Source organism: Lethenteron reissneri, chromosome 37 (genome assembly GCF_015708825.2).
Source record: "Lethenteron reissneri isolate LAM-NWPU_2019-01 chromosome 37, ASM1570882v1, whole genome shotgun sequence".
NCBI lineage: Eukaryota > Metazoa > Chordata > Hyperoartia > Petromyzontiformes > Petromyzontidae > Lethenteron > Lethenteron reissneri.
The window spans coordinates 5,616,026-5,760,204 of NC_083815.1; the positions used below are offsets into that span (position 1 = coordinate 5,616,026).

The window sequence follows — 144,179 nt, forward strand, 5'->3', positions numbered from 1 at the left end:
GGGCTCAATGTTTTTAGCACTCGGCTGCATTTTTTTCACATTTTAATTGCTCCTAAAGGAAATTGTCAAAAATGCCATTAGCGATGTGATTTAATAATTTTTACCTGTTGCATTGTGTACTTGCTTTCAGAAAGTCCCACGGTGTGATCCACTGTTCTTGGACAATTAAATTACAATCATTATCATTCAATCCATGCAATTAATTTGCAATATTTTGCCAACAAAATAACAATATCCTCATTAGGGCTTAGATTGTCGTTAGTGACATGAGATCGCTTGAGAATTTTTTTTTATTGTGTGCAATGCAGGTTATGTTCGAATAGGAATTATAGTTCAACCAGATATTTTTATGGGCTCTCACCTGGTTGAAAATAAAGGTTCTCGCTGTCCGCCCGTGTAAATAGCCTTGGGTTTTAACAAGTGGGTGTTATACGGTGTTGATGTATATTGATTTCTTGCAGGTCACCACAATTTATCCTCATGCAGGTTGCTGCTGTGCATGTTCACACTCGTCGAAGCATTTTTAGCCGTTGCCCGTAATGTCCCATAAGGCATGCGACATTTCAATGATTGGTCACAGAGGAGTCACATGTTCAATACTGACTAATGGGTTTGGAGTCCGCTGCCGATTGTTCGTCAAGCACAAAGAAATGGAACGTGGCCAAGAGTAGGTCTACGTAGGAAATGGACCGATGCAATCAGCACGTGTGCAGGTATCGCGTTGTGGGTCTTCATTCAACAGTGGATTGATCTTGGCTTTGGTATGATGTTATATCCAGCGAAGGCATCGCCTAAAAATGCCACTGAAGAAGGCAAGGGCTGGCCACCTAAACCATCGTTCCCTCGTCAGTGCCGGATGATCATAGTAGCAGAAGTAGCTGCACATGCTACGGGTCCGGCACTTTCAAAGGGCCCGCGCTAAATGCTTTCGAGCTATCAATTCCGGTTCAGTGATTCTGCACTTGCTCTATTGCTATAGTACTATACTGCCTTCAACTTTTATGAACGACTGGGTGTTTAAGGTTAGCGATTTGTCGTATTATCTGGCTGTATAGCAAATGAAAAAATACAATTACTTTACTATGCAAGTTAAAACATTTTTTTTATATGTAAGTTTTTTTATTTAGGGTTCCTTTATAACATATGCTACAGGCCCTGCACTAGCTTAATCCGGCACTGCCCCTCGTCATGGCTAAAGGAACCTTGTAACGGAGTGTGTTGTTACGAGGTGAAAAGGGGGTGCGGGATGAGACAGAGCTGAGGGAGACTGAGCCAGGGACCTGCCCTTGGGCAGAGAGTTTGAGAGACAAATTGTTTGTAAGCACAACTTACAATGCTGGGATTCTCAAAAACTGTGGCGTGATTGCACAATACAGGATGGTGTAAATTCCACATCATGGATATGCTTACATTTTATTTCAAACCCACATGTTTTTTTCTTTATCACAAAAAGTAAGGCTTTTGATAATAATGTGATTTTGGCTGCAGTGTTATTAGCTTTAGCATATTGGCATCGGCCCCCAGCGCCACAGTTGAAACAGTAGTACACGTCTTTTTTTTTTAAGACCCCCCCCCCCCCCTGCGTTTGTCCACCCGGCAGTATCAACACTGATCCTGGCGTTACACTGGCGACGCCACATCCATTCCGCCTCATGTATTCTAGTGGTAGTGCCTTACGCCGATAGTTCCTACTCCAAGCCAGCCTGGCAGCGCTTTCAGCAAATTTCAAGCGAAAATTTAAAGCCCCCCCCCCCGCTCCCCCGGGCCACAAGCGGGAAAGTGAGGCTCATGCGCGCGGTCTGTGTTTTTACGCGTCCCTGCGTCGTATTTGTTGCGCGTGCAATTTGTGCAATGCGTGCAATGCGTGCAATTAAAATGACGTATCTGCACGGAGACAATCTCTTCCCTTTGAGGTGCAATGAGGAAGGGAAAAAAAAAGAACGAAATGAATTCAGTGCTGTGCCAGTCGTTTCCAATCACCCGCTCACGAGGGCTCTGATGGATTAGTGTTGTCGCAGGAAGCTGCCTACAAGACAGGAATATCATTTCAAGTTGGAGTACCAGTCCACTTTAGCGAATGCAGGATTATGTTGTACATACATATCCAGTAACTTGTTACCAGACCACACCTGTCGTGTCTCACAGACGTGGATGGCTCGAGCAAATTGTCTGTGCGGGCTTGTTTCTTTTGAGCCTCGGCGAATCGCTTTGCTTGAGCATCAAAAGCAAAGCTCGCGCACTGGACTTGCGAATCTCAGAGGTCGTCGGTTTGATCTCTCCCGGTGCCATAGTGGAAACAATGGGACAGGCTTCTGACATACCGTGCAAAAGAAGTGCAACCTACATGAGTATCAGAATATTTATTCATACTGGAGGAATCCAATGAGCTCTAAGGCTTTTTTCACAGATGTCCAGGAGTTTCACAGAGATCCAGGAGTTTCACAGATGTCCATGAGTTTCACAGATATCCAGGAGTTTCACAGATGTCCAGGAATTTCACAGATGTCCAGGAGTTCCACAGATGTCTAGGAGTTACACAGATGTCCAGGAGTTTCACAGATGTCCATGAGTTTCACAGATGTCCAGGAGTTACACAGATGTCCAGGAGTTACACAGATGTCCAGGAGTTCCACAGGTGTCCAGGAGTTTCACAGATGTACAGGAGTTTTTTAGATGTCCAGGACATACATGCCCCTCCACCTCTGTCCACCCAGCAGCGTTAATGGGTTCACCACAGGTAGTCGATCAGCAGGTTGCATGCGGCGCGTGTGGGGTCTTCTTACTGCCACCAAAACGTCTGGTCAGCATGGACATGTAGACCAACTCCCACGAGAGGGGATCTCTAGAGCTTCCTCCAGTGGAAACCCTTCTACCAGCAGTCGTAAGAGCAACACTGTTGCAGGGCTGCACCTTTACATTTTACCCTCACTGTCATAAATGGTATGCTGCTGTTCCCCTGAATATTGCTGTGCTCGGGTTTTGTGTACCCATGCGTCCAAAATCTGCTCTGTCAGATTACGTAAATATATAAAGGTATATATATATATATGAGTTATCTGACCTTGGTGCATGCCAGTTGCTACACATAACTCCGATATGGGTAATCACCAAAGGAGTTGTAGCGAACCGGCTTTGGGCAAAACACACATGGTCTGTAATTTTTAATACAGCTAGTTAGCATTGCAACACTCAACATCCCCTGGAGATTAATTGAATTGTTATGATTCAGCATTTGCCCTTTAACTCACTAATTTATTATTTTATATTTCAGCAAATAGCAGGCACTATGGTTGTTGCAGGGATTTAGTCGCATGTGCCCGTTGCGTACCATACATCACGATCGGCCATGATCTATCCACTGCTGAATGAAAGCCTCCCCATGCCATTGCCATGTCTTACGGTCTTGTGATGCAACAATCCATCCAGCACCTGCACACGAGCTGATTCCATTTACTCCATCTCCACGAAGGAATTATCTTCTTGGGTGTGGCCTCAAAGTGCACCTAGCATGGCACAAGCGCCGTGGTGACCTCACCGCCACTTGGTGGTGATCGGCGGTTGTTGTTGCGTTCCCTCCTTTGGCCGCCACTCCGTCGTTAGTCTCGACCACCGGCCACCGTCCCTTCTAGAGACGCGTTCTGCCCAAGTCCACTTATTTTTCCTATAGCATTAAACTATATATAGATATATATATTTTTTAAATATATATGAATTCTAATTCACGTATTCTTATACTTGTGATTCAATGCACGCATCGTGCGATTATCCATTGTTCCGGTACAGGTCGTAAGGCTGTCCTCAAGCATTATAGCAAGGCTAGTGGATTCAACACCAACACTGCAAGTGGGAATATACCCTCGTCAGCCTACTGGGCGATGTATGAAAGTTGTTGACAATTAATATTTTGTCACTTGTACGTTAGTTCATTTATTTTAATTTCTGGGTCATTGCTGCAGTTGTATCATCACAGTTGTGTAATGTGCACCAAAAGGTTCGGTCACTGTTCTGATGTTCCTTCTCGTACGACTTTATGGGATAAAAGACATATTTTTGCGAGACCTTGTGGAGATAAGAATTAAAAGGCAAGAAAAATCTCATTGCAAAAACCGTTATATAATAAAAACAAATTTAATAAAAGAACATTGAAGATTTATCGTTAGAAAATGAAAAAAATAATTGGTGTTCATCTAATGAATGCACCTTTGCCTATTATAAAGCCATCCAAATATGAACGCAATTACTACCGGTTTAATGAAAAAAGTATCGTGACAAAGAAATTAATCTTCATTATCAAAAGCTATTGGTTAATTTCAGTAATTTAGTTTGTTCCTAATTGTACATTTAAATCCATACAATGAGGTAGTGGACACCTTGGTCTCCAGAGAAGCTGAAAAAAGCACTAATGTTCCTAATTTGTATTCACATTTTAGTGTTTTAATTATCTCAATTAATTTGGTACCAAACCATGCAATTTTTCTGCATAATGTAGTTCTCTGCGTATTTTTTTGTTACCTGCATTGATTATCTTCAAATGAAAACGGGATTTTTTTTTTACACTTAACCTTTTTGAAGGTAAAAAAAAAAATTGTGATCCATTGTCAAAGTACGTACATTTTTTTTTTTAATGACTCATTGCAACAGGGCTAAAGTGACACGGATCTATATTAGATTTATTAATTGTGCACAAATAAATTTGCACTTTTTTTGTCTCTTAGTGAAGGCTGCCCAGTGTCAGGCATTGCTCATCCGCCTAATGTCTATAGACAAGCGAGGGTTACGTGCCAAAGCCCACGCTGCGTGTATGAACACAATGCATTATCAGTGTCGGTGCAATTCCTTCCTAAGAGCCAGGCTTCCCGGCAACGGCGAGATTTGCAATTAAATTGAAATTGCTTTTCCCACTCTTTCAGCCTATAGTTGATGAATCGTAAAAAGATTGACGCGGGCACCTGCACAGAATCAGCACTTTCTCCCTCGCCCTCTCTCTTTCGTTTGATCGTATTTATTTTATCGGCAGCACGAAAGCTAAAGGCCGCACCCAAGCAATAGCGCAAAAATTGTACCAGCCACCTTTACGAATTTCTGCGCTCGCCTCACGAGGACCGCGTTCTTCTGAATATTTATTTATTTATTCTAAGCCAATTAGTGACATTGTCTCGGAGATAGCGGCGCGGACGGTGTGGTTTTTTTTGTTGTTGGTTCAAGTTCAGAAATTGCTATCGAGTATTTTAAAATAATTGTGGAAGAAAAGCCTCCCACAACAATGCTGGCATTGTAAGATGAAGGACATTGATTTTGTTAGTTTAAAGGGACAGTGTACGTAAAGTACATTTTGAGAAAATGAATCGTTCACGTACGCTGTGGGTTACGCTCCATGCGCTATGCATCTGACGACCTGAGCTTCATTCCTATCGCGATGGTTAACATTCATGGAGAACGATTTTTTTACCAGTCCTGGTGCCTATCCCAGGTCGATTCAGCCTTAAATAAGTATCTGGTGAGGTTCGTTAAAACATCAGCGCCTGGGAGACAAAGGCGACCGGGCATTATACTTGCCACACCCCCTCCAAGTCTCCAAGGCTTTCAGTTGCAAATGATGCATTGTGATCCGTGGATGTGTTGCTGTCTCTATGCAATCCATCATTTTCGTTTACACACAGTTGTATCCTTCTCACAGTGTGTTTTCTCTTTCCAAATTCCCTTCCATTGTAAAGTTCGCAAGAGCTGCTAACCTGCCCCCAATGCTTATCTAAACAACATTGTTCCACTTCACAAATCCCCAATGTTCAGTATGTGAAGATGTCCACCTGGATGTCTCATTCGTTTCTCTCCCAACTTCGCCCTTTGCTTCTGTGGAATTTAGATTGGGATCTGAGACAATTTCAGCATGATCGTGCACCCATAATTCGCAATACATATGTCCTGTGATCTTCCATTGGCATAATCTAATCTCTCTGTGTTTAAATCTCACCATCAGGTCATATCCGTGGAATTTGTTTGCGACTTTATTTATTTATCTTGGCACCAAGACAACTAGCCTGTGGATACACGTAATGGAGGTCTGCTTGTATACTGTATGTTATTATTTGTAATTTAGATTTGAAGTTTTACTGGTAGGAACCTCCTGGTTACACCAGCCCACAGGGGATTATTGTGTCCGTCGTGCAGGGAGGGGCTGGGTGGGGAGGGGAGGGTGGGGAGGGGCTGGTGGGGAGGGTGGGGCTGGGTGGGGAGGGCAGGGTGGGGAGGGGCTGGGTGGGGAGGGTTGGGAGGGGCTGGGTGGGGAGGGTGGGGAGGGGCTGGGTGGGGAGGGTGGGGATGGGTGGGGGGTGGGAGGGGTGGGGCTGGGTGGGGAGGGGCTGGTCACCCCGTGGTGCCCTTATAAAACTCAACGTTTAACCTACTCACGCCGGCTTGTGCCCGCCCTCACAATCGGGCAAATTTGCGGAATACACCACGCCGCCGTTGACCCTGGCCATTGACCGAGCAACCCAACGTGTTCCTACCAGCTCCCTCCGCAGAAATGTGTTCGTGACTGCAGGGATCCATACTCTTTGGTGCTTTCGGTAAAGTCACGTAGGTATAAAATAAAATAAATTAAATCACGACGTTTCGGGCGCAACACAAGCGTTCGTCATCAGGTGGGACAACCACAGCAAGAAGCAACTGCTGAAGTGGGCAAAAGATTTTGTTAGTTTGCCCACTTCCGCAATTGTCTCTTGCTGTGGTTGTCCCACCTGATGACGGACACTTGTGTTGCGCCCGAAACGTCGTGATTTATTTTATTTTATACCTACGAGACTTTACCGAAAGAACCACAGAGTATTTTTTGTAATGTTGTCACATCATTAGCATCAGCCTTGGTCAATCCGCTGCTGGATGAAGGCCTCCCCCAAGCTGCTGTCATCTCTCACGATCTTACGACGTCACATTGCAACGCCTAAAAAGCAACGTGACAAAAGTGATTGGTTTATCCCACTGGCATAGATGCGATGACACACTTTGTAATCCAATTACCAATGATAATTCCTATCCCTGCTCAATGCTGCCCACGCTTGTGCCTACAACACCAGAGTGTGAAATCGTCTCCCACCATCTTACTTGAAGCTATTATCTCATCTTGCCGATGCCGCAAATCGCGATGCAATACCGTTTAAGCTCACGAACGCGCTCAACCTCAATAACCAAATTAGGAAAGGATTCACATATTCCGATGTGCTACCCTTGTTCAGGTCTTAACGTTAATCCCGCATCTTTCTTGCCTGGCTTTCTCCCTTTGTTTCGGTAATCTCGCCGCCAGCAGTAAAACCTTGATTCCACACCAGGGAGAAGGAGTGAGTCCATGAGCCCGCATTTAAAGTCACCAAGCCCCCCATAGTGTCTGGACGGGGGGGGGGGGGGGGCTGATCCCCCCTGCTGAAGGCTCAGCTTCCCTTCCTAAAGTGTTATAGGCAACCATTGGAACCTCATTTTCCAGTAAAAAATATGATAATAGTTTTTTTACCCTTCTATCTGGCAACAAAACTGACACCTTTTTTTACAAGGAGTCATGTTTGCATAGACCACAATACCTGCAGCCATAATGCAAACAAAAAACATAACTCTGATTATATATGCACTGTCCTTGAAGTTGATTGTGGACCAATCAACTTCAAGGACAGTGCATATATTATCAGAGTTATGTTTTTTGTTTGCATTATGATTGTGGACCAATCAACTTCAAGGACAGTGCATATATTATCAGAGTTATGTTTCTTGTTTGCATTATGATTGTGGACCAATCAACTTCAAGGACAGTGCATATATTATCAGAGTTATGTTTTTTGTTTGCATTATGATTGTGGACCAATCAACTTCAAGGACAGTGCATATATTATCAGAGTTATGTTTTTTGTTTGCATTATGGCTGCAGGTATTGTGGTCTATGCAAACATGACTCCTTGTAAAAAAGGTATCAATTGTGTTGCCAGATAGAAGGGTAAAAAAAAACAATTATGTCATAGGCAAGTCAACAAATGTTGGTAACGTACCCTTTGGTTCTTTCAGTAAAGTCACATAGTTAGTTATTTTATTTCTAACTACGTGACTTTACCGAAAGAACCAAAGAGTATGGATTCCTGCAGTCACGAAAGCTTCAAATCAAGATTGTTGTAAACGTGTCTCTGTTCATAAATATGGGGTGAGAGATGACGCGGAATGCTTGACATACAAAATAGAGGTCATATTGGTGCACATCCTGCTGTTCAGCGCCGCTGATTTGTCCTAACCCTCCACCTCTGATGAGCACGGTTGGCTACGTACGGTGCGAAAGAAGTTCAACATACAAACAAGATTTTATTTTTAATGAATGTTTAACATTGACTGTGTCATGCCCCCCCGCCCCCCACACACAATTTTAACAAGGTCCCACAACAGGGCTGCATTCACCACAGTGTCTGAGCAGACTGCACAGATGTCGTCAAGCCGGGCGATGTCTGAGCTTGAATGGAACACTTGTGTTGGAACTCGTGTTCATGCCGCTGCCGCTTCCGCGCTAGGAGAACGAACGCTCTGAGAGCGTCCTCTGAGATTGCAGGTCCAGTGTTCTAAGCATTAGACCATGGAGGCATTCATTGGGAGAAACGTCAGATTATCTATATGTGAATGTGTATATAAAATGTTACAGGGGAAAAAATGCTTCTTATTCATGGAAAAACCCGAATGTGAAAACTGACAACACATGTTATTCGCGCACTTACTCGCTAAAGCACAATAATTGGTGGTATTTAGCCTAACCAAGGGAATATAATTCTAGATTTGAAGCTTTCGTGACTGCAAGGATTCATACTCTTGGTTTTTTCCGGAGAAGTCACGTAGGTAAAAAAATAATTAAAATTTATATAAATAAAATAATAAAAATCACGACGTTTCGGTGACGGTCCCACCTGATGACGGAGACTTGCCAGATTCTGGCTGTGACTGGTCCCACCTGATGACGGAGACTTGTGTTGCCTCCGAAACGTCGTGATTTTTATTATTTTATTTTTATTAATTTTAATTTCATTTTTTACCTACGTGACTTTACCGAAAAAACGAAGAGTATAAGGGAATATAAGTTCACGTTTCGATATACGACCTATCTGGCCCACAGGTGTATTGTTACCTATCGGTTTAGGTGACCAATGTGTGCTTCCAGGCAGAGTAATTAATAGGCTTGTTGACGCGTGAGATTACATTTGTCCTGACAATGGAGCATGTTTGTGCATGGCACACAACCCTAGAATGTCGAGGGGTGGTATTTTCGCATCCGTCTGTTTTACTTTCCATTCGTGCCACTTGAGCAACTTGCAAATGAAGTGCCAAGCATGGGTGAGTTGGAATATAACTGATATATTCAGATACACATGAGAACCCAAACAATGTACATGTGTTAATTATATTTCTTAAAATGTGTCGCCCCATACTAACAACGTTGTATGTCACAGCAACAGCGTTGGCTTTTTACCATATCAAAATTTCACTCGGCACGGATGTGCTCTGTATATAATTTGCTTACGTAATTAACAATATGATTATGTTTTGGCTTGTCTCTCTATATATGTGTTTACTTGGAAATAACAAGTAAGCACAAATTGGCTGTACCCACTTATCTCTTAATAATGTTATTGGCAGCAGCGCAAGAGTAGAAATTGTGTGCGCACTACGAAATAGGCAAGGTATGAGTCATCTCTCGAGCAGATGCAATGAAGCGTTCGACTCAGGATTACAATTTATTTTAAGACTTTATTATTTTTTCGTATAATTTTTACTGCACACATTTTTTTCATGGTTTTATTGTTTTTTTATCTCCCTTGTTTGTTCAGTTGTGTTTGCACCATTTGCCTTAAATGTCACATTCGCATGCAATGTGGACATCATTTGCATGAATTGGAAGTAGCTGATTCGAACGCATGTTTCATTCCAAGAAAGCAGTGTGACGTTAAGAATCGATTTTGATCAACGTACCAAACGCCTCGTCACATGCTTACTGGGTGACCCACATTTTAAAATATGTTTAAAAGAGGCTATTCAACGAGAGCGAAAACACTGCCTCCTTTTTACCTTGGGTACGCAGCCATCACATATTCCCTCTGTTTGACAAGAGAGGCAGTGCACATGAGAAACAAGGTGATTCCAAATGAACACGGCAGTAGGCTCTTCGGTTCTTATGAAGACAATCGGTGACCGTCATTTTCTATTTTTTGTTGTTCAGGGCAGAAGAGCGGACAAAGCAAGGCACACTGACGTACGGTCGATGAGTCTGAAGTCTGTTCCAAGCCGACAGACCGGGGGGTGCAGAGCAGGCAAAGCACCGCCGAATAGCACGGTTTGCTACGTACGGTGCAAAAGAAGTTTGACGTACATGCGTACAAGCAGCAGCCTGGTTTGTCTCCACTGCTGTGGCGACGTGGAGAGGTGGCCCACGTGGCTCATGAGGCAGGGAAAGTCAGAAGTCATCGTCTACTCTCCATCACCATGCAGGGACCTTTTTCTCCAGGAATGTAGATCTCCTGCTGAAGCCATTCGTAATTTAACACGTAGGCTTTCGCAACCAATATTATTCATAATCAACGTTTTTGGGTTTAGATCGCGTTATTTATAAATGCGTCATAACCCTCCACCACCCGACACGGCCAATCAGTAAAAAAGTGTCACGTTGACAAAAGACAAATAGTTCACTGCTTTAGCCCACCGGTGCGTTGAAGCGTGAAACCACAACATTTACAAATTCCGCCAGAATGCGGCGAATTGCCCGATGATGCTGGATGTAATTAACAGCGAAACGTCGTACTAAAAAAAAATTGTAAATGTTGTGGTTTCACGCTTCAACACACCGGTGGGCTAAAGCAGTGAACTATTTGTCTTTTGTCAACGTGACACTATTTTACTGATTGGCCGTGTCGGGTGGTGGAGGGTTACGACACCATTCGTAATTGTGCAAATCATTGGGGGGCGGGGGGCAGGTTGCTTCTTATCGGTTGCTGCTCCCACGATCTGGACCTTGCAACAATTTGAACTTGATGCAGTTGACACTTTCACTATTGTTATTTGTGTTGTTGTTGTTATTATTAGTATTGCTATGATGCTTGTTTACACAGAAAAGCCTCACTGCGTCTCGAGATTATTTTGCTGGATGTTCCTGCCGAGTTTTTCTATTGCCGCTGGGTGTTGCCGCGTGTGATCTCTGTTGAGTAGTTTGCAGGTAACGTTGCAGCATTGGGATGTTTGACCAATAACGGTTGAACTTTATTGGGGTTATTTTTGCTTAACCATTGGAGGAAATCAGAGAAGTTGAAGGAAACCCATGAAGAACAGGGGGAGAACATACAAACACCACAGAGAAAGGCACTTTTTGCCTTTCTTGCTGTGAGGCACAAGTGTTCTGCCACCCCTGTTTAGGTCTTTTATGTTCGCAAAATACCTCTATTTTCATACATTTATTTTAAAATGCATCTCTGCTTTTTTATTGTATGCAATTGATTAGTCATGTCAATAGTAATTTTGTTGTAAGGTATCTGGAGTTGTGGCACATTGAAAAAAGCAAATATGAATTGCCTAATTCAGTAATTGTTCATTCTATTCACAAACCATATAGTCGATGTTGTGTTATTGAATATGTAAAATTGTGCTGAAAAGACCAGTGCTTAATATCATCTGGAACAGCTCGGAATGCTGTTTTGGGAATTATTTTAGCACACCACGTCCATCCTCTGAACAGTTATTTTTATATATATAATAGGATTATAGGAATATAGGGTCCAATAATATAGGATTATTCTGAATAGGCGTACCTTATACTGTCGCGATAGTGCCTTACACCGATAATCCTTACTCCTCTCCAGCCTAGCGGCATTTAGGAAAATATCGAGTGGCAAAAATAAGCTGTGCTTAGAAGTAATAAGCACCATAGAAACTGAACCAATTTCTGTAATAAATACTAAATGTGGGGGGTCCAGGGCGATATAATGTTGTGTTTAAAATCTCAAGCACATTTTTCTTTCGGTAAATATCATCACACTGGCTACAGCCAGGCCTGGCAAACGCTGTTCCCGTTGGCAGTAGCAACGGAATATGTGAAGCAATGGGGGCCCACTGAGACAGCATTATTATCCTACACTGGTGGGGCCAACATAATATCTTCTCCACAGGGCTACTCATGAGCCCGACGGCCCTGTCAAGGTGACCGCAATCTCTGAACTCCCTCAGTTCCATCTCTCGCGTTGGCCCCTGAGTGAGACACAAGAGGAGTTTCCATGCGCGCTGAGTGAGTTGGATCGCCCACAGCCAACAGCTCGAATTTGGTTCGGAGTGGTTACGCAGCGAATGGCGGTATTCCACTTTGAAACCAGCGACGTTGAGTTTGGTGCAATCAATTTCTACGTGATAAGCCACTTTGTTGAGCTATAATTTGTGGCCAGATCGCTTCTGAAAAAGAGCTGTACAGCTCAGTGGGCATTACCTAGTAAAATAAAAAAAAATTGTTTCGTTTTTAGTTTAATGTCCATATTGGAGTGCAGTTCACAGGGATGCACTTAAAAAAAAAACTATAACAGACGTTTCTGGTCAAGGATAATGTAAAATTCATGGACAGATAGGGTAGACAACTTGGAAGTATGACACGTAGGAGACTTTCGCGACCAATATCATCCATAATAGAGGTTTGTTGGGTTAGATCACGTAAACATAGAAATGTGTCGTTAAACCCGCCACCACCCAACACAGCCAACTAGTAAGGGTTGTCACGTAAACAGAACGTGGTCAATTCGTCACTAGTACAGCACACCTGTGTGTTGGAGAGCCAAGCCACACCATTTACAATCTGAGTACGACGTTTCACCAGTTATTGCAACTAGCTTCATCAGGCGACAGCCAGATTTGTGGAGAAGTCCACCTGTTTTTTTCCTTACATAGAGGCATAGATGTGGTGACCAAACTTCTGCGCTCTCGAGTCAACGTGCATGATGCATGCGCATTATGCGGGCCCATTGATCTTGTTCTTCCTTTCGATTGTGTGTATTAAAATACGGTGGCCTGTATGGCCTTTATAGGTGGCCTGAATAGGCCATCATTCTTGGAAGTAGCCTGCAAAAGAAACACGTCGAGAAGATATTGATGTTGTGTCAGCAACAGGGGTTTGCGATGGTTGGAACCTCTGTGCTGTGTGGATGTTGGCAGCTTACTGAGACAGGTGTTGCAGTAGCACCCAGAGGTCATCAACCAAGAGAAAGACCTAAAGCCAAAGGGTCCAATGCTGTGACAGTGGACCCGGGAGTTTGGGTGTTACGTTTGCAGCAACTGTTGGATCTGGTCGAGGGAGGAAATACCCCGGTTAACTTCAGCGATGCGTTCGTGAAAGGCGCGAGGACGAATATCGAAACGACGTCGATCAAAGCGACTTGCAGGGTCGGTGGTGGATGCGTCAGCGACGTGAGTGTGTGGGGTTGAGGCAACACAAATCGGGTAGCGGTATTGGTGAAACGGCGTAATAGGGCGAGTTGTAAGACGGAGTATGACCGTGGGTCAAAGGTGTTGTGGCATCAATGAAGTTGGCCTTAATGATGCCTCAAAATTGACATTAATTTGACCTTGTGCATTGTGTCATGGTTACAGTTTGACCTTAACATTACAGTAATCACAAATATATATAGCATTTTTGCATTAGACATTGGTGAAATTTATTGTTCAGTATTTCAGTTTCACCATCAAAATGTGTCACAGCGTGTTACGCATGAGCATGCTTAATTAATGGAAATACAATGTCGAGGCAACATTTATTAATCCGTGTCAATAATGTTCAGCAGCCAGAGACATTTCTTATGAACCCCCCCCCCCCAAAGGAATCCAATCCATAGATGTTGTGATGCGTGTTCCAGAATATGCTGCTTCCATGTGGTGCTAAGCCCCCTTTTTGTGTTGTTGCAAGGGCACGGGAAGATACATTCGCTCACATTGCCCTGACTTGCACGCGTTCAGAGATGTCAGTGGTGCGCTTTTGGATCAATTCCGCTGACTTTCGTAAAGAAGACTCACATCGATTAGAATGGCCGATGCTGTTTGAGCCATTATTTGCTGCGCTCATGTCTGCAGAGTGGCAGATGGGAGGATCGGGAAGGTTGCATTCGTCACTCGATGGAAAACTAGAGATCAAACACGCTACGTGTCACAGTAAATATTGTAAACTTTTCTTCACTTGGACCGAATAATTTCTCACTCGGTATTTCCCAGAACGCTGCGATGTTGGCATGGAGAAGTGATTGTCACCGTAAGGCACTACCACTACAGTCAAATATTTGCCTATCCACAATAATCCTGTATTCCTATAATCCTATGAACGGGTTTAAAAAATTGTATGCATGTACTTACCAGAATAAATTAGCCATACTTAAACCCGTGATGTTTTCCAGTCGCAAATAGCTCACATTAAATATACGTTTACTTCCAGACAGCGTAATGTGATGCGATTACTTTCTGCTTACATGCTTGTTTATCAAGGCAACACTTCCTAACGTCAGTGCTTACACTGAAATAGGGGAAACATACATTGGGATTACAAAGTATAAATAAACTATAGTAGTAGGTTTTTACCCTTTTAAGCTGGTACAAAACTGACACCTTTATTCAAGGGTAAAAACCTACTACTATATTTTGCCACTGGTAAAAGAGATCTCATAGTGTAAATGCTTACCCCGAGCTCTCAATACTCTGATATTGCACTGTGTTTGAGTTGTACGCCTTCTGGTGTCATCTGGTCCAACACCAATGGGGACTAGGCTCTAAAGAAAGCCGTCTCGGGTGTGGACCAATCAACTTCAAGGACAGTGCATATTATTATCATTATCAGAGTTGCTTCTTTTTGTTTGCTTTTTTGACTACTTGTGTTGTGATTATTGCAAACATGATGCCTTGAATAAAGGTGTCAGTTTTGTACCAGTTTAAAAGGGTAAAAACCTACTACTATATTTTGCCACTGGTAAAAGAGATCTCATAGTATAAATAAACTAATGTCTAAATCGGGATGGTAAAAAAGGCAGCCTCTAGAACAGCTATTAGAAGAAACGGCCTAAAGAAAGAAATAGTGTGAAACGTGTGATTAAAACTGTTCCGGGAGTTGGATTGAACGTGATTGACTCGTAACATTATTTAAAACTTGTATTTTTAAATATAGCGTTGATCATTTCATTCGTATTACTGTACAGTTAACTGTACCCTACCAATTATTAGGACGTAGCACAGAATTGTGTTCCTATTTGATAGTTATTCGTCAATTAAATGGCCTTTCTCTGGACATATTGTTTGATTCTTTCGGTAAAGTCACGTAGGTAGAAAATAATAATAATAAAAAATAACGTGATTTATATAATAAAATAAAAAATATTATAAAATACAAAAAACACTATGTAGACTGTAGCCTGGTTCTTAACCTCGGTGAGCGTGCTGGCAGTCTATAATGTAGACTGCCAGTACACTCACCAAACTTAATAACCAGGCTACAGTCTACATTATAGACTGCCAGTACACTCACCAAACTTAATAACCAGGCTACAGTCTACATTATAGACTGCCAGTACACTCACCAAACTTAATAACCAGGCTACAGTCTACATTATAGACTGCCAGTACACTCACCAACTTAATAACCAGGCTACAGTCTACATTATAGACTGCCAGTACACTCACCAAACTTAATAACCAGGCTACAGTCTACATTATAGACTGCCAGTACACTCACCAAGCTTAATAACCAGGCTACAGTCTACATTATAGACTGCCAGTACACTCACCAAACTTAATAACCAGGCTACAGTCTACATTAAAGACTGCCAGTACACTCACCAAACTTAATAACCAGGCTACAGTCTACATTATAGACTGCCATTACACTCACTCCGATTTAAAACCAGGCTACAGTCTACATTAGTGGGTTTTTTTGTTTATTTTTATTTTATTTCTATTATTTTTATTCACTTTATTTTTGTATCTACATGACTTTACCGAAGGAACCAAAGAACACGAATTCCTGCAGTCACGAAAGTTTTAAGTCTAAATTTTATTAGGACACTTTTATTCTAGCACTTTAATATATATACAGTATTAGTGGGTTTTTGCATAGAGATCCGCAGAAAAATGTTTACATTTTTGGATTATCCGTGATTTTTAATTATCTGCGACCGCCCTCCCCGTCATTAGCACGGGTAATCGAGAGTCACCTGTATATATACTTGAAGAGAAGTAGGCCAAATATTCCAGGGGAAAAACCTCTTGAAATTAATAATCAGACTTAAGGAGACTTGAATTTAATCAAACAAGTTATATATATATATGAATATTTAACATAAATAATGGTTGCTAAGCACAAGCTCAAATACCCAAACACCAAGTAGCCAGCAACAAAAGAGAACTATGGGTTTCATGGATAACAATCTTAATTTTAGAGCTTTCGTGACTGCAGGAATTACTCTTTGGTTCTTTCGGTAAAGTCACGTATAAAGATAAAATAATAAATTAAATAATAGCATACGACGTTTCGCTTGCAACACAAGCAATCATCATCAGGTATAAATGAAATAGCAACAAAAATCTAACCAGAAAACTATAGACAGACATATAAGCCTGTGTTACTCTCTCTCTATGTATCTTGGTGATATCTGTCTGCTTATATGTCTATCTATAGTTTTATGGTTAGATTTTTGTTGCTATTTCATTTATACCTGATGATGATTGCTTGTGTTGCAAGCGAAACGTCGTATGCTATTATTTAATTTATTATTGTATCTTTATACGTGACTTTACCGAAAGAACCCAAAGAGTAATTCATGGATAACAGTTAATTTCCGTTTCTTGAACTCAGCAAAATTACGTGAACTTGGGAAATTAGATGCTGGAAGGGGATTCCCAAGTGTAGGAGTGCGAGGGTAGACACGGAAAGAGAAGTGATCTGGGCTGCATCGTGTTGGTTGAACACAGTGTTAGTTAATCCTCTTCATCCCCTATGGGACGTAATGAGTTCCCTCCACCTCTTCCTGTTCTTAGCAACATGTTGAGCCTCGCCCCAAGAGAGGTTGCGTACGTAGTGCAGACGTTCCATGTGTTGAGTAGTTCCGACGGACGTACTCGGAGACGGAGGTGAGTTAGGGGCTTCCGCCAGGGTTTATTAACACTTATCAATAATACACAGGGTACACCACTCCCAGGGGCTAGGGGTCCTACTCTGAGTCCGGGTCCCTGCCGGCTAGCTCCGGTCTCTCTCTCTCTCGTGTCGGATCGTGGACTCTGCCGACTCCACCGAGCGGAGAGAGAAGCACCTCTACGGCTACCACCGGCTTCTCCCCAGACTCCCTATTCGATCCCTCTCTCTACCCCTGGTTCCCTCTTCACCCTGCTTACTATCCCCGTTCCTACAGTGACCCCGCTTACGTCACGGGGTATCCCTTAAATACCCTAGGAGGCGTGACGTCACGTGCACTACCCAGCGCGTACGACCCCACGTCCCGTGATGTCATCGCACCGGACAGCGCACACGACGCCACCACTCTCCTCTACTCCTCTACACGTGTACCAAGTCTACTCTTGGCTTTAGGACCCAGTGTGCTTTCCTTCACACTCCCGACTTCCAAAATGCCTTTCATCAGGAGTAGTCATACTGCCTGTAGGTAGGCTTGAGCGTACTGTGGCCCTAGTTTTGTCTCTCTTTCTCATTTTGGTTTCCGTAACAAACCCTTTTCTCCAGGCTAGCGTTGTTAGCGCTACGAAACAGTCAGTCTGGTAGACTGGGCATGGGAGGATGAATCAACGAGTGAAGTTCATGGGAATGGTAACCGTGGCAGTGGCGATAGAATGGTGACAAGAATCCGACACGTAGCCAGTGAGTAAGTAACTGCAGTGAATCGGTGAGTGATGGATCATAAATCAGTCTGACCTCATTGTTAAATGTAGATTTAATGTAATCTTAATTTCCTACCTGCAAATGCCCTTGTGACAGATAATTGGTGGCATTTATCAGGACAGTATTAATTAATTTTACATCTCAACTCTGTATCTCGGCTTAATGTGTTCAATTACACATACGTACACGAATAAAATCACAATAATGTTCTAATTAGCACACCTGCAGCAAAACATGCCTGCTGTATGAAAGAAGAAATATGTTTGCTTGGACATTCCAAAGAAAAAATACAGTTGTTTATAATTACATTTCCAGAGTTACTCAAGAAAAACAAGATTCTAAGTGCTTCTGCAGGATATAACATCCTTTATCTGTGGTGTTTGTGCTGATCACAAATTTGGATGCATTGAGGAAAGGGCATTTGAATCCACATTTTTTTGCGTGAGATATTTGTATTTTATATGCACAATAATTTTTCTAAAATTGGATTAGCCGTCCTAAATGTGTGCAATATAATATCATTATGGTTTATAAATTCTGATAACATACTGTGAGAACATGAAAGGTTCAATATTTAACTGAAGCAATTATATTGTTTTATCAAGTTAAAAGGTAAATAATTTAGCTACCTAGCATCTACCTGTTTGTTTATCCATGAAGTTGATGATTAACAATTAAATGATGGTACTGGGAACAGAGTCACGAGACAACCGTGTGTTCCAGATTAATAGCACCTACGTATAAATTACACACCCAGATCGTAAAATAACGAGTGCAAATAGGCACAATTCGACCAGACATTAAGAATGTTTATACCTAGCACATAGCATCTAAATGTAACTGCATCTCAATATCCTGGACAAAAAAAAAACAGTTGGCGTATTTATTTTATAGAGAGAGAGGCAAGTCAGCCCTTAGCAGAGGTCGCAACCGGGTACCCGATACCCGTACCCTACCCGATACCCGGCCACCCGTACCCGGCCGGGTACGGGTACCCGTTTGCGACCCTGGTGCGGCCGGGTACGGGTACGGGTAGACCGTGAGTCACTGGTGAGTAACCGTTTGTCACTCATTTCCCAACGTCTTGTCTCTTCTCACAATTCAAGTTCCTAGAATCAACCCACCCGCGCCTGCAACATGCTTCATCCCAGAGGTAGCAATCAGGTACCCGATACCCGTACCCTACCCGTACCTGGCCGGGTACGGGTAGGGTACGGGTACGGCCGGGTATGGGTACGGGTACCCGTTTGCGACCCTGGTGCGACCGGGTACGGGTACGGGTAAGGAATCAAAACCCGTTTGCGACCTCTGGCCCTTAGGCAATATGCAAAGAGGGAGGGCGTGAGCCTGAACTTCAATCTGGACCGGGAGTCGACTGGACGAGAGGCTGGGGGCAGTCGGAGTTGCAGACCATGGGGGCAACATCAGAAAATTGGTGACCTCCTTCAAAGCGACGGTTAACCTCGAGGCTTTGATAGTAATTTATAAAGTAAATTTTATAAATTATCATGAGATCTACCATCCAGTGGCTGCTCATTTTTAGGAACGGTAAAAGTGCAGCCCTGCAATTTCTCACTCACGCCGACTGCTGGCAGAAGGACCTCTGGCACGAGGTGCTCCAGTAATTCCTATCTGGAGGGTATATTGGCGCTGGCCAGGCATCTTGGGACAGGTGGGAGTACACACGATTTATTCCACCACGCACGACCTGCCGATCGACTATCTGTGGCGCATCATTTTGTTCTGCTGGGTGAAGGGAGTTGGTTGGGAGATTTAGGAAACCTGCATTGTTGTTTTAATCCTCCGCACCTGGATACTAAACCTCCAGCCTGTGAATTGCATAGTCACGTTGCGTTAACCATGAAATCACGGCAGCTTTTGTTGTGCACATATTATGTTCGTCACAGTAGTAATTACGAACGTTTTGGCCACTTGTTTCTGTAATCAAGGTTGAGCTTCGTCTTGGTTCTTTCGGTAAAGTCACGTAAAAGGGAAATAATAAAATAATAAAAATAAAACATAATAAAATAATTCTCACGACGTTTCGGCCACAACGCAAGCAGCCGTCCTCAGGTGAAGACCAGGTCTGTCGGAAAGACAGACCTGTCTGAATGAGTCTTTCCGACAGACCTGTTCTTCACCTGAGGACGGCTGCTTGCGTTGTGGCCCGAAACGTCGTGAGAATTATTTTATTATGTTTTATTTTTATTATTTCATTATTTCCCTTCTACGTGACTTTACCGAAAGAACCAAGAAGATGAATCGCTGCAGTCACGAAAGCTTTAAATCGAAATTTAAGGTTGAGCTTATTTCATTGCTGGACGTTGCACCTACAGTCATTGACTGGCCCGGGAGGCCTGTGAGGACGGGTCACCCCTCGTAAAACACAGAGATCAGCCCAGCTGAACAAAGCAGCATTTGTTTTCTCCAGTGCCCTGGTCAAGTTTGCCCCATAGAATTTACGTCAATTGTAATTTTTGGTGTGATATGTTATTTAATTGACAAACCACTTGTGGACGGAATTCAGTGTGTGCGGATCGCTTGCTCGAAACGGTGCACATCTGTTGCGAGTGTCGGTGTGAATGTGCAAGCAGCAACATACTGGATTTAAAGGACGTGCCAATATAATGGAGGATTCCTCCAGGGAGGTGAGTCACAGTGTCCCCGGATAGCTTCCACTCCGCATCCACGATGTGTGTTGAATTTGCACCGGCGATAGCCTGCTTGGTAAAATAAAAAATATATATGTATATGTACATTAGTGGACGCTGCCAAAATGTAACGGTTAGCGCGTCGGACTTTGCAATGAGGTCGCCGGTTCAATTTGATCTCCCAGCGCGGCATTGAAACAAATTGGCACGTTTCTCAAATCCCATTCCGACCTCTGTCCACCCGTCGCTTCGAACGGATGCACCACAGCCAGCGGATGGGCAGGTCAGCGTGTGGGGGTAGCAAAGCGTGGCACTCTCCCCCTCCTCTTCCAAGACTCGCTGGCCAGCGTGGAAGAGTAGGCCAAAAAACACAATCTCGGCATGGCTCTCGAACGCCCTTCTCTCGTGGGCGCCCTTCTGACAACATTTGCACGAGCATGGCATTGCAGGGCTCCACTCGTACATTGTTAAACCGTTGTCATGCGTGTAGATACCGGGCGATCAGCTTCGCCGAGTGTGGCTGGCGTGGGGGCCGCGACAATTGGGGCAAAGCGAGCCTCCATCGGGAGCTGTCAGAAATCGCCGCGGCCCAAACGATTACACCACCCCCGCCTCCCCCTCCTCACCCACTCCACCGAGAAAGAGCGAAATCACCGCGCGTTCCGCAACGACGCCGCAGCTCCGTGCTGATGGACTCGGAGCGCGAGGCGTGCGCGCGCTGTCAGATCAAAGGGAGGGCAATTGACGGGGACACTCTGGAGTGGACGTGGCGGCTTTACAATTGGCGCATCACCGAAGCGCCTCCGCAGGCAGACGCCGGCGCAAGAAAAGAGGTGCAACTGGTGCACAACGCCGAGCGTGGAGGCGAGGCCCGCGTGTTCTTTCGAATGGTTCGGGGTTTTGTTGAGCCACGCGGCCCATTGTTTTGTGTACCCGGCCACGGGCACGTAATGTCTCCTTTGGTGTAACAACCACCGGTCACAGTGTCTCAGACATCGTGAGAGGCAAAGATGGGCTGTGACTGGAGTGTGTATGTGTGCTGGAGTGTGTCTGTGTGTTAGAGTGTCTGTGTGTTAGAGTGTGTCTGTGTGCTGGAGTGTATCTGTGTGCTGGAGTATGTCTGTGGGCTGGAGTGTGTCTGCGTGCTGGGGTGTGTCTGTGTGTTAGAGTGTGTCTGTGGTCTGGAGTGTGTCTGTGTGTTAGAGTGTGTCTGTGTTGGTGTGTGTCTGTGTGCTGGAGTGTGTCTGTGTGCTGCAGTGTGTCTGTGTTAGAGTGTGTTTGTGTGTTAGAGGGTGTCTGTGTGCTGGAGTGTGTCTGTGTGCTGGGGTGTGTCTGTGTGCTGCAGTGTGTCTGTGGGCTGGAGTGTGTCTGTGTGCTGGAGTGTGTCTGTGTGCTGGAGTGTGTCTGTGTTAGGAGTGTGTCTGTGGTCTGGAGTGTGTATGTGTGTTAGTGTGTCTGTGTTGGTGTGTGTCTGTGTGCTGGAGTGTGTCTGTGTGCTGGAGTTTGTCCGTGGCTGGATTCTAAGTTAACTTGGCGTGCTTTGATCTGCGTGGTTTCTGTCGTTTCTAAAGCCGTCGCAGTCCGCGCCGGTGTCTGCTATGGGTAATGGGTTCGTATATATTTTAGCAGGCTGGCAGATTTTAGGATTAATGAGATGAAAAGCAATTTGGGTATTCATGTGTAGCCTCTTTCGTGCGGCCTATTTATGTAGTGTTTGTGCATGTACAGCCCTACATCAATCCACTACTGGGTGAGGGCCACGCTAGTGAAAGCGAATTGGGGGGGGGGGGGGGCAAAAGAACAAATTTTATTTATTTTTCATTTCACCTTTATTTAACCAGGTAAAAAAACCCTTGAGGTTTGCGAGGGGGGGCCTGGCAAAAAGTCCCCACTACTAAACACACCAAATACGTCTGTCGTTTGTGCATGGTGGTCACCCATCCAAGCAATAGCCAGGTATTCAAACCTGCTTAGCTTGCAGAATATGACGGAATCCCGTCCATATTCCGGGTGATTTTGTCATCCTCAAATTCTGCATTTATATTTTACAGGAGGCTATGCTTCGCCAAGCACAAAGGTGGCCACTGAAAGCATTCCTGTGACCACGTTGCCTCGAAATCGCTGCAACACAGCCAGTGACCAAGTCAGTGGAAAATGCCCCGAAACCTCCGCGGAGCCTCAAAAGATGCCGCTGTAGATTCAGAGCAGTGGGATATTCCCGACGGAGTATTCCACTTTGTCTGGAGGTGATAAAGTGACCCCCCCCCCCCATCCCCCCGGGTCGTGTGCATTGAAGGCTGGAGATTTGTTCTCATTTACAAAAGTCAGGCGTTCGAGTCCTCGGGAACTGGACACCAAGCCTGATGGGTTTGCCGTGAAAACGAGCAGCAGCGACGATTTGACTTGGAATACGTTTTATATGAAACAAAAATTTACAACGAAGAAAACTTTCTTGCTTTTCGTTAAATTGGAAATAAAAGAGCAAACTTCTGGCTGCCTTCAAGTTGCATCCAAATCAGTTGCACCTGGAGCGGGCAGCTGTTCAAACTTAGTATTTGCCATGCGACTCGTGCAGAGTTTTTTAAATCCTTTATATTAAGTTCGCTTGCTTGCTTGCGTGCTTGCTTGCTTGCTTACGACCGTGCAAATCTTTCGGTCGTTTTTTAACCCACTTCCCGTGATCCAATCGAGCTGACATTTTGCACACAGACTCGTTGTGCGTGACAATTAATTTTCGTGAAAAAACATTTCCAAAATTTTACACTGTTTAGGGAAAACAAATTAAATATTTAATTACCAATTGTTTAATACTGCAGACAATCATCTGACCCATAAGTGGCAGCCATCTCAAGCCAGAGGACGAGAGGACTCTAGCCGCCACGCATATAAAGGATTTAGAGTGAAAAACTTTGTTTTTACGGGTTATACTTATTTGTCTGTTCTTATGCTGATGTAAAGCGAACGGTGAAGGTGCAGCCGTGCAATTGCTTGCTCACACCGATAGTGGTGCAAATGCCTCCGGCAGAGAGAGATAGCTCTGCAGGACCCCTCTAGAGGAGGCTGTGTTGACCTACTCCTCCTCTACGTATGGTGCAAAAGAAGTTCAGCATACTACACACACTGGCCAGATTTACTGGAAGAGGTGGGAATGCCCACACTTCATTCCACCACGTATGACCTGCCCAATGACTAACGATGGTGTTCCCGTGTTTCCTGCTGAGAGGCCGGGAACGCATTTCAGAAGCTTGCCCTGTCGTTGCAATTTCCGCATCCGGGAGATTGACTCAAACCTCCGACCTCTGGATTGTGAGTTCATTGTTGACAACCATAACACGACAACACCATCCCCCTGTACTGATGTATATATATCTATACATTTGTATTGTACTACGTCTTAATGGGGAAAGGGGGTGTTGAAATTATTCCCAAACGCTGCAGTATATCATCAGTAACAAACCCGTGGAGACAAACCCATAATAGCTAATCAGCATACGGCCCACGTCTAAATAGTTATTTGTATAAAAAGCCATTTTGTCTAATGCATTAAGATTGCATGCGCGCTGCAATTTGAGGATGAAAGACATTCTGACGTCAAATGAAGGCACCCAGCATTTGCTTTGCGTCGTCTGCACAAAGGCCATACATCCGCATAATGCCGTCTCGTGTGCGGCGCTGCCAAATGGGTTTGGTGGATCGGAGCAATTACCCCGTAGAAGTCCACGGAAGGTCATCGTCAAAGAAGAAATGGCCATATTCCAACCACCAAATCACGCAGCTGGGGTCACGCGTGCGTCACGACACATTTTGCATGGGAAGTAATTTAGAAAAATACTGAACTTTTTTGGTTCTATAATGCCGCACTCGGTTTTTACAGAAGTAATTATTAAACATAAATTCCAACTGGTCTACGATTAAATATTTCATGTTATTCCGTTTTACCATTTGCATGGCTGCTACTGCTGTTTGGCAAGTAATATTTATTGAGGTTGACTGCACATCAGCTCATTATAGCTGCTGTGCAGGTTACCAGGAGATGCGCTGCTGTGCACCACATATCCCTGCATTGCCTTATTGGTATTCCATAAAAACCAAGTGATGTAACAAAACAAATCGTCCACATAAGATCGCTGTACGAAGCTGTAATGATCGTACAGGAGCTTGGCACATTCCAATTAACTTCCCAACTCCCATGTACCATTTCTGTATGCATTATATATTAGCTTTCTTTTGCATGGAATGTTTGGTTTTCTTTGTAACTTGATTTGATTTTATATTGGCATTGAGATAAAATTAAATAAACCTTTTGCAGAACTAAGTTTTTTTTTATATCTCTTTATACGTCTTTATCTGTGATCACAATAAATGGCAACGAATGTCAATACGTCTGATGGAACAGAATCAATCTGCCACAGAATATGGAGTTGGCACTACTGTGCAGTCGTTGCAACCGGAGGATATGAATGCAATGTGTCTCGAGCTCTGTGTCACCGAGTCGATTGTGCTCCATGGACCTGTGCGCAGTGAATCATTCATACCCAATACAATGTAGAGCACTTACATGCTTTTACAGGCCACTTATACAGGCCAACATAATCGTTTTCATCAACATCCATCATCACCTCAATTGTTCCCCATCATCATAAGTTACATTTCCACGCCCCTTGCACACTGGCTATGCCATCCAAGACAAACATCAGTCGACCAATAGAATCCACATTTGAATTGCGTTATGGGCAATTCTTAAACAACCCAATAAAATACTAACATTTAAGGTGAGATGTGTATATTGACAAACGGTTTCAACTTTTTACATATCACATAAGCGGTGGGCATGTGAAAATTTGTATTGTTTCGTGAAGGTTTGTTCTATTTGAATGTGTTTGTGTTTAAATAGTAATAGTGATCTCCCAGTCACGATGCCCCCACCTCACTTGGGCTGCGGTCCCCCTTCCCCATCCCTCACCCCAAACCTTCCACCAGATGGTTCAGCTGCGTTGGGATCGTTTCGTGTCGTCGGTACGAACAACCTATGCAAGGCGCTGTAATGGGCTCCAGCTTTGTATCAACAAAAACAGCAACAACAACAACAAACTTGAAAAAATAATTGCATTCACTACCAAACAAATATAATGACAGTAATAATGATAATTATGATGACGATTTCTAGTCCTTTGTAGATCCACTGCAAGATAATGGCCTCTCCACAAAGTGGGGCTTGCTTGAACACTTCAGAGTATTTCACCAACGCAGGCCGGGTGCGGGTCAGTGAAGGCGAGGACTGCAAAAGCTGTTCAAGACATCGCTCGCCGCTGAAGTTGTACACGGACAAGAATCGAACTGATGCAGGCGGGATCCATAATGCGGTGCGCTAACCGCTGCGTCACTCCTCTACCCTGAAATAGTATGTTCGTCGTTGTACTTAACAGGCGTGACGTCCGCATTCACATTCCATGGAGTTTCTATCGTATGCATTGAGGGCTCATTCATATTCTGCTTATTTATAGCTCGGAATGCTGCCGCGGTGCAATTTCCGCCCATTGTACTTGCAATCTAGATGTCGACAATTCGACCTCCCCGCGGCAGTTGAAACGATGGGGCAAGTTTCTTAAATTCCTCCTGCCACTGTGCACCCAGCGGTGAGAGCAGATACGCCGCAACGAGTCGATCGGCTCTACTGATCATGTCCGGGTTAGAATTGACGACGTCTATTTCGCATAGACGATGGTATTAGTCGTGTTTAAGATGACCTAAACACACAAAACAGGTGTGGCCATAAGAGGGCTGCCATTTCTCACTCACAGTGCGACTGTGGCCATGCAACCCAAACAATGGCCCAGAGAGTAGTCCACTGTAGTCTGCGCTATTTCAATGAGTGAGGAATAGCAAAGCTTCTAGAACTTTCTCCTGAAGCCCTCTCGTGGCAAGCAGACCTCGATATTGTCATTCAGCTCCTGAACATATTGACATTATGCAAGAAGAGAATAGTCGATGGGCAGGCCGCGTGTGATGACACGCAAATTCGTGAAGCGTTCCATATTTTTGTGAGAATTATTTTATTATGTTTTATTTTTATTATTTTATTATTTCCCTTCTACGTGACTTTACCGAAAGAACCAAGAAGATGATTCCCTGCAGTCACGAAAGCTTTAAATCGAAAAATACATTTTTCATTGACAGGTTTGCAAGCTCCACTGAGAAGAGACTATTGGAAATATATGTTTATGATGCGCATAGACAATGCCATTCATGACATGACGCAGGGCTTAATTTGAGCTGGAGCTGTCCTGGGCTGAGCTCTGTAAAATATTTCCCCGACCACCCACATCTCTCCTATTGCCCGGGGTTGGAGGGGCTTGGCGTCCCCATGGCATTCGGGGGTCGTGACAAATTAAGCCCTAATGCTAAGTACCGTATGACTTAATTAAAGTAGCTTTTGTATACAAATATAAGTGGGGAGGATTCTCATTGTATGTTTATTATCTCTTCTTTGATTTTCCCAAGCGGCATTTTTTTCAGGTGTTTGAGAGTCACCGTCAAGTTATTATTATTATTATTGAGGCTACAAGGGTCAAAACACTCGAGTCTACTTAGAATTAGACATAGACCCTTGCAAATGAGATATTACTTGCCTAAATCATCCGAGTAGTTTAAGAGGAGGGATATAAGATGAAAATATATTCTAATACACAAGTATTTCTGATTGAAAAATGTTGACCAGTTAACCTAGGCTCCCGACAAGCATTAGCGTTTGGGTCAAATGAGATCCTTAGATGCAGTCACTTAATTTAATGAAAATCTCATCTATGAAAGCAAAAAATAAAAACCTCAAACTTGCAGTAAACAGCAAGAATACTAAACATTTACCAACATATATACCGCTGGAAAATCCCTTTTATATTCCAATATTACCATGAAGAAAAGTTAAACAGGTAGGTGCTGAAATATGGGAACACATAATCTAACCTGCTGATGCATAATGTAAATTGGTTTTGATTACGCATACAGATATTCGCGAACGCTCGATTTAATCGTCCAATGACGAATGACTTCTTGGTATTATCACAAAGAACAAAAAAAACTGCGTTTAAAAGAAGCACAGACACTGGACTGGCACCATCATCACCGCCTTTGTTGTCCTTCCCCCGCACCTACGAGTCGCACAGTTGGCTACGTATGGTGCAAAAGAAGTTCAACACACACGCATACATCATCATTCAGTTTTCATTTATTTGCAATTTCAGAAGCTCCAAGCCAGGTCTGCTCGAAACTAGATTTTATGTGAGTGCTGTTTTGTGTGGGTGTTTGTCGATAAGGGGCCGTCCATAAATGACGTCACGCGATTTTGGACGAATTTTGACCCCCCCCCCCCTCGTCACACGGCGTCACAAAAAGTCAGACCCCCCCCCCTCAAATATGACGTCGCAAAGCTCTGCCACCCCCCCCCCCCCAAAAGCATATTTCCATTTTGAAAATGAAACATGCTTCAAATCGCTTTAAACTATTGTAATTATAGTGCGTATTTAATGTGGCGCTGCACTCTGATGTTGTAGGACGGCCTTTTATTCACCCTTCCCTTTTAGTATTTACAGCATTGAACCAACGTGATGAATAAACGTGGTACGACGCACTGCAAGAATTACCTGTCCCTTGCACGGCACACGTCTTGGAAAATGGAGGTTTCATGTTCTCCACTGGAGCTTGAAAGAATTGTGAAATGTTCAGGAGCAGAGATGGGTTCGAGTATATATTTGCATAATCGTTCATTATTAATGTTAGTGCGAGTTATAGATATGCACGTAGGGCAGTTCTATTAAGCCGCGTGTGATTTGTATTCAGGGAGGCCTTAACAGCGAACAGGACTCATAATAAAGGTTTTTTGGGGTGAGCTCACATAAGTTAAAATGTGTCGTTAATCCGCCACCACCCGACACAGCCAACAAGTAAGGTCAGTCACGAATACAAAACGTGCCAATTAGTTAGTACTTCAGCTCACCGGTGTTTTGGAGAGTAAATCCACAACATTTACGATTTGAATACGACGTTTCGCTGGTAATAAGATCCAGCATCATCGGGCGATTTTTTTTCTCCCACCGGTGGACTGGAGTAGTAACTGACTATCATGTTTTATTGACGTGACAATACGCAATCTAACCGAAAAAAAATACTTTATTGTTATGAATAAAATTGGTCGCGAAAGCCTTCGTGTCAAACAGCTAAGGGGCCGTCCATAAATGACGTCACGCGATTTTGGACGAATTTTGACCCCCCCCCCTCGTCACACGGCGTCACAAAAAGTCAGACCCCCCCCCTCAAATATGACGTCGCAAAGCTCTGCCACCCCCCCCCCCAAAAGCATATTTCCATTTTGAAAATGAAACATGCTTCAAATCGCTTTAAACTATTGTAATTATAGTGCGTATTTAATGTGGCGCTGCACTCTGATGTTGTAGGAGTGCTGTTATAACAATTAGTGTTGTTATAACAAATCTATATTCATTTAAAGTTGCGCATTTTGATGTAACGTCACATTTCTCAACCCCCCCCCCTCGTCACACATTTATGGACGGCCTCTTATTCACCCTTCCCTTTTAGTATTTACAGCATTGAACCAACGTGATGAATAAACGTGGTACGACGCACTGCAAGAATTACCTGTCCCTTGCACGGCACACGTCTTGGAAAATGGAGGTTTCATGTTCTCCACTGGAGCTTGAAAGAATTGTGAAATGTTCAGGAGCAGAGATGGGTTCGAGTATATATTTGCATAATCGTTCATTATTAATGTTAGTGCGAGTTATAGATATGCACGTAGGGCAGTTCTATTAAGCCGCGTGTGATTTGTATTCAGGGAGGCCTTAACAGCGAACAGGACTCATAATAAAGGTTTTTTGGGGTGAGCTCACATAAGTTAAAATGTGTCGTTAATCCGCCACCACCCGACACAGCCAACAAGTAAGGTCAGTCACGAATACAAAACGTGCCAATTAGTTAGTACTTCAGCTCACCGGTGTTTTGGAGAGTAAATCCACAACATTTACGATTTGAATACGACGTTTCGCTGGTAATAAGATCCAGCATCATCGGGCGATTTTTTTTCTCCCACCGGTGGACTGGAGTAGTAACTGACTATCATGTTTTATTGACGTGACAATACGCAATCTAACCGAAAAAAAATACTTTATTGTTATGAATAAAATTGGTCGCGAAAGCCTTCGTGTCAAACAGCTAAGGGGCCGTCCATAAATGACGTCACGCACCTAGGAGGGGGGGGGGTCAGACATTTGTGACGATGTGTGACGATGGGGGTGGGGGGGTTGAGAAATGTGACGTCACATCAAAATGCGCAACTTTAAATAAATATAGACAACACGTTCTACTTAATTAAATAAACGTTTAATAAATGTTTTCTCCTACAACATCAGAGTGCAGCGTCACATTAAATACGCACTACAATGACAATAGTTTTAAAGCGATTTGAAGCATGTTTTATTTTTTGAGGGGGGGGGGTCATGTTTGAAGGGGGGGTCTGACTTTTTGTGACGCCGTGTGACGAACGAAGGGGGGTGGGGGGTAAAAAAAATCGTCTAAAATCGCGTGACGTCATTTATGGACGACCCTTAACAGGACTGCAAGCACCCAGTCGAGTGACACTTACTGAGTGGCTCGGTGCAATAGCGGAGCAGTTCGCATTCCGAAGGTTGTGAGTTCAAAATCTTGTTGGCTCAGCCCATTATCTCTCTGGGGATGGGGAAGTCAGCATATGTAGATAAGTCAGCAGTGTGGAGAAGTCAGCAGTTCGTTGTCAGGAGTCAACGGTGGTTGCTCCAATGGATAGACGTGCACCTGTCATAGGAATGTGGAATTCCCACCACTGGCTCAGGGTTGTAAACAGAAGATGAGCACTGCCTTGGTGCTCGTCTGAAACAGGACATCACTTTGACTCTTGAACATTTTGTTCAAGACAGCAGCACAGTAGGTATTAGGGGTCAAAATGTGCACTTGATTAATCATTTAATATTTAATGCCTCAAATCACGCAATCAAGCATCGCAATGCGTGCATTGAATCGCACGTGTAAGAATCGAGGTTTTTATTTGTTTACACAAATGCGTTTTACATGATCAGAGCACCCGGTATTCTCTCGATAGCGTCAGATCTTGGAAGCTAAGCAGGTTTGAGTCTGGATAGTGCTTGAATGGGTGTGTCACCATGCATGAAACAGGTGCTGTATGCTGCGGCGAGACTACATTGTGAGCAGAGGGCAGTACAGATCAATCATTTGTTTAAACGTCATTACGCGCGTGCATCTGTTCCTCCTGTGTTTGCAGAAGTATGATCAAATAGCCACCACGACTCGCACGGCATGGGGAGGCCCTCATCTAGCAGTGGATTGACATAAGGGCTGTGTCCATGTATTTCACGGGTGCTGATATCACGCCTGGTGTCAGTAGAGGCACGATCTTTGCAAATCAAAAACAAACAAAAAACTAGATATCTTGACTCACACCGGAACACTGCATCTTAACAAAATGTGGAATAATTACGCCTAGAGTAGGCACTGTATGAATGTTACATGGGACTAAAACTATTTCCATTATCTGTATGATTTTTTTTATGAATTTGTATGTGGCCAACTACATCTACATATATATAAGTAATGCAGGGAGATGTTCTCTCCGACCGTGACTTTTAATATATTCATGCAATGTTAGCGTCAAGCAAGCGCATAACATCAGGGTCTTCAAGGTGCTCATGAATAACTGTAGACGAAAAAAGTTTCCCAGCAAGTGAGTGTAGGATGCATGAATATTACAGAGCAGCTCTGAGAATATTGGGTAAATTGGGCACTTGAAAAATGTATATCTATAATGTTACTGGTAGGAACCACCTGGTTCCACCAGCCCACAGGGGATTATTGTGTCCGTCCGTCCGTCGTGCATCCAAAAATGGGAGGGGTCGGGCTGGGTGGAGAGGCGACGGTGGGGAGGGGCTGGGTGGGGAGATTGTGGAGGGGCTGGTTGGGGAGTGAAGGGTGGGGAGGGGCTGGGTGGGGAGGGGCTGGTCACCCCGTGGTGCCCTTATAAAACTCAACGTTTAACCTACTCACGCCGGCTTGTGCCCGCCCTCACAGTCGGCCATATTTGCGGATTCCTGGCCATTGACCGAGCAACCCAACGTTCCAATCAGCTCCCTCCGCAGGAATTTGTTACCAGCAATTGTGAGATCCGTATTCTTTACGAGTTACCTGCATTTTAAGTGTCATTGCTTATGATGTCATTCTTTCCTAGATAAGTTTCTGGAAAGGGTGCTATATAAATCCGAAATAGAATAGAATGGGCGTTTTCCATAAAAAAAAAAAACACGTGATGGTCAAGTGAGATTCATTATGCCGTCTGCAAGCAACTCCCATGGCGACAGCTACGAAAGGAAACTGATTAATAATATTTGCAAGTTTTTTCTTCTTGGTTCTTTCGGTAAAGTCACGTAGAAGGGAAATAATACAATAATAAAAATAAAACATCATAATATTATTAATATTATTATTAATATAATATTATTAATGTTATTTTATTATATTATTATTTTATTTTATTATGTTTTATTTTTATTATATTATTATTTCCCTTCTACGTGACTTTACCGAAAGAACCAAGAAGATGAATCCCTGCAGTCACGAAAGGTTTGCTTGTATTACAATGTACTTTTTGGAGGCTTTTTTTACGTTTGGTTATTTCAGAAATGCGGTGAGCTCCTCTTCCTTACCCAGGAAATCCTTACTGAGTCTAGAGAATCTTCAAAGTTTTCGTAGTATGGGTCGACATTGCTGTACGTGATCCCAATTGAGTCATTTACAGGTAGTTTTTCAGCATTGGGACGTTTGGCCAATACCAGTTACATTGTAAGGTTTAAAAAAATAGATAACCCTGAGGAAACCCATGCCGAACAATGGGAAAACACACACATTCCACACCAAAAGGTGCCTGAGTTGGGAAATCAAACCCAGGTCCATCTTGCTGTGAGGCCCAAGGTGTTATCACCGTGCTATCCTGCCACCTAATACCACACGCTTGTTAACACCTGCTAGACAAGAGAGAGCATGTTGTGTAATTGCTTGCAGATAATGCCGGGGCAGCTGTGGGAATTGAACCTTCAACTCCTTGCACATTGGATCAGCACAATATCCACTTGGTTATTCAGCCACCCAAAAAGCTGTGAACATCGAGAAATAACAGTCATTTTGTTGATGTTGTATGTGTGGATGACCTCAGTGTTGCAATTGATTGCTCACCGCCATTCCTGGAGGGACGGCTTCTACTCAAGGTTGCTATTGAGAGCCCCACTTGTGGGTATTTGGCCTACTCTTCCATGCTGGTCATATGTGAAAAAGCTGGGACTGATAGGAGGCACATTGTAAAGATTCTACTAATGGGAAGACCTCATTTTACATGAACATACACTATATTTAAATGTATCATGAGGATTCATATCGAAGCGCTGTTACTAATTAGAAATTAAGCATACGTATACAATTTAAATATAATGTATTTACACTTGACAAACGGTGTGGTTGTGGTGGCCTTAATACGAAAATATGTAGAAAACCGTTTACACAGATGCAAGAGCAACACTGAGATTGTATATAGAAGTACAGAAATAACATATACAACCGAATTAGAAATGCTGAAAAGTGGGCTTGGAGATAAATATGAGCAAAGCGAAAGTCATTTACCACTACTTTTTCAGGATAAACGGATACATATTTGTTGGAGAAACACACAATCGGTAAGCAACAGAATACGTGTTACACCTAGGGTAATTGTGGAATATTGGCTCATGGCTGATGATTGCATTGTACAAAGTCCGTGAAATTGGTTCAGTTTATTCCGAAAGTTTCACACGTGTAAAAGATTATATTTCTAAGTTCGAAATTCCTCGCACAAGCGCACGGCGGGGTTTTTTTTCCATTTCTTGACAGATATCAGTGTCGAACAAGCTGGCTTGATCGATACTATTCATGAAGCTTCTTCTGTGTTGTATATATTTTTTTCTCTCTCTCTCCATTAAATGCAAAAGAGCACATTTCGCGGCCATCAAATAATCCTTCAGTAAGCCGGGAAGTCTGATTAACTATAGTCATTTGTTAGAATATAGGGTGTGGGGGTGGGGGGTGGTGCTGGAAAAGAACAGAAATTGCATTGCACATTGCTGCATGTAAACTGACTTGTTAGAGATCTCACAATCATTCCACTCATGCACAGCTGCATTAAGAGTCAGCGTAAACTGCCGCAACATCTGCCTGAGATGAATGTATCTTTTTAATTATTTTCTAAAGATATTTTCAATGGTTGTTGAAATAATTATATAAACACGCAACACAAACATATCAGCGTTCTGAATCTTTTATTTCAAATATTTACGAACAAAACACATGCACATATATGGGGCATATGGTATATAATCCCTTGTTCTTGTTAACAATGCATTCACATTAGTAACAGGTGTTCGCCAATATAGGAATAAGGGTCATTATTTTCCCAATTCCATTACGGTTTATTTTTCTCATTGAAAAATTGCCAACTCGAATACATCTATATAAATAGCGTTAGAATCTTGTGATGCATGAAACCACGTGCAATGATGTTTTGATTACCACACAACATCCGTATATCGATGTACATTGCAATATTGTCAAGACCCTAATTCTGGTGAAATCTGAAGGTCGGAAATCTCAGGCTCATTTGCTTATATTTACCACTCATTTTTCCAACAGCTTGTAACTACATTTATTTATTAAAATGTATTTATTTATTTTTCCCGTCGTCAACCCATTCCATGATAAGTGACCGGTTGTGCTTGTGCCATTGTTCACCGAGTGCAGTGTGCGGGTGCTGAACAACTGCAATACGATATCTTGTCCTCTGCTTAAATTAATGGGGGTTTTTTTCCTTATCTTAAATATATATATATAAAACAAAGTAAACACATTCCTGCGGAGGGAGCTGGTAGGAACGTTGGGTTGCTCGGTCAATGGCCGGGGTCAACGGCGGCGTGGTGTATTCCGCAAATATGCCCGACTGTGAGGGCGGGCACAAGCCGGCGTGAGTAGGTTAAACGTTGAGTTTTATAAGGGCACCACGGGGTGACCAGCCCCTCCCCACCCAGCCCCACCCCTCCCACCCCCCACCCAGCCCCACCCTCCCCACCCAGCCCCTCCCCACCCAGCCCCTCCCCACCCGCCCCTCCCTACCCAGCCCCATCCTCCCGACCCAGCCCCTCCCCACCCAGCCCCTCCCTCCCCACTCAGCCCCTCCCTGCACGACGGACACAATAATCCCCTGTGGGCTGGTGTAACCAGGAGGTTCTTACCAGTAACAACAGCATTATCTCTTCCCATTTCTGGTGCAGTGTTGTCCGCATGCATTAGCAGGTCGAGGTGACGGTGCAGCCCTGCAATTCCCTGCTCTTGCCGCTGCTGGTAGAAGGGTCTCCACCAAAGAGAGCTCGATAGATCCCATCTAAAAGGTAATTTGGCCTACTTTTCCATGATAGCCAGACACCTTTGAAGATGTGGAATCATCTGCACTTTACCCCCAACACAAACGAACCGTCGATCAACTAACTGCATGTGTTATATTTTACGCGATCTAACCCAAAAACCTCTATTATGGATGATTTTGGTCGCGAAAGCCTCCTACGTGTTAAACTGCACAATGCTGTGTGGGCAGAGTGCGTGGGGGATTTAAGAAACTTGCCCCGTTGTTTCAACTGCCGCGCTGGATGATCAATCCAACTGCCCTCTCTGAATTGCAATTCCATCGTGTTCACCATTACACGGCGGCAGACTCCCATACGCCTTTGGTCAGCGTATGGGATCCTGCCACGTTTTGGTCAGCTTAAGGTACGGTGCTTGTGACAGCCGTTGAGTGATAGGCTGGCTGGGTAATTTGTCGATGGGATTGCAATTAATTTGTCGAAGCGAGTATTTAATTTGCTGTGGGTCTGCCACAAAACTCTATGCTTATCGGCATTAATTCGATTGATTAAGGCACGCATGCATTGCCCGATATTGACGTGAGGATGAAAAAGTCGTGGTAACGATGGGCGTATGCAAGAAGAGAGGACAACTCCACTTTCACTGCGCAGACCATGAAAACAGAATAATCAGAATATGTATGAATAATGTGCGGCTGCAAACATTCTCATTGTCAAACAATTGTTCCAGTGCAATGCGCGTGGCACTTTTTTCGAGTGGCGGTTTGTTTACGTGCTTGCAACTTGCATAGATTGTTGTTTATTTCCCCTGCAAATGTGATAAAACGATTCCTACATACCAGGCAGGGATAGAGAATGCCGCTGACATAATGCAACACGTTATTTGTGTACCGTATGTGCTCAAAATAAAAGCTGATGGTCTTTTGTCATTTATTTTAAAAAGCGTTGGAGTTGGTGGATTACTCGCGGATGGGAAATGCTGTTTCCTCTCCATGTATCCTTGTGGCCACTCGACTCTTCAGAGAATGTAGAGTTAATGCCCATGGCACTGAATGGAATGTACATTGGTGTCTTAGCTTTGCATTCAAGACACCAACTATGTCTCCATACTTTTATCCCGTTTGTGCCATTGGCATCATCGCACGAGACGATGAATCCACTCATATCTCTCACAGGGCATTGCAACCCTTCATATGAGGGAATGGTCCTCGGTAGCAGGTATCATACAGCTGCCTCCAAGAACTCCATTCCCGCACCTCCGATTAACACGGTTGGCTACGTACGGTGCGAAAGAAGTCAATCATACGTGCAAGCAATTGACCTATGGTCCTCACATGACCCGAAACGTCACCGAATAAATGTTGTAATTGTTCTCAGGGCGGTGTTGTTGACGAGTGTGTTCAAAAATGTTTATGGATCGTGCTCGCACACCACTGCCAAAGTAGCAGCATCACCAGATATTTTTTTTAATTCTCGTAAAGTCCTCACAGTTCAAGAAAGCACTTTCCCACCAACCTCTACGTATAGGGTAATGACCATCAGACTGATGTTTAATTGAAAACGTAGCCAAATTAGGTGCACACCCATATTGAATGTATAGGCGTCTCAGGGGAAGGATTCCCACCAATAGGAGGGGGAGTGGGACGGGGACAGGAGAAGGGGGGGAGCAGATGAGGAGATGTAAGGGAGATAACGGGCGGGAAGAGAGGTGGCTTGGTGGGAACGAGATTGAGACGGCTGGGGACAGGCGTGGATGAGAGAAAAGGATTAAAAGACGAACCCCCTGCCATCTTGTGTCGGCTCTCCTTTACAAATGTATTGGGGATGGAGGAGGAAAGTTAATACTGGTAGGAACCTCCTGGTTACACCAGCCCACAGGGGATTATTGTGTCCGTCCGTCCGGCCGTCGTGCATCCAAAAATGGGAGGGGTGGGGCTGGGTGAGGAGGGGCTGGGTGGGGAGGGTGTGGCTGGGTGAGGGGTGGGAGGGGTAGGGCTGGGTGGGGAGGGGCTGGTCACCCCGTGATGCCCTTATAAAACTCAACGTTTAACCTACTCACGCCGGCTTGTGTTCGCCCTCACAGTCAGGCATATTTGCGGAATACACCACGCCGCCGTTGACCCTGGCCATTGACCGAGCAACCCAACGTTCCTACCAGCTCCCTCCGCAGGAATGTGTTCATGCAGTCATCAGGGAGCAGGCCTGAAAATATCCACTGGCTCCACATGAATTGTTTTTTTACCATAAGCGGCTGCTTTGCTTCGAATCCAGGTTCTCGGCAGTGTCTGGCTCGGTTTATTCACCTCGAGGTTCTTTCTAAAAACAAAAAACAAAATTCCACCAATGAAATCATAGCTTTGCTCTACACTATCTGTAACATTTAAAATAAACATTTAGAATAAAAGAAAAAAAAACCGCTGAAATGTCTGCAATAGCAGACGAGCCTTTAACTGCAATTGTTATTTTTTTGACGAAGCAACAATGATGCATTTTGAATTGAAGATATGAAACATGTCTTTTGTAGTATGAATGTGTGTATGTATGCATACATTTTTTTTTTGACAAACCAAGGAAAAGTTCTAAATGTGATTTGAAATGAGTGTGTGTACAACAAAACCCTTCCATACAAAATCAGTGCTGCAATTTTTATCTTAAAAAAAATACATTTTATATTTACACATTTATAAAGGAAACATGATGCAATTTCATACACAGATAAAATGCCAATTTCCTCACTCTTCTTAACACAAACATTACACAAATTCACGTTGCATGCTCAGAATGATATGGTTTCTATAGCTGCATTTTTTTGCAAACCACTGGCAGTGTTTGTATGACGGATCGGAGAAAGCAGGGTTGCGTGGTGGTGGTGGTGGGGATATAGTTTTTCAGGTGTGGGCACTAGACGGAGTGTGTGTGTGTGGGTGGCCATGTCTGAAACGAGTGTTTCCATGGAAACTTTCTGTCTGAACTAAGCGCACCGCCTGATGGGCAGGGAATGTGTTATAAAGGAATAGGCATACAGTCCGTCAACCCCCTGCCGCCCCCCAGGGTTCTTGTTAACATCAATGAAGAGCATGACCTTTACCCCATCCACCGCTTTCCATTAAAGTTTTCAACCCTCAATTCACCTCTCTCTTTTTCCTATAAATAGGAGCAATACCCGTGTGCGTTATACATGTCCAGTCTGTGATTGTGTGCTTCATTTAAACACAACACATTTGCTCTTCAACAAATTAGCGTGGTCTTGAATTGGCATTGTGTCGCTTCTATGACAATCGCGCCTAATTCTGTTATGATTAAAAATCATTCATAGTGCACGAAGAAAGTATTTAATCTGACAATATATTTATCAACATTGTAGATCTCTGCATTTATTTTGCTATCATCTAGTTGCTATTTTTTCTTCTAGTCAAAATTGGAAAAATGTTAAGTACATCATGACAGGCAAACTATTGACTGTGGTGCAAACGATAGCAAGATGTTATTTCGCCGTGCAAAACGTTTCTTATAGAAAACCTAGGTCACTCGGCGTGGGCTCGCAGTGCTTCTGGCAGCAGCATATGGGGAAGACCTCAAAATACTGGTAAAAAATGTAAAATCTTTAACCTCCCCATGGCATTTGTAAAGAAAATATCATAGGCTTTACAGAAAGGTTAAAATCATGAAGGATTCCACGGTGAATGCACCGTACGTGTCAGGATCATCAAAGTGAATGATGCCACCAACTCTCCTGCACCTGTTAAGGCCACAGGTTTTGCATGGATTTTATGGCCACAGATTTTTTTCATGGATTTCATGGACAAAGGTTTTTTCATGGATTTCATGGCCACAGATTTTTGCATGGATTTCGCATGAATTTGGGGGTGCTGTAAGCAAACATTCATTTTGCGTGTGTTGCCTGATAACACATAATATATACTCGACTACTAAATTATTTTAGCGATCTTTTTAAAATTACAAGCAGTTTTTATTTATCATTAGGATCTGATTCAGAGCTGATATTTGGTACCCCTATATGTTTTTTTTTATTAATCTATGACTCTTTGAACTAATTCTGGCCATAACCTTTACCTTAGTTTTGGCAAGTGCTGCCGTTGCATTATAAAATAAATTACTTATGCTCTTACACTATTTAATGCTCATTGACAGGGAATATTATTTCCTGTTAATGATATAACATGTTCATCTTTAAGAATAATATACCATAATAAATCTATGCTCTGATTAAATAATACAAACATTATAACTTCACTGCTGGATAGAGGTCTCCTCATACCATGTCAGTCATGGATGTGATTAGACCAAACTTCACTACACCTCCGATTAGCACGGTTGACTCCGTACCATGCGAAACAAGTTCAACAGCCACACATGTGTAATGTGAGGACATATCCGCCTTGCTGTTGGATTACACCTCGTACGATGATTGGCTCTACCGGTCCTGGCCCATAGCCAATGGGGAGAAGTCTAGGGGCGTGGCCCTGACGTAATGGGAAGGTGACATCTGTAAGTAGAGGATTGGTTCTGCTGGCTTTAGCCACAGCCAATGGGGGGACGAGTCAGGCGCGTGGTCCTGGGAGCGTACCATGGAGTCTAGAAGATTCCATAGAGGCTAACCAGGATTGGTGGAAAGGTACCACGTAACCCGGGTATTAAAAGGGGTGGAGACAAACAACACGTGGTCAGATCTGGAACGAACGGAGGGTGAGGCCACGCTGGAGCGGGGTCCAGGCTGCCACGTGGTCCAGGCTGCCACGTGGTCCAGGCTGCCACGTGGTCCAGGCTGCCACGTGGTCCAGGCTGCCACGTGGTCCAGGCTGCCACGTGGTCCAGGCTGCCACGTGGTCCAGGCTGCCACGTGGCCGCGCGTGTCTCTCTATCCCTCTCACGCTGTCTGTCAGCAGCGTGAAGGAGTAAGATGGGAGTGTTGTGAACGAAAGACGAATAAAGACTGGATTCCAGAAGTCGCTTCCACGACCTTTATTACACATAGATAACACGCTGGTCAATGCAGGTTAGCGATGGTAGGCTCAGGACTGATTCAGATATTACTCGCCACTGATGTAGCCATGGCTGGGAATTGAACTTAGACAGCCAAGTTCAGGGCTTAGTGCACTAAATACTACTGCAACACTATTCTCTCCAAGCTTGCGTATAAAGTATTCAGATTAGAAATTAACTATTTTTCATGTCCTGAAAGTGTCTTAACAAAAATAAATAAATTGGTTCATGTCATTGATACAAAAATAATTCAAGTTATTTGTTAGGCCTTCAAAATTCATTATTCTTTGTAGGATTTGCTAAACAATACAAATTTGATTTATATTGCATCTTAATACAAATGCATATCTAGACGCTGTACAAAAACAATGTGACATGCACACCATGCAGATGGTAACATATACAGTTCATACATCAACACTCTAAAATGTCATTTGGATAACAGGCCAAACCATGCTGATGAGAATTGGTGAAGTCAAAACCAAGCCAAGGTTTTTTTGGTAAACAGATGCAACTGTAAAACATGAATCCGGAAGACCATTTGTTCTGCGTGTTATCACCTTTACATTTACAATGATTAAAAAAACACTCCCCTACCCTTTACATAAAATAAATAATCGGAGCAGAACAAAAAATATTTTAGAGATGTTGAAAATTGCAGGTCTTTCAAAAACGAGCATTAAAAATAGTGGGGATATTTTGATTCGTTAGAACTACCAGTCATGAGTGTAATTGTAAAATGTTGCATTCATAATGAAATGGTAATCTCTGTGATCAAAAATTCATTAAAGCCACAGGAGGGATGATGTGTAGGGAGAGAGCATTTTTTTAAGCTTTATTTAAATTCACAACATTCACACGCGCGTGAACAAACTCGTCTGCAGAATATGCACGGTGATCACGGGCATTAGAATCACGCATCCAACGCACGAGTTCCTCGCAGCTGTCTGGCGAAGACAACTTCTAGGGCATCTCTCATGAACCACCAATGAGCAGGTCCGTGTCCTGTAAAAATTAGAAAGCTGCTGAACCATCATTGACCTCGTCCTACTCGTACACACACAACACAGCGCACGCCCCGAGCGGACAGACATCCGCCGTACACACCAGCGTCTGTGACCCATTGAGCGACAGACGGCAGATGCGAACGAACCCAACGTGGCACTGGAATATGAAGCTTTCGTGACTGCAAGGATTCATATTCTTAGGTTTTTTCGGTAAAGTCACGTAGGTAAAAAAATAAAATTAATAAAAAACAATAACGACGTTTCAGAGGCAACACAAGCTTCCGTCTTCAGGTGGAACAGTCACAACACGATAGCTGTATCAAGTCACTTGATACAATTCTAGATTTGAAGCTTTCGTGACTGCAAGGATTCATATTCTTAGGTTTTTTCGGTAAAGTCACGTATGTAAAAAAATTTAAAATTAATAAACGTCGTGATTTTTATTTAATTTACTTTTATTAATTTTAATTTTAAAAAATACCTACGTGACTTTACCAAAAAAAACTAAGAATATAAATCACTTGATACAGCTATCAAGTGACTTGATACAGGTATCGTGCTGTGACTGTTCCACCTGAAGACGGAAGATTGTGTTGCCTCCGAAACGTCGTGATTTTTATTAATTTTAATTTTGTTACCTACGTGACTTTACCGAAAAAACCCAAGAACACGTGGCACTGGAAACCACGGCGATTCCGCGTCCTGTTTAGTCTCTTCTCCGCGCGAAAGCAGTGCGGCGCGTAATCTCGCCATACAGGAAGGGCCCTCTCAGCTCTTCCGTGCACGCTGCCTGTGTGACCGTGGCAGCGTCCCCATCAACCTCTTGTCTACCCCATTACCTCCCCCCCCCACTGACACCCAAACCAACGAACCCCTCCCCCCCACGCACAGGGAATTGACGCACTGCAACCACTTTGCACAACAAAGCAGAGCGGCTTGCGCTTCGGCGTGTACCCTTTGCGTGCCCTTAGAAAAAATATGGGGGGGAGAGACGGCGGGGTGTGTACGGGAGATGATGGTACGATGCAGCCCATGGAGGGAACGTCAGATATTAGGAGGTGGCGAAAAGGAAACGGACGAGATGGTAGAGAGACAGTCGATCGGTTTGGGGGTGGCTGGCAAACGAGAAATCAGTTTCAGAGGCAAAGGGATGCGGTGAGAGAAGAGAGGCAATTCACAGTGGGTCATTTTTTCAAAAAAACTGTCTCTGCCAAGTTTAAAGCGATGCCCAGGGGTTACATTGTTACGGGGGAAGCCTCCTGCTGTCAGATCCCCCACGCCTTGTTTGGAACCATCCAATCTAAATTCAATGCACCTGCCGTTAAAGGCCCGGGCACTTTGCAATTAAGTTGGGTGACTCTGGAAAGGACAGGGCGATCTGACAACTGCATTATCACTACAATCAACGTACTGCCAGAGATAGTTGGGTTGGGCCAATACAGCCTTGCTATTAAAATGGGGAGCAGAAGGCAATTTTGATCGTGTATGCTGCGGCATATTAGATTTGTCTTTAGGCTTGCAAAAACACGTGTAATTCTGCACACAAACTCTCTTTTCGCACTCATCCATGAGGTAAATGTGTTTTTTTATGTACCGGTGGATACTTAGAGCACACATAATTGTTGAATGGGCTACTGACAATTTATGTTGAGATATTGCAACGTAGCATAGTGGAAGATATCAAATAGGGTCTATATTTTATGCCTACGGTTACTTGATGGGCAAAAAGTATTTTTTCGAACGGAAAGCAGTGTCATTTTTCTCACATTTAACCTTTCCCTTCAACATCATTTCTCCCGCCTTCGTCGGTTAATTTAAATTTGATTAAAGCACTGCCTATTCGCAACCACCCCCCCCCCCCCAGCTCTTTGTATCGAGCATCAATTAGACATTCGTTGCCACAGGCACGCATTGTGATTGAGGCTTTGTTGAGAGGTCAGGCTGACCCAGTTTTAGCCTCGCCTGCAACACATTTGTCACGCACTTTATGTAACTGGCTTAGAATAAATGTGGGTACAATTTGACTACTATTTTAATTGCATTTCGTGGGAGCGGGGAGAACATTCGTCAATTCAAATATATAATTGTTAATTCTAGACATGATGGGCATTTTTACTAAAGATATGACGAATGGTGGAGTGATTTCATTGAAGCCTTGTTCTCAAGTTCAAGTGAATATCTGTATTCAGATGGGTGTTGAGTTGTGATAATCTCAATTAGTAGTTCTGTGCTCGTTTGAAATGTTCACATTTTGATGTTTTTGTCTCTTTCTCAGATTGGTTTCCAATTGTGCTATGGGTGACATGTCATGACGCTGATTATCCGTTTATAATTCTAACAGAGCAGTGCAACCACGTTTTGGAGATTTCACAGAACCCTTTCTGAATTTCCATCAAGTGACCATTTTAATCCACACATTCACGGGGCACACGTTCCCACACATCCTGCTACAAAAAAAACCTCAGAGCTGTAATACGCGAAAGAAAGTGAAAGCTGAGTTTTGATTATATTATTTTAGTTGCATTTATTGTTGACTGAGCTTAGACTATTTCATCGGTCCTTAAAATCGAACACTCTTTGTTATTAAATGTTGCTGTGATGGGCGTACAAATCCCCCGCTCCTCCCCCAAATATGATCAGCTCAGCCAAATATATATATTCAAGCTACCATGTTTGGTCATAATAAATGTGTCGTAACCCTCCACCACCCGACACAGCCAATGAGTAAGGGATTTGTCACGTAAACCATGATGGGTCTAGCTCAGTGCACTGCAGTCTCTACAAACGTTACTAACTAAATCTCAGCCTGCTCCTTCTTTCAGTTAACCTTTTCCCGTCAGTCATTCACGCTTTAGTTCGTAGTGGATAGTCATAGTCATCGTCACACGTTATAACGCTTCATCCGCTCACTGTCAAAGTAAACTAAAATAATAGACTAACAAATGTTTTTTTGGCCGAGAAATATTTGCTTTCGTCACGAATTTAATTGACAAAAAATTAAAACCGCTGACGACCAGATTTTTGCCGGAGCATCGTAACGACTTTTCACAAAATACCTAGTGGTTCTCTTCCGGTGGTGGTGATAAGTGTATTCATCCTGGAGGGATAATGGGCCTCAGCTGACCCCTAGGCAGGAATTTAATTCACGTTCTTATGATTAGCATCTCTGCTGCTCCAGCAACTAGGCCACGCTGCCTTCTTCAAGAGGCCTTCTACGTGGGGGAAAAAAAGTCCCGTGAGCTTGTGACAGGCACACAAATCTCACATTTTGCTGGCTTCCCGTGGATTATGTAGATTTCCCTCAACTTTTTAAAACACTTTTTTTTTCAATAAATAAAATTGCATTTCTCCACATGAGTTTCAAACAATAAATTAGGAATCTAGTGGTACAGCTGCCATGCTGAATGCATCGAGGTAGGTATATGTCACTTGCATGCCCAATGCCGCTTGAATTTTTTTGGTAAATCTTTATTTTATGTATCCTGCTGTGTTTCGTTTTGTAAAAGAAATTGCACTGTTTATTATCGGCAAAGTTTTAGGAAAATCTGGTGAAAATGCAATGTATGCATAACTCATGAAATGTAACTCATGATGGAATTCATGTACTGTAATAAACAAGGAAGAAAAAACGTGCATATTCATGGTTTCTGTATTTGTGCTCAAAAGCAATGAAGTTGCAATTACATTGCATTCCAAGCTGCGCTTAAAGATAATGTGACATGGCGCGTGCCACGTGACATGGTGAGATGATGTGGCACTTAATGATGTAATTCCGAAATGTCACGTTGGTAATGAATTACGATCTTCCTCGTCTAGTATGCATTAGGTCGTGAGTTCGATCCCAAATATGACTCAAGTATATTTGGAGTCCGCGTGTTCTCTCCTCCATGGTGATTGCGTTGGTTTTTCTCCTGGTCCTCCGGTTTTGCCCTCCACATTTGTAAACATGCGTCTAGATTATTTGGCTGCTACTATAAATGCCGAAATGCGATAAGCCACTTCGATGAGCTATTACCACGTGTGGCCAGGTCACCTCGGCAAAACGCTGATCGCTCAGTGGGCTTTACCTGGGAAATAAAGATATCATAACCGAGGCTCTCAAGGCGGATACTATTTCAAAAAAAAATCAGTTTTAGGCAAACCTTTGATCAATGTGACCAATTTTCTAGAGTCTAAGTTTCTCAAAGCAATACAATTTTATCGTAAAATTGTGTTTTTCGTTTTAGCAAGAGTCATCTTGGGCCTCCAACTGTAGACAGAGCTAAAGAATTATTGCTTTAAACTTCAGTCGGAAACCATTAAAATCAGCCAATGTGTGTTATTGTTCATTGTGAGGTCAAATTAAACCAATAATCCTGCATTGGAATGTAAAGTATTGTATTTGTATGGTATATCAGATTTAGCTGTAGGGTTGAATCAATTTGTTTCCACTCTGTTGCAGAATTTGTGTAGTGGCATCGCGGGATCTCACTGTGTAACGCCGGCCCGAGATAGGCACGGCGTGCGATGTGGCGACATCGCGGACACCACGAGGGTGTGGGTGCAGTAGCGGCCCTAGAGAGGCACGGCGTGCGATGTGGCGACATCGCGGACACCACGAGGGTGTGGGTGCAGTAGCGGCCCTAGAGAGGCACGGCGTGCGATGTGGCGACATCGCGGACACCACGAGGGTGTGGGTGCAGTAGCGGCCCTAGAGAGGCACGGCGTGCGATGTGGCGACATCGCGGACACCACGAGGGTGTGGGTGCAGTAGCGGCCCTAGATAGGCACGGCGTGCGATGTGGCGACATCGCGGACACCACGTGGGTGTGGGTGCAGTAGCGGCCCTAGAGGGGCTCGGTGAGCGCTGACTGACAGCGCCGGATGGCATCACGCTCTGCGTGCAGTGCCGGCCCCTACAGGATAGGCTGCGGGAGTGCCGGCCACAGGAATGGGGTTACTAAGGGCCGTGGCACTCTGGTTGACCCCGGACGACACGTGACCGGTTAAGTCGACACAGGGCCCCCAAGTGGGGGCTAGGGGTGGTCACGTGTCAGGGTCGAGATCCTGCTCGAGGATTCTAGAAGGTGGGCGTGGCTAAGGGCGGAGCCAGCTACGCCGCAGAGGATATAAGCCGGGTCCCCCAGTGGGACCGGCTGCTGTTGTTCATCCTGAAGAAACCTTCGTCAACGTTCTACGTTCTACAGAGTCTCCAACACGTGGACCTGAACCCAAGCTGTGGTCCGGTCCATTGTAGCTAGTTGCAGTGTAGTTAGTGTAGTTAGCCTGGTGGTCACCACCATAGGTTGTTATCCTGTTAAGGGGCAGTTATCCCGTGTGTTGGTGTTAATAAATGTGTTTCCTCCAAAGAGTACGTCTGCGACTCAGTTGAACTCACTACATTTGTATCACAGTGATTGCTTGATACTTGGAATTTCTTAACTAATATCCTCATATGTGAAAACATAGTATGAACATGTATATCTGCCAGATACGCATTGTATTTGTAATATGAGCACAATATACAGTAATTTTTATATTAAGTAATTATTAATATTCGCGCGCGACGGAACATTCTAATCCTGCAGTTAACGTACAAACTAATGTGCAGAATACACGTACAGTGTACAGCCCCTTTGTCTATCTATAGGATACGCTGTAAGTCAAACCCTCTTAATTATTGTAATAACACTGCAACAAAGGTTTTCACGACCGAGCTGTTTGAACGCAGTGCGCTTCATTCTCATTGGCTTAGCCGCCACGCGCTGAAGCTCTCTGACGGAGCTGTGCCGTAAGCCCCGCCCACGAAAATTTGGCTCGTCACCGATTGGTGGAGGGCAAAACCACTTCAACCTGATTGGCTGGCTGTATTGAACGTTCGACCGGCGTGAGCCCGCCGAATTCGCATGGGGGGTTCAAGGGGTCCGACGTTTTAAAGACCCGTGGGGAGGGATTGAAGGGAAATTGGCTGGAGAAGATGAGGGCAGGATCGAGAAGGACCCGAACAGGAAAAAATGGGCCTGAAATTGAGAACGTGGGGCACATTGGGTGCAAAGCTCCCTACAAGCGTATTGAGGTATCACGCTGGCGAGATGATAAATACATCGCATGGTATACAGGAGATCATGGGTTTGATCCCGACCCTGACGACTGCTGTATATTTGGAATTTGCGTCTCTCTCTCTCTCTCATCATCACGGTGGTGAGATGTTAGCTACCTCGTCTGGTGTACAGGAGGTCGTGGGTTCGATCCCGACCCTGACGGCTGCTGTATATTTTGAGTTGGCGTGTCTCTCTCTCCCTGTGGTCGCATGTATTTTTCTCCAGGTCCTCCGTTTTTTTACCCTCCACATTTAGAAACATACTTTGACCAATAATTTGTGGCCAGGTCGCTTCTGAAGACGTGGCTATATCATTCAGTGGGATTTACCTGGTAAAACAAAAAAAATAGTAGTAATAGTACGTCATGTGTTACTGGATAAATAAAGACGCGTCCCTGTACACTACTCGTGTGGACTTATTTACACAGCTGGTTAAAGGTCTCCCCACACCTTGTCGGCTGCCGTGATTATTTAACCACACATCAGTCAGTGCAGATTGGTGAATGCGGGGAGCATAGACGTTGGAACAAAGTACGATGCGATCATAGAATAATCTCCACTATCCTTTTATGAAACCGTACCCCCGCATTCTAGATTTGAAGCTTTCGTGACTGCAAGGATTCATATTCTTAGGTTTTTTTCGGTAAAGTCACGTAGGTAAAAAATTCAAATTAATAAAAGTAAAATAAAAATCACGACGTTTCGGAGGCAACACAAGCTTCCGTCTTCATTTTACTTGATACAGCTATCGTGCTGTGACGGTTCCACCTGAAGACGGAAGCTTGTGTTGCCTCCGAAACGTCGTGATTTTTATTTTTTATCTTTATTTTACTTTTATTAATTTTTATTTTTTACCTACGTGACTTTACCGAAAAAACCTAAGAATACGTACCCACGCAATCAACTTATAACACCTGTGTTATGCATGGTGGTCACCCACCTGAGTACTATCCAGGATCAAGCCCGGCTTTACGTCTGAGATCTGACGAAATTAGGTGGGTGCATCGTGGGTTATTTGGTCACAGGCATTAGGAAAATAAAAGCTGTTTACGTAATCGTGGTTGTTGAAATGATGATAGCTGCGAAGCGATAGTTGTACGTATTGGGGGGCGGGGGGGGGAGGATGAGTACAGGTAGTCCCCGACTTACGATGGAGATGCGTTACGACGACCCCATCGTAAGTCGAAATATCGTAAGTCGAAATATCGTAAGTCGAAAATATCGTAAGTCGAAAATGGCCCAGCCTACCCAGGAGTCTTAAAGAATGATGATTTAGAATGATGATCTTAAAGAATGATGATCATTTAGCAAAACAGAGCAATTTACAGTACCGTACTGTATAAACTTAATACTGTATGTATTTTTTAATTACAATGCATGCTTTTTTCACTCAAATTGGGCTTTGAAACACAAAAAAACACAGAAAAAAATACACGCGCTAACACTGTGACAACTTAACGCTGGTGAGAGTGAGAGGCATCACCACGCAAGGCGGGAGATGCGTACAGAACATCCCGGCAGCGTCCCAACGTACAGCATCGTATCTCGTACGCTGCTGCGTTTGCCTGCCGCGCGAAATGTAAAATATTTTACAATTTTGTCGTATCGCTATCGCCATCGTAAGATCGAAATATCGTAAGTCGGACTGTCGTAAGTCGGAGACAACCTGTACATTTAAAAGTCCAATCTGTACAATGGGGTACCCTACCCCATTCAGACAAGCCCTCCCCCCTCCCCTCCTCCCCCCCCCCCTTAACTTGTATTTAAGATCTTGCCTCTTGGATTTGTGTTCCTCTTCCTCACTTGATACATCTTCTTGGTTCTTTCGGTAAAGTCACGTAGAAGGGAAGTAACAAAATAATAAAAATAAAACATACTTCCCTTCTACGTGACTTTACCGAAAGAACCAAGAAGATGAATCCCTGCAGTCACGAAAGCTTTAAATCGAAATTCACTTGATACAGTTAATTCAGCTGTGACGGTCCCACCTGATGACGGAGACTTGTGTTGCCTCCGAAACGTCGTGATTTATTATTTTATTTCTATTATTATTTTTATTATTTATTACGTATTATTTATTTTTACCTACGTGACTTTACCGAAAAAACCTAAGAGTATGAATCCTTGCAGTCACGAAAGCTTCAAATCTAGAATTAAGTTCAATCTGATAAATATTATAAATGAAGGGAAAAAATGTCCCGGATGCTGCAAGCGAGGCAGCATATAGATTCCAAGAACACAGGATGAGATGTTACTATCCTTTGTGCAAGCACTTCCAAGAGTTCATGAACAGTGAGCCTGGTGAAATTTGGGGAGCGCATCGTCAGTAGTGTGCCTTTGGTTCCCAGGGTGTTTCGGCCTTTCACACTATACAAGGCCTGCTCGCAGCCAGAATGGTGCTGTTGGTGGTAGCCCATTGAAGACCCTAATTAGAATTTAGTTTGTGGGGGGGGGCGGGTCCCTTTCAATTCATGAAATCGTGGTGATACGACGAAAGAGATAGAGACATGAAATATAGATGACGTGAGATGAAAAAAATGTAGAAAAAATAGAGATATATGGTAATGAGATGAGATTCGCTTGGAACGCTCTTCCTTTCAATTTGAGAAAACCACTGGAGCTATGCACTTTTAAATCTAGATGGAAAACACATTTCTTAAAAACCGATTTTTTTTTTCGTGTGTGTTAATTTGCTGCCCTTCCCCAGCACCTCCAATTTGCACGGTTGGCTACATACGGTGCGAAAGAAGTTCAACATAGATACCGTAGACGAGATATGGTTGAAAGAGATGAATTTGGCTTGTCTGTGTTAAGTCACTTGTTACGTTGAATACGATTTAAATATCAGCTGGTATTTGATACACCACTATTTTTGTTTCATCAGCCTGGGGGTGGGGGGGGGGGGGGCTTGAGCTGTTTGGGGCCCTCAGCTTCTGCTCGGCTTGCTGGTGCCACGCGGTCGCCCCTGATTTACGGTTTGTGTAAACTTATCAGCCCAGGCAGCGCCTTCAGTTTTGTCTCATTATTGTGGCCCTCGACACAGTTGTCACCCATTAGCTGCAATGGATGTATGATTGATGGGGTGCAATCCCGCCCGTTCCTTCCCTTTGCATTGTCCAAATACGCACTGTTCTGCACAATTCCTATCTCTTTTGTGACTCGCAGATGGCAGTGATGCGGTGGTCACAAAGACATAAATGTTCCCCGTTAAAATGCGTTTGCTCACTTCCAGGTCAGGTTATGCCCACTTCAATTATTAACGTTGGTTCTCGAGTATTAAGCAATGATATTGTGCAAAGTTACTTTCAAGATGCCTCTGACCAAATGTCCCAGAATGCATCTGATCCGTTTCAGGCCTCAGTATCTAAATACGGTTGAGCCTCAATAGTGCTTGGATGGACGACCACCACCATGTAGATGGAACAGGTGCAGTCGGCATTAACCACGCCGAAGAGGGATGTGCTGGTTGATACACTGTCCAGCGTGGTGAAGTATGGTCAATTGACTGTCATGGCCTACACAGCATGCACCGTGTAGACATTCAGACCAATGAGAGGAAGCCAAACTGTGAAGACGAGCGATAAAAGTGAGAAACAATGCAAACGAGGTGGTACAAAAACATTCGTGATCACGTTTCTTTTTATTGGGTTAGATTGCGTATGAATGAAAATGTGTCATAAACCCACCTCCACCCGACACAATAAATTAGTAAAGTTTGTCAAAGTGTACAAAACTTGCCAATGAATTACTACCTCAGCACGCCAGTGTGGGCTTATGTCATGTTTACATTCAGGCGATCTAACTCAACACACGTGGTCATGATTGCTTATTGGTCGAGAAAGCCTATGTGTTTCATTGATTAAAAATGTAACAATACATCTTCAAGAATAATTAAGATCTTGAATCAAATAATAACCCCTAATCATGACAATTTCATGCAAACTCCCTGCAGTGGTGAATCGTTGCATACCTAATTGGTAGCAAGCCCTGGTGACGAAAGAGGTATTACAACAGTTCCACACTGCCCACTAGGGATTATTTGTCTGTCGTGCATAGCCCCTCCCAAACATGTAGTACGCTCCCGGATTGGTTGAAGTGCGTCACGTGACCGCGAGCTTTCTGTCGAGCACGAATGCGCTGTCCAACCAAGTTCCTACCTGCCCACTCCGAGGGAACGTGTTTTTGGGGTACGTTAGTGGCTGAGCACGATGCAAGAGAGGTGCCAGATAATACTCTGAGCCCCACGTTTGTAGTAATTTAATAAGATTGTAAAACATCAGTAAAACAGTCAAATGTGTAAACAATTGAAAAAAATTCGTTATTAAAGTAAAACTACAATTAATAACCATTTACAAACTTCGGCCAGGAAAGTCACAAAAAAATTGCACACGAACGACGCATTCACGCGAGCACCCGATGCTCCGTTTTGAAGTTTGAAAATGAAACATCTTCGAATTGTATAAAGTTTTGAATTAGATCATTTTAATTCTTAATTAAAGCTTATATCATTTTACATCTGGAAGACTTAATCGAAAAGGACATTTCATGTGAATTTTCTCTCGTCGTTAAGTAGATGGCCTTGCTGGGGGTTCGGTTCGATGCGAACTTTCACCTGTTCGGGATTGCGGGATCGAGATAAGGCGATGTAGAGCTGCTGGCCGTGCGAGAAGACCGCCGTCTGCAGATGGATTCCAACGTAATCGGACGTCTGTCCCTGCACCTCCGTCGTGCATGCAGGGGGCGCGTAGGTTTGCAGCGCCCCCTGCATGAAAACAACGGAAAGTGCAGCATTCATCACAGATAAAGTTGTGCGCTTATATAAGAGTATGATAATAATTTTTTGCGTTTTGTCACTCCACTGCTGGATGGAGTGCTTACCCACACCCTTTCAATCATGGGGATTTTTTTGACCATACTTCACTACGTTGGATAATTCAGGTTGGTGAATCCAGTGGCATAAATGCCAGAGCTTAGTATAAGACAACCAATGTTTGTCGGTTGCTGCACTGCCCTCATATATCAGATTGTCACTGATGTTAGCCACCAAATTGAACTCAACTCCGCTAGGTTTGTAATACAATGCACTAACCACTGCACCACAGCTCGATCCTTACAATACAGCAGTGAAATGTAAGAGAATTGTAACCGATTGCGTGGTACATAATCGGATAGCTTAGGCCATATGTGTCTCGCAAACTTTACCTGGAATTTTATACCAAAAATAAATGCACATCTGCGGCATTGAGTTATTGCAACGACGATATTTAAGAGACAGAAGAAAAATGTTGAACGTTGTTTAAATCTTTCCTGTTGGCAGCCAATGTTTCCCAATGGACTGCGAATGGCATCCCAAGCAATGTGATTGCCGCTGCTTCAAATTCGCTGCAAGCTCACCACTAGGAGTGAGCTTGCAATCGGTCGTAGCCAAAAATGCGTATCCTGGCACAATGACCATTTTATACCCTGCAGAGAAGAGCACATGTACATCTTGGGTTTTCATTATAAGTTGTTGTTGTTTTTGTCACTGGAGTGATTGCAGAAGAGAAAGGTGTAACGGAATTATCTTGCGAGTAATGTCTCAGCCCAAGAGCACGTACCAGTGTGGTGAAGTATACTCCAGGGGAAAAAAAAACCTTCCTTGACCAACGTGGCATGGGGAGGAATTTATCAAGCAGTGGGTTGCCAAAGGGTTGTAAATAATGATGAGACTCATGATTATAATGAACCATGCTTAGACGCCAAAACAATAAACTAAAAACGATCCATATTCATTTTGTTGAGTTGTTTTATCTTTGCTTAAGGGTGACTGCTTTTGTACATTTTCTGACTGAGTTTTCATCGTGTAATTTGAGAACAGTGTATATTTATTCAGGCTATAAGACTCCTCGCCTAATTGGGCTATCTTATTAAAATTACTCAATGTTTCTAAAAGCCAATATGGTGCATTGTTGTGGGGTTCTTTATTGTAATGTATTTAATGATAACAAAGTGCTACCTTTATAGTCAATTTAGTAACAAAACTAACAAGCAAATGTCCTTCGGAGAAGAATATTGATTTACATTTGGCATGGTTTCCTTCTGTCAATCAACATTATAGCCATGCCTTGCAGGTTGAGCTCCCATTACCTGAGTTGGGATATACAAGGTACAGCGTGATATATGTAGCAAATTATATGCCACTGTGTGAAGGATTTTTACATTTTATTTTAGTTGAGTGTACGTGGTTATTTATCATTCATCTATGTACGTGTTATTTATAATATGATGTAATTAGATTCTGTAAAGTGACTTATACAATTTAAATTTCAAAAATATCTGATTATAACGCACAGGCCTTAGTTAGTCCACTGCTGGATGTAGGCCTTATCATGCCATGTCGTTCACAGGGCTCTGTTTGGCCATAATTCACCACGTAAATTCGTGCGGGTGAGTGACTATGGGCAGGATTCAAATCTGGTTCAGTTATCACCCACCGCTGATCTTAGCCATTGGCTGGGAATCAAACTCAGCTTGCTCGATTCAAACTGTATTGATGATGACAATAATAATATTAATACGCAATAGCATGAAGTGATAATAATTCACAATGCAAGGAATCGACCAGCTGGCATTTAAAGTTCTCAAATAGAAATATAAATAATCCAACTGTGGCACACATACTCATAACAAGTGAAGTGAAACCCAACTAAATTACTGGGGCGCTATATCTTTGTTGATTTTTCATTCCTGCTTGCTACTACTGATGCTGTATTAAACCCATTATTCGCTGATACTTGCATTGTCGGCCGTTCACAAACACAAATAACAACCACAACTCAACTCGTGCGCCAATAACGCTGTGGACTTAAAAGTATAGAATAGGCAACGTTTAGGGCAATGGCGCTTCTTCGTAGCAACGCTTCTTCGCAGCACCTTCACGTGCCTGACTGCCGCCCCTTGACTACCCCCTCTGTCTTGCCAATGCAATGCCTCAATATTTCTCCGCCCCCACAGCTCTCCGTCGCCACACCAGCTCCGGCCAGGCCTATCCCAACCCCTCCTTGAAGACTCCGCCACCACTTTTAATAACCCAATTCTTCATCTCAAAACCACTATCATCTTTGTTATTAGACCTCCTTTGCCAGTACCAGAATATAATAATAGGGGTTTTCCCCTATTTTCTGGCAACAAAACTGAAACCTTTTTACGAGGAATAGTGTCTGCATTAACCACAATACTTGTGGTCAAAATGCAAAAAAACACACTCTGATTTGTTTTTGTTTTTTGCATTTTTTTGTTTGCCAGAAAAAAGGGGAAAACCCTACTCCTACTATCATCATCTTTGTTGTACAATGTAATAATTGTTGTAAAGCGCATAGGAAAAGGCGCTATATGCATGTAGATAATATACGAATATAAGATTAAATGAAAAAGGACGATTGTTTGAAACGTTTTTAGGCCACAGTGTTATTGACGAATGAGTTGAGTTTGTTATTGTTATTGTTTAGAACTATATAGCACTATCTAAATATACGCGTCAAATAAGCTTAAATATGTTTTTAAAGCTATGATCTCTACACGATATAAAAGGCACATAAAAAATGAAGCATATCATACATGTGCCATTACGATAACAATTAGAAAACAAAAACACATATCTCACGATTTATTGCAAATAATATGCTGAAGCGTAATAGAACAATGGCTTCATAAATCCGGTTTATGTGCTGCGAGCACAAGAATTGAACCATGACTTTTAATATGAGAACGGCTGGGGTGGGTGGGATTTTTAGATTTTTTTTTGGACTGGAGGAGGATGAGGAGAGGGTGGATGGGGGGTTCTGTGAATAATATATTGGGTCACTCCGCCAATGTAATTTATGCAAATTATAAGAAATGAAAAAAACGGGGCTGTTGCACGAGCACGTGTGCCGCCACGCGTGGTATGCACGGGACAGACACATCACAAGCGAGGATGCGCTGCTGCTGCTACTATCCGATTGCGCTCATCACACGTGTGCTGGTGTGGGAGGGGGGGGGGGCTTTTAGTGAAGGAGCGGGGGGGGGGGGGGTCGTGCCACTGCGAAGCTAATCAGCATGATTTGTTACCGCTTGTTCGCTGTAATATACATCGCGGTGTGTCATGTCCCCAGCAGTTATGTTTGTGGCGGGTGATGAATGAGCATTGAAACTGCGCTGCCGCGGCGAGAGGCAAGGGCCCTTTCTCTGCATTGGCGAGCGCAAGGGCAGCTTTGATTGGTGCTTCGCATTGGAGGGCATCAAACTCGCATCGTGGCAGAGAGCGCGTTTTTTTGGTGGTCGAAAATTAAATTACTGATTTTTTTTAATAAATACAAAAAGCCGTCACCTCCCTATTCCTCTCGCTCCCACCCTCCACACCGCAACTTCCTCCAACATTCGTCTGCCCACATGAAGTCAAATGTGTTTTTTGTGGTTTTCGTGGTTTATAAAATAAGTGTCGTTAAAACGAGCTGTCAGAGGCTGTGGTGGGTTGTTGTATTTCGAGGTTGTTGGGGCGTGATGTCCATTTCGGTCCACGTTTCGGAAACTACTTCACGAACTTTTGCTCATCCTTGATAAGCTCCCGATAATATATAGCGAAACGTCGGACATCGTGCTGAATAACACGTGGTACAGCGTTGGATAGCTGCATGGCACAACTGCAAAAACGTGTGCAGTCAAATATTTGTTTGAGTCCATCAGCCTATGGGCTTTCCAAACCAACATTTATTTAAATAATCAAATTCTGCACCATTTATAGCCTTTACACATTTTTTCATACACGACTCTTGCTGTTAACTCAATTGAACCAAGTCTCCGATATGCACGGATTTAGATTATTTTATAAGCAATGTGGGTTAAGGCTGGCCTTGGGAAACAGTGCTGGTTCATTTGTCATACATCTATAGTATGTGCAGATATAAAAATGCTCCATCACTAAGCTTAGCTACATTTTGCACATAGCATGATTAACACTTCACAAAGAGAGTCTCTCTCTCTCTCTCTTCATGCTGACGCGTACACACCCCAATAACACACACTCGTACATCTGCAAATACATAACTATTGAGATTGCTTGTAATACTAAAAGTGTGGCATTTTTATGAGGAGAAAACAAGTATATATTATATTCTTTTATTTTATTTTTTATTAATTTTGATGTTTTACCTACGTGACTTTACCGAAAAAACCTAAGAATATGAATCCTTGCAGTCACGAAAGCTTCAAATCTAGAATCAAGTATATATTGTTTTTTTTTATGCAGGTGTTAATTACAATATTGTATCTGGTCTTGGAGTGTATTTTCGCAACAAGGAATGCGTAATTTAAATACTTAGAATTGTCACCAGAGTGTACGCAATGAACCGGTGGTTCATATGATGTGCTGCTTGGGACGATTGTTTCATGCTCCAACCATCAGCTCCAATAAAAGCAACAGAATGCACGAGTCTTTTCTCTCACTCATGCGGGTAGAATCATTAATCGCCGCCGCATTGTGTCAATAATCTTCATGAGCTGGTAATTTCAATGTTAATGGATCTCCGGGAGGGCTTTAGAGATTTCAGCCAGCCAAAAAAAACACGTGGAGAAAACGCAGTGACCGCAGCCCGTTAAATTGGGTGACATTATGGCAGGCAGATAATTAATCGTGAGGGATCGGGCAAGCCAGGGACGCCGATGTGCAAGATTTTCTTAATCACGTCTCACGGCCCGACGTTCGCTCCTTCCCCCATCTCTGTGACGGCGTTCCCCAGTGAATGGGGTCCGGTAGGGAGGGCGGGAGGGGGTGGGCAGACGGCGAGGTTGGAGGCGCGCTTGCGATGGTGCGGATGGAAGGGGGTTGGGAGAGGGGGTTGCTGGTGCTGTGCGAGGGATGGAAGGAACACGCGGCGGGGAGGCAGGGAAGCGAGTGTTGATGTGTTAGGGAGGAGGGGAGGATGGAGGAGGAGTGCTTGCACGTGTGGGAAGGAGGCAAGCTCGTGTTCATGTTCCGGGGAAGGAGCGGTGGGAGGGAGGGAGCAGCAGTGGTGGTGGTGGGGGGGGTGCTGATTGAAAGGAGGGAGCGGTGCTGGTGCTGATGGGGAGGGAGAGAGGGAGGGGAGCGGTGGATCTGGGGAGGAGGAGGAGGATGAGAGGCAGGGGTGGCTCTGCGCCCGGCCCAATGGAAGGACGCGGCGTTCGTGAACGACGTGCGCGCGTTTGGGGGGTGGATGTGGATGTGGTGGTGGGGGGTAGCTGCGAGACCGCTTCCATGCGCTCCGGCGGGGAGAGGCGGTAAACACGGCAGAGTCTCACAGCCCTCTCTGCTGCCCCGTGCAGCAGCAGCAGCAGCCGGAGCAGAGCCCGCGAGCGCTCCGCTCTGCGCGTCGCTTGCGAAGGGGCAGGGGGAGGGTGGATGAAGACGGACCAGCGAGCAGGCGTGGCGAATCTGACCGCCAGAGCCAAGTGGCGCTAACCCAGTCGGCGGCTGCTCCGTTGAGAAGAGGGCAGATTATCAGTCGTCATCCCGGGCAGAGACGGATGATGGTGATGATGCTACGTGCTCCCCGCTAGGTAAGTCGTTATTGACGAAGCAACTTTAATGCAAGACGTAATGGAAATAAAAATGCATGGCAGGAGCTGCTGCTGCTGCTGCTTCATCATAACCGTCAGTAAGTGTTTATAGTGCAATTATGATGGACATCACAATTGCAGGTTCTTTCTGTACAGCGTCACAAAACGTAGATGGGTAACGTTAAAAATTAAATTAGCCGTGTCAGTGAGATGTAAGTTTTTTTATTTGTATATACAGATGTGATTTCATTTAGTTTTCATTTTTATTCTATTTTTTACCTACGTGACTTTACCGAAAAAAACACGAAAACTTCAAATCTAGAAATATACAGATGTGCTATATATTTGGACTTTAAATCTCTACACTGTATATATTACACGTGCGTTTGTAGTAATGTATTTAAATTTGGGGTTGTACTGCTCTTAACTGCTCGCAATGGATGAGCACATATGTTTCGGCAATTGTATAGTCTATTGAATTTTCTCTCGCCGTACGTAGCCAACCGTGCCAATCGTAGGTGTATAGCAATCTTTACAAATTCAAATGTTTCAATGACTAAAGAAAAACATTCTAAAGACTACAGAAAAAAAACCGTGGAGTGCTGAACGTCATAACATCACGAACCCGTTGAATACTTCATCCTGGGACAATTGATTGATTGGACAAACGAATCTTTTTTTGTGTGTTCGCACTACACAATTATTACTTTAACGTTCTGCGAAACTATTATATAATTGCAACAACAACGACAACAACGGTAAGACAAAATAAGGAACCCCGAGTAGCACATCTCGTGCCGTGTCGCTGTGTTTCTGCCAGTGAGCACGAGAGCCGGACTCTGTTGCGATGCTGTTACATGTGGAAAGGGCCGTGCTGTTGTTGCTGCTGTTGCTGCTGCTGTTGTTGCTGTTGTTGTTGTTGCCGCTGTTGTTGCTGCTGTTGCTGCTGCTGTTGTTGTTGCTGTTGTTTCTGCTGTTGCTGCTGCTGTTGTTGCTGCTGTTGTTGCTGCTGTTGTTGTTGTTGCTGTTGTTGTCGCTGTTGCTGCTGCTGTTGTTGCTGCTGTTGCTACTGCTGTTGTTGCTGCTGTTGCTGTTGCTGCTGTTGCTGTTGTTGCTGCTGCTGTTGCTGCTGCTGCTGTTGTTGTTGCTGTTGTTGTTGCTGTTGCTGCTGTTGTGGTTGCTGTTGCTGCTGCTGTTGTTGCTGCTGCTGATGTTGTTGTTGCTGCTGCTGTTGTTGCCGCTGTTGTTGTTGCTACTGCTGCTGTTGTTGTTGTTGCTGCTGCTGTTGCTGCTGTTGTTGCCGCTGTTGCTGCCGCTGTTGCTGCTGCTGTTGCTGCTGTCGTTGTTGCTGCTGCTGTTGCTGATGCTGATGCTTGTCCTCATCAGAGACGTGTCTGTCAGCCCAACGGAATTTAAATGAGTGGATGCATAGAAAGCAGTGCGCGTGGCTCGACTCTCGGAGCCGGGCATATTTAACATCAACGAAGCAGCAAGCGTGGTCCGCCGACTGCCTCTTCTATAATAGAGGGTTTTTTGGGTTAGATCGCGTAAATATATAAATGTGTCGTTAAAACCCGCCACCATCCGACACAGCCAACTAGTAACGGTTGTCACGTAAACAGAACGTGGCCAATTCGTCATTAGTACTGCACACTGGTTGTGTGTTGGAGAGACAAGCCACAACATTTACCATCTGAGTACGACGTTTCGCCGGTGATTACAACTAGCTTCATCAGGCGACAGCTAGATTTGTGGAGAAGTCCACCTGTTTCGTTCCTGAGAGAGAGGCGTAGATGTTAATGACCACGCTTCTTGCGCTCTTCCAGCCAACCTCCGGGAGGGGAGTGTGGAGGTTGTCACGTTACTACCATGTGTGGCGGCGTTGGTTTGCGCTGATCAGTCGGAGTTGTGTCTGCAATTCACTCGTTACGGGCAGAGAAAGCCGGGCCACTTCAAGTTCAAGTTCATTTATTAGGTATAGCCCTGTGAGCCATTCGGCTCTTGAATCGGGTGCAACCGCAACAAACAAAAAACAAAAACATGAACAAAAAACATCTTAAAGTGAATATGTGACTAAGTGCAAACAGAAAATCCAAGAAAAGACAGCAAAATATTGCAGAAAAAACACCGTACACCAACGCTGTGTGCAAAAATCCCAGTGGGATGCAAGTCAAACAACAACAACCACAAGAACACTTAGATTAAGGCCATCAGTCTAACTCTGTACTACAACAAACAAACATGGCTAAACCAATACACTTTTCGAAATCACCAAAATAAAGCCATGAAAGCAATGAAAAAGCAATCATAGGAACTGTGACGGGATTTTCACAATAAATGGCATAAACAGCAGGGCAGGTGCAGGCAAGGAGTCACCCCATGGGCGAGGGGCTTAGCAGGTGGCACTGGTTGTCACTCGCTGTGTTGGTGGCCCAGCCCTTGACTGTGTGTGACGTGCGGTCTGTAAGAGATGCCCCTGGGTTACTTGTTATCACTGCGTGCACTTCTGGTAGCAGCCACGGCCATCGGTGGTGAATCTTACGACCTAGCCCAGTACCGAGTGCAGGGAATCTTATTAGTGGCTGGGAACACCGCAGGGTATTTTCTGACTTTGTGTGTGTGTGTATTTGAAAATATACGGAAGAAAAAAAAAGTTTTTCCACCACTCTAAATATTTCAAGTTATCGTCTCGCATCGTTCCGTGAGTGAGAACACTTCACGTCCCATCGCGGCTCAGCGTTAAAAGAGAAAGCCAGGCGGAAAGAGGCGATGGGGAGTGATGAACAGACAGAACAGGAACATGACATCATTCACAGGATAACAAAAAGGACAGGCTTTACATGTGAAAAGTTTAAACTCATTGAGCTGTTATAACTATTAAACTATTGCTGCATACTGCGCTGGCTAAGAGCAGAGGAGAAAATTCTCCTCTAGTTTGTTACCACTGTGTCCTCCTTTGCAGACTGAAACGTCAATATGCCTTTGCGCATTTGAGGGACGCTGGTAAAAGCAACAGTCATGAGCTCCCCCAAGGCCACGCATAGATGTGCTACCGATTTTGCTATATTGTGTTTAATAGACATACATCAATATCGTTACAATACTGAATCCCTTTATAAATACATATTTATAAATTGTTCTTTTACTCTGCTTGAATATATGCCATCGGTATGTAGTGGCAGTACGGCATTATGTGCTAGCTGTCACTGTTCTGGATGTTCTGTTAATAATATGTTTATTTTTAAAGCATTCGAGTTAAATTATGTGCAGGCAACATTTTTTTTTGAAATAATCAAATGTTCCCCCAGCTCTTATTTGTGTATTCCCTAAGCTGTGATCCGTTATATTATATCGCCACCAAAATGGCTTGACGTGATTGCTCCATTGCATTGTGAATAGGCTGGGATGGGACAGCCACATACGCAAATGTGCCACGCTACTCAGAGTACGAATGTTAATGAACCACGATGCATTCGGGTCAAATTCACTAAAACCCAAATGCCCCTTCTACCAGACAAATGCTATCGTGTAGTCATGCCAAAGGCTACACACAAATCCTCCTGTAAATTGCTCACGAAATGGCTCCTCCTTGTTTGTAATGTCACAGCCTGTGTTTTATCTGCGAGTTAAAATAACGAGATCCGTGTTCCTGAAGACGGCGCTCATCATCACCATCATGAACCAGTATCAATCCACTGCTGGATGAAGGCCACCCCAAGCAATGGCCCAAAACCCTCACGATCCTACGACGCAATGATCCGCGAAGCACCAGCTCGCGAGCCGATCCTCACGACCCACTCTCTCCCCGGTGGCCACCTCCTCGGATGCGTTTCATCCTCCGGCTGTACAATTTGATGAACAATTCACGCGGAATATTATATTTCTTTGTCAGTGGGCAAACGTACAAAATCAGCAGGGGATCAAATACTTTTTTCCCTCACTGTACTCTACCTGGTCCTGACTCAACCACCCACCTACCTACCTGGTCCTGACTCACCCAACTACTCTACCTGGTCCTGACTCACCCACCTACCTACCGGGTCCTGATTCACCCACCTACTCTACCTGGTCCTGACTCACCCACCTACTCTAGCTGGTCCCGACTCACCCACCTACCTACCTTGTCCGGATTCACCCACCTACTCTACCTGGTCCTGACTCACCCACCTACTTACTGGTCCTGACTCACCCACCTACCTACCTGGTCCTGACTCACCCAACTACTCTACCTGGTCCTGACTCACCCACCTACCTACCTGGTCCTGATTCACCCACCTACTTACTGGTCCTGACTCACCCACCTACCTACCTGGTCCTGACTCACCCACCTACTTACTGGTCCTGACTCACTCACCTACCTACCTGGTCCTGACTCACCCAACTACTCTACCTGGTCCTGACTCACCCACCTACCTACCTGGTCCTGATTCACCCACCTACTTACTGGTCCTGACTCACCCACCTACCTACCTGGTCCTGACTCACCCAACTACATACCTGGTCCTGACTCACCCAACTACTCTACCTGGTCCTGACTCACCCACCTACCTACCGGGTCCTGATTCACCCACCTACTTATTGGTCCTGACTCACCCACCTACCTACCTGGTCCTGACTCACCCAACTACTCTACCTGGTCCTGACTCACCCACCTACCTACCTGGTCCTGACTCACCCACCTACCTACCTGGTCCTGACCCACCCACCTACCTACCTGGTCCTGACTCACCCACCTACCTACCTGGTTCTGACTCACCCACCTACTCTACCTGGTCCTGACTCACCCACCTACCTACCTACCTGATCCTGACTCACCCACCTACCTACCTGGTCCTGATTCACCCACCTACCTACCTGATCCTGACTCACCCACCTACCTACCTGGTCCTGACTCACCCAACTACTCTACCTGTTTCCTGACTCACCCACCTACCTACCTACCTGGTCCTGACTCACCCAACTACTCTACCAGGTCCTGACTCACCCACCTACTCTACCTGGTCCTGACTCACCCACCTACTTACTGGTCTTGACTCACCCACCTACTCTACCTGGTCCTGACTCACCCACCTACTCTACCTGGTCCTGACTCACCCACCTACTTACTGGTCCTGACTCACCCACTTACCTACCTGGTCCTGACTCACCCAACTACTCTACCTGGTCCTGATTCACCCACCTACTCTACCTGGTCCTGACTCACCCACCTACTTACTGGTCCTGACTCACCCACCTACCTACCTACCTGGTCCTGACTCACCCAACTACTCTACCTGGTCCTGACTCACCCACCTACCCTCTTCTCTCCCCCACCAGCCCTTTGGAATTTGGTTGTGGAGCAGCAAGCTCTTCCATTGCGAAGTGGGTGCACTTTTTCTGGGACATGGGCCCCTCAGCCACCCAGTGACCTCTATTGAGTGCTGTAATTGGATTTCCTTCGGAAAAAAATAAATTCCACTTTGATTGGCCCAGTCTAGGGGAAAATTTGAGGGCATGATGGGCCAACAGCGGGGCATTATGGCACGTGACGTGACAAGTCACAGAGCTCTGCGCAAGTCCAGTCACCCTTCTCTTTGTAATTTCCTCGGCTCCTTCCCCGGTGAACTCAATTTGCACCTGCAAAATTACTTAACTTACTCAGCTGTAGTCCGTGGCCGTTAATTTATTAATTTACTTATTTATTGCCTGGAAATGCATCTGGCAAAGATGTGCTTGAAAGATGCATAGTTTTGGTGATGATACATTTTTTAGGAAGATGGTAATACGCTAATATTTGAAGGCAAGTGAGAGTTTTAGCTAGGCGAATGAACCAGTGGGTTATTGTGCATCACATAGAGAGAGCAATTATCTTAGGATTATTTGAAAAAGTACATCGATGATACAAGATTTGTTTCTTCTTAATTCGGGTGAGTTGAGTGGTGTTTTCTCTATTGAACTTGCAGCGGCGGGAGCGAAGGGGTCAGAGGTATTTTTGACGGCCAGGATGTTCGTCATGTCTGAGTAACCACTCTGGAGCTATAAGTATGGGTGAGGTGGAACCAGTTAGAAAATGAATACATTACCGTTTTGAAAATGCGAAGTTGTGTAGCATTGTATCGAATGTAGATTTTCATCACACGGGATTCATAGCCTGAATGGTTTAGTTCCTTTAACAAAGGATTCGCCTCCCCCACCCCCCCCAGACATGCTGAGCAAACCATTGTGTGTGGTAGTTGATGCATAGCTTCGTCTGTTGAGAAGAATACTAAAAAAGCTACCTTATCATAATTAAATGTCTTCTCGTTTGAGGAATGGTAACTCGAAAGGGGACTGCTTTGTCCAGGCTAGAGGGAGCTGGTGGTCCGCAAATATTGTTTGGGCAGATTCAGATCCTCCTCGCTCTATAATTGCAAATCGAGTCAGCTCCCAGTCGGCGTGACTGCAGTCCAGTGTTGGCTACGTACCCAGTTTGCCTCCAGAGGGGAGATCTGCCACCGCGGGTGCCGCTTTTCTTCTTGCGCATGCCACGAAAGAGCAAGACGCGGGGCTCCACAGGGAAGGGCGTTGAGGCGGTCACGCACGGGAATGGTGTCATCCGACGTGCTTCAGAGTATTTCGATGCAGTAGAAATGGTTATCGGGGTGGGAAATTGGTTCATTAAGTGTACCCAGTGCAAAGGTTTAGAAGTGTTATTGTCACGCGCTCTCTTTATTGTTAATGCCAATGCAGCTTCCCACATGGCTCTGATGTTGACTCTAGAATCACCACGACGGCAAAAAAGGGTGCGTCAGTTTCTTTTTCTTTTTCGATTTAAAGCTTTCGTGACTGCAGGGATTCATCTTCTTGGTTCTTTCGGCAAAGTCACGTCTTTTCGACAGACCTGTTCTTCACCTGAGGACGGCTGCTTGCGTTGTGGCCGAAACGTCGTGAGAATTATTTTATTGTGTTTTATTTTTATTACTTAATTATTTCCCTTCTACGTGACTTTACCTAAAGAACCAAGAAGACGTTTTTTTTTTAAGTTCGCGCTCGTAACTTAAAAAGAAAAAGCATTTGTGCTCCACTTGAGCGGTGCACGTGCTAATTGATACGAGCCGTCGGAATCTGCACGTCGCTCTCCGATGATTTGCGTGCGTGTTTTAGGGCCGTGCCTCAACATTGTCCAACCGCTTCATTCCACGTGCCGGGAGATTCTCAAGGAGGTTTCCCGAAACGTCGGACACCGTGGCCGAAACAACGCGCGGTGCAACCCGAAAACACATCGGAGAGCCGTGTGGCACGACCGCGGGAAGAAATAAAAAAAACAACAACCCTACACAGAAAGCTCTACGTTGTTCACAAGGCGACGCACGTGCAGGCATCTTCATTTTTTTCTTTTTATTCTCTCGGACAAGAGACCCCCGTGAGGCTTAGTTTATAAAAATGGGCTAAGTGCATCCGGCATCTGCTTTTCAGCAATCAACGTTGACAATAATAATGATAAAAAATACGAAATACAAACGTGTTTACAATGGAAAATCACATTCCACCACGGGAATTTTTGACAGGGTTCTGCTTTTTTAGATGTGAGGCTGATTGCCTGTGGCTTACTAGGTGCTCTCGCACTAACAGAGGAGACAAGGATGTGTCTTTGAATTGCGCTTCTACTCTCACACCTTCCCCTATTTAAACAAATCACACGGACAAAAGATTACTTATCTGTCAAAGTACAGATCAAGGCGTTGTGTGTGTGTGTGTGTGTCTAGGGTCGGTAGTGTAGTGGTTAGCACGTTCGATTCCTGGTCGTAGCCGACAGCAGTGACGATTATTTTAAACCGGTCTTGGGCCTCCCCTTGGTCGAATCAGCCTTAAATGAGTACCTCATACTGTGTGTAAAAATCATACTGGGGAGACAAAGGCGGTCGGGCGTGGTGCTGGCCACCCACCCCCTGATGTTCCATGTCGGCATTCATATGTGCCACTTTCCGCAGCAGTCCATCAAGGCTACATGTGGGATCTTTATACTTGTGTCTGAAAAGAATCGCAATCCGATGTCTGACCTCTGGATTCGAGTTTGCAGGTCTGCAGGGCATTTTGTGTGGATTATTTGAGATGGAAAAACTCCTCGGGCCCAAACGCATTTTTTGGGTTCACCCTGCGAGAGTTGCAATTATAAAAAGTTGGAGGAAGTAGCCACCCACTGCGGCTGGCTGGGAGATTTCCAATCTGCCAAGGAGGTGCAAAGAGATATCAGGGGCCCGAGACCTCCCAATAAATTTGCTGTGGGAGCGTGGCGATTGTGTTTTTCAGGCTGACTTTAGGTGGAATCATTTCCACTGCTTGGACCACGAGATGGGTTCTGCAGGAATGGAATGAGTCCCACAGTGATTGTACAACTGCCAGGGCATCTTTCTCTTTAGCATGCTGAGAGATGCCCTGACTGCATCGTCTTGCCGGGCACCACTAAATAAATATTTTCTGAAGCCTAATGTGGTTTCAAGCAAGTGTGGTCCTCCACAGACACCCATGTTTTTTGTACGTCTGCTACATCTGAGGTGTGAGGATCTCGCTGATCCTTGAACAATACGGATACATAGTCCTTACCAAGTTCCTGCAGCAAGCAAGGTTGCACTGACTGGATGGGTCACGTAGCCCAAATGTCCAGTCGCTGCATGCCCAAGCTTCTCTTTCACCAAACAGAGGGGAATAAATGGGAATTAATTGGTGAGAGAAGAGATGGGCGGATGCGGTACAGAATAACTTTGGTGCCGAGTGTCCTTTCCAATGACTGGAACAAGAAAGGTGTCAAAATCGACCTCTGCGGAGGAGGCTGATGAAAACTAGGAGATAGATGACGAGGCAGAGGCTCAACACTTACAACAATGAGCAAACGATCCTGCAGCAACACACCGCAATTTGCACACTCGGAAGCAGAGGTTGTGCATCTGCCCGCGATCTCGGGCGTTTAACCCTATGGGACCTAAGTCTGTCCCATAACCTCCTGCCAGGGAGCCTTCAAAACTTAATATGGCCTCAAGGGTGCACCGAGCCTGCCTGACATGCTGTGGTGATGCTACCGCCACTGAACGATGAACGGCAGCTGTTGTTGCTGTTGATGTGTATGCGTGTTGCACACCCAAGTGGTTAGGGCAAGTGCACTCGTATCTCAGTGACCTGGGATCAAGTCCTGAGCCAAGAATGACGTCAGTGGCACGCGGTATCTGAATCTCTCCTGGGCCTCCCCTCGGCTGTCTCAACATTAAACGAGAACCTGCCGAGTACGGAATCAGAATATGTATTTTGTGCTGGAGGAATCCGTTGAGCTATGAAGCTTTTTTCACAGATGTCCAGTCGGGGCGGTGTAAGAACGTTACAACAACAAACAACACAAACACACGATGACAGTGCAAAGTACAAGAAAGGTAAACAAACCACCCAAACACATACAAATACATATAATACTCTTAGTTCTTTCGGTAAAGTCACGTAGGTAAAAAATGAAATTAAAATTAATAAAAAATAAAATAATAAAATCACGACGTTTCGGAGGCAACACAAGTCTCCGTCATCAGGTGGGCCCGTCACAGCCAGATTTGCTGCACACATATAAACCATCCCCATCCTACCAGGCAAAGCCGACTGAGGTATTAACTCATATTTTAGAAGCGACCTGGCCACAAGTGATAGCTCAACAAAGTGGCCCACGATTTGGACATTTATTGTACCAAAATAATCGAAATATTCTCAATGCATGCTTCTAAATGTGGAAGGCAAACCCGGAGGACCTGGAGAAAAAATACATGCGACCACAGGGAAAAAACACAAACTCCAAATATACAGGCGGCAGGGACAGGATTGAACCCCCGACCTCCTGTATACTAGGCAGGGAAGATAACATCACACCACTCTCATCAACAATGTGAAGACAAAGGCGGCTGGGTATGGAACTGGCCGTACCCTCCCTTCGCTGTATTATTGCAGCCGTAATGGGTGTTCGCTAACAGTACTTGCCCCAACAATCTATCTGGCTAAATGGGAGAGCTCACAGTGTGACTATGGTCACTAATGCAGCACCTAATAATGCCTCGGCCCCCGCTTTGTTCATTCGCCGGCAGCATTTCAGATGTTCACCATGAGGCTACCCGTGAAACCGTCCATAACACAACCTACGGTCATCCTCGCAGCAGAGGCTTGCGGCCAGCCCTCGAACAAAGACGGCCACTGCATCGCGCGCTTTCAGATGCGCTTCTGAATCGCTCTTCCTTCCGATATTAGGAAGCCACTGGAGCTAAGCACTTTTACATCATCTGGGTTGACAACTAATTTTTTGTTTTACATTTTTTGTGTGTTTAGTTTGATGCCCTTCCCCCGCATCTCTGATTAGCACAGTTGGCTATGCACGGTTACTAAAGAAGTTCAGCGTACATACATACACTGGATCGCCAACCTTGGCACCAACATACAACACGTTGCTGGCAAATTCCTTAGCTTTCTAAAAGAAGAATAGAGAATTTTCTTCTTTGTGTCGCACACTCAGCATAGCCTCTCCACAAAACCAGCTCGCAGTAGTTAGGGCGACTATTTGTGACCAGCTGCACTGGCTGCCAAGCCTAGCAGATGATTGAATAGAGGCTGCGCGTCCTCCTGAAGTGTTCACAACAATGTGCGCCATCCTGTGCGGCTGAAATGTGCGTGTCTAGTACCATTCGTCCTAAACTCCGGTCAGCAAGCACACGACGACCTGGTCATGACATGCACTCAGACGCCGAAGTCTAACCTCCGTGGTTCAGCGGTGTCCTACCCACCTGCTCGCCTACCCACCCACTCACTCATTCACCCACTCGCTCACCAACTCACTCACCAACTCACTCGTCGGTCACTCACCCACTTAAACACCCACCCCTCACTCATCCAACCACCCACTCACTCAGTCACCCACACATCCACTCACGCATTCACTAGCTCACTTGCTCAATCATGCACCCACTCACATTCCCATCCATTCACCTACTGAGTCACACACTATTTGCGACGTCCGGCCAATCGACTCACCTACCTCCCCTCCCACTCACCCACTTAACCACCCACTTAACCACCCACTCACCCACCCACTCACACACCCATTCACTCGCTCATCTGCTCACTCATGCACTCCCTCACCGTATGACTCGCCCACTCAACGGTGTCCTTTCCTTGTCGGTGGAACTTACCCTCATCCAGTTCTGCAGTCAACCCGAGGCACTAACCTTGACGGAACAGTCGACCCTAGAAATGTTCTACAAAGCTTGTAAAGAATAACCTCGGCGTGTTCGAAATAGCCACTCTGCTATCAGAATGGCACAAATACCAAATGTACTTACTGACTGCACCTCACGGCCCAAGGTCCACTTGCCCGGTAGCCCACTAGGCCGCGGTGATATGTGGCTAAGCACAGCATGCATTCGCGGATGCTCACATAGAGATCACAGACCCTTTTACAGATCCCATCGCTCGCCACGACGGCGGGCCACGATATTGGTCAATGTTGCCTCACCCACGTTAAAGTATTTGTTTCACGAAAGAGCAGTGGTGTTGTGCTGCGCCACTGAGCGGAGCGGCCTTTTACCATTCCATGCAAAGACATCAGACGCAGACGAAAGGCATCGTAGCGAAACGGAAAATGCACCTGCCTGCACTCTTTTTTGATTGCAGCAATGATAAGACCACTTGTGATAATTAGAGTGTTTGTGGTCCTGATAAGGATGATGCTTTTATTTGGGAATGCTTGGAAAATTCGGAACGGAGAGCAATGGCAGGAGGATATTTGTTGGTACCAAATGACAAGCAGTGATTGGTATTTTGCAGGGCACTTTGCAGCATGATTGGGGCTTTTGTTTCGTTCGTGGTGCCTTGGACCACCTTTAGAGCCAATAAAAAAAATCCAATAATGTAAGGCTCTCTTAGCAGTTTTCACTGTTACATTACTTGTGAGAGATTAAATGAAATTGTGTTACCACAGCATTTCATCTTTCCGCGTATTTGATATTAATGCAGACAATTACCATATCACCTGCTTCAAAGTGGAAGTTATTCCATCAATGGATTGGATTTTTTAAAATAATTTTGAAGAAAAAAAAGTCCTGCTTACAATAGAAATATTTCAGCAGTATAACCTCTATAACAATAATTTACAAGCGACCTTTGGGCTATTGTTTGATTCCTGTCAATGACTGATAAATAATTTCAGTGTCATTACCGAGCTATCTGAGTTAAATTCCCAAGCCGTGAGCGATGTTGAACCAGTCCTGGGCCTCCTATTCACTCACCTCCGCTGAACCAGTGTGGTGAGGTATGGTCATAAAACCTCCCACAACCACTGTGCCACAATCATGATTATGATTGTGATTATGATTGTGGCACAGTGGTTAGTGCATTGTGCCATCAACCTGCCAAACTGACTTTGATCATTACCAAGCCAACGGCTAAAAGCAATGACGCAGTAATATCTAGAGTTCTAGACGGTTCTGGGCCCGACTTTCACCAAACTGACCAGCATGATGGTGTATGGTTAAACAACCTCCATGAAGATATGGCGTGGGGAGGGATATCTTCAGCAATGTATTGGTAAAAAAAAGGTGGTTCATCATTATGGGTATCATTACCAAACGTATGCAAAATTATAACATGAAAATATGTTTATGACAATGTGACTTTTTTTACAAGACTAATCTTGCCATCGTGATACTGTGGTTTAAATTTGTGAATTACCTTAATGAATAAACTCGTTAAAAATATATTTCTTTGCAGGGTAAATAATCATGAAAATGAGATACGACTTCGCAGGTGAAGCTATGATCAATACTAAACAAAGATTTTCCTCCATTGGAACCTCCTTTGCCAGTAGAAAAATATGATCATTGTTTTTTTACCCTTTTATCTGGCAACAAAACTGACACCTTTTTTTACACGGAGTCATGTTTGCATTGACCACAATACCTGCGGTCGGAATGCAAACAAAAAACACAACTCTGATCATGTATGCACTGTCCTTAAAATTGATTGGTCCACACAAGAGACGGCTTTCTTTTGAGCCTCGTCTCAAATGGGGCGAGACCAGAGGACGCCAAGTGAAAGATGTTCTTATAAACCAGTAACAACGTGTGGACTTTACGTAACCAGTTAGCAACAGTCTCTGCTGGTAAGAATAAAACAAACAAGATAAAGGTGCAGACCCTGCAATTTATTGTTCGTACCACTGCTGGCAGAAAGACCCCCACTGCAGGGATCGTCAGGTGAGCTCCTCTAGGCTCTCGTGAGTATGTGGCCTCTTCATTCACTCTTGGCCCACCTGATTACAGAAACGTTTGCCCTTTGTTTCGACTGCCGTGCTTGGTTAACAAGAATGAATGTATGATTTTTTGACGATATTTTTCGTCGGATAATTTATCAGCTGAATATTACAGTACGATCACAGATTTACACCTTCCTGTCATGTTTATTGGACTTTTTTTTAGAATGATGTGTGAAATGCAATTCATTTGTCGAAGTTATGTTACGCGAATACAGATTCGCCTATTCAACTGCAATGGCGGATTTGCAATTAAAATCACAATCGGTCATAAATGTGCAACGTAAATAAATAATTTGCAAGCAGACAAATGCAATTTAAAACAGGAAGCAAGAAATATTTACTCTTAAAACAAATGTACAATACACTGCAAATATGAAAATCCAATATCTTATTAAAAATATATCTGATCAATTTCAATTTTCTTTTCGTGTTTTTTTTTCTCATTGTGAACATTCAATAAAGGACTGTGTATATGCAGCAACAAAAAGTTATTTTAAATCAGTACAATTATCACCATGCTGGATACCAGCCAGCATGACAGTCTATTGTGTTGCAAATGGGGCTTTTAATTGGTGCTTCAAAACGGAGGCCAAATCCATCAATATAATTTTGCTGCTTATGGTAATATTAGCAGTGTTATGGTGCATATACTCTTGTGCAGTTTTCCAATGCCCTTGGAATTCTTCAACTCTGACCTTTTCTCTCACACTCACGGCCCTCATTAAGTTTCCGTCTCCGCACTTGCCATCTGCTATATCCCACAATGCATATTCATTTCCATTTCAAAAGCAGTTAATTACACCCCACCGCATAAATTAAATGGCAACTGCGATTACCTCGACTTTGCGCTGATAGAAAGAGATCTTCGTCGACAATCGTCGTCCACAAGTTTGCTGCCGTTTGTATCTACTTAATATTTTTTTTTCTCTGCCCGTGAGTTGCATCAGCAGTGTGTGTGTGTGTTCGCAGGAGCAAGGCTTTCGTTACATGAGACCATAGCGCTGTGGTTCGGATAAAAAAAACAACAACAATAAAAAAAACATGGCCAGCTTTTATCACTGACCGTCTTATTACGACTAAGACATAAAAGAAAAAATACATATTTGTTGGGTTGTACCGTATTTTATTTTCCAGCATGATGTCAAAACGATGCTTAGTTGGAAGCAGCTAGAGAGGGCGGGGGAAGGACAGTGGAGGTCACGTGGAGGTCCGTGGGATTTTGAGCGGTTTTGGCGGGTTCCGAAAAATATTCAGCCCCGCGTGAAGATTCTCCCAGGGCACAGAGCGAAACGTCGGACATCGTGCCGAGCAGCGCGCGTGCCACGATCCTAAGACATCGCGCGTCGGATCGGTGTAGAGAACGATTGCGTGAACCTGCGCTTTAAAAGACAAACGTTGTCGTGAAGCGAAGGAAATCTGAGGTAGCTGCACTCTGAAGAAGATGCCCCGTGTAATTTACCAGACACAGGTCAATGGCTCTCAAAGTGCAGCTCACATAGGAGGATGCCATCGTGTATTGGGTTTCCACGCTGCGCCAGTGCTCTCGTCTGATGTATACGATTCCTCTTCTCGGTTCTTTCGGTAAAGTCACGTAGAAGGGAAGTAATAAAATAAATAAAAATAAAACATAATAAAATAATTGGATGTGAAAAATAATTATTTTGTTATGTTTTATTTTTATTATTTTGTTACTTCCCTTCTACGCGACTTTACCGAAAGAACCAAGAAGATGAATCCCTGCAGTCACGAAAGCTTTAAATCGAAATTTATGCGATTCCTCCCTGCCAACGCCACAAGGGGGGGGGAGCGGTAGCGCAGTTGTTAGCGCATTGCAATGTCAGCCCAATGTGCTGTGGAGTTAAGATTCCCAGCAGCGGCTAGCATCAGACTGTGGTGACTGATTTATGAACCGGTTCTTTCCCCCCCCCCCCCGCACCCTTCACCCACCTTGCACTGTCTATCGTGGTGAAGTATGGTCGTGAAAACCTCCAATGACTTCCACGGCGTGGGGAGGCCTTCATTCAGCAGTGGATTGGCAAATGGGCAATACAAAATATACCATTCTGTTTGGAACCCCAAGTTTTACTGAACAAAAATCATGAAGTTTAACACAGGCTTTCGCAACTAATATCAATAATATAGGGTTTTGGGTTAGATCAAAACATGAGGATTAAGACCGAAACAGGAGGTTTCTCCACAATTCTGGCTGTCTCCTGATGAAGCTAGTTGTAATTACTGGCGAAACGTCGTACTCGAATTGTAAATGTTGTGGCTTGGCTCTCCAACACACCGGTGTGCTGTACTAGTAACGAATTGCCACGTTCTGTTTACGTGACAAACCTTACTTTTTGGCTGTGTCGGGTGGTGGCGGGTTTAATGACACATTCATATTCACGCGATCTAACCCAAACACCAATGTTATGGATAAAAATCATGAATCCTTAAGGTTTTTATTTTTAAGTCTTGGATGTGAAAAGTTCCATCCGGTGATGAGACCCAGCGCTCGCTGGAGCTCACTGCCAGCTCGCTCACCGCTCCGTGACTACTACAAAGATTCACCATTGGAACCTCATTTGCCAGTAAAAAATATGATAATAGTTTTTTTACCCTTCTATCTGGCAACAAAACTGACACCTTTTTTTACAAGGAGTCATGTTTGCATAGACCACAATACCTGCAGCCATAATACAAACAAAAAACATGACTCTGATAATGTATGCACTGTCCTTGAAGTTGATTGGTCCACACCCGAGACAGCTTTCCTTAGAGCCTAGTCTCACATGGGTTGGACCAGATGACACCAACTTCAAGGACAGTGCATATATTATCAGAGTTATGTTTTTTTTTTGCTGCAAGTATTGTGGTCTATGCAAACATGACTCCTTGCAAAAAAAAGGTGTCAGTTTTGTTGCCAGATAGAAGGGTAAAAACCCAATTATCGACTACAAAGATTGTGAAGCAAGGAGGGTGTCTTCAGGGTCCAGCTACTATTGGCAGAGGTGAGAGAAGTCACTCCCACGCTGTGTTGCTCGTTCATGTACCTGCCCTGCCGTCAAACAGTTCACGATGCATCCCGGCAGTCGCTTGCTCACACCGCTGCTGCTGAGAAGACCTCCCAACTTGGAAGGACATTTTCTAGAGAAGTCCTCTGGAAGGTGTTTGGCCTACTATCAACAACAAGGCAACTCCTATGACTAATTGGGAATGGGACGCAAGTGTAGGATTGATCACCCTGTCGCTGACCGTCTTTGGGGAGGGTGTATAGTGTGAAAGGCCGAAACACCCTAGGACCCAAAGGTTCACTACTGACGATGCGCTCCCCAAATTTCACCAGGCTCACTGTTCATGAACTTTCGATTTAAAGCTTTCGTGACTGCAGGGATTCATCTTCTTGGTTCTTTCGGTAAAGTCACGTAGAAGGGAAGTAATAAAATAATGAAAATAAAACATGATAAAACAATTCTCACGACGTTTCGGCCACAACCGAAAGAACCAAGAAGATGTTCATGAACTCTTGGAAGTGCTTGCACAAAGGATAGTAAACATCTCATCCTGTGTTCTTTGGAATCCAAGCTGGCAACACATCTTGCATTGTGCCAGCACAACATTGATAACTCGTGGAAAAGAATATATGAAGTTCTAAATGAATACGGCGTGATGTTCATTTTTATTCTTAGCTTTGCAGTTGGATTGCCTTGCTCACTGCTGTGAAATGAAATCAATCAGTCGACATGTTTCTTTCGGGGAGGGAGGGGAGTTGTATGTATTGAAATTGTATTTCTCAAAGTAGTTTCTTTATATATGCTCGTTGTTTATTTGGGCACAATACTGTATCCACGTGTAAGCAAACTGGCGGTGGTGCACAGGCACAAATTGTTTTTTAAAAAAACTCAGCACGACTGTCAATGACACTGTGCCCTTGAAAGGAAAATTATTTAACAGGTGACGCTTTGGTAAATTTTCCTTCTTCACAACGACACTTCTTCATATGACGAAGGACCATTGCCCCAAACGTTGCCTTTTATATTGTTATTTTAAGACCGTGTTATTGACAAGGTATTGAGTGTTTTTTTTTGCTAATATGTAAGTTATTAACCTCGGATCCTTTGTGTGCACCGAAGATGAGTAGATTATTTACGGACTAAGGTATTGCGAGTCCTGTTTCAGTGGTGCCATGACACAACGCACTGGCACAATGGGGGCGTTCAGAGGATCTGCATAGACTGGGGATCAGAGGTAAAGCCCTTCTCTAGTACCTCAGACACACAAATGGCAGGCGCAGACAGACGTTTCTAATTGCTCGGCTAAGCAAATGCCTTGCAGAAATATTCATGCTGGATGGTGCGAGGTAACGAGACGTCTCGCCGTGGTGCTTCTGGCACGACAATATCTGTAGGGCCTCTGCTTTAGTGCAGCTCGCAATGTTTGCACGGGATTTAAAATAGATAACATCTCCGGAGGGTAACGCCTAAGGTAATACGCCAGATGCCCCCCCCCCCCCCCCTGGATTGCGGTAAACCCTCCTGCAGTTGTCTTTAACAAAAAAACACGTGTGTCCGTCGATGCGAATAAACCTTGCGAGAGAGCACGCGTTACATACATTTATCCCGAATTTGCGGTGCGTACGTATGTATGCTGAACTTCTTTCGCACCGTACGTAGCCAAACCGTGCTCATCGGAGGTGTTTTTTTGTTGTTGCTGCCGTGCCAACCATAGAGCGACGCCTCTCTTCTCATTTGTAAAAATGTGTAAATTACAAATCTGAGACCAATGACCAAACCAATAGGCCAGTGCCTCATCAGTACAATGAGCATTGCTTGACGCTAATGCCTTACACTTAGTCGGTGGTAGAAATTATCATTTCCGTAAAATGTGTTTGTATTTTACCTAAGTTTATACCCACTGTGCGATCAGCGTCAGCTCATGGGCTGAAGGGTCGATGTGGAACGACTGCAAAGGAGTGCATCGACCCTTTCTAGAGAACGATCCCTGGAATGTGATGCCATAGACCTACTTCTGAGATCCATTAAGTGACCTTTCCCATCTACACACTGAGGGGGTCATATATGCTCTCATATCCTGCTAAAAGGGAAATGTTTGTGGCATAAAAAGTATTGTTTTATTTTCAAAGCTGAAATTTAGCCATAGCAAGTGAATTCCAAATGTAATATGATTAATTTGTTTTGTGTATTCATTGGTGACTGGGCTGAGAGGATCAGTTCACGATATTTGAGAACCACTTGATTTTGACCCAGGACATCGCCAATGCCAGATTTGCACTCTGACCTTCGTCACGTTGGAAGATCCAAATTGTTATGATTAGAACCGAGTATATCTATAGAAAAAGTGCAGTTGACACCATTGGAACCTCATTTGCCAGTAAAAAATATTATAATTTGTATTTTTTTACCCTTCTATCTGGCAATAAAACTGACACCTTTTTTTACAAGGAGTCATGTTTGCATAGACCACAATGCAGAGGTGTGGACTCGAGTCATGTGACTTGGACTCGAGTCAGACTCGAGTCATGAATTTGATGACTTCAGACTCGACTTGGACTTGCATAACAATGACTTTGTCCCACCTCTGCCACAATGCCTGCAGCCATAATGCAAACAAAAAACACGACTCTGATAATATATGCACTGTCCTTGAAGTTGATTGGTCGGGTGTGGACCAATCAACTTCAAGGACAGTGCATATATTATCAGAGTTGTGTTTTTTTTGTTGGCATTATGGCTGCAGGTATTGTGGTCTATGCAAACATGACTCCTTGTAAACAAGTGCAGTTGACTTTCTATGAAAGCAGAACTAATTTTGTTTGACCCCTGGAAATGTAATATCCTGACACAACCTTCAGCAGGCATTTTAACAAATTACCTTTGCCATTGTCATCTTGCCACTGTACCATCCAGATCGTTTGTATGTGCCATTCGTGTATATAAATTACAGTTTAGTATGTATAACAACATTTCAGGATATATGGTGGCATACTTCGCCATTAATATACTTAAACATACTGACTTTCATCCTTTTCTCCACAAAAAAGCTCAACATTGTTTTAGATTAGCGAGCCTATGGGCCTTTTGGATGATTGTTATCAAGTGACATTTGTTTTAGCGAGCAATTTCAGAGTGAGGCTTTTTAAACAAACACTGCTGGGTTGCCTGACGCTACTGGCAAGAGCACTCCACAATTAGGCTGGGGCTCCGTTTCAGTACAAACAGAGATATTTCGATTTTAAGCTTTCGTGACTGCAGGAATTCATCTTCTTGGTTCGGTAAAGTCACGTAGAAAGAACCAAGAAGACAAACGGAGATATGTTTTACTTTTATAATGACTAGAGCTTGTTAATATTTGCTGCATTTTTATGACATTCGTGATATTCTCAATAAATAAATAAATACCATTTAGTCAAACGCATACATACACACACACACGTGCACACGCACCGGATTATAAGATGCTCGGGGTTGGGAGGAGGGAGGCATGTCTTGTAATCCAGAGCATATGGTAATTGAAAAAAAAATTACGTCCTTTGCAAAAGCATATTATAAGCGTCCACGTTGGCGCTCTTAAAATTATAATTGCATTTTAAAACACGCGTTCCCCAACGTGGTTAGTCGCTTTTTTATTTTCAAAGCGCCGTGTTTCGTTGCTGCGTAAAATAAATGTTACACGTGCGCTTCATCAATCGTCGGCTGCCTCTCCAGTGCTGTCCTCTCTGAGTGCCAGTGGAGCTGACTACAGAATGTACATCATTCTTCTTAATTACTAAGCATCAATCCACGAGCCTGTACAGACTAACCCTGGGCCACACTCGAGACTTGCTCGAATCCGGCTATGCGTCGGTAAACTGAATAACTGAAAAGACATAAGACGAGCAATACTAGTAATAATGGTGATAACGGCACGTGATCAAATGAAGCACAACCAATGAAAGGATTTAGATGGGTTTTAGCTGCAGTGCGCTCTGTGTTTTTGGAAGTGTGAGCAGGGTGGTAAATATTTAATGCACGTGTCAGACAGAGTCAGTTTGGCACTCTTTCGATAGCTGTCTGGTGGGGCTCGGATCGTGTTACAAAACAGCATTACTCTTACCCCCTGTCTTGTTTCACTACAATATTCGCGGTTCCCAGAGGGTGTCCTCTGCCCAATGCTGCTCCATTCTTCGTACAACGAACGCACCGTGTTGTTGTCACGTCATTTGTTGGGACGCGACTGGACAATGCTGCCGAATGCGCGTATCTTGGTGAATTATTCGAAGGCTGGATCAAGTTCCAGATTATGATAAAAATACAGGTGAACAAGAGAAGGTTGGGGAGTTATACGTTGTTGTATTTTTACAGAGTTTCAGAATGAAAAATAAACGTTTGCCATCGTGCCCGAGAAAGACGAGGGCATTTCACCCGCTCGGACTTATGGGTCAAGGCAACATTGAGGCTTGAAGCGCAGGGGACAAACTCGAGAAGGGCACACGTGGTGTCGAGGAACAGATACAGTTCGTACCGAGACAGCACACAGACCATCGAGGACAAGTGAATGAGGGGGGGGGGGGCTTGTGTAGGACACCTCATTGGAAGCGATGATGAACCAATGGACGAGACTGGTGATGGAATCAAGTTCAATGGTTTCGAATAATGTTTTTTTTTGTTCAACCAGGGTGAGTGAGCGCTCAACGAGGCCGCAAGAGTGAGCCTCCGTTCGCGAGAGGGGACTGGGTTGCCGACGGTTGACGAATGAAAAAAAGAAGTCAAAAAATAATATGCAGCAATGAAATGTCAAAATCTGAACGATAAAAGACCATCACCACACGAGGTATAGCAGTCAAAGGAGATACAACGCCGGAGAGTGTAACCGATGGGAGTATTGAGATGAGTTCGTGTGATTCAGATGGGATTCAGGATGGACGTGGGGAGGCTTACATCCAGCAGTGGCCAGGCAGTGGCTCATGTTGATGGTAATGCTGTATATAGAGTCAGACATTTACGTGCTGTATTTGAATGAGAACTTTGTATTTATTAATAATCATGTGTGTCTGTGTGTGTCCGTGTTTCATTGTGCGGTGAACGGTGGCGCAGTGGTTAACGCACTCCGCTACGAACTCGACGATCCGATTGCGATTCAAGTTCACGACCAAACAACAGTAGTGAATATTTAACTAGTCCTGGGCCTCCCCTAGGTCCACTCGGCCTTAAAAATAATGTCCATACCTCGTGCGATGTGTAAACATCAGCAATGGGTAGACAAAGACGGCCAGGCTGACCTCCACCCTGTCGTACGCCATGCCGGCCTTCACAGGTGTTCGCGAAAAGCACTCGCCCCAACAGTTTGTTTCGGCAGTATGGTGATCTCTGTCTTTGTATTGCAGCGTGGTGCCACTTGCTGCATCACAGAATGCCTTCCTTAATACATTGCAGTGAGTGTAAATTGATGGTTGCGATCGTGCTGCAACAGGAATATTCATGTGCCACGTAATGCACTCACACTCATCATCACTTTATAATATACGGTGTTAACGTGAAGATTTATTTTTATTTAGTCGAGTGTCTCTGTTTTGTTTCGCTTGTTAATATTAGAAAAAAAACATGTTGGCACTCCGCGGAAACAAAGTAATCGTTTATATAACGCTGATGCTATTGCTCATGTTGTTGCGAAGAGAACGCCTTCTTCCCAAGTGCCGCTGCAGATCTTTCACAGCACCTTAAGAGAGGCCCACTTTACTGACTAGCTCTCCCAGCTTGCTTTAAGCTAAATTATAAAATGTCACAGTCAATGTACATTGAAGGTTAGGATTACAGTAAGAGTGTGGGTTAGGAGTGAAGCTGACCCAAGAGCTCATTATCACAGTTATATCTTGATTTGAAGCTTTCGTGACTGCAGGAATCCATACTCTTTGGTTCTTTCGGTAAAGTCACGTAGGTAGAAAAAAATTAACCCGTAAAAACAAAGTTTTTCACTATAAATCCTTTATATGCGTGGCGGCTAGAGTCCTCTCGTCCTCTGGCTTGAGATGGCTGCCACCTATGGGTCAGATGATTGCCTGGCAGCATTAAGCAATTGGTAATTAAATATAAATAAATTCCTAAAAAGTGTAAAATTTTGCACATTTTTTTCACGAAAATTAATTGTCACGCACAACGAGTCTGTGTGCAAAATGTCAGCTCGATTGGATCACGGGAAGTGGGTTAAAAAACGACCTAAAGATTTGCACGGTCGTAAGTGCGCAAGCAAGCAAGCAAGTGAACTTAATATAAAGGATTTCAATAAAAAACGACGGAAAAATTTGCACGGTCGTAAGCGCGCAAGCAAGCAAGCGAACTTAATATAAAGGATTTAAAAATAATCGATCACGACGTTTCGATCGCAACACAAGCAATCGGCCTTTCTTCCGCGGCCTTTCTTCCGCCTGATGACGATTGCTTGCGTTGCGATCAAAACGTCGTGATCGATTACGTGTTATTATTGTTGAAATATACCGACAGCCTATATTTTTTTTATTTCATATAAAAAAAATTCTGACTTTTCACAGTTTAGCATTCTGCCACTCTCTTGTAAATACATTGTGAGGACGAATCTGAACACTGGCCTTGGATGTGACCAGTCAACTTTTGTCTTTGTGTGCTTGTAGGTACGAATGTACGCATGTAAACGTGTCTAATGCGGTTAGAGCAGTGATCGGGGTGTTCGTTTTGCATGAAATTTTTCCGTGTCTATCGATCATATCTATATTAAGTCTGTTCACTGAATTTGAATGCAAATCTGAAGGCCGTATTTACGACCGAGTGCCTCTGTTGATCTTGCCTGGAGGCCGTCCGAAAACAGCGTGGAGGCCGCCGCTTGCTAGTTAGGCAAGGAGTTAAAGTTCAAGCGGCAAGGCTGGCTCAGGGAATATAAAAACATGTTCAAAGCTGAATTGCATGTCTGCCGCCGTCGCTGCTTTCTAAACAAATTTAACTGAAATTACATTTTTAAAATGTATTTTGTATCTTACCAGGCAAGGCCCACTGAGCTATATATATCTGTTTTTAAGATGCGACCTAGCCACAAATGATAGCCCAATGTGGAAATGTAGAGCAGCCAAATCTTCTTAACTGATGTTGATTCTAAATGTTGAGGGAAAAACCGGAAGACCCGGAGAGAAATCCACGCGACCACGGGGAGAACACGCAAACTCCAAATATGCAAGCATTAGGGTCCGGATCGAACCCATGACCTCCTGCATGCTACCAGGCGAGATAGCTAAGATCACGCCACTGCTGCTGTCAATGTACTTCTAGGCCATAGTCCCTGGGAAGAGGACCTCAAGTCCACCACTCGGTTCATTTGAGCTCTGTCAGACTGTGGGACAATTGATTTCTGAGAAAGTGTGTGGCATTGAAGGGCAACTTTCCCTTTATGCACAGATGAATATTTTTTCAAGTTTGGCTTTTGCGCGAATTCAATTATCAAAGAGCCTTGGTAAAAACGTATCACAGGGACTCTCATTTAAGGAATACTCAACACGCACGGCGGTTTGTTAATTCACTGCTGGATTAGGGCCATCTTATGTCGTGCGGGTCGGGCTTTGGGGTTATTTGACCGGACTTCACCACGCTGGTCAGTGCGGAATGGTAAATGCACGGATCATAGACATTTAAGCATAGAGAGAGCAGTACAACAATAGATTTTGCTGCACTGCCCTGTGAAGCGATGTTTCGCCGGTAATTATAACAAGCATCATCAGGCGACAGCCAGATATTGTAAGGAATTGCCATGTTTTGTTTTGTTTACGTGACAAACCTTACGCATTGGCCGTGTCGGGTGGCGGCGGGTTTAACGACACATTTATATTCACGCGATCTAACGCAAACACCTCTATTATGGATACAAATCATTAATCCTTAAGGTTTTTTTTGGGATGTGAACAGCTCCATCCGGTGACCAGACCCAGCGCTCGTGAAGTCGAACACGCCGGAGCTCGCTGCCAGCTCGCTCACCGTGACGACTACAAAGATTGCCACTGTGTGTGAAGCAAGGAGGGCATCTTCAGGGTCCAGCTGCTACTATTGGTAGAGGTGAGAGAAGTGACTCACGCCCTGCTGCTCGTTCGTGTACCTTCTCTCGCCCTGTCTCCTAATTTTTTCAAGCTTTCGCACCGTACCACTCACCGTGCCACTCATTGACATGCTAATTTCTCTAACCCCTCCCTCTCTCTCCGCCCCCGCCCCCTCTCTCTATTTAAGGCCTCGACACAGAGGCGTTGTTTCTCTGTGTGCCTATGTTTGTTCTCTATGTATCTCTGTGATATCTGTCTCTACTTATGTGTCTGTCTATATGTCTCTGGTTCTGTGTTTTATCTCTCTCTCAAATTTAGCATTCTCAGGAAGAACGTAATCAACCAGATAGGGTGTTGACTGTTATGTTATCCAACTCTCTGTTGTATTACATTACGTTTCTAAGTATACTAGATTTGTGTTTCTATTTCATTTATACCTGATGATGATTGCTTGTGTTGCAATCGAAACGTCGTATGCTAGTATTTAATTTATTATGTTATCTTTATACGTGACTTTACCGAAAGAACCAAAGAGTAATTCCTGCAGTCACGAAAGCTCCAAATTAAGTTAGAAATCCTCCTGTTTCAGTCTTAAACCTTTTGTTTCGATCTAACCCAAAAAAAAAACGATTATGGATAATATTGGTCGCGAAAGCCTTCGTGTTCAACTGCCCTCTGGTGTCTATCACGTATCCCTGCGTGTTGTCCTTCACCCGCACCTCCGATTAGACACGGTTGGCTATGTACGGTGGGAAAGAAGTGGAACGCACACACATGCACACGTACATACCGTAGCAGCCTACAACAACCTGAAGTGCACTGTGCTTGCCCATATAGGCGCTAGCCAGGCTCAAGCCCGCTTAGCTTCCGATCTCTGACGAGATCCAGGCACATTCTGGGTGAATTTCGTTGCACGCAGCGAAGGATCGAATTCATGTGATGGAAGTGAAAAGGCGAGAGGAAGAATAAGCTGAACAAATATCAAAAAAAATGCACAAAACAGTTTGCGCACAGCAGGCTCCTGGAAACACATTTCAGGAGACATTACGTTACCACCGCCACGCACGGTAATATTAGCACACAGTCCGGGAAAATTGCTGATTGCAGGTGAGAATAGAGAACCACACTTGATACTCGCCATTTGGACGAAAGGAGAAAGAAGTCGACCAAGAATAGTCATAGCCGTGGACTCCACATCTGCATTAAATGAACTCCGCGCTTCTGTGAATTTCTTTTGTCCACCGTAATGACCGAGCAAAAGAATGCTGCTAGTCAGCTAACGGGGATCAGAGGAGCTTATAGCGCACAATCCAATATTCACGTCGCTCTGCACCTAGCAATTACCATAGTTCCTATCGCAAGAATCTACGCCAGTGAGCGAACGGCAGACTGAGTATTAGCGCAAGATTTAAAGCGGCAGTTCTACAAGATATAATATTAAGCCCGAGCTAAAATGTGATGTGCATTTGGTTCCCCCCCCCCCCCCTCAGGGAGTCACAATGTTGTGCAGCAGCAACGACAACAAAAAATACGACTCCAATGGCAGAGGAGCAAAAAGCAATGCACGCTGTCAAAAAGTGACAGCTTATTCACTATAATTAATGTTTTTCAACCATCAGCCAAGTGAATAATTATACATTTAAACTCCGTGACCCTTGTACTCAAAAGGTGGCCTGTCGGCTGGATTGATGTGTAAATTGTTAGATCAGTTCGAGAGAGAGAGAGAGTGTGTTATCTGCTCGGAGAATGTCAAAATGCGAGCAGCATAACTGCACCCTTTTGCCGATGTGAAGCCGGATTTTGTTGGTGTGGGGAAACATTGTGGCTTATTTGACTGCAGCTGTTGAAAATGTCGCGAACCATACCATTTATTCAGACCGTTACCAATTTATCAATTTGCTGTGTTTCACATGAACCAAGCTATTTTATTTACCAGCTAAAGCCAACTGAGCTGTTAGCTATTTTTCAGTGGCGACCTGGCCACACGTGATGATAACTCATAGAAATGGCTTATATCATCATCACACATTGTAATTTATAGTAGCAAGCCACGTAATCTAGATGCATGTTTCTGAATGTGGAGGGTAAACTCGAAGGAACCCAGGGAATAATCCACACCACCACCACAAGGGAACTCCAAATATACAACAGGCATCGTCAACATCTGGGGTCGAAACCTCGACCTTCTGTATACCAGGGGAGGGAGATAACATTTCACCACCTTGGCGCTTATAGGCATAACCTGAAAACAAATGCTGAAGAAAAGGCAACAGCGCATATGCAAGGAAATATATGGGAAATGTTGGTGCCGTGCAGGTGGATTCTATTTAAATCGTAGCTGAGAGACGAGCATTACTCTTAGTGGGAGAGCGAGTCACAAGCTAAGGATCAGAGGTCATGTGAATGAATTTCAGAAAGAGCTCTGTGGTATCCAGTTCCGTGAGCCGTTTTGTGATGCAAACGGTTGCGCGGCACTGCGAGAGAGATCTGGAACCTTCGAGTCACGATGCTTTTTCTCATGGCTCGACACTGAGAGCACAGTCGGGATACAATTTGGGGACAAAGACAAACAAGAAAAAATGAAAATCAAATCTTATCACAAGGAGTGGATGTTGAATTACGCAACTGTGATTCAAGGTATTATTTGAAGGTCGTGTGTTTTTTTTTTTTACAAAATTTATTAAGTGGCAGCTGATTCCTGCTGCGTGCAGCTCGCAATGCTGCTGCTCATTGTCAGTCGACGTTAACCAAACATCCACTGCTGTTTGCTAATTTCTCTCTCTCTGCTACTGTTGCCTAAAGATCGCGCGCAGCTCACTGTCAAATGCTATACATTGTGGAGAGCGAGGCTCATTAACGGCAGCGAATGTTGCGTGCGGTTCATTACAGCAAACAGACGTACTCATTTTGGTTTCGTGTACAATGATCATTCACTTTCTGTGTTCTGTTTCCGCGGGAGACTTTGGCTGTAGCGGTGGGATACCGTGTTGGCTGGCGGCACGAGCAGTGTGAGTTCGCTTCCATGACAACCAGAGATTTTTTAAGATTCAGTCCATCGCTCGCTGCCCATGGCTCACCCATTTGATTCACTCACAAGTCGCGTGGTAAGGCTTCCAAATAGCGTTGCACAGTGACTCGCGAATTTATTTTTTCTGCACGCGGGCAGTCACGGTTGGCTTTCTCATTTGTTTTTGGCTCTGTCGTTGTCGCTAGAATTGTGTTTTCAGCAATTGCTCCCTTTGCAAGGGGGGCGCACACTCAATGTAGCCACATGTCTCTTGGTCAGGACGGAGCATTGCTGAGCACGAGGAAACCTCAGCGCACGTAATTCCCACTCTTTGAGCAGTTCTGATACGTGCAGGGGCCGTGCGATGCCGTGTCTGTGCATTCGTAATGCAAACATAAGCTGAACTCTGTTCTGATATATAAAACCAAAATGTGTTCCAGTCCATCAGTCTCTTGGTTTCATCGAGCAGAATTTTATTTACAGCAAGCAAACTCTGGACCGGTTTCGACCTTCGCACGATGATCAAGCGAATGTTTGCCTGGATTGACCAGATGTTTTTTTGTTTGTTTGTTAGCAAGGGCACTCAATACGAGATACGTGACCGCCTTCAACAGCTCTAAGCGTCAGCGGCAAATGAGCCTGTGCGCAATCTGTGGCAGCGCGGAGCGACGCAAGTTATTTTCGTAAAATAACCCCAAAAAAAAAACAAACGAAGCGGCCCGCGTGCACGTGCGTGCTGAGCGGATAGGTGCACCGACGCCCTTGGCAGTGATCGCGCTCGTTGTGGGGCTTGCGAGCCACGTGCCGGCTGGGCCACGCAAGTTGTAATGCTGACACTGTCATGCTGTCAATCGCCTAAAATCTATATTTAATCAAGGGTGAGCCTATTTCAATTCCTCGTGGTTTTTTTTTTGAAGAGGTAGAACGTGAGTGAGTGCAGTTACGCAAGGAATACTGTAGTTATTTTTTTTGTCGTGGTTTCAAACCCTCCTGAATGTAATTGTTTATTTCTTTCTGATTTTCGACGCGCTCACATCTTGGGTTCAAATCTCGCCGGTTCCATCCGTCATCTCATTGCCTCTGTGGTGCAGCAACAATCAGCTTTCTTCCACTTTGGCTTGTTTGTGGATTCTGTGTGTGTGTATATACAGCACTGTATACACAGATCTCTCATCTGCTATTGTACGCCTGTGTTCCACATATACAACATTTTCATGTAAGTCCCAAATTCCCCAAAGTAGATTTGCCAAAACATTGTGCCCTGCTGTGTCCACAGTCATCCATATGGAGGTGGGGAATGTCACACATTAATAATGTATACATTACGGATGTGTGGTTAGCGTGATTTTTTTTCATCCGATCGTGTGCCTGTTTTGTATCGGATATCTGACTGACAAAAAACGCATAGCCTGACCCACAATTATTGGAAATTGATCAGGATCGACCGGTCGGTCAAATCCAGCGTGGTTTGAATCCAATTGTAATTGCATCAGAGGCTCAGATCGATTCATTAACGTGAATCGTTTGATTGGATTATACATGCATGTAATTGAGTGTTGTGTGGGGAATCAATGGCAGTGTTTTTAGGATCCACACCATTTGTGTGAAAGTGTTGCATTAAGCCCCATGGATGGGAGGAAAATAAGCGAAGGGACAGAACAAAATTGACAGTAAAAATTTGACAAAAACAGTGGATTACTGGATGCACGTGCGATGCTGAATCGTGAAAAATCTATTCATCATGTGGGAGATAGTGATTTTTTTATATATATATAAATTAACAAATCAGAGATAGTGTTCTTAAATTCAAAATTGTTGAATTAAAATACTGTTTGATATTCGATATTTACTGCGTATTCTTCTTATAACTTTTTTATAATCCACAATTTAACTGGAAAGTTAATATACAAACATAAGCATTTAGTGTGATTAGACACCGTTATGTGTATGACGGCCACGGAATATATTTCATGGATTTAACTGCTTTCCCCGTGCACAAAATCAATATCGTTTTTTTTCGTGACTAGATCCGGCAAAACCTGATTAAACTACTATTTGGTAAAAATCCGATTTTCATTCTCATCAAAGACGATCTTCTCAACCGGCCGATCAGACGGTTCAGGGATCGTGCACGCTCCGACCACGACCCGATCCTGAGGTTCACGCGCTGTGAATATTGCATCGCAGTTGTTCTTCACTGCAGGGCCTGCGGTGCCACTGGCCGCTCCTGGTGGCCTTTAATGTGGCCCCCTGATGTGCAGCCCCCGACAATACACAGTATGTGGTAACGCCCCTTGTAGGCGGTGTGGTGGCCCTCACGCTGCTGAGTGATGAGCACTGCTGCATACGTGTAATGACGAGTTGATACACTTCTCTTGAGGTACCGCAACAGGCGGAGATTCCCACCGCAACAGCCCCGAGTCTCCTGCGCGCATCTCCCCCTTATATACCGAGACGAGGCCACGTCCCCCTTCTCGATCCTTCTCGCTGACTCTGGACGACCGCTCCACCGGCAGACTCCACCGTCCTCTTCCGTCACCTGGCCACGCTCCCTTCTCGAACATTCCCGTAGCCACAAGTCCCTTCGCACTCACAGCTGACTCCCTTGCCATTACCTCCCGTGGCCACCAGTCCCCTCGTACTGTCGGCTGACTTTCCTGTCACTACCTACCGTGGCTACTCGTCCCCTCACACCGCATGCAGGCTCTATTGTCATTACAGACGTATCGGGCAAAGGTTAAAGGTGCAGCGCTGTAATTGCCTGCTCACACCACTGCTGATGGGAGAGAGCTCTTGAGAGTTCAACACGGAGTCGGCTTTCGCAACCGATATCATCCATGATACATGTGTTGTTGGGTTAGATCGCGTAAATATATATAAAATATATATAAATGTGTCATTAAACCAGCCGCCCCCCGACGCAGCCAATTAGTGTGGTTTGTCACGTAAACAGAACATGCCAATTTGCTACTAGTACAGCACACCGATGTGTTGGAGAGCCAAGCCTCTGGAGGGCATTTGGCCTACCTTTCCACGGTGCCTTGGCAGAGCTGGCAAAACCCAAACTTTTCCACACCACGTGAGACTAGCCGATTGACTAACTGTGATGTGCCCATATACAGATACATTGGGGTTACACCTTTATATTATTCCCTAAGACAGTTCCCAAATCTACATGGGCGATTGTGGACATAGTAGGGCATAACGTTAAATTAACTCTGCTTTTGGGAATTTGGAAATTAGATAACGTATATATGTAAACACATGTATACAAATGAGGTATGGGAGTTGGTGGGAAAAGAGTGAGGTTGATTCCTTGCCACGCCTCTAACGTCAGCGGTGAGGGATATGTGAACCAGTCCTGCAAGTCTCCACCTTTCACCAACCAAGCACTGATCAGCGTGGTGAAATATGGGTAAAATAAATCACCCCCTGACCGATACGGCGGCGTGGGGTACGCGATCTCACCCAAAAAAACACTTTTATTATGGAAGTTATTGGTCGCGAAAGCCTCCGTGTTGAACTGGGCTGGAGATGTCGTCGTTGAGCAGGGGATTGGCAGCGGAGGGTCGGTTGTTGGATGTTTACATAACCAAATCAGACACATCTTAACAAATGAGTGCAGGGGAGTGCAGTAATGACCCAAACAGAACAAGACTTCGAGTGTATACATGACTGATAACGGTACTCACAATGAAACTTTGTCATTTCCCAAAGGCGTGAGATAAGATGGTGAGCTAACCCAACGCTTAGCAGCCTGACGATACAGCTGCAGAACATCAATACGGCAATTTGCCCCATTTAAATGTACAGGATGCTTCAAAAAAATGTTAACACTTCCGAGAACTTTTTTATTTATTTCCGATAGTGCCATACAAGTGTTAAACAAACATTTAAGCACGCCGTGTATGCCCGAAGGGCCTACCTGCAGTGCCTACCTGCAGCCATCGCCTTATCTTCTTCAATTATAACTGCTTGTCCATAAAGTCACGTAGAAGGGAAATAATAAAATAATACAAATAAAACATAATAAAATACAATTCTCGCGACGTTTCGGCCACAACGCAAGCAGCCGTCCTCGTTGTGGCCGAAACGTCGTGAGAATTGTATTTGATTACGTTTTATTTTTATTACTTTATTATTTCCCTTCTACGTGACTTTACCGAAAGCACCAAGAAGTCACGAAAGCTTTAAATTGAAATTTGCTCGTCCATATTTACATCCACGAGGGTGCGCTTAATACGAGAACTTTGACGTATCATTGCACACGCGTGCAATTCTGTTGAACAAAGCCAATTATGAGCACGTAGACACCCACCCTATGCGCGTACTTGTGTTGACGCAGGCTTCTTGCTTAAGCGTGAATATTTTTGTGGTAGCGCACGGCGCTGTGAACCAGGCGAATCGAGTTTGATTTCCGATCCCGGCTAACATCCGTGGCGAGCGATATCTCGTCCGGTCCTGGTGAAGTATGCTAAAACAGCCCGCCCACAATCGCTAGAGTTTGGTGAAGCTTTCATGCATGCAGCATCGATTTGAGAACGGGCGCACATATATATATACCCTACATAACAATATTCAACTACTGAAGCAGCATTAATTTACATTCATTCATGCATGCATACATAATTAATACAGGTTGGCAGATAGATTGGGAGACAAGAAGATAAATAGATTTTTCTTAAATCTGTAAATACTACATTATTTATGATCCGGAGCAGTGGATCATGATGAATAAGGGAGGGTTGATGCTTAAATGCAAAAAAAAAAATCTACCAGCTTGCAAACCTCATACCCTCTTAATGCCTGCACACACTTTACAGTTCTGCTCGTGTGCCACTGATGCACAACGCAACAAAGCCTTGTGTGTGGGTCGTCTGCGAAGGGCGCCTCTTGGAGATGGAGGGCTGGGAAGGGGGGGGGGCGGAGGTTTTTGAGGGCGCACCGTGTCAGGAGCGGAGATAGGGTTGGGCGGTGGATGGCGAGATTGGACGGTTAGTTATCTGCAGGCAGCCTTCATGTATTCCTGCTGGCTGTGTCCGACACTCGTAACATGACATCTGCCCACACAGCCAATAATGGCACGGGAGCTTGGAGAGAAACAGGCGAGCTGCCATTTAGCCTTTCATCGCACAGTACGCATTACCATATGTCCTTTAATGCCTGACGTTTAATGGGGATGGTGCGGCGAGAATTAAGCGACGCATTTACATATTGTTATGTTTGCCTTATGTCGCACGTGGCGTCAATACGAAGGAATTTACACAACGTGTGACTGTCGGTGGGTCGCACGAGGTGGCGAGCAGGGGGCCCGGGGGATTGCTTTGGTTGACGGGGCAAGCGAAGAGAAGCTGCAGCGGTGGCAGCTTCGTTAGAATCGAAGGCACTAACGCAAATATCAACATGTTGTGGCTTTTTATTTGGATATGCGCAGAGATGAGAACGGTGACCTATGCTGATCTGCGTGTGTCCGCAGTTTTGATCGAGTGTCCTCCTGTGGTGGGGATTGTTAATTTATTTATTTTTCTTCCGCTCATTGATATTCTGCTTTTCCTTATCAAGTTCAGTTTTTATTTTCAAAGTGCTCCGTCTGGCCGCAGCTTTAGTTGCTAAGTTCGTTATTTTTTTATCCGAATCGGTCTTCAATCAATTGCCCCGACCACACTTACAATCGGCCTTGACGTGTGGATCACACGAACACAGAAATGGGGGGGGGAGGAGGACGAGAGCGGAAAAGGATGCAACGCACAAGGCAGCAGAGAAGAGCAGTGCTCGACCAATTCACAGACAAATCCGTGAGACGATCACATGCATCAGTGAACAACTACAGTGTGTCTATGTTGTGTGTCTCTCTCTCTGTGTCTCTGTGTTGTCTATCTCTCTGCTTATGTGTCTGTCTGTGTGTCTCCGTGGCTGTGTTTTGTCTCTCTCTCGAATTTAGTTCTACCTGATGACGGTTGCTTGTGTTGCAATCGAAACGTCGTATTCTATTATTACATTTATTTTCTTTCTACGTGACTTTACCGCAAAAAACCAAAGAGGAATTCCTGCAGTCACGAAAGCTTCAAATCAAGTTTCTTATTCACTCATTTGTAGTCGATCACGTCTGATTTTTTTGTTGCGGATGCATAGCGCCCCGCACTAACCGCTCTGCACACCGCTGCAACAGGCAATCACGATCGACGACGTTCATCAAGAAGCGGCGGGGACATCACCGCCGCGCTCGTGCTGGGCTCAGGGCACCTTGAGGCCAGTTAGGTGCAGTTGAAGTGACATAGGCCGTCACTACTGTGTCGGCCCGTACGAGGGCTGGGGGCCCCAAGGGGGGTGCCAGGGGGGTCACGTGGTGGAGGGACCCAGACCTTCCCTTGAGGTGGGGGAAGGGAGGCGTGGCCTGAGAAGGGGATATAAGCGGGGTGTGAACGCAGAACGAGGCTGTTGAACTCCGAAGTGAAGAAGACATCATTCGTCCTCAAGTCCCGGATCGTCGTCCTGGGCCAGGCAGCCCGTCGCCTGCCTGGTCCACTCTGTGTCGTGTTCCAGAGTGATTAGTGAGTTGAGGAAGGTGGTCACCACCTCATGTACAGTGTTATATTACTTACCGTTTAATAAATAGTGTTGCCTCCAAGCTGTGTGTGTGCACCTAATTCGAACCCACTACACAGTTGTAGGAGACTCCCTGCTGCCAGGAGGTCACGGTACAGACCCAGGTGCCACGGTTTGACTGACTGAGATGACTGGCAGATGCACCGCCCGTGCTCCTCGCTGTGCCAACTTGCTGAGTGTGTTTTTAGCCGCACGGCGCTCCGCTCGTTGTTGTGAGCGTCGCTCCTCCCGCCCTCCGCTCTTTTGCTGGAGGGCGACTGCCTCCCACTGCCCAGCAGTGTCCTTCACGAGCCACCAACTCTACCGTCCAATGCGCCAGCCCAACGAACCAACAACATGATCAACGAAGCAGAATATACATATTTATTCCCTGAATTAAAAACAATACTGCGAATTAAAGCAGTCCACGTGCTGTTTAATGGCACTTACATACAGAAGGAATCAAACGCATTCGATCGGGCATCCACTGAGTCGACGGAGCGTTGACATCAGTACATTTGCAGGCGATAGGCAGATTACACTGGTCAACAAAAAAAAAATTCTGCCCTGGACTTTTGCAGCTGTTTTAGACTAATTTCAGGGTGCTGATTCCAAATCTGATCTCAGATTTGCTCTATCACATCTCATTTTTATGCTATCGGCATACCCCATTTTCATTGATTTTACCCGAAATTAACTCTTTCACTTATGATTGCAAGTTGTTGCGAGTCAGTGACTGCTTTAGTGTTAAAATATGGTGCTGTGTTTTTAGGAGAGTGTGTTTATAATATAATTTTATGTAGATATCCACATTTATTTAATATTTTTCTTCTGCAGTTTTTATTGAAAATGCAATATTTGATATCTCAAAAACCTGATGTGATAGACAAAAACTGATGCCAGATTTAGAATCAGCACCCCAAAATTACCTTAAGACCGTTGGAATACCTTATGCCAGAAAAAGTGTGTTGACCAGTGTTATTAGATCGCCGGATTGTGTGACAGGTGCTGGTGCCTTGGGGAGCCGAAGTCAAGCAGTGGATTGGGCATGGATAATGGTGGTGATGATGAACTTGCTTCAATATTTTCTCAGAAACATATGTAGGCTCAAACTGATGCAACGTATCATACGGAGGAGGTCATCTCGGCGCTGTTATCTTCTCAAATGTCTAACCCCACGCAGGCCACCGCATTCTACTGTGTGTCGTTTCGATGCAATATTCGGGGGGAAGAAAACTACTTGAAATAATAATAATAGGGTGTTGGTGAGAAAAAAGCTACACGTGTTCTTCCACGAAGCGTTGACAGTGGCACGGTGACATTGGCAGTTACGGGCCGAATGCAGGAGTGCGTGCATTGCTTGAGCAGAGGGTTGACTTCCCCCTCGTGAATATAATCGGCGATGATTTTTTTCTCTTCCACCCCCCCCATTTGCGGCGGGAGGCTCAACAGACGATGGAACGCTGGCCCAATTTAAAAACAAAACCTCGTGCCCTTTTATTCAACTCCACATTGGCTGTCACTGCAATCGGCGCAGTCGTGGGTTTTTTTTTACCCCCCCCCTCCCCGCAACAAATGCGGTGGGGGAAATGTGACATACATAGCCCAGCTTCCGTTAATTATAATGACTTTAAGTTGCCTCTTTTTGCATATTTTTGTACATGCATGGTAGAATGTTTATTTACAATATATTGAAGCTGTTTTTTCCTTTGCATGCAAAGTGTACGGCACTTCAGGTGCAATCATTGTGTGTACGTTGAACTTGTTTGAGCAGCCACCAGTACCGCATTATCCTCGTAGCAAAAGTATCTACACATGTAGCTACGGGCCCCGCACTTTCATGGGCAATGCACTAAATGATTTCGAGCTATCAATTCCGGTTCAGTGATTCTGCACTTGCTCTATTACTATAGTACTATACCACCTTCAACTTTTATGAACGACTGGGTGTTTAAGGTTAGCGATTTGTCGTATTATCTGGCTGTATAGCAAATGAAAAAATACAATTACTTTACTATGCAAATTTAAAAAATGCGTGTTTTTTATATTTACGTGTTTTTTATATTTAGGGCCACTTTATAACATATGCTACAGTCCCCGCACTAGCTTAATACGGCACTGGCAACAACACGTAGCCAACCGTGCTCATCAGAGGTGCGTTGGCAATGAAAAGGGCTAGCTCACACGTGAACGTGTGGCTCACACGTGCATTCGAGCATTCATTTTCTGTACGACCTCACCGTAACCTCGCCACGCAAGAACTAAGGGCGCAGTCTCGTTACGGCAGTTCGCCTGCCTGCTGGGGAGATAATTGCCATCGAAAGTTCCATTGCCATGGCCTCTGCATCAGGAGTTGTTTTTTTGGTGTCTTTTCAACGCTCAACAAAGCAGGAAACGCAAGCCGTGCGTCAAATCGCTCACAAAGACTTAAAGGGTAAGCCAGGTTTTTTAGTTTTAATCAACGAACCCAACATTCTCTTACAGTAACCACCCCGGGACAATGCACAGCCCATTGTGTGTAGTATTAATAGTAGTAATAACTATAATATTTAACATTTGTAAGGCACATTTCACCTATAGCTCCCAATTCACTACCGGATGGGGTGGGGGGCGACTTGCAGGATCACGTGGGTGATTTGGTGAAGGAAGCGATATTTATGTAGGGCAGCGGTCGGGAACCTATGGCTCGCGAGCCATATATGGCTCTTCCGGTGACGGCATATGGCTCCCAGGCAATTTGGAGTTGAAAAAAAAATAATAAAAAAAATCAGTTTGGAACTGATTTTAAAATACTTGTGATATTGCTTAACAATACTGTGTCATTTAAAAGTAAACAGAAATTAGTTTTGAAGATAAATTTCACGGGTCACGCCTGCACGAAGCTCAACCTCACCACGTATGAACCAGACTACAAGGCCATCAGCAAAACCACGCAGCACCAAAAGTCGCATTAAAAGTAAGACATGGCTCTCAATGAAATATATTTAGAAATATTTGGCTTTTATGGCTCTCCCAGTCAAAAAGGTTCCCGACCCCTGATGTAGGGTCATAGAAGTCTCCGTCTTCTTCAGTTTCCGTAGCTCTTCTCTTTAGAGGTGACGAGGCCGAATGGGGTCATTTCCACCTCTGTCTTGCATCAGCTGTGCAGCATCCTTTGCTTGTGGGGGGAGCATAGAAATACAATACAATTATAGATTGTTCTGCTCTGCCCCCTTGTCCATCACCTCGCCTCGAAAGCCGATGGCAATATTCAAGCTCAAACCTGCTTAGCTTCTGAGATACGATAAGATGAGACGCATTCTGGGTCATTTGGTCACAGTTTGTGACGATGTTGGGTACGGGACTGAAATCCCAATGTTTGCATCGCGACTCGCATGCTGCCTTTAGCATTTGCTTATGAGAGTTTATGAGAGTTCATGAAGAATATTGATTACATTGTATCTCCGTTTACATACTTTTAATAAGGGCAGTGTTTGGAAAATTGCCGTTAGTATTTTAATAATGATGGAGAACTTAAATTTGTTGTTACAATTAAGACCCGTGTTTTAATATATGAGAGGATTAACCAAAAGTGTTACGCGACCATGAAATAATTGAACACCTCACATTTTTTAGTTCATTCTGAAGAGTAATATTGATCGTGATCGTCATCAGCCTTGGTCTATCCACTGCTGAATGAAGCCCTCCTCACATCCGTTGTTGTCTCCTCGCGCCGCTGAGATTCCGCGATCCATCTGCCTCTGGCACGTGACCTGATCGCACCTCCGCCATGTTCAATCTCCCTGGGAATTTTCACCACTTTTGGTTGCCATCCTGTCACCAGCTTCGCCCATCGGCCATCATCGGGCCCTCAGGGACTATGCCTGGAAGTAGACTGACTGCAACATTAGGCACCGGGGTCGCGCGATGTTAACTCCCTCGGCTGGTATGCAGGAGGTCAGGGGGTTTATCCTGACCCTAACGCCTATATATTTGGAGTTTGCATGTTCTCCCCGTGGTCGTATGGATTTTTTCCTCCACATTCAGAAACATGCGTTTAGAGTATTTGGTTGTCCTGGCATATGCTGGATAATAGGCATTTACATTATTGTCCTAAAGGCTCGTAACTTTTTTGGCCACTCCACCACCCCTCCAAATATTGGGATTGTGGTCTTGGGTATAGGAAACCGAATGGATTTATTTTTTTATTTTCTCTGTGATACATTTTTCTTAAATGCATCTTTTCTCGTTATTTATATATTATAATTTTTTCTAAGTAGTGGGGTTTTATTTCATTTTTTGTACGGAACTGGATAACTAATGTGCAGCAATTGCATTAATGACACAAAACTATTTTATTATTATTATGCATTTGTACATGATAAGCCACTTTGTAAGCTATCATTTGTGGCCAGGTCGCTTCTGAAAAAGAGCTATATAGCTCAGTGGGCCTTACCTGGTATACAATGTAGTATCTTCCTCTCAGTGTACTTCAAAGCTCACGTTATTTAATGCTTTATTTGACCTCTTCAGCTTGTGCTAAATACACTCATTCAACACTGTCTTCTGCAGGCACATCGGCATTTAGCTTTTCATTCTCAATTCAGTTTTCCACATGTGTGTGAATTTATTGCATTATTGGTGTTCGGTTTGTATGATACAGCACGCAAATTAATGTATGCATATAATAATGATAATTCATAGCCCCTGTTTCAATACACTTCTGGATGAAGGCCTTGCCACACCATGTCTGTTATGAGCGTTCTTTGACCATACTTCACCATGCTGATCAGCGCAGGTTGGTGAAGGTGGCACCTAGGAAAATCACTTGCCACTGATGTTGGCAGTGGCTGGGAATCAGATTCATGTCACTAGCCTCGTATCACAGTGCAATAACCACTGCACCACTGCTCCCCACTTTATATACGTTCGGATTTTTTATGACAATGTTATGCAGATTTGTGAATTTTAAGATACTTTAAATCATGTATTAATTTAACTCATCTTTGTGCTAACCAGAGTGATGTCACCCGATTGATGCCAAACGACAGCACATTGGCGCGAAATGTGTACACACACGTGATCGTTGAAGTGACATCATTCTCTGTGACATTTTATTTTCTGATCTATCCAAAAAATAAACCCGTAAAAACAAGGTTTTTCACTATAAATCCTTTATATGCGTGGCGGCTAGAGTCATCTCGTCCTCTGGCTTGAGATGGCTGCCACCTATGGGTCAGATGATTGCCCGCCACCATTTAGCAATTGGTAATTAAATATTTAAAAAAATTCCTAAAAAGTGTAAAGTCACGAAAATAAATTGTCACGCACAACGAGTCTGTGTGCAAAATGTCAGCTCGATTGGATCACGGGAAGTGGGTTAAAAAACGACCGAAAGATTTGCACGGTCGTAAGCGCGCAAGCAAGCAAGCAAGTGAACTTAATATATAGGATTTTAAAACTGACTTTTTTTTTGTTGGAACGCCTCAAGCACCTTCGATTTTCCCTGAACCTCCTATTCGCGTGGTTGACTACGTACAGTGCGAAAGAAGTTCAACGTAGTACGTACATACATAACATTTCATGCCTCGGTTAAATTTTTACATTTTTGTGGATTTTTCGGATGAGAAAAGCTCTTAAAAGCTGCCCTTTTGGGACAGCTATGACGAGCGCTGCCCCCTTCTCCTTCGCGGCGCGGGAGGCATCCTCGGCCACCAATAAATTTTGAGGATTAACCAGAACACCAAGGAACATTCCTAATAAACACACTCTGCACACACTGCGTGGCACTCAAAACGCATAGAGGATGGGCAGTGAAAACTCAGTCTTTAACGTTCAATATCCCGAAACTAAACATAGATCACGTTTGGACATTTTTCAAAAGCAAAGCCATCCCTGAGTGGGCCCCATTAACAAAATGTGAACGTGTAGGTGCATCCTTTTCGTGAGTCGTGTCCGTGAAAGCTGCAATGTTCTATTGTAATAGGGTGGCTACCACTAAACTGCCATTCCCGTAATTCCCAGGCAACCCTTGGTTGCATGAGTTTCGAGTCATTATTTTCTACTCAACCTGTTAATTAGAAACAAATACAGTTATTATCTTTCGATTACCGTGGGCGAATTGGCAGACCTATATTGTAGTTTTGCGATGCTCGCAGCTACACGACTTGTCATGTAATCAGCAATTCAATTACATGCGGGGAATCAGTCATATGCATTATACACATTACAGCCAGTCGCAATTAATAATATTGCACGGCTACATTAATTTTTCAATGTGACGCCGAAATGCACTTATCTAATATGGCGAGAATTTTTTACGCAATATTTTTGTTTGTTTTAAATCTTGGTATCTGCAAGTAGTCCTTGGTCATAATCATCATCAGGCATGGTCAATCTACTGCTGGATGAAGGCCACCCCAAGCTTCCACCACCTCTTCACAATCACGTGATTTAATAATGTGCCTAGTACGTGTACATGAACTGATTTCATTGCTTGATATCCGCATTTTATACCTTCTCAGGCGCATTTCATTCCACGCATGCGGGTTACAAGATATCAATGAGATTACTGCTGTTCCATAATTGTATATTTTCGTTGCTTGTATTTCAAATACAGTTCAACTTCTTAATTTCATCAACGGCTTGCCATCGTGCCTCCCGCAATACAGTTGCCAGAAGCCAGGGTAGGTGGATCTTTTTTTATTGGGTGGGATCACTAGATGAATATCAATGTGACGTTCTCACAGATAGACCTGTGTTTTTTCTGAATTAGCAGGTGGTTTGGCCAGTCAAGTAGAGTTAGATGCAATTCATCCCTAATTTCACGTAAAATATTAGCATTTAGTATGCCTGCCGAAGTGGAATAATAATTTGTTTTGACCAATTTTGACAAAATATGTGCACGTTTTGAGCTGTTATTTTGTATTCATCTGTTTAACTGGATAATCCCTTGAGATGGAACATCTCATTTGCAAGGTAATTCTTACCTATTTTTAAAAATGACATCAATAATCTGATGCATTGGATTAGTACCTCTGAATTAATCCTCTCTCTCTCTCTCTCTGAAAAAATTCAGAGTAATTTTTTTTTGGTAAAATGCTGCACAGTTAATTTTGATCCCAAATATTGCACGATATACTTTTACACTTAGTTCCTATATACTTGATCTATTTAAGTATTTATTTTAAGCGATTCGCTTACCTTTCTTATACATTGCACTCCAATCGTGTTTTGTTGTTGTTGTTGTGCTGGGCTACTGGGCATCTGTGAAAAAGAGCCTCATAGTTCATCGGATTTCTTGAGGATAAACACAGATTCTGATTCTGTGTCGGACTGTCAAACACACACGTGTAGAAACACCCGTGCGCAGTTGTACATCAACACCGAATGACTACTACTGATGTAGTACAAAAATGTGGTACTAACTGCGACTGCGTTCGCCCCCGGTTTAATTAATGAGTCCCACGCACCATTTATCCACGGCGTGAACTACGTCGCCATTCGCGGTATAATTACGCAGCAGTTTCATGAGCCGATTGCAATGCATTTCACTCTCAAGACAGTTGCTGATCACAGATTCTGGGTGACCTACAAAGATGGTAATTAAACAACCGCTCTGGCCGTTTGCCCCAGCAATGTGTGTCACGTTATCCCATTAAATTTTCTCTCCGCTTCAAGGCACAGTGTTTTCGAGTCCCCTGTGCACTTTGTGTGTGCACAGTGATTTAACGTACTGGCAACTCACAGCACGTTTGTCCACTGCAGCCGGAATACAACTGTGTTCTCTAAGGGGACGGGAGGCAGCCTCGAGAGCTGAAACCTACGAATGTAAAATGGTTAAGGTGCAGCGAGCGCTTGCAAACTCCACTTTGCTGGCAAAAGGGCCTCCGCTAGACAGAGCTCTAGTGCTCTTCACTCATTTTCAGTGGGCGGCCACTTTCGCCGATAACAAAACATCAGCGCGAGGGCCGCCACACCGCCTGCAAGGGGTGTTTTCACATTTGTGGATTGCCGGGGGCCGCACTAAAAACCGTCCAGGGGCCTCCAGTGGCCCGCGGCAGAGGTCGCAAACGGGTTTTGTTTCCTTACCCGTACCCGGCCGCACCAGGGTCGCAAATGGGTACCCGTACCCGTACCCAGCCGGGTACGGGTAGCCGGGTATCGGGTAGGGTACGGGTATCGGGTACCCGATTGCGACCTCTGGCCCGCGGGCCTTGCAATGGAGAACACTGCCCTTGGAAGTTCTTCTAAGTGCGGTATTTTTGGCCAGACATTAGGAAGAGATGGGAGTACCCACACTGTTACCCCTCTGCAAATGACCTGCCAATCGAACAACTGTCGTGAATCCATTCATACCGCTCGGTGCACAGAGGCGGAGGGGATTACACGAACATCCGCCGTTGTTTCAACTGCCGTGCCGGGAGATGGAATCGAGCCGGCGACCTCTGGATTGCACGTCCAGTCTGTCAACCATTACCCTACGACGGCATCCAAAGACCTTCTATAATAGTCGAGCCGGCATGGACGAGTAGGCGTTCCCTGGATTCCCCTCTAGCAGTGTAGCAGTGTGGTATGAGCTGGCAATTCGAGGGCTGCACCTTTATCCCTCCGTGCAATAAACAAGGAGAAATGGGTGAATGTGAGCTTTGTAAGGATGTGATCTATTGCTGCAGATTAAAAGGGGAGTTTTCAAAAAACCACCGTAGCATCTTTATATTTAAGGGCAACCTCTGACCGCTACGTGCAAGAACACCATTCTCTCTGCATTGCATTTGCAGTGCTATCTTGCATTGTCTCTGTTTCTTTGCTTGGCAGATCCCCTGGTGGCACCACAGAAAATCGTTCCAAGGAGCCATCTGCTTCCCGCACCTTATGCTGGTAACCACTCTAACTTCGTGCATTCAACACGGTGCAGTAAACGCCACCAATAATCCAGGGATCAATTCGTGTGGGAGCCACTACACTAGGTGACACTAATAGCCACTTTTTCCACTGGCCACATCCGAGCCGAGCCAGCGAGTGGATTTACACTGGCCATTGGCCATGCCGAGCTGGAACCAAACCATGATACGCTGGCCTCACTGGATACCAAACTGAAACCTTTAACAAGGAATCATGTCTGCATTAACCACAATACTTGTGGTCAGAATGCAAAAAAAAAGTACTCTGATAATATATGCATTGTCTTTGAAACTGATTGGTCCACACCAGAGACAGCTTTCTTTTGAGCCTAGTCTCAGAACAATTGAGATGCACGGCAGAGTAAGGTGTGCACGCCAGCCAAATGTAATGTTTTCATGATATTTGTCTGCGATGATTTCAAGTACATCCGAGTATGTTATTTACCACTTTCACCGTGGTAAGCATAATGTTTTCCCGATTAAATTTACGACTGCGGTAAGCGCACACGTATTAAATAATGTAACGTTGAATAAGAAAAAATCTGATTGTGGCATTGTAATATTTCGCTTTCGGAAATCAAATCGTATATCCCATACAATAACCCGACGTCATGTTATAATGCGTATGTAAAGTCTGTTGCTACGTATGCAAGCAATACAATATGTGATGCATTCTTGATTTGAAGCTTTCGTGACTGCAGGAATCCATACTCTTTGGTTCTTTCGGTAAAGTCACATTGAGTTGTGTGCCTTTTGGCGTCATCTGGTCCAACACCATGTGAGACTAGTCTCTAAGAAAAGCTGTCTCGGGTGTGGATCAATCAATTTCAAGGACAGTGCATACATTATCAGAGTTGTGTTTTTTGTTTGCATTCCGACTGCAGATATTGTGGTCAATGCAAACATGACTCCTTGTAAAAAAGGTGTCAGTTTTGTTGCCAGATAAAAGGGTAAAAAAAAAACAATTATCAAAGTCACGTAGGTTGTGTTGCGCCCGAAACGTCGCGATTTATTTAATTTTATACCTACGTGACTTTACCGAAAGAACCAACGAGTATGTGATGCATTGTTTTTTCCTACCTATGCCGTCATTTATATATGTTATGCAACGGATGAACTCAAAAAAGAACTCGGATAATACAATGATTTTTCGAGAACTTACAGAGAAAATAATTGGATTGTAAATAGAAAAAAAGAAAGTGACTCTTCAGCGTCACGACTTTTCGATGCCATTATCAAACTGAAAGCAATTAAATCAAATCCAACGAGCGGATTGTTAATGTGCACTATAATTAATAAAGCACGCGCTTCGACTTTGAAAACTCACGACTTCAAATAAAAATGGGTGTCGTAAAAATTACATAATCACTCACGTCGACGTCTACGAGCACCTCGTGACCTCTTTTAGCCCCGCCCCCCCCCCTCCCGATACGTTCCATTCATTGGCTACCGCATTCTGATAAGCCCCTCCCTCCCCTCTCCTCCCGCTCAACTTGTATTTAAGAGCTTGCATCTTGAATCCCTGCCTCACTTGATGCAGCAAATCTGGCTGTGACGGTCCCACCTGATGACGGAGACTTGTGTTGCCTCCGAAACGTCGTGATTTTTATTTTATTTTTAATTCTATTTTTATTAATTTCATTTTTTACCCTACGTGACTTTATCGAAAGAACTAAGAGTATGAATCCTTGCAGTCACGAAAGCTTCAAATCTAGAAGTGAAAATGGGTTCTGGGGGAGAGAAAAAAATTCTTGCTATGTCCTCGCTTTTCTGATGGGGAAAGAGTGTCAGCCAGGTGGGAGAATCGTATTATTCAAACAAATGAACACTGACTGATGTATGCTTACTGTGCTTGCAATTTATGCGACTTGACAGGCTTGGAGGCTCTAAAATTATTTTGCATGACAATTGTTGAAACCCCTGAGAGACGTCATGCAAAGATGCGGCTCTGGAATAATTGGCGAGAATCGCGCGTGCAGAAGCAGCCTCTGGGTGCTCACACAGCCACGTCTCGTTACAGAATCTTGCATCGTCCACTGCACGTTACACGTGTCAGTGCATACACATTGGCTTGCGGCAGTTTCATTCAAGGGCGGGGGGGGGGCAAACCTCATTGGCGCCACACTGCAATGGAACTTCCTTGCCTGGCAAGCATTTAAGGAAAAGATCCACTTTATATTCAGGCTAGCCGCGAATAAGAGTTCAAACCAATGCACATGCACATACAACAGACGTTGTGTTATTTTAAAATGTCAGTGTGGTTATATACTTTTTTGAAGTGTTCGCAGTAGTGTGGGTGTATCGTGTGTGTCTGTGTGTCAAAGAAAATCTAATTTTATGACGATTATGCTGTCGGCTTGATGATACAAAATAATTATTCATTTCAAACTCTTGCAGAGCGGTTAGAGAAAACTTGATGAAATGGCAGATTCCTAAATCCTTTTTCAAGTGACCATTTATACACGAGAGGGCACGCTTTCCCATACGTCCTGTGACAAAAATCGTCGTAAGAAAGTCAAGTATATATTATTATTCTTACAGCTGAAAATGTACCATATTAAGTTAAAAATAAAAATGATATGTGATGTTGTTGTTGTCCAGTCACGGGTGACCAGGCTGAGACCACATTCAAAATCAAGATGAACATATCATCAATGACGAAAGCCATTGATATAACCATCCCTTGCCAGTGCTCTCGACGCTCCACCAGATCCTGCATCTGTTGCACAATACAAACACAACATCCAAAACATGCCCTTGCAGTAATTCCACCATCTGGTCTTTTGGTCTTTCCGCTCGGTCGCTGTACTCGTGGCGATGCCTGTCCCAGGAATTGGCCCTCCCTGATCCCGAACGCACGGTCGTTTGTGCCTCATCCATATCCAGAACGCCGGATTCAAACCCAAGAACCTCAGCAGTTGCCGGCTCAGTGCTCTGGCTTCCGAGGATCCGCCTCCTAGTGTGCACATCTTGACTCCGTGAATAGAAGCAAGAATTTGGTTCTGGGGGGGGGGGGGGTGGCGGTTATGACGCAACGCCTTTCGAAGCCTCGTGCTTGATTTATTTTTGGCTGCGATGAGCTGTGAGAAGAAGGAGCTCGGGGGAGAGGCGATTAATGGGAAATGTTTTGCCCGGCGGCACAAGAGGACCTAGATTTGTGGCACAAATAGTAAACTTCACTTTAATTGTGCAATTTAGAAGACATTTAGAATTTACTCCAGACAAGAATATTTAGTTTCGGACGCGAAGCCTTAGTAGGCCTCGAAAACTGACAAATGTTTGGCTTCTCAAGGGTGTTTAGTATTTAAAATTGTTGCATTTCAAATTGTTTTCATGTGTACGCATGACGCGTGTGTTGATGCAATCGCTGTACGTGTAAGCAAACCTCTGTGCACCGTTCCTGCGTGCATCTATGCCGTTTCCTTCAGTCGCACCTGTAACGCAGAAACACTCGATGTAATTAACATTTTTTTTTTTTGCCCAAGTAATTTGCCGGAAGACAGTAATGGTGTCATTTCTTAAAACAATCACGGCCGAGGCTGAATTATTCCTCCAATTTCAAAAGTGCATTTAGCATTAATCCAAATAGTTATTGCGAGCACGCACGCACGCACGTACGTGCGCACACACACGGTTGCCAGCGTTGGGAGGAATTTTCTGTGTTGGTCTAATAGCCCTCACAAATAACAGACTCTGTCCCATAAGTATGGTGTGTACCACGGCATAAGACAAACTGCCATTATTATTGGTAAGCTGCAAGCCTCCAGAGTGTGATTTCCCTGTATTAGATGGATTTCAGGTATTCTGGCTTGTCACAGGTGGCCCTAGAGAGCCAATTAATGCGAAAAATGGGAATATTTTGGCCACTCGTTAGTAGTAAATCATAGGCCGTTGACTCTGCATTGGCTTAACAAATTGTAAATATAAAATGTGGACCAAGCAAGGGTTTATGCTTTTTTAGCCCCCAACATGCTTGTGACATTACAGATTACAGTTTAATCCTGTCAAATAATAACGATTGTAAATAGTGTGCTTTATTCATAAGAAACAAGTGCCAAACGGTAACACGTGCAAACGTGCACTACATTTTACCAAAAACAAAGACAAGTGCTGTTATAGTGAGCCACTCACAAAGGCCGGAATTGTACACAAGGAGGTGGTGTGGAGATCATGCCCGGCTGCCTTTGTCTCCCCAGTGTTGATGTTCACACACACTCCGCACCTCCGACAAGCACGGTTGGCTACGTATGGTGCGAAAGAAGTTCAACATACATACACACATACGTACCGCACCGGGTTAGTTTTTAGGCAAAATTGAAATAAATTGATTTGTTTAAAAGCCTAAACATTTTTAAACAAAACTATAATAATAATAATGTTAACATTCCCGACTTGATTTGAGTCCAAGTTATTTCTTAACAAATGAGAGCATTACCCTCAAATGGTCTCATACCCGGTTTAAATATAGGACGCAGAATCGATAATCTCATTCGACATAATGACTTCATAGGTTTGGAGCTATTATCATAATTATCATTGTTACGTAAATCAATCAATACCAGTTTCACCGTGAGGTTTTTGCAGCCCCACATATATATATTTTTTTATATACGAACCAATGCCAGTAATTCACCCCGAAATTGATATTATGCTCAAAAGAGCTCATTTGACAGACAGGTGGAGTAACAGCTGGTGATGAATGACCACATTACGTACCTCCCCATTGCTTTTTGGCATTTGAAAAAAAAGAAAAACAACGTTCCTCTTTCTGCACCACCCACTTGGCCTCCCCATCCACATTGGCAGGAATACGGAGCCAGTCGATTGTTGGCGGCGGTTTGTTTTTCCGCGCGCCGCGCCGATGTTTCTTCCGCGTACCCCACGCTCCACACGGCCGCTCGCTCATAGACACCTCCGTTGGGCAGGATGTGCGGCGCTGCGACAGCACGGATCGCCCTGCGGTGAGCGCCGCTCTTGGGAGGGCGGGGAGGAGGCGATCGCGCCCGACAGATGGAGGCCATGCGCTGCTCTCGGAAGCGGGTGCGGACGCAGTTCGGAGTGGGCCTCGTCACATGTGTCCTGTCCACGCTGCTGCTCCTCTTCCTGATCGACGAGGAGCTCTCGGGGTTTGGCGAGGTGGGTGTGACATTCCCGGTGGGTGGGGAGTTTTTTTGAATCCTTTATATTAAGTTCACTCGCTTGCTTGCTTGCGCGCTTACGAACGTGAACATTTTACGGTCGTTTTTTAACCCACTTTCCGTGATCCAATCGAGCTGACATTTTGCACACAGACTCGTTGTGCGTGACAATTTATTTTCGTGAAAATTTTTTCCCAAAATTTTCAACATTTTAGGGGAAAAAAATTATATTTAATTACCAATCGCTTAATGGTGGCAGGCAATCATCTGACCCATAGGTAGCAGCCATCTCAAGCCAGAGGACGAGAGGACTCTAGCCGCCACGCATATAAAGGATTTATAGTGAAAAACTTTGTTTTTACGGGTTACATTTTTTTTTCTCTCTCTCTCTCTTCCGTTTGAATGTCATCGTTCCCATTGTCATCATCAGCCATGATCTCGGTCCGCTGCTGGATTAAGGCCTCTCCAAGCCGTCGCCACTTTTCTGCGGCTCTACGGTATATCAATCGGCCGAGCACCGTTACACGAGCCGACGTAATGTTTTGGTGGATGTCCACTCAGAAGTATTTCATTCCTTCGCTGTCATTCTGTCACTGCTCATTACCATCGGCAGTAATCTCTTGCAGCGATGTGTCCTGCCCCAAGCCTGCTTAGTTTTTAGTTTAACCGTCAATGGTATGTTTCTGGTTTGTATTTGTTCCCTGATCAATGTGTGCCTACTTTTTCTGTCTCTCAATGCAATTCCAAGAATTTTTATTTCCACGCTTCTTTGCACTATTAAAAAAATTATCCAAATTGTTCGCTACTGACCGTGCCTTTAAACCATGTTATTGCGGTTAAGTACCAACTGATTAAAAACACATCAATGTCACCGGTTTATTATTTATAAGCGTTATCAGTAATTGGCGTAGTCATCTGAATTGCATTCAGCAATACAAATATCTTCTTGGTTCTTTCGGTAAAGTCACGTAGAAGGGAAATAATACAATAATAATAATAAAACGTAATAAAATACAATTCTCATGACGTTTCGGCCACAACGCAAACAGCCGTCCTCAGTTGAAGAATAGGTCTGTCGGAAAGACAGCGTCTGAATGAACACCACCAAGCCTTCAGACGTTGTCTTTCCGACAGACCTGTTCTTCATCTGAGGACGGCTGCTTGCGTTGTGGCCAAAACGTCGTGAGAATTGTATTTTATTGTGTTTTATTTTTATTATTTTATTATTTCCCTTCTACGTGACTTTACCGAAAGAACCAAGAAGATGAATCCCTGCAGTCACGAAAGCTTAAAATCTAAATTTAATACAAATATCGTTGAGATGTAACCGAATGAAGTACTCAATACCTTTGCATTTGTTGCTAATGCAGTGCATGACATTCCACAATACGGATGAAACGTGTGGTCAATCGTACGCAGAAGATGCGACACATTTCAAAGAAGCTCAGTCAACCTGATGATCGTCCTGTCTCATTTGGCTAGGGGCATCACTCGGCCAGTGGCATATGGGAAGGTATGAATGGCCAAAGATGTTTTGATACATTCTCGTATATATATTTTATTGATGAAGGAAAACTATTCCAAAGTTCTGGAGTTGCAACAAAGCATTCTCTCTCCATTTTCTTGAATTGGTAGGAACTTCCAAAACAGCAAATGTACGTGCAAAAAGCGCAGACGTTTTTACCGAGACTTTGTCTCTCAATTGATCTGTTATTCACTTATATGTTTACAACATTCGACTAAACCTTCCAGTGTCATATACCAATTGTCAGCAAAGAATGGCATTCGTGTCAGTTACATTTACGATGCAAAACATGCTCAAGGTCACAAACGTTGTATGATCATGAAACGAATAATAATACAGTAATACAATCATAATTTACAGTGCCTTATCAATCCACTGTTGGATGAAGGCCTCCCCATGCCGTTGGGTCAATAGGATAATTTTTGTCTGTTTTGGTGAAGGGAGGGAGTTAGCCCAGGTCTGGTTCAGCTTTCACTCACCACTGACATTAAGCCGTGGCAGGGAATCGAATTCAGGTGGGTATGACCATTTACAAATTGCACTAACCACCGCCACCACCACTCCACCAGCAAGTGTTGAATATCTGAATAATATTTAGATAGTGCGTGCGCTCATATCACAAGTCTAGTAATGATACACTGAGAAAGGAATAAAATTCACAATTTCATTTTCAATATAGACTCAAAACATTTATTTTCTGGCTTTACAAAAGCCCGTTACAGCAGTTGCTGCAGCCCCCTCCCTCCCTCTCCCCTCCCCCCTTCGGATTAGCCGACGTATGCCTAGCTCTGCGATCCTAAATTCACTTGCAAATTCTATCTCTAGCCCCGCCCACTTACCTTGGGTTGTACCCACCTCAAACCAAAAGAACCTTTGGCCGCAGTAGCTCTCTCGCTAAATTTCTTCCAGCCTCAGCAGTCCGCCTGCTGTGTTGTTTCACCTGAAGAAGATCGCTTGTGTTGCGATCGACACGTCGTGATCTATTAGTTATTTTTCTATCTACGTGACTTTACCGAAAGAAACAAAGAGTATGAATTCCTGCAGTCACGAAAGCTTCAAATTAAGATAATTATATTTAACTTTTTCTATATCACTAATCTATGTCTTGACATGTTTTTAGTTAAAGGTGCAGCCCTGAAATGTCGTGATCATCCCACTGCTGGTGGAAGGGCCTCCTCTATAGATCCCCTCGAGAGCGTAATTGGCCTTACTCTTCCACTCTGGCCAAACCGTCTTAGAAGAAATGGGAGTACGCACACTTTACCCCACCAATCGACTAACTGCTGTGTATGCATCGGGTGTACAGAAATTCAAGAAACTTGCACATTACTTTAAACTAACCACGGCGGGTAATCGAGCCGGCGACCTCTGGATTGCAAGCCCGGTGCGCTAACCATTACACCACGGCAGCTTCCCATTTATAAGTGCCCGCTTTTAAAAGAAGTTCACTTGCCAACGCTGATAGGGTAGTGCTGGGGAATAAAACAACAGTCCAGCCACCCTGATTGACACTTAATTGAGGCAATAGGTGAGTAAGTAGTGCATTTCTCACATTGCGATTGATTTGGAATGACTCCAGCCCCCCGCCACTGTCACGTAATCAGTCTGTTCACCATCCCGCGAACGCATGTCGTGCTCACCTATCGTAACATGTAAGCGTCACTCAGGCCAGCAGCCGCTGGTGTTGTGCACGCCTGTGATAAAGCGGCATACATTTCGGACGCGGTCTGCTCGCCATGAATTACGTGCGAGTGGCTCGATGCAGCAAAACACGTGCAAGGATGAATTGCGATATCGCAAAAGAAGTTCATTACATACTCTTTGGGTCTCTCGGTAAAGTCGCGTAGATCAGCAGCAGGTCACGCTTTCCCACCTGATGATGGACGCTTGTGTTGCGCCCGAAACGTCGTGATTTAATTGAGTTGTTTTCATTTATTTTATTGTATTTTTTACCTACGTGACTTTACCGAAAAAAGCAAAGAGTATAAAAATCACGACGTTTAGATCGCGACACAAGCAATCGTCTTCAGCTGGAAAAAATTATCCTGCCTCAGCAGTTCGCCTGTTGTCTTTTTTCACCTGAGGACGATTGCTCGCGTTGCGATCGAAACGTCGTGATTAAAAAAAAAATTATATCTACGTGACTCTACCGAAAGACCCAAAGAGTATGAATTCCTGCAGTCACGAAAGCTTCAAGTCAAAGTTCATTGCGGTCGTGTTTATTAACGGGGCAACGCCGCACGTTCTGATGCTCCCAAAATTGTTTAACAAAGTGAGTCGAGGTGGCAGCAGAGCACCGGTGGCTTCATCAACGTATAATTTGCAGTCAATGGCCTTGCTCTGATCTGGAAGCACTTGTGCGTTTCACCTCCACAGACGGAGTTCAGCGGCACAAGCTCCTAACGGACGCTCCCGCGATGTTGCATTACGAGCGCGAGATCAAACTGTGCGGCACCTTAATTACTTGTGGACATTGAAGCTCCCACAACTCTCCGCACGAGAGCAGCCTGTTGCGCCCGGTGTCACGGCCAAAATTAACCGCCGTCAATAAATAGGCGACATCACTGGCGCAATGAGAAGCCTCATTGCAAACGAGCGGCACGTACGCCGCCACTGCCACCAAGAAATAATAAAAGCTATTATATTTCTATTTATGATCATGATAATAATACTCAAACACCGGCTGTCGACAAATAATGTCAGGACAATTCGCTGGCGCGTGCTCGCAGGAAGGGCATTGGTTCAATCTGTGATGACCGTATGAGATCTTTTTTATTTTATTTTATTATTATTTTCACCTACGTGACTTTACCGAAAGAACCAAAGAGTATGGATCATTGCAGTCACGAAAACTTCAAATCTAGAACGTATGAGATCTGTTTAAACTTGTGGGCAGGATTGTAAAGGTGCAACCCTGCAATTGTTTGTTCCTGCCACTGCTGAAGAAGAACCTCCACTCGTGGAAAACTCTGGAAGACCCCCTTGTAGAGGACATTTAGCCCACTCGTCAACATTGGCTTAGCCATGTTTGTTTGTTGTAGTACAGAGTTAGACTGATGGCCTTAATCTAAGTTATCTTATGGTTGTTGTTGTTGTTGTTTGACTTGCATCCCACTGGGATTTTTGCACACAGCGTTGGTGTACGGTGTTTTTTTCTGCAATATTTTTCTGTCTTTTCTTGGATTTTCTGTTTGCACTTAGTCTCATATTCACTTTAAGATTTTTTTGTTCATGTTTTTGTTTTTTGTTTGTTGCGGTTGCACCCGATTCAAGAACCGAATGGCTCACAGGGCTATACCTAATAAATGAACTTGAACTTGATTGGCCAGACATTTTGGTCGAGGTTGAAATACCCACACTCTACCCCACTGCACGCGACCTGCCGGTCAACTAACTGCTGGTGTACAGATTTATACTGCCGGGTAGACAGAGACCAGGGAGATTTAAGAATCAGAGCCCATAATTTTTTAACTGCCACACTGGGCGATTGAACCGGAGACCTGTGGTTTGTCCATTGTGCTAACCGTTATACCACGGTGGCATCTGGGCTGCTTATTGGCTATGTGAAACTCCCATTTGGAACGAATGGTTGGTGACGTACTTTGGCGATTATAAGTATGACTCATTACGGCTCGTCAGTCTATCCCATCGGTGGACAATTTATGTGAGCACCTACCTCAGGCCGTGTCAAGTAAAAAAGAATCAAAGTAGTTTCTGTTCAAAGTTTAATCTCAAATAGGTAGGAAGTCATCTACAATTTACAGCCCTGAGCGAGTGATAAAAAAAGAATCCAAATTTCTTTTGTGAGAATGAGTAAATCCACAGGACAATCACTGCAGACTTTCCACAAAGTGGGTACTCATTTTATTGACCCTGAAGGGCTGAGCTCCTGACCAATTGCAAGTCGCCTGCTCTAGATACTGTAATGCCATCATGTTACGAGGTAAAGGTACAGCCCCTGCAATTGCTTGGTCATGCCACTGCAGGCCGAAGGGCACCACCACCACCCCCTCCCCCTCCACTAGAGAGCATTTGGCCTACTTTTTCACACTGGTCAGACATCTTCGAAGAGGTAGGAGTACCCACACTTTACCCCACCACCAAACAACTTGCTGCTAAGCGACTTTGGTGTGGTGTCAAACACTTTTAGTAGCCCTCGGTGAACAGGCGACCGCTGGGCTGGCAAGTCCAGCATGTGATCCGTTACACACCACGGCAGCATGGGTATAATGGGATTTTGTAAAATCATTCAAGAAAACTGGTGGCTGATAAAGGCGGGCAAAGTAATCCGTTTAATGTGTCTTAAACCCTAATGAACATGTCATCAGGAAGACTTTGACAGTTTTCATGACCTATTTGGAATTCAAAGAAAAAAAAAGATATATCTAATTTGCATGATTGGTTTCATTGAAATGGAATAGAAATTGTTTGTAATGAATATCCTGCAAGGTCATTGTAACCCGATTATGATTTACGGGATTGTAAAAACTAATTATATAATGAAATATATTAAGGCACATGCCACGGGTGTGTTAACATGTGCTTTGAGCCTTTGAGCAATAGATAGTCAGCGTATATTTATAGTCAAATACAATGTAGCACGCTACCCCCACAAAGACAAAGATGCCCATATAGCCTTACCAGACTGTTTTAGGCAAGTGCTGTTCACGAGCACCTATTAAGGTCGGCTCTCCGAACGAGACGGCGGTGTGCCCAGAAACAATGCCTAACCACCTTTGTCATATTAGTGCTGATGTTTGCACATGACAGCAAGTGATCGCAGGACTGGTTCAAATATCACTCGCCACTGATGTTAGCCGGGGCCAGGAATCAAACTCAGGTGGTCAGGTTCATAGTACAGTGTACTAACTAATGTTTCACTGCTCCACCCCGTGACTGGATATTGCAGATGATAATTTAACTGTTTACTCTGAACTCAGTGTTCAACATTCTACATGCCAAATATTGCAATCCTCAATTCTTTATAGGAATCCTTAATTATTATTATACAGCGAAAGGGACCCGACTTAGGGAAATCCAACTTTACGGAAATTCTCCCATAAAGCATGTAAAAAAAATCGATATGCGGATATTGTTTGCGTTAATCGACGTAAGCACAAATGGTGCAACGTGCTGAGGTTGTGGGCGAATACCACCCAGAGCCCTACGCCTCGCTCCCCCAAAACGCCACCTTCACCGAGCCCGCGCTTCACCAGGATTAAGATAAATATATTTTTTTGTAGCGTTATGTAATTCTTCTCTTTTTGCATGATACAGTACTGAGATAAAACAAACTCGTAATCGGGTAGGGGAGGCACAACTCTATCTGACTATGGGATTTTATCTCGATTTGGGGGTGGGGGGGATTGTTCAGTTTCTGACATACGGAAAACTCGGGTTACAAATCGTTCTGGGGAACCTAACCCTTCCGTAACCCGGGGACTGCATGTATCGATTCACAATACAATGCTGGCCTTTGAAATAACTTGAATTTGTGTTGCTGATATCTCGTTTTTATTTAAGGATCTCAATCTCAAAAACTCTCTGTCCACAACAATATCTTCTGTCTGGGCTGTTGAAGTCATGCACTTAGGTTAACTTGGCAATGTGGCAGCAGAGTCGTTAGTGCAACTTTACCACGAACCGGCTCTAACTGAGTTTGATTCCCAGCCCCAGCTGACACAAGCGGCAAACCAGTGCTGGGCCACTCTCCCTTAAACCCACACAGACCAGCATGGTGAAGTATGGTCTCACAACCCTATATTACTGACACAGCATGGCGAGGCCCTTCATGTAGTTGGGGATTAACAATGAGCTGTAAATTACTTTATTAGTAGTAGTAGTCATTTTTCGTGGGTTATTACATTGCAGCATCATGAGAAATAGCATCAACTCGGGGGTTCTTCATCCAGCAGTGGATTGATCATAGCTGATGATGATGATGATGAATGCCCAAATGAATAGCACATGATTTGTACTAGAGGGTATACAGTATATGTAATTGTTTTATAAAAAAGATTGCCCATGCCAAACAATAACACCATTAACTGCCTTAAATTCCCTCTAACTGTGCCGTGCAATGGTTTGTTGATTTGGGTGAAACCAACATGAATGGCTTTAAAAGCAATGAGATTTTTCTTCTATCCTTCAAGAGGGAAATAAACTTCCGATTACAGCGATAACCCGGGCTTCTCTTTCATTAACCTTAAGAATAGCCCTTAGACTCGTCCTGACCCGAGTTTAGACCTTAAGATATTGGGGTTGTTGCAAAGTCAATTGACCATTCTTTGCTCCCTGCTGCTTTTCACCCCAATCATATAACACTGACATTTTATATATATAAATATATATGATATCGTGGCTGCGTGGATTTTTCTCCAGGTCCTCCGGTTTCTCCCCTCCACGTTTAAAAACAACTTCACGCGTTTAGAGTATTTGGCTGCTTTAAATTTCAACGTGATAAGCCACTTCATTGAGCTATCATTTGTGGCCAGGTCGCTTCAAAAAAAAATAGCTATACAGCTCAGTGGCCCTTACCTGGTGAAACATAAACATAGTTTAGATAATTGTTTAGTTCCATAGTTTAAAGAATAAAACGCTGATGGTGACAAATGTGTGTATTTTTATTCATGTCCCTCTAGAATGAAGAGCAAAGAATCGCAAAAGAGGTTCTCCTGAAACAGCTCTACTCCGAGAAGAATGAACTGTCCTTCAGAAATCTTTCAGACATCGGCTCCCTTCTGAACATAACGTACTACCACCTCGCTGGTTATCCTTCAAATAAGAAAAGTAAGACGGTTAATGTTACAGCGTGGTTGACGCCGCTTGAGATTTATCTGAGTTTAAAAACAATGTCAGCGGTTCTTACTGGGCCCACGTAAACACACCGTATGTCTTTTTTTATATTGTATATAAATATGTTGTATTTGTTTACCTTGAGTGAATTTTACGATCACCGCACACTAAGAAATGAATGAGGCAGTTTGACAGTTTAAAACCTGAGTGTGGTAATATGAATTACCATGCGTCGAATGTCTACTTTGCTGCTCACGTTTGATTTTGTGCTCGTGCTGGACTTTGCGAGCGGGCCGGTGGTAAATTCTCCTGCACCAAGGCATCTCAATGTATTACTCAGCTCAAACGATGCGAACAATCATTGATTGATTCTCAAAATATAGGTGTGGCTTTTTTTGCGCAATGACCGTTTTTCATTGCAGTGAAGAAGGCCATTGCCTGAAGAAAGGCCCCGCAACGTCACCTAATTATATAAACGTTCCTCTCTCGAGCAGTGTCATTGACGAATATGTCAAGATTTATTTACGCTTTTGTGCCACTGCCAAGGATGTATGACAATCATTTTTTCGTTCGATTCGATGTCGCAGAGTACCTGACGATCGGCATCTCGTCGGTGAAGAGGGCGAGGGGCAACTACCTGCTGCAGACGCTCAAGTCGATCTTCGAGCAGTCGAGCGACGAGGAGCTCGCGGACATGGTGATCGTCGTGCACCTCGCCGACTTCGACGCGGAGTGGTGCGAGGGCACGGCGCGCGCCGTCGCCCGCAAGTTCTCGCAGCACGTCATGCGCGGCCGCCTGGTGGTCATCCACGCCCCGCGGCACACCTACCCGCCGCTGCAGGGCCTCAAGAGGAACTTCGACGACCCCGACGACAGGGTGACCTTCCGCTCCAAGCAGAACGTCGACTACGCCTTCCTCACCAACTTCTGCGCCAACCTGTCGGAGAACTACCTGATGCTGGAGGACGACGTGGCGTGCTCGCGCAACTTCCTCACCTACGTGCGCAAGTTCGTGTCCTCGCTCGAGGGCCAGCCCTGGGCCACGCTCGAGTTCTCCAAGCTGGGCTACATCGGCAAGCTGTACCGCTCGTGCGACCTGCCCCGCCTCGCCCGCTTCCTGCTCATGTTCTACCAGGAGATGCCGTGCGACTGGCTCCTCAACCACTTCCGCACGCTGCTGGCGCAGGGCGACGCCATCCGCTTCAAGCCGTCGCTGTTCCAGCACATGGGGTACTACTCGTCCTTCCGGGGCACGGCCAACAAGCTCAAGGACGACGACTTCGAGGACGAGCCGTCCGACGTGCCCGACAACCCGCCCGCCCTCCTCAGGACCAACATCGAGGTGTTCGAGGCCTACCACCCGTACAAGGCCTACGGCCTGGGCGGCGAGTACTTCTGGGGGAAGGCGCCGAGCGTCGGCAAGTTCTTCCTGCTCGTCTTCAAGAAGGCGGCGAAGATCGAGATGATCAAGGTGCGCACGGGAACGGAGGACAGGAAAGGGGACGTGCTGCGTCACGCCGCGCTGGCCGTCGGGGACGGCCTGAAGCCCACGTCCACGGGGAGAGACTGCAGCAACTACGTGCCGCTCGGGGAGTTCGCCGACGGGCAGTTCGACTCCATAGACGTGTTGAAAATGGCCCCTTTCGAAATCACATGCCTGCGCATCAATGTGCTTAGCGAGCAGTCGGATTGGGTCATCATAAGAAACATAGGCGTGTGGACAGCGCAGACTCCGTAGGCGCCCCGAAGCAACCAAATGCAAAGCACAACTTGCAAAGATGTTCTCCTCTCAAGCCAAATTTGTAAAAAAGTGAAAATTTTACTCGGGTTCAGAAGCATAGAATAAACTGTCAGCAGGCAGCGTCTGCGGGCATACCGGCAGCCGCTTCATTTAATGGCAGCTTTCGTCCAACTATTTTTCTGCAGCAGGAAGCCTGCCCTTTGTATTTGTTATCTGTTGTGCTTCTGGATGTACACACCACTTTTGCTGTGGAATGGAAATTTAGGCAGGATGTTACGCCTTGAAGCCGTTAGCCGTTTAGCTGTTTTAGCTCGCAGGGAGACGTAAGTTCTCCATCGACGTGAAATGACTGCAGTCGATTTGCCTCCCTCGTAAAAATCACTTTTTACCTTTTATACGTGCATTGGTACTAGTCTTTATACGCTACCAGCCGCGTGACGTTTTCACTAAATAAATACAAATCACCGTGTATAGATGCTTGTGTTTGCCGATGTAAATTATTTGATGAATAATGAGCTTGTATGCTGTGTGTCACGGAGCACTGTTACGTTACTTGAGGTGGGGGCCGTGTTTCCTCTCGGTGTCCCTGCGGAATTGTGACTCACTCCGAGTGAAACATTTATAAATAACAAGCACATTTTTTGTTGTTGAAACGATGCCCACTCTCTGCAGCACACAGTTGCGATGGGAAAATTAATCGGGCTGGATTTTCCAACGGGCCAATGTTGTATTTGTCCAGCAAAGTGTACACGTATTGTCTAGAAAACTCTCGCTAGAAATTTAATCCCCAGTGTACAAAACAGTTGACATAATCTCAGTGGAAAAATCCAGACTGACTCATTTTTTGTCCTGTTCGTGCGGGCAAACATTGTGGGTTTTAATTGAATCTTAGACCTGGTTTCCCTTAGCCTGCATTTGTTCTGAAGCAGAAACTCCAACCCGTAATATTTGCAGAAGTGCACGAGCTAGTTTTTAATTTGCAACTTGAAGATACAGGTTTCTTTCTTAATTGATTGCAATTATTTATTATTGTGCTGTGACTAAAGTGATGTGACTAATGAGAACATTGTGGTTAGACCTGCGTAAACTCACTCTCGACGCATGTTTTATTCCCTACTCGGTATCATTTTCCAGATAACGTCTACGCGGGAACATCCTGGCGTCGTTATTTTTGCAAACGAAATTGCCTCCGTGGACCCCCTGTGTACCGCGGAGTGACTTTCACTGCTGCGGAAATATTCACACTTCCATCCCTCTTCATTGACACGTGGATAACGCTGCTTTAATAAAGAGAATAGGAAACACTGATTTGCCCGTCTCAATGGAAGCGTTTTCTCCCCCCCCTCCTCCCCCCGTTTGCTGGCATCCCAAACACACCGAATTTTCAGATCGCGTATTGATCAGCCTTCAAGGTGTGTGGATTTGTAACATCTGCTTTGTAGTGGTACAACCAATCACACTGGCCAGAGTGAATGTGAATGAAGAGTGTGCTTAAATTTATATTGCCGCCGTTACAAAGGTTTATCTATCCAAACTAAACCCTTGACCCATCCCATGAAAATTGCAAACGTTTAATTGTTTAACTGCTTGTTGATTCCCCCACGGCGGACCGTGATGTCCGATTAGAAAAAAAAGGGGGGCTTTTAATTTTGTTCATATTTTTTGAGGCAGCAGTTATCTGCACAAACAATGCACGGCCGTATTCTTAGGTTTTTTTCGGTAAAGTCACGTAGGTAAAAACATTAAAAAGTAAAATAAAATAAAAAATCACGTGATAGTTTCCTTAGTGTAGTGGTTATCACGTGATTTTTATTTTATTTTACTTTTTAATGTTTTTACCTACGTGACTTTACCGAAAAAACCTAAGAATATGAATCCTTGCAGTCACGAAAGCTTCAAATCTAGAATTAATGCACGGCCGTTGTCGCCCTGGCCACCATGAGGCTTAATTTGAATACACATAATGTAAATGATAAGCAGGGCTGTGTGTGCGGTAGATTTGGGGATTTGAAAAAAAGATGAAAGATGCCACACGTTACTATATAAAGAAACACGGGGGCCTTTTGGCAGCTCGCCCATATGCATGTGAGCCATTGAGTTGCCAAACGCATGTCATTCCGTTTAAATCTGATTACGCTAAATCCTAGCTTCATGGCTGTTATCTAAAAGGAGACGTACCCTATTACAATTGGCTTCAAACATGCAGCAGCATTCATGTGTGTGCAGCTTACTGTACTCATTTAGCTACAAACTCTCATCGCACCTTAGTAAAAGACTCGTTTATATAAATTTGGATATGGGTGCAGCCTTGCACTATCATGTCACTGCTGAGAAAGGGTAGTATGCCTCCTCTTCCACGTTGGACAGTATTTATTTTTTTATTGTTTATTACAAATAATTTTCCAGGACAATTGCTTGTGTTGCGATCGAAACGTCGTGATATTTTTTTTATTGTTTTGGCTTTACCGAAAGACCCATAGAATATGTATTCCTGCAGTCACGAAAGCTTCAAGTCAAGATTTTTCCAGGATAATCCCTTGAGATGGAACATCTCATTTAAAATATTGAGAGCAGTGGCTCTTAACCTGGGGTGCACGCACCTCCTGGGAGTGCGAGATGCCCTTTCTGGGGGTGCCGAGACACGGCCAGATTTTGTTTAGAAGGTCAACAATTGAAAACACAAATTAAGCATGGGCACCTAAGTACGAATACTTTGTTTCATCAAACCTATGTAGTTTATTAACATTATACATGTGGATTTAATGTCACGTGTTTTACGATTGAGAACCAATGGGGTGCAAGGCTGCAGTAAAGGTTAAGAGACACTGTTTTCGAAGTTGTCAAGTGACACGTTTTTTAAAAGTTGGGATTACCCACACTTTACCCCACCACATCGGACATGCTGATTGACTGTGGTGTGCCCGTTTATATTGCTGGGTGGACAGAGGTGGTGGGGGAGGTGGGGGTTTAATATTTTGCCCTTTATTTAAACTGCCACTCAGGGAAATGGAATCGAACCAGCGACCTTTGTCTTGAAAGTGCGGTGTGCTAGCCATTACATCATGGCAGCGTCCCACCGCAACTGGGACCGAGAGAAGGAAAATCGTTTAAGTATTTTCAATGACATTTAATCACATTTTACATTAAAAAATACACTTTGTAGAATGTTCTGCTGGCTGGCGATGATGGTGACAATTTTAGTAATTTCACTGACAGAGGACTTCTGAGATGTAATTAAAATGGTCATGGAAGTTGCTCGCATACAATATTTATTTCTGTAAATGTTGGTTGAAAAAAAACGGAGTTTAACAAAGGAAAATGCGTCAACATGAGTTAATTTAAATCCATAGACATTTACAACTCCAAAATATATATATATGAAGCTGAGCATGTGGTGAGTGTGTAAGTAAGCCTATAAGTAGCCTTGGGCATTATGGAATAATTGTAATGACTTTATTACTTTCTTTAAAATTATAATCTCGTTCCGTCATTAAAGAGGAGTAAATATTTTAATGTCTTTGACTTGGCATTGGAACAGTGAGATAATATGAGAATTAAGTAACTAACCTTGTTTTTTTTGTATGTTTTACAACAAAACAGCTGGCGAAATATGTTTTTCATTTAATTTTTATTTGTGCTTATTATCATTAATATTGCTCTCAATATCTCAGAACTGTATGTTTGTTAACGGGATTAATTTATTTTCGTGTCTCAGTAAATTTTATGCATCAACAAGTTTTGCTTATATTTTAAAAGCAACTCTGATAAGATGACGAGGCATTCGTGAACAATTTGATGTAGTTGAATGTGTATGTGCATCGTTTAAATATCAATAAATATTTGAAGGACAGTGGCAATAAACCAAATGCCATTTTGTGCAAATTATGCTGCTCATGCAAAATGCACTTAACTAACAGAGGGTGCAATAATTGCTTCAAAAGTATTGGTTATTGGTGACAGATTAAATTAAATGTGCTAAATATTGCCAATATAAATTGAGTTCCACAAACTTGTCTCCATAACCTTGTGTGCACTTAAGCTACCTTTAGTAACAGATAGTCACGTATTTTGGCAAAATAATGTGTCTTTGCACATCACAACTTTAAAAAGATCGCAAGTGTCGTGATAAGTGTGGAAGATTGGCGAAGTGATAACACGTGTGCCTCACAGAAATACGTTTCCTGGGTTGGATTCCAGACTCGGGCGCCTTTATGCGTGGAGTTTCAATGTTCTCCCACTGTTCTGCATGAGTTTACTTCGGGTTCTCTCGTTTCCACCCAGAGCTAAATAAACCAAACACACGCCGTAACTGGCATGGGCCACATATCCCAATATTGAAAATTTGACCTCCAAATTGCTCGTTTGGAATTACACAGCAGTAAAATCGCCCCCATACTCAGAAAACTTGGCAGGGCCCTCCTGAAAATAATCGTGAAACTTCAGTGAGGCTTTCCCGTTTAAACAAGAATAATGATAATAATATAAGTTATGCTACATAGTTATTTTTTCAAAATTTCTTGCTGTGGATTTCACACCTGATGATTGCTTGTGTTGCAGTCGAAACGTCGTGAGAATTTTTATTGTTTTATATGTATATTATTTTATTATTTCCCTTCTACGTGACTTTACCGAAAGAACCAAGAAGATGAATCCCTGCAGTCGCGAAAGCTTTATATCAAAATTTTATGCTACATAGGTTAATCGCAAAAAAACCTGAAACACTACTCATGGCTAAGCTTGTGCTTTGAGCACGTTAATGTTTAATAAAATCCATGGCTGAGGTGAGGAAACCTCCTCCTGCTCACCCCCCAAAAAAATATTAGGGAAGTCACGGAATAAGTTGTGGTAATGTGTTATAGTGCCAGCATGGAGTCTTTTTTATGGAAATAAAAGCAAGTGCCTTGAATGGAATGTGTTTTTCTTACAACCATTGTCAAGATTTAGCGGACTAAATTCGCAATTTCCATCACCACCGTGACCTCCGTGCCAATATCTCAGCCTTAGTTGAGGCCCAGTGGCAAGTTGTCGGGTCACTGCTGGCTGATCTGAGTTCTGAACGGTGTAATCCATTGAACTAGCTCAAGCACCCATCGGAATGTGTCATGAGCTGCACCAGTTTCAAGAGCCAGGCAAGCAACAAAGTGTCCTGCTACAAAATTGCTTTGGTCTGCTACTTTCTTTGACAGGGGTTTGGAACACTTAATACTGGTAGGAACCACCTGGTTTCACCAGCCCACAGGGAATTATTGTGTCTCTCCGTCCGTCCGTCGTGCATCCAAAAATGGGAGGGGTGGGGCTGGGTGGAGAGGGGAGGGTGGGGAGGGCCTGGGTGGGGAGGGCAGGGTGGGGAGGGGCTTGGTGGGGAGGGTGGGGAGGGGCTGGGTGGGGGTGGGAGGGTGGGGCTGGGTGGAGAGGGGCTGGTCACCCCGTGGTGCCCTTATAAAACTCAACGTTTAACCTACTCACGCCGGCTTGTGCCACGCCATCACAGTCGGGCATATTTGCGGAATACGCCACGCCGCTGTTGACCCTGGCCATTGACCGAGCAACCCAACGTTCCTACCAGCTCCCTCCGCAGGAATGTGTTCATTAAAAGGTTGAATCACACGAAGGGACAAAAAACACACGTGCACACCGCAACAGAAAGAGTGCACACATCCCCTGTCTGTGAACCACCTTCCTGACAATGCTCTCTCAATCTCCCACCAATGTGTGACGTGACCTTGTTTACTGGGGGACGACGTAGCATAAAGCAAACTTCAAGCCGATCGTACCATGAGTCATGGTGTCTATCGCGTCTTCTGCGCGAGCTCTCACACCCCGTGTGCATGAGCAAAAGACCAGCGACAACCAACGCTTACGTTTTAGAAATTAAATTCAAATAACCTTGCAGATTAATTGAAGAATGTAACGCAGCAGATCAGTTGGTTTGTGAGCTGTCATCTCTGGCCTCGCTCTGTGCTTTGAATAAGGGCCACTTTCCTTGAGCGTAGCCAATGCTATACTTTTTTTTATTTTTAAGGCCACAGCGTTGTTGACGAATGTTTTGAGTGTATTGCTTGTGCACCACTTCCAACGCAGCAGCAGCATCACCAAATAATAATGTGTGGAGCGTCCGTTACCCCCTCAACGTCTATCCAACACACCATATACCCTGGGGGCCCTTAAAACGAGATAATTATTATCTCACAACGCTGTACAAGACGACATCGATAACACAAAATAAGAAGGAAAAAACACTGCCCTTCGCAAGACACGTAGCATGTAAAATAAACCAGGGATATTTAGAAAAAAATACCCAGGTCTATTTCGCCTTTGGCATTATTGATAGTCATCTTGGTGCCAGGTTGTTGTTTTGACTGAAAACGTTCGTGGCTGCAGGAATTCATATTCTTGGTTCTTTCGGTAAAGTCACGTAAATAAAAAAGAACATAGAATACTAGTAGTTGTTTTTAGTAACAAGACACTCTCGCCTTCATCCTGGATGAAACAACGTAATGCTCATCTCTCTCCATAAGGGGCCGTCCATAAATGACGTCACGCACCTAGGAGGGTGGGGTCAGACATTTGTGACGATGTGTGACGAGGGGGGGTGGGTTGAGAAATGTGACGTCACATCAAAATGCGAAACTTTAAATAAATATAGACAACACGTTCTACTTAATTAAATAGACTTTTTAATAAATGTTTTCTCCTACAACATCAGAGTGCAGCGCCACATTAAATACGCACTACAATGACAATAGTTTAAAGCAATTTGAAGCATGTTTTATTTTGGAGGGGGGGGGGGCAAAGCTTTGTGACGTCATATTTGAAGGGGGGGTGACTTTTTGTGACGCCGTGTGACGAGGGGGGGTGGTTAAACATCGTCCAAAATCGCGTGACGTCATTTATAAACGGCCCCTAAGAGTTTTATTTATTAGATCTTGTAAATATATAAATGTGACGTTAAACCCGCCACCACCCGACACAGCCAAAAAGTAAAGGTTTGTCACGTAAACAGAACGTGCCAATGTGTTACTAGTACAGCACACCGGTGTGTTGGAGAATAAAACCGCAACGTTTACAATTCAAGTACGACGTTTCGCCAGTAATTGCAACCGGCCTCATCAGGCAACAGCCAGAGTTGTGGAGAAATCCTCCTCCTATTCCGTTCTTAAATAGGCGGGGGGGGGGGGGTACATGTGACGTCATCACCTGTGAGCCAATCAGGTGCGAGGGCCAGAGGGGGAGGCGTGGTTAATCAATTAATATAAATCACAATGATTATACATTACCGGTTGGGTTATTCATAGGGTAGAAACTCTTAGGTTTTATCGGTAAAGTCACGTAGGTAAAAAAAATATTCAATAATAATGAATGACAATAACTAAATTAAATCACGACGTTTTGGAGGCAACACAAGTCTCCCCCTTGATACAGTCAATTTTGGCGGTGACGGTCCCACCTGAAGACGGAGACTTGTGTTGCCTCCGAAACGTCGTGATTTAATTTAGTTATTTTCATTTATTATTTTATTATTATTATTTTACCTACGTGACTTTACCGAAAAAAATCTAAGAGTACGAATCCTTCCAGTCACGAAAGCTTCAAATCTAGAAGTATTCATAGGGTAACCAACACGCATTGTGCAAGCAACGTTCTTAAGCCTACGAGTTAAACGGGCACGTGCTCGTCTATTCCACAGAACAGACTTGTACGTGCAACGTTCTCTGCCTATGTTCTGCGTCGACATCCAACAATGTCGAGCAGTGAACGACTGCAGGCTGGAAGAGTGGCGATTGGCCGCCGTGAGAGCAGCGTGAGTGGTCGAAACACCTTTGAACGTGTTTTATTTTTAGATAAATAAATAAAACGCACCAAGCGATCGAATGCATTAATAATGCAGCTGTTTCCATCGAGCCCAGATGCGAACGGGTGCGACCACAGTTGGTCGATCGGTAAGGTCACGTGTGTGCCAACTTGCACGCACGTGGCACTGGACACCAAGGCCGTTGTGAATGTGTGTCAGTTCAAAATGTTTAGCGTACTTCCCGACATGCAACAAACTTGGAATTTGCCATGTGGGTACTTTGCAGACTGTACACCATACAAAAGTTATAAAAAATAATTTTTTTGGTTGGGGGGGGCGCTCAATAATGCATATATTCTTTGCACGGCAAGTGAGCTGTGACGTCAAATATGTCACGTGACCCGCGCACGTGGAAGCGTAACGCATTGTAGTGTAGTGGTTAGCGCATCGCGCTACGAGCCCGGCGACCCGAGTTCGATTCCCACTCACGGCCACCACCGGTGGCGATTATTTTAACCGGTCCTGCGGCTCCCCTAGGTCGACTCAGCCTCAAACGAGTCATTGGTGTGGTGTGTGAACATTGCCACTGGAGAGACAAAGGCGGCCGGGCGTGGTGAAGCCGGGTAGTAAAGCTAGTTAAAATATATATTGCTCAAAAGCCGTCCTCAGGTGAAGAACAGGTCTGTCGGAAAGACAGCGTCAGACCTGTTCTTCACCTGAGGACGACTGCTTGCGTTGTGGCCGAAACGGTCGTGAGAATTGTATTTTATTATGTTGTATTTTTATTATTTTATTATTTCCATTCTACGTGACTTTACCGAAAGAACCAAGAATATGAATCCCTGCAGTCACGAAAGCTTTAAATCAAAATTTGTGCCTAACATGTAAATACATTGTCTTGAGTGGCGTATTCATGGATTCATTTCCAACTCGATATTTTAGAGTAGGGATTATTTGCACAAGGCACTACGACTTGAGCACAAAGTACACCTATGCATAATCCCAAATCACTGTGCCCTATATTTTTTATACTGCTATGATAAGGTTTATATATCAAAACAATACGTATAGGTTTCGATTAAAAGCTTTCGTGACTGCAGGGATTCATCTTCTTGGTTCTTTCGGTAAAGTCACGTAGAAGGGACGTAGAAGGGAAATAATAAAATAATAATAATAAAACATTATAAAAATAATTATTTTATTAAAATAATAATTATTTTATTAAACTATTTTATTAAAATATTAAAATAATAATTAAAGAACCAAGAAGATAAATACGTATAGGGGTCGACTCAACATTTCTGCAGTATTATGAGGACAAAATGAGGCGAAGTGGATGTGACTGCACCAAAATAATTCCTGGAACGGCCTCACGGTCTGCCCCAGCTTGAGATGAACTCGCCGGGTGCACGTTAGCATAACTGGAAAGTAACCGCGACGGCGGCTGTCTGAGAAAAACATACAGATTTGGCCAAAGTGAGGACTGATCTTGGGCAAAAACTTGGGCAGGTGTGCGAGGCCACTCGTTTAACGATTTTATTGGGCAAGCCACGGTGGGCCCTTCAGCAACGTCTCAGCAAATAAAGCAGCAGAATGAAATAGGGCTGATGGACATTTACAAGATGTGAAGATACATTTTGATTCATGTGACTGCGGGTCAGCGAGGCGGAAAAGTTTATATAGAATATGCATCAGGCGCACGGGACTACCATCATTCTTGCAGATATGACATTGTCACGCATTAATAAATCATCCCTTGGTTTATTGCCTCGCCCGTGAGCTGATTTCAAACCCGTGAGAAAGGAGTAGCTTCGGGTTTCCTTGCTGGGTGCAGGGCACGAATTGGGAGACATGCTTGATCAGAATCTGTATTTAGACTGGAGGAATCCGGTGAGCAATGAGGCTCTTTTTCACAGATGTTCCAGATGTCCATGCGGTGGGTTTGGAAAAGAGGTGTAGTGGTGGTGGTGGCAAAAAGGTTTGCCACCTCTTCCACTGTAGACCGAACCCGGACGTGTTTTTAAGTAGAGTTTAGGTCCATCTAAAACTGTGCAGCGTCCTCCAATATAGTTCAAAAACACACAGTACCGGGAGCAGATCTCGGTACTCGTCAATTCCTGCCACCCTAACACAGATGCCAATTCCTGGACTGGGCAGGTCAAACCTGATTTAGGTTCGTGTGCGATCCGCAGTGAAATACACGCACTCCGATAGTCGTAGTCTTTCATTGCTATTGACAACGGTGGCAGTCTGTGCATAAAACATAGACATGTGATGGTAACGTCCTTTCATGAAATATACACGTTATATACCACATAATGCATGCTAGTGCATATAATATACACTATATACTACGCAACGGTATCATAGTGCGTTTAATGTAGCTTAAACATGGTGCGTAACTCAAAAAATGCAACTCAATTTGGTAGGAAGTGATCTCGTGTAGTGCAAAATTTTTTTTCCTCTGTTGCTTGTGCATAACGGTGCATATCGCCCAAATTTAAACACTGCTCAAACCTGAATACAGATTAGGATGACTCAGAAATGACGTTCAACCGTGAAGGTTGCTTAAAGGCTATCTCAGTAGTCTGGTAAAAATGAAATAGCAGCAAGGAAGGCAGTGGTCTATTTACATTTAGTAATCATGTGACTAAATCAGGAATGCATTATACATTTGGTAAAGATGGACAGGAGGGGTGCGTGGGATAATATTATGAGTTAAAGTGCTGGTGGAAAAAATTAGCAAGAAGACCTTCTGAGATAAAAAAAACTGATTAGCGCTTGAAGAACTGTGTGGGAGGACAGAAAACTTGAGTGAGATAGTGAATTGAAAGAGAGGAGAGTGTGTGAACGTGGTGATGTGGATAGGTGTGAGAACACTTGGGGAATATCGGGGTCCGACACACCTGGAGACAGTGATTGGAGTCATGAGTTGTACGACATCAGCTCTCCGGCGTGTGTCTCCACAGAAATGATGTCCAATGTTTCTCTACACATCTGCAGAGACCTTTTTCAGGAACTCATTTGGACATCGTGCAAAACAAAAATGAATAATTATGCTTACCCAAGAATACGTTGGAAAGCGATTCGGCACAACCGCGAACACATACACAGTAGAGTTGCACAACATTGTTAATGTTAATAAAATAAATGTTCAATTGTTGTGGATATTGTTTTATGGGGTCTGCAAAAACTTGAAGCTCTACACAGCCACAACTTCGCAAAGAAAGAACTAAGCTACCAGGCACGCGCACAAACATGTAATAATTAAAATCACGTATAAAGTAAGAAACCCAATACAATTTTTATTAATTTAGTGAACTCACCAAACGTAGAAATAAATATATAAATGGATGTATCGCACTACTCACAGCCATGCATATTATTTTTACATCATTTAACTCTAGGCTCGCCGTTCGAAGTTTGTGGACATTTTGATCATATTATTTCCTTTTTTGTAATTTTTTGACATTTAGATTTAATTACGGTACGTGGCTGAGGTTTTAGCGGACTTGACATTGAACACGTTTCTATTAGATGCTGGTGGCTGGTACATCACGTCTTCAGCATCACCGTTGGCTTGTGCTGGAGGCTGTGATATCCACCAAAGCCTGGTGCGAATGAACCAGACGCATAGGTGTTGAACACACGAGTTTAAGGAACCATATTTGTCACATAAAGGGGCAACATCGAATTAATGCCCCTTATCTGTACAGCAATGGAGAAACAAGACACATTTAACATTGGAATTGGAAATACTGTAATGGCATTCGAAAGGAAAATCCTCACTGAGTCTCACGCCACCCCACCTCTATGTACCCAAACGTATAAATGAGCTCACCGGTGAGTGGACCGGCAGGATAAGATAATATATCGGTATCCTCACTTCTTCCAAGACGTCTGGACAGCGTGCAAGAGTAGGCCAAGATATGAACTAAGATGGGCTCGCCAGAGCTCCCTCTGGTGGAGGCTTTTCCGCCAACAATTCCGTGAGCCAGAAATTGCAGGGCGTCACCTTTACCTTCTATCACTTTAGTCATTACATCTGTCAGGGTTTACAGAGGCCAAGAGCTGCCGGTTGATGTGACGGCGCAAGCGACATCTGTGCAGTGCCACACGCGTGCCATTCTCTCACGTGCGGATGCCAAATATAGCACGGCCTGTAAAATAATACTGCAATGTTTTTTTTTTTTATAGGTAATGGCTCTTGTGTCACTGAGATGACCACTACCATGACAAACCCACTCGTACTTGTCAGAATCGTGTTTTCAAAAAAAATATACACTGATCCCACTTTATCACCTGTCCTGTTTTAGTAATCATAGTTGTAATATAGAACTCCTCTTATCCGCCGTTCTTATTATTTGCCAAACCTGTAGGGCCTGCAGAAACTTCAATTGTTTGATCTCCTACGTCCTATTATCCGCGATCATATGCAGTTTTTTTTTGTTCCCATCCCGCATTACGGAACGGATTAGCCATACATATTCCACTTATCCACAAGTATTTTGTGGATAAGTTAAATAAATGTACAGATAACATCACGGATCATAGAATTCATGAGTTTCAACCTTCACATCATCAGAATGGTTCGAGTGAAGTCCTCCATTGTCTGATGGAGTATTTTGGGTTTAGTTCTCCATACTCTTGCCCTTATATTATATTATGTTATATTATGTATGACCTATCGCTATCCAATGGGTAGCCTCAGATAAGAAACACCGGGATATTTATCCATGAAATGGGATGGAGTTAAATGAGAGCCATTCTTCTTCTTGGTTTTTTCGGTAAAGTCACGTAGAAGGGAAATAATAAAATAATAAAAATAAAACATAATCAAATATTATTTTATTACTTCCCTTCTACGTGACTTTACCGAAAAAACCAAGAAGATGAATCCCTGCAGTCTTGCATGTTTTTGCATGGGCCTGTGAACAATGCTACTTAAATATCTTAATGTTAAATGCATTTTAACACGTAGGCTTTCACGACCAGTATTATCCATAATAAGATAGGTTTTTGGGTTAGATCGCGTTATTTATAAATGCTGGATGTAATTTACAGCGAAAGTCGTACTCAAATTTTAAATGTTGTGGATCCACTCTTCAACACACCGGTGGGCTATAGTAGTGAACTAATTTGTCTTTCGTCAACGTGACACTTTTTACTGATTGGCCGTGTCGGGTGGTGGAGGGTTGCGACACATTTATAAATAACGTTATCTAACCCAAAAACCTTTATTATGTTAAATACATGCTCTTAATTCAAAAACACATGTGCATTGGCAACTCATTTAAATCATTAGCATAGTGGCATTGATCTTAGGTCATAATTACTTACACCAAAAAGTTATCACATTTATTTTAATTATTCTTAAACTGCTAATCTGTTTTTTTTTTTTAATAAATGTTTTTTCATACTTTACAGGCAATAACTTTAAGTGAAAATCTTCAATGGTTTCCCAATTAATTTGCAATTTAATCTTTCATCTCAGTCAATATAGTTGATATTTATTACGATATGAAGAATATTAAAATAACCAATGAGTAGACACCATGACAAATGCAGGGACATCTATTAAAAAAATAAACATACTCGATCATATATGTAGTGACATTGAATGATTCACCGTAGCGCGTGGCGCTGGGAGATTGGTATACAATGGGATTGTGGGTAGCATCCTGGTCTACCAGTTGGACACGTGGGCGAAGCACGGTGCCTTCTGGGGGATCCAGAGGGGTGCGGGCCGAGGGCGGAGCCTGGCCACGCTGGGGAGGATAAAAATTAACCCGTAAAAACAAAGTTTTTCACTATAAATCCTTTATATGCGTGGCGGCTAGAGTCCTCTCGTCCTCTGGCTTGAGATGGCTGCCACCTATGGGTCAGATGATTGCCTGCCACCATTAAGCAATTGGTAACTAAATATAAAAAAAAAATTCCTAAAAAGTGTAAAGTTATCGAAAAAAAATTTCACTAAAATAAATTGTCACGCACAACGAGTCTGTGTGCAAAATGTCAACTCGATTGGATCACGGGAAGTGGGTTAAAAAACGACGGAAAGATTTGCATGGTCGTAAGCGCGCAAGCAATCAAGCAAGTGAACTTAATATAAAGGATTTAAAAAGGCGAGCTCCGAATCAGTCGGGGCTGCTGCCATCTGGAGTGGAACTCGTCATGCTGCCGTCGTCGTGGGCTTCGCCTCTTCATGCTGTGGGTCTGGCAGCATCTTGGCTGTCCTGACCCGGTGTGTAGTTATCCCCTACGGCTGTGAAGGCCGAAATAAACAAGAGAGAGTGCCTCCTACCAGTGTCTCTGAATTAGTACACTACATATATAAGCAAAGGCCTAGGGCCCCAATAAGCTCAAGGGGTCCTGGATTCATGACAATTATCGGGGTGAACAAAATATCAACTGGAATTTAAACCATAATAAACAAAGAGCTATTGACATGAAACACGGATTAATCTCTCTCATCCCCACCTTGTTTGTATCTCTCCTCTCACTCTTTCTCTGTATTTAGTACGCATAATTTGGATACGTATTTCATCTGCATCTTTTTTTTTCCCCATCTCACTTCATCTCTTTTTTTCTGTTCGTATCTTCTGTCGTGTCACTCGAATTTGATTTGACAGCAGAGGCCCAAAAAATAATTTCTGCTTTTCATGCCGAGGGGCGACCGCCACCACTGATTAAATATGTCTGGCATTCGGCTCTTGATAGAGCATGATGCTGTCGATGATTGGACGCAAATTGTATTTTGTTACCATTTCTCATTCATCATCCTAAACACCCCACACATCTATGAGATGCCCGCTTGTCAAGGAACGGCAACAGAATGAACAGATGCATGCAAATATGAAGGCTGCATGAGCAATTTGGATAATAGTCACATGCTGGAGTGCCCACAGATATTTTCAGCCAAGAGCCAGAACTAAATATTCAAATAAGATTACGGTCCAACTGATGGGTTTTGCACTTACCAGGGTCTATTGTCTGAACAGTGAGTCATATTAAAATTGCCAGCAATTGCTGTGCATAATAGGGCAATTTGATTGTGTGCTGTAACTAAAAACAAGGAATAATTTGTAGATGATAAAATTCACTGCTGTCGAGATGTGTACAATGTATCACAGTAAATATTTGTATCAGCTACACGATTATTGGAATTCCTTCATCGACTGGCATTAACAAATGTGGTGAAGTATGATCAAACACCCCCCCTCTACTTCTTGATCGATGTAGCGTGGGGAGGCCTTCACCAGCAGTGGATGGACAAATTGCTACAAAAAACTATTTTATTTCTATTACATTTCGTTGTCGATCATTGTTATTGAGAGTTGTGCTTGTGTAGTGATTGTCTCACACAATCCCTGGGACAGAGCAATCAAAAAGACTGTGGAGCAAACACTCCACGCTCCGATTGGTTAGGGCACGGGAAGCAAGAGGATTGGCCTTCATATCCGCCTGTCCGCCGTACCTTTCTTCATTATTGACAACTTGCAGCTCAGCACACGGCAGATGCCTGCGCAGCGCGACTCACGACCTCCTCTTGATACCAAGATACAGGATGGTCATCGTGTCTATGCGCCGCTTCTCGGTGGCAGCCCCAACAGTCTGGAACGATATCCCTCTGCACATTCGCAGCATCACCTCAATCGCCTCCTTCAAGAGAAACTTAAAAACTCACCTCTACAATCACGTGCTTTCGAGCGACTCTGAGCTTGGCTCCGCGCCTCTGAGTTGCGGCCACTACGTCTGCAAATTTGCGCGCGTTACAAATTGAACTATTATTACTATTATTATTAAAGAGCTGGAGGGTTGGGCGAGCGTCAGGTGGGACGGTTAGGCCAGGTGAGGGTAAGGGAGGATGCATAATATAGGTTTTGTTTTGGGTTAGATCGCGTAAATATATAAATGTGCCGTTTAAACCCGCCAACACCAGACATGGTCAATTAGTCAGGTTTGTCACGGAAACAGAACATGCCAATTCGTCACTAGTACAGCACACCGGTGTGTTGGAGAGCCAAGCCACAACATTTACAATCTGAGTACGACGTTTTGCCAGTATTTCCAACTATCTTCATCAGGTGACAGCCAGATTAATAATTACTGGCGAAACGTCGTACTCGCATTGTAAATATTATGGCTTGGCTCTCTAACACACCGGTGTGATGTACTAGTAACGAATTGGCATGTTCTGTTTACGTGACGAACCTTACTTACCAATTGGCTGTGTCGGATGGTGGCGGCTTTAACGACGCATGTGTATATATTTACGCGATCTAACCTAAAAAAACACTGTACTATGGACATGGCCGGATTAAGGCACGGGGGCTTTAGGGACTGCAAGCCCATGGGCCTCCGCCAGCTGGATGGCCTCCAGAGATGAAGTGAAACGTAATTTCATTTGTGAATGCTGAATTTTATTTGTTTGTTAGCCTTGTAAAAATAAATTATGTCTTTAACACGTAGGCTTTCGCGACCAATATTATTCATAATATAGGTTTTTGGGTCCGATCGCGTTATTTATAAATGTGTCGTAACCCTCCACCACCCGACACGGCCAAACAGTTAAAAATGTCACGTTTTTCAAAGGACAAAATAATTCACTTCTTTAGCCCACCGGTGTGTTGAAGAGAGAATCAACAACATTTTAAAATGGAAGCGTATTATTAAATAAATACAATTACAATTCCTTATAAGGGAAACAAATACCAATGAATAACAATTGCATGATTGATAATTGCTTTTTTACCCTTTTATCTGGCAACAAAACTGACACCTTTTTTACAAGGAGTCATGTTTGCATTGACCACAATACCTGCAGTCGAAATGCAAACAAAAAACATAACTTTGATAATGTATGCACTGTCCTTGAAATTGATTGGTCCACACCCGAGACAGCTTTCTTTAGAGCCTAGTCTCACGTGGTGTTGGACCAGATGACGCCAAAAGGCGCACAACTCAAGGACAATTGTTGCCAGATAAAAGGGTAAAAAACAAATTATCATATTTTGCTACTGGCAAATGAGGTTCCAATGGTGAATTCAATGATTACCAATCTATATAATTACAATACCCTCCCCCCTCTTTGCCTCGAATCACTGCACCAGATTGAATTAAATGACGTCACCCTGCTACTGCTGCTCTATTTAAGACCGGAAGCAACAGGAGAGCTTCACCATTCTTGCCCGATGAAGCTGATTGTAATTATCAGCAAAACGTAGTAGTCAAATTTTAAAATGCTGTTGATTCTCTCTTCAACACACCGGTGGACTAAAGAAGTGATTTATTTTGTCCTTTGAAAAACGTGACACATTTTTTACTGTTTGGCCGTGTCGGGTGGTGGAGGGTTACGACACATTTCTAAATAACGCGATCTGAAATTATAGATTTTTTTTTACTTTCTTTTCCTTTTGAAAATATTTTCTGGGGGGCTCACAGTTACCTGTCGCCCAGGGGCCTACAAAATCTGAATCTGGCCCTGACTATGGACGATGATTGGTGGAGACGGAAGAGGTGAAAGAGGGAGCGGTGAGGCTGAGCAGGGGGACCTTGCGGGAGAGAGCGCGGATGAAAGTGTGGACCAAAGCCGTAAAACAAAGGGCCTTAACCCCTTGGTGGCGAAGAAAAGGCCCCCCCCCCCCCCCCCCAGAGGAGTCATTCACTCGTAAGCACGCTGGCGAACATCGGTAATGTTGAGCTCTGCAGTCTCTGATGACATCTCGTGGCCCTGTAGGGTACAATCCCAAAACGGAGTTGCTCAACATTAACACCGTCGCCGTGTATGCACCGAGCACCCCAATAAATAATACCACTGTATTATTATTGAACATGGTTTTAATTTTCTTGGTTCTTTCGGTAAAATCACGTAGAAGGGAGATAATCAAATAATAGTATCTTCTTGGTTCTTTCGGTAAAGTCACGTAGAATGGAAGTAATAAAATAATAAAAATAAAACATAAGAAAATAATTATTTTTATTATTTTATTACTTCCCTTCTACGTGACTTTACCGAAAGAACCAAGAAGATGAATCCCTGCAGTCACGAAAGCTTTAAATCAAATTTAATAAAAGTATGTTTTATTTTTATTATTTTTTTATTTCCCTTCTACGTTACTTTACCGAAAGAACCAAGAAGATGAATCCCTGCAGTCACGAAAGCTTTAAATCGAAATTTATGGGTTTTAATTTTATATGAAGCATGAATGAACCGTGTGTCGATCATAATCCTTAATCACCGGCTGTTATTATTTACAGAGCAACGCTACTGGGCACGCCTCTGACCAAATCAACTAAAAGTCAAAGCTGGCTGGAACGTGGGACCGGCGCTTTCGTAGCGGGCGACAGCAAATGCCTGGCGGGTCGTGCCGAGGCTGCTGCGGAGACGAGCGGTGGGCAGCAGAGGGCAGGGCAGCACGATGCGTCTGTTGTACTGCGCTCTCGTTTCTATGCTGCAACGTCTACGATCCCTGCAGCCACCGACACGCACTGACCAACGTGAACTACGGTCAATGTAAAATCCCCAACAAGCCGCACGGTGTGGAGAGGACATCGTCTAACAGCGGATTGACGGAATGGCTGTACGTGTACATCACACCGGTTACAGGCATCACCCGATGTGCGAACGTTCGGCTTACGACATTTTCGCGTGAACGCAACTGACAAATTATGGGCACTTTTCGATGAACGAAATCGAATTTTCCGCGTGAGCAAAATTTCACGAACGGCACGCGCCACGGGATTGTCGAACGAGAAGCTCGTCCCGGGAGGCGGCGTCGTCCATCCGCGATGGAGTCCCGGTGTCCCTGCAGTGCTTGCAACAGGAACGCCTCCACACCACCTTGCCCAGTCATTTCAACGTGCAGGTCTTTTGGTGAGCTACCACGAAAAGGTTATATTTTTTTTATTAATTAAAACGTTTTATATTCGTGTTTTTCGTTTTGTTTTATGAAACCTGTCTTAGGTGTATATTTGTTAGGAGTGGAGTTTGAATGACGGTCCGAAACACATCCCTAGTTTTTAGTTTTTAATTAATGGGAAAAGCCATTCCGATTTACCAAATTCCGTTTTACGCGTGTGTTTTTTTTTAAGAACGCATCCCTTTCGTAAATCGAGGGATACCCTGTACACCATGCAGGCTCATGCCTTCTGGTGGATGTCACCGGGCTCTAAGATCTCGCAGAAGGCTATGACCGACCATTACCACTTGTGATGCAGTGTTAACGTATATACTTTATTTAGTTAAGGGGTGCCACGGTGGTGAGATGTTATCGTCCTCGCCTGGTATGCAGGAGGTCTGGGGTTCGATCCCAACCCTGACGCCTGCTGTATATTTTGAGTTTGCACGTTTTGTCCGTGGTCGTGTGGATCTTTCCTCCACATTTAGAAACATGCGTTTAGACTATTTAGATAATTTTGCTGCTATAAATGTCCATGTGGTAATCCACCATGTTGAGCGATCATTTGTGGCCAGGTCGCTTTTGAAAAATAACTAAATAACTCCGTGGCCTTTGGTAGGGGGGCTGTTTAGATGTATGTATTTAGATGATTTGCTTACCTATCTTGTACTTTGAACTCCTATCATGTGTTTTTTTTATATCCTTTGTTGTTGTAACGTAATTACCCGCCCCGACTGGACATCCGTGAAAAAGAGGTTTACAGCTCAGATGATTCTTCCAGTGTAAATACATTTTCTGATTCTGAGTAGAGACGTAACGTCCTAACGCCATCTATTGGTAGAAGATATATTTATTTTCCGTGTATGAATTCTTCTCTGGCGGATTGCTATTTACCATCAGCCGCAATGAAAACTGCCATCTGCTTGTTGGGAGTTCTTATTTGTCCGGAGATCCACGCAAAAAGATGCTGTGATCCCCCTGTGGATCACGATCCATATGTTGACTACCACCGCTGATGTACATGCCAGTCACGTAGGTAAAACATTAAAATTAATAAAAGTAAAATAAAATAAAAAAAATCACGACGTTTCGGAGGCAACACAAGTCTCCGTCATCAGGTAGGACCGTCACAGCCAGATTTACTGCATCAAGTGAGGCAAGGATTCAAGATGTAATCCCTTGCCTCACTTGATGCAGTAAATCTGGCTGTGACGGTCCCACCTGACGACGGAGACTTGTGTTGCCTCCGAAACGTCGTGATTTTTTTATTTTATTTTACTTTTATTAATTTTAATGTTTAACCTACGTGACTTTACCGAAAAAACCTAAGAATATGACATCCTTGCAGTCACGAAAGCTTCAAATCTAGAATTACATGCCAGTCAACACTTTGACTTTGTTACTTATATTTAAAATATATAGCTTTACCTATTCTAAACACAGTAAAATGTATACAGTGCCTAAAGCGGAAACTGATAAGTTACTGTGTTTATAGACCTATACGCTAAGAGAGATACGGCCATTCATTTATTGAGCAAATGACATTAAGCCATTTGCCAACTGGGCGATGGCCTCCTCTCGCGCATTGGTCACGTGGGTTATATTTGGCAATCCTTGACCACGGCGGCCAACGCGGGTTGGTGAAGGTGAGATTGGAGGGGGGGAGGGCAAGACCGATTCAGATCTCACCTGCCACCAATGTTAGCCGGAGCTTGGAATCGATCGCTGATGGTCGTGTTCACAACGCAGTGTGCTAACCACTTCGCCCAGCGGCTCCCCACCCGTTATTGATCAAATGCGCTATTATATATTTATATATTTGAAACCAATCGGTTACAACTTTCCCCGGTAAGGGTAAATGGGGTAAATAATCAAGCCTCTGCCACCACAATCCCACCAGAATTGTTTGTCCAATCTGGATGAAGTGCCCAGCGATTGTGCTGCCCTGACACTTTCTCACATCCGATTGATTTTCCAGGTGAAAAGGTCAAATATCACGCTTGCAGCATTACAAAAAAGACCTGTATGTCACTCCGGGTTCTATTGTGTGTGGCCCTTGTCTTTGAATGCAAGAAGACAATGCATGTCACACGGAGCACAAGGCACATACCAAGAACACAATGTACAGCCACGCTATAGTAAATCAGGATTTTGTTGTGCTATTATTTATGCTCGAGTGCATTATAACAGGATCACAAGTCGACAATTGGTAGGTCGACTGGGACAATTGCCGGCACGTGTGTAATACTATGATACATGATTTAAAAATTACGATATATATATTTGCAATTTGGTTAAATAAATGAATGTATATATATCCTCTTGACATTATTGCACAGTTACAATATTGAACAAACCGATCTAACCAGTGTGATGAAGTATGGTAAACAAAAACTCATGACCGATATGGCACGGGGAGGCCTTCATCCATTGATGGATTGAGAATGGCTGGAATTTATTTTATATTTTACAACAGTGAAAACTGCATCATGTAACAAATTCACAATTATTACATCATATGAGCATTACTTTCAGCAATATCCACAGTGAAGTGATATCAATTGCGTGTATTTCAGTGGACCACTTTTGAATAGGCTATTGTGTGTAATGTATTTAGAAAACTAATTAACTGGGAGCGCAAAGTGCACAGCAAAGTCAAAAGCATCCTGTTTCTAGCACTGCCCAACATAGTCCGTGAGGCCCAGACGAGATATTTGACGTCCCGGTACAACCTGGAGTGGCACAACTTTAGCCCTTCCATAGTCTTCTTTACGTGGCCAATAGCAGTGAGTTTCGTGATAACCGGTTGAACGGAGTGGCTTTTCAAATAATTCACTTTCATTAGCCGTTGCAAATAAATCGATGCTGCTAAACTGTTGCTACCTTAGTTGGTACCGATTTCTGCCATGGCCCATGGACTATAAAAGCAGCACGTAAATTGAGACAAAATTCTAACGGTGGCACACAGCACTTAGAGGGCATAGCTCACATTTATATCGTACCAGTGGCTCACACTGATTACATCTGTTGGGGTTCTGCTGAAATACATCACGGGCAAACTGCTCACGGTGGTTGTATAAAAGTAGAAAGTTTTTTTTCCCCACACACACACAAAGAAAAGTCAACTGGAATAAGCATTGAGGTGGTGATCATCTCCAATAACAGCCCTGAGCCAGTGGTGGAAATTGCACATTCCTATGGTGAGGGCGCGTATATCCATTGGACCAACCCTTAACCAGGATGTGAAGTTACAACCTTCCGATTGCAAGCCGCTGAGCTACCTGGTTGGATATTTATTTGACATACATTTTTACTTAGGCACATGTCTTTTTACACACACGTGTATGAAAAAAAATCACGTCTCGTGTGTCCGATCTCATCAGATCTCAGACGCTAAGCAGGCCTGAGCCTGTATAGTGCTAGGATGGATGATCAAAATTCAAAGACCAACATGTGGGTATTACAAAAAGACAAAGATCCCCCGTATAGCCTTAACAGACTGTAGGAGCAAGTGCTGTTAGCGAGCACCTATGAAGGCCGGCACGGCACACGAGGGGGTGGGTGGGTGGCCAGCACCACGCCCGACCGCCGTTGTCTCTCCAGTGGCGATCTTTACACACCACACCAGGTACTCATTTAAGGCTGAGTCGACCTAGGGGAGGCCCAGGACCGATTCAGATAATCGTCACTGGTGTTAGCCGTGAGCCCGGGTCGCCAGGTTCATAGCACAGCGCGCTAACCGCTGCACTACCACTCCCCACTACACTACCGCTGGGTATTACAACAACAACAACCGCCATTCGCCACTAAGTGGCGGTGACGTCACCAGACGCTTGTGCCAGGCCAAGTGCACCTTGAGGCCACGTGAAGTGTCCAACGCCCGCTAGCATGAGGTCACGGGGCAGACCCAGCAGGTGCCACGGGTCGACTGAGCAAGATGACCGAGATGACTGGCTGATGCACCACCTGTGCCCCCTACTGTGCCAACTTGCTGTGCTCTAGCCACCCGGCGCTTCGCTCGTTTTTGTGAGCGTCGCTCCTCCGCCCTCCGTTGTTGTTGGAGGGCGACTGCCTCCAACTGCCCAGTAGCAGCGTCCTTCACGAGCCTCCTCCACAGAGGCCGATCTTGACACCGCTGGTACCAGTCATCGGCAAGTCCACTCAGCTCCACGTCCTCCAATACCACATCATTCCATCTCTTCTCTAGCCCGTGCCGCGCCCGTTTAGCCCCCTCGATCCGGCCGAACAAAAGCTGTTTAGACACATAGCGACCAGCATGGCGAAGTGAAGTCATAAAACCCTCACACTGCTGTTTGAGAGACCCTCATACGGCAGTGGATTGACGAACGGGCCGTACATGTGCGGACAATACAGCAAATTATTTATAAACAGCGTGCATTATGCTTCATTGGGCAACTAAATATGCACAGGCAAAGAAGCTCCCCGACTTCTAATGGCAACATTTTGCTTTGTGGTTTGCAATGGCAGCCGCAAGGCACCGGTTTGAACCGGCAAACCTGCGCTCGGGAGTGTCTTTCAGCTTGTCCTACAACAAGTCTGGAGAAGAAAGAAAAAATAAATGCAACTCCGCGGTTCATAAATTGGCTGAAAAATAACCGGCGCCAGGACCGTGACCTTTTCCTTTTTAGGTATCGCCAGGCTCAGATTGGTGACGTGCCGAGCCTTTCAAATGGTCAGAGAAAGATCACTTTTTTCGTCTCTAATGGCCTCAAAGTCTGCGTCCCCCTATTAAAGGCCTCTCTTCCTCGAGAAGGGGGTGGGGGAGGCACTGTCAAGAGAGAGAGAGAGTGCGGCCCAATCACTGGGTTTTTGTTGGTGACGCGAGGGGTACGTTTGATGCTTCGTTCCCTCGGTTTGGGAGGGTCACGCGCACGTCTTCACCACAATCGCCTCGTCTCCACACGAAAATTAAATAACGGCGGTACTGAGACATTCTTCAAATGTAATACGCCGAAAAGGATAATGCCGTAACGCAGTGCAAACGTAACTGCGAAGTAGTGTTCGGACGATGTTATTGTATCACTAGCTTGTTTGCCCGTCCTAGGACGGAAGCTGTAATATTTACGAAAAATTGAGCAGAGTATAATGGTATCTTGTGTAAATTTATTGGCAGTGAATCTTGCACGAAACTGTCATAAAACACTTCACTTCATGTCACTGTCACGCTGTATATAACTGACCTTCAATTTGTTCAAATTCACTGCTCTGATACTTTATTCTCTTCTGCTTTCGGTCGCTGGGGTTTGAAATAAAATTGAATTCGATACAATATCTGGAAAATCACCGAGAAATGTCTATTTTACCATAATGTAGAAGCATGAATTACATTTACCTTTTGTCTCAAGTGCTGAATAAATAAATAAAGATACCAAATCCACTTTGTTACTGCATAGAATTATTTCTAAAATTCACTTTCAATAAAGAAACGTCAAACTTAAAGCGAATTTGCGAAAAAAAATATTTCCGCTCGACCATTTGCGTGAATGTAAAAATCCACCCGCTCATGAATGTGGAGTGACGTCACGTGCGTTACACACAAACATACATTCTTGGCTCATTGTAGCATGTGCATGGATTGCATTACTTGTGTTATATATAATACTGTATATACTAGCATGGTATAATTGTGTCATACACACTCGAGTGTGAAAACACAGCCCTACAATTATTTACAATTATAGGTGCAGTTAATTTTCGATTTCTAATAGTTTTCAATTCCTAATTCGATACAGTTTATTTATTTTTGTATTATATTTGTTCTTATTGCTGTACCTCGTTGCTGTATGTTGTTTTGTTTGGTGCTGATTTTGTCATTGATGTGACCCAGATCACTGTTGCAAATAAAACTCGTCCTAATCTCTTAGAGTCCTTATCTGGTTTATCGAAATACACTTGAAACATTTGGTTTAGCACGCTGAGTTAATATAAAAAAAACATCAGTCGCAAGTGGAATCTGAACCGGTCCTTGATCGCCCCTTTTACTAACCCACACTGACGGGCGTGGTGAAGTAAGGTCAAACAACCCCCATGGCCAATATGGCACGTGAATGCTTTCATCATCCAGCAGTGAAGTAACAAACACATTCCTGCGGAGGGAGCTGGTAGGAACGTTGGGTTGCTCGGTCAATGGCCAGGGTCAACGGCGGCGTGGTGTATTCCGCAAATATGGCCGACTGTGAGGGCGGGCACAAGCTGGCGTGAGTAGGTTAAACGTTGAGTTTTATAAGGGCACCACGGGGATGACCAGCCCCTCCCCACCCAGCCCCTCCCCACCCAGCCGCTCCCCACCCTCCCCACCCAGCCCCTCCCCACCCTCCCCTCTCCACCCAGCCCCACCCCTCCCATTTTTGGATGCACGACGGACGGACACAATAATCCCCTGTGGGCTGGTGGAACCAGGTGGTTCCTACCAGTATTACTATTTACTCGAACGGAACAGTTGTTTTTAAACCTTCGCAAATGACACTGCCCAGTCTCACTGGTGCACAACCAGTAACATACTTTGCGATGGGTAACAGATAGGCGTTGCCTACGAAATAAATTTCCATAATCCCTATATGCCTGGCTAATTAGTAATTAGCAAGCATGCAATCTTATCTCACAGGGTATCACATAAATTACTCTTTATAATTTTGTGATTTTCCTGCCTTTAATTATTTCACCCTGAAGGCTACTACTGTACGAGAAGAGAATTAGGATTTGAGGCATCTTCATTGGGGCCATTTCTGAGAGCACCATTTATATGATACATATCGTTAGTTGCTGCTTTACTGTCTCCTCATACATTAAAAATTAGCACCAGTTAGGAAATTCATTACCATAACGCCTAATCAGATACATCCAAAAAAAATTGATCACTAGAAATGTCATATCTTGGCCCAATTGTCTGATTTTTAAAATGTTTTATTGCATTTTTTTATTTCACATTTAGATATAGGATTTTCAGATTTTTATCCCCAATTTTGCATTTATTGGTATTTTGGTCTATTTATAAAATATATAACTTTCATTGTTTATCCACTGAATTTTATAATTTTCATAGTTTTAAATGTTGACAGAAATGTACATGAATGATACAGTAATTGTTTCGTATATTTTAATAATCTAAGCAAAAGTGATTCCGCGTTTAAAAAAAGACACCAAACAGTACCTTTGGCAGAAAAAAGCACGGACGTGACATTCATTCCTTGATGTCACATCCTTGCAACGATCACAAAAAATGTTTTGCCCAATTGTTCCGAAATTTCACATATGTAACCATTTTTTTATTAATAAAAAAACATACGCTACTCACTATAGATAGATCAATCTTCCATTGCAATATCGTTAAGTGATGCATGTGTAACAGGTGGGGGTCTCCTTTCTGCAGTGCAGTGGGGAGCGGTAATGTAGCGGTTAGCACGCTGCGATACAAACCCGATGTCCGAGTTCGATTTCCGCTCACGGCCAACACCAGTGACGATTATCTGAACCGGTCCCGGACCTTCCCTGGGTCGACTCAGCCTCAAATAAGTACCTGTTTCGGTGTGTAAACATCGCCACTAGGTAGACAAAGGCGGTCGGGCGTGGTGCTGGCCAACCACCCCCTCGTGTACCGTTCCGGCCTTCATAGGTGCTCGCTAACAGCACTTGTCCCTACAGTCTGTAGCCTATACGGGGGATCTTTGTCCTTGTTTTCTTTGTCTCCCTTCTGCCGTGCGTTGCTGTAAAATGTCATGTTTTCTGCAAACCTGACACCTATGGCACTCGTTAAAGAGTGCAATGTTTTAAATCTTGGTTACAATTGGGAACGACGGGAGGGCGGGCAGTGGGGTAAGAGAGGTTGGGGGGGAAGCAAAGTTAATTCAGTAAATGTGTTAAGGGTCTTTCTCTGCGGGAGAATGCAGAGGCTGCGGGCGCGGCTAAATTGATGGGCTTGGGGTGGAGGTAAAATCCTATCTCGCTCATCAATCGCGACGCATGCCTGACCAGATGCGTATCTCTTGGGGGGCCAACATGACGTGATGCTCGGCGTCAACACGACGATTACCGAAGCCGGCGGTGTCGGAACACTAATGCGCTTAATGAGCGACGATCGGGACGACATCAAAGCCTGCAGTCGGAGTGCAATTACAGCCTTCTAATTATGCACATTGTCTGTGTGTGTATATATTGGAGATTTGTTTTGTTTAGGCCAATGCGAATTGCTAGACAATATGTGACTTGATGAGATGCATTAATGTTATATTTATATTGCACGATAACGCAATTGGGGCAGTTTTGAAAATGTTGACGTAAATTGGCTAATGACTTCAAAATGGAATTGTTTTGCCTGCAGGCAAACCGCATTTATTTTAACTATTGCTGGATTAGAGGGTTGGAAATTCTTTGTCATGCCATAGAAGGACTTTCGTAGCGAGAGTTCAAGATTTGTTGTGTAACATCACAACATATGTCTACATGCCCACAGGCAACAAGCTTTAACTTACAAAAACCGAGCAAAACACTGACAATTTTTCTTTCACAAAATTAATTTGTAAATACAAGACACAGAAATCGGTGGTAATTTTTTTTTATCCATTTTTTTGTCTTGTACATATATATTTGGATGCCAATATCACTTCCTATTGCGAAGGTTAAAACCATACAAATACAAATATGTTATGAAATGGCGTCTTCGAAAATATATATTTTTAAATGAATATGGCTCTCTGCTGAAATATACTTGGGATAGCATTAACGTCATGATTACAGCTCTGAGCCAATGGTGGACATTCCACTTGACTTTTGTACAAAGTGGTTACTTATTTGATCAAGCCTGGAAAGGACGAAAAGCACGAGTTGACCCCCCCCCCCCCACCATGAGATTTTAATGCTCAAACTTAAATTGGAAGCTACACACTTCCCTACTGCTGTCACCCAGCCAAATTACACATAGATAATGAGTTGTGGGTATTTGTTGCTTTAATTACAGTGGTGAATTCTAAAAGTAAAACTAAAATAACAATATACATGTCATTATATATTGTGGGCTGCACGCTGGCACAGCGAGTAACACGTGTGCCTCACAGCAAAAATGCCTTGGTTCTATTCTTTCTGTGTGGAGTTTGTTTGTTCTCCCCCTGTTCTGCATGGGTTTCCATCAGGTTCTCTGACCCCCCCCCCCCCCCCCCATAGCGAAAAATTACCCAATGTAACAGCTATTGGCCATCTTCTTGGTTCTTTCGGTAAAGTCACGTAGAAGGGAAATAATAAAATAATAAAATAAAACATTATTATTATGATATCCCTTCTACGTGACTTTACCGAAAGAACCAAGAAGATGAATCCTGCAGTCACAAAAGCTTTAAATCGAAAGCTATTGGCCACATATCCTATATATACTCTTATATAAGCGCACAACTTTATCTGTGATGAATGCTGCACTTTCCGTCGTTTTCATGCAGGGGGCGCTGCAAACCTACGCACCCCCTGCATGAACGACGGAGGCGCAGGGACAGACGTTCGATTACGTTGGAATCGATCTGCAAACGGCGGTCTTCTCGCACAGCCAGCAGCTCTGTCGCCTTATCTCGATCCCGCAATCCCGAACAGGTGAAAGTCCACATTGAACCGAACCCCCGGCAAGGCCATCAACTTAACGACGAGAGAAAATTCACACGAAATGTCCTTTTCCATGAAGTCTTCCAGATGTAAAATGATATAAGCTTTAAATGAAGAAATACAATATCTAATTTAAAACAATACAATTCAAAGATGTGTCATTTTAAAACTTCAAAACGGAGCATCGGGTGCTTG

At 44.0% G+C, this 144,179-nt stretch overlaps 1 protein-coding gene and 1 long non-coding RNA gene across 3 annotated transcripts; one reads left to right on the forward strand and one right to left on the reverse strand.

Moving 5' to 3' along the window:
• Nucleotides 1-57,360: 57,360 nt before the first annotated feature.
• Nucleotides 57,361-117,027, forward strand: LOC133351433 (alpha-1,3-mannosyl-glycoprotein 4-beta-N-acetylglucosaminyltransferase C-like). Of its 2 annotated transcripts, XM_061566638.1 has the most exons (6): nt 57,361-57,689; nt 81,888-82,034; nt 100,404-100,466; nt 105,415-105,625; nt 113,794-113,941; nt 114,535-117,027. In XM_061566638.1, exons 4-6 carry the CDS (start codon nt 105,500-105,502, stop codon nt 115,683-115,685), a joined length of 1,425 nt encoding a protein of 474 aa, XP_061422622.1. In that variant the 5' UTR covers nt 57,361-57,689; nt 81,888-82,034; nt 100,404-100,466; nt 105,415-105,499; the 3' UTR covers nt 115,686-117,027. The 2 variants fall into 2 exon arrangements, with proteins under 2 accessions (XP_061422622.1, XP_061422624.1); XM_061566640.1 differs by lacking the exon at nt 81,888-82,034.
• On the reverse strand, nt 103,804-105,573 carry LOC133351434 (uncharacterized). The gene is made up of 3 exons (XR_009756179.1): nt 105,206-105,573; nt 104,621-104,730; nt 103,804-103,923 (listed from the first exon to the last, which is right to left on the reverse strand). It is a non-coding gene; the product is annotated as an uncharacterized LOC133351434 (long non-coding RNA).
• Nucleotides 117,028-144,179: the final 27,152 nt, after the last annotated feature.

What these genes read in the sequence shown, in the direction of transcription:
- LOC133351433 (XM_061566638.1), top strand. Translation starts at nt 105,500, where the DNA reads ATGGAGGCCATGCGCTGCTCTCGGAAGCGGGTGCGGACGCAGTTCGGA. An exon ending in AGCTCTCGGGGTTTGGCGAG is followed by an intron (nt 105,626 to 113,793) that starts GTGGGTGTGACA and finishes ATGTCCCTCTAG; the next exon opens with AATGAAGAGCAAAGAATCGC. An exon ending in TTATCCTTCAAATAAGAAAA is followed by an intron (nt 113,942 to 114,534) that starts GTAAGACGGTTA and finishes TCGATGTCGCAG; the next exon opens with AGTACCTGACGATCGGCATC.